Genomic DNA, 144,179 nt, shown 5'->3' with positions numbered 1-144,179 from the left:
TTTCCACAGTCTCTGAATATAAAAGTCATACCATATTGTACTGACTTCCAAAAGAGAAATGAAAATGATTTTTAGGGGGGCTGGCATTTTCCCGACAAATGTTATTTAATAATAAAGTTTGTATCACTGTTTTCCTTTCTTTTCTTTTGGGGGGAGTACTGGGACAGAGAATAGAAAGAAAATTCTAATAGTCCTAATAGTCACTTGTTTAACATCTTCTAACATGCAGGGGATGGGAGGTTTATCAAGATTTCAGTAGTATTTTACAAGTGCTCATGCAGAACATCAACAGACTACACACGCACATATCCACACATGCATCAAACACAACGCTGAACAGTTAATCAAAAAGTCTTCAGCTGCCTTTAATCCCAGCACTCAGGAGGCAGAGGCAGGTGGATCTCTGTGAGTTCCAGGCCAGCCTGGTCTACAGAGCAAGTTCCAGGATAGGCTCCAAAACAATACAGAGAAACCCTGTCTTGAAAAACAAAAACAAAAACAAAAACAAAACAAAAAAAAACAAAGAAAGTATTCAGCTGCAAAGTACTGACTGGAATGGCCCAGTGCTGCAGGAGCTCTGATACAGCTCTGTCTGTCTGTCTGTCTGTCCTTTCCCCTCTCCTCCCCATTCTTTCCGGAGTACAGCTACACACCGCTAAGCATAATCCAGTACAGAGGGAGAAAAAAGGACCGGAGAGTGTCGCCTGTAGGAACAGGCTTTACAGCAGCAGCTATGTTCTTTATGGAAAGGTATGGGAGATGCTTCTGGGTGTGGATGAGGATGAGAGGCCTCCCTTCTCACTTCTCTGCATCAACGGGAAAAGGAGCTGTGGAAATTTTGAAATAAAACAAAGATACTTTCTGAAAATAGAAAAGTGGACAAACTTTTGGAACACAGTAGAATGCTAGTCACAAGTTTTTTTTTTTTTCATAAAACTCATCAATGCTATTTTTTCCAGGAACAGAGTGAGTGTAAAGAACATAAAGGGTTGAATTTGCAGTTGGGTGTTTCACGAAGCAAAACAGATGAAAGAGAAGTGGCCATCAGATTCGAGGGCATTTGCCAGAGCGTGATTTCTAAAAGGCAGGCCGCAGACTTTCGTCTCCGTGAGAAACGAGCAGGCTTGGCGCTGGGGCAGGGAAGAGCCACAGACCAAAACGGCGGCCTGACAAATGACTGAAAGAAGTAACGTGGAAGACACCCGCAGTAAATCACCTGGAGGAAGAGGACGTGGGTATCTGAAAACAGCAAACCGACAGTTGAGAGATGGCGCAATTACTGGACACTGAGGGGGTAAGGAGAGCATTTTACACACGGAAAGCTAAGGGAACAACAGGCCGGGAGGCTGAACGAGTCACGCAGGTGGCAAGCTCAGACGGCGATGGCAGCTGCTATCAGTTGGCCTGACCTCGGTGCCCCTGCTTAGGGAAATTCTGCCAGCTAGCATAGACCTTCCAGCTGCACTCACATAAAAGGGGCGGGGTCTACACTTAAAAGTCGTAAGAAAGTTGACACAGAAACCTGGGTTGACCACCATCTCAACTGCTCGAGCACAGAGCGCCCAACAAGCACACACGGCCCCCACACGCACAGTCCCCAGGCGCGCTAAGCACTTTTTTGCCATGATCCGAGTCGCGTGTGACTTGGGGGTCCACCGCTAAGGCGCCGGCTCGTCGGCTCCTACCCACGCCTGACGTTCACCGTGTGCAGAGTCCAGACTTGGGAGGGAAGTCGGCCCTAACTTCCAGTGGCCCAGGCGGCTCCCGGCCTCTCCACGACGTGAAAGGGGCTCACGCAGCAACGCGTCAGCCCTGCCCCAAGTCCCCCCCGCTGCCCACCCCGTGCGCTCCGAGGGGCGCCGGCGGCTCGGCGGGAACGCCGCACCCCTCTTCCCGCAGCCCGGCCCGCCACTCACACTTTGTACGGCAGCCGCGGGTCTGACGTCAGCGTGATCTTAAAGGACACCTTCGACCTGGGGGAGGGAAGCGCAGGGTGTTACAGTCAGCTCGGGCCGCGGGGCCGGGGCCGGGGCGAGGGGAGAGTCGGACACTTACATGGTGGAGCCGCCGCGCACACCCCGCGCCCCTTCGCCCGCCGCGCTTCCTCGGTGGCCGGCGACGGGGGCCTTCGCGGCCCACGTCGCCCTCCGCGGCGGCTGTCCGCGGCGCGCCTGAGAAACGCACAGGCGCGCGCAGGCCGCGGCGGACGGCCAGACAGGAGCCAGCAGTTTACTGAGAGTGTGTATCCACCAGGGATGAAGGGCAAATGCCAGGTAAAGAGGACGCTTCTGCTTTTGATTGCTCGCTGACAAATTTTCAGTCAGGCAGTACGATGGAGGTCAAAGAGAGTAGCCGCTAGGTCCCCACTGGCTGGTCAGGGCGGAAGTAGGGGAGGGGATGGAAGCCGGACGTGGCGGCGGAACTGGGGGCGGGACTCCGAGGGCAGGGCGTAGGAGGAAGCGTTGGGGAGTTGCTAAGCAACCACCGGCCGGCCCCGATTGACGCTGGAGACGCTGGATTCCACCGTTTTAATTAACAGCGTTCTTTGATAATTCTAACATTCCCGTTAATACGATTTGCATCCCCTTTGTCTTCTTAGTTCTCATCTTGCTACTGACTTATTAGCAAATTCAAAGGAACGTTACTACGATAGAATTGTGCTGAGATGTCTGCCAGGGCCCAGAAGAAAAATCCGTTATCCCAGGACTGGGTTTGGGAGTTGGAAAGACTCGTCAGTACATCCCAGTAGTTCTTGATGTGGCCAAATAGAATTTAACTCGGGTATAAAGATTCCAGTCAGGTGTAATTCAGCTTACCAATGAACCTTGAGTCCCTGTGTTTACCAGGCACAAAACCAAAGACTGAGGCTCCCCTGTGAACCAGAGACCAAACCAAAGGCTGTGATCCCAAAGTCATAAAACACGTGGGTGGCAATCCCTTAGAATCTATCAGCGGATTGTATTTCTGTAGGGAGTGGGGACTGCTGTCTCAAATCTTTATCACAATGTAAACACCATGACCAAATAGGCATCCTCACAGTGACCATTCCCTTAAAATTTTTTTTTTTACCTCCCGACTACAGTTTCTCCTCTCTCCTCCACTGCTCCCATTCTCTCAGAAAGGGGCGGGCCTGCCATGGGTACCAAAAAGCATGGCATATCAAGTTGCAGTAAGTCTGAGCACCTCTTATATTTAGGCTGGGCAAGGCAATCCAGGATGAAGAATGGGTTCCCAAGAGCCACCCAAAGTATTAGGGACAGCCCCTGCTACCATTGTTAGGAGTCCCACAGCTAGACCAAGTTACACAGCTGTCACTCATATGTAGAGGGTTTAGGTCAGTCCCATGCAGGTTTCCTGGTTGTTGGTTGATACTTTGTGAGTTCCCATAAGCCAGTTGTTTCTGTTGGTTTTCTTGTGATGCCCTTGACCCCTCTGCTCCTACAATCCATCTCCCTCTTCCACAGGGTTCCCCGAGCTCTGCCTTATGTTTGGTTGTGGGTCTCTCTGCATCAGTTACTAGATGAAGACTCTCTAATGACAATTGGGATAGTCCATAATCTGATCCCAGGAGGTGGCCAGTCCAGGCCACTATTGCTAGGATTCTTACCTCAGGTCATCCTTATAGATTCATGGGAATTTCCCTTGCATCAGGTTTGTACCTGACCTGGAAATACAAGCCTCCTTCCAGTCATCTCTTTCAGTACTCTCCTCTGCCCTGCCCCAACCTGATTCCTTAAGTTCCCATCTCCACCTGCACCCAGTCTACCAAGAAGATCTCTTCCATTTCCCTTCCCAGGGAGATCTAGTCTTTCCTCCCCTTGAGCTCTCTCCTTGTTACCTAGCCTCTCTGGGGCTGTGGATTGTAGCGTATGGTCATGCTTTTTTAAAAGAAATAATATAGTGAGTAGATGAAACCAGAAATAGACACTGAACCAACGGGGACAATAGGTTCTTCAGGAAAAATATTCATAGGTAAGGAAATCCCATGGGAATACTGAAATTACAGTTCATCTTTCCTACAGTTCTGTAGCTAGGTTGTTTCCTGTAATGCTCTCTCCCCAAAGTGAGAATTCTGATGCTGACTATAGGTAGCACTCCAATATTCTTCTGCTGTATGCCTTAGAGTGCATCCAAGAGATATATATTGACCTGTAGATCTGGGTATCAAGAATTGTATCTTCTAACAGCTAAAAATGAGAGTTAATGGGCATGACCAAAGTGTTATTTATGAAGACAAAATTATCAATGACATGCACCTATCCACCTAGTAACATCTATTTAAATATTATAAGATTAGAATACAAACTTCAGTCTGTTTCTAAAAATATATATTGCATATATATTTTTAAAAGATTTAATTCTGTTATCTAGATTGGCTTCTGCTTACGTGTGAAACCATGTGCCAAAAATGTTGAAGAGTACACACCTTGTTGAGTTTCTATTATGTGTACATAACACAATGAAAATAATATTCAACCACAAATGGTATATGAGTTCAACACTCAGATTCTGATGCCGCGTCACAAATGGTGTACTGCATCAAAACAAGGAAACGCCATGTTTTTGTCAAGTTCCAGAGAAACATCCAGGGCTGGCATGTTCTGGCGGTTTTGGAGCAGACCGTGGGATGGGCAGGTATGAGCTTCCTTCCAAGGGGCTCAGCCTCTCTCCTAATCCAGCCGACCTGCTGATTTGACTCTCTGAAGATGTGTGTGCATCACTTGTTTCTGCTGGCTTTGCCCACCCCCATATCTGACTCCAACTTCTAGAGCGCTCCTGTTCAACTGCTTCTTCCCTCCACTGTTCCATCCATCCAATCCCCTACTTCATAAGTGTCCTTTCTTGGTCTCTTAGTCCTTGGCTCTTCTCTTGGCTTGCTTACCCCTCCCCCTCCAATCTCATGGCCCTATTCAGTCTGGGCCCTTCCAGATGCCTCTGGCGGAACTCTCCTTCATATCTACAACAAACCCTTCTCCTCAGCCATACCTAGGAGTGGTCATGTCTTCATTCCCATTCACTGTTCAAAAGATATGGAAAAACTGTTAGAACAGTTCCCCACTTTAATTCCTCCACACTGACACCGTGTGTTTCACCCTCAGAATGGCCAGCTCTAGAGTCATGTGAGTTTCCCCTTGGTACCTAAAAGGACATCAGAAATTCATCTACATTCAAATTATTGTTTTAAAAAACTTGTATCATTCCACATTCAATTGTCAAGCTAGGGACCCCCTAATTTGCTGAAAACTTAAGATGTTAAAGTATCTTTAATGAATATAAACAGAAGCAGACTCTGAAGCAAATTTTAAGAGATACTTGGAAAACGTAGTGTTTTAAGACGACAGCATAAACGGCCTAATGTGTTCTGGAAGAGACCCAATTAGTGTCACAGGGAGCCATGAATGACTGCAGAAGTAAACAGTGTGACCACACTACATCTCATTAAAGGCCAACAAAACACAGCAATGCTGTATTTGTAAGAGCACAGAAAATCATCCTCATTAGAAAAGAACCAAGGATTGGTGGTGTGGCTGTCTGAGACACACGAAAAGCATGAAGGCCTGGCTTCAGTCCCTAGTACACATACAGCAATAATGACAGCAGCAGCAGCAACAAACACAGGATCAGGGTGGAATTAAATTCATATTGCTAAAAAGAAGATAGGCATGAGTGGAAGAAATGAGACAGGGCGGGTGGCTCTCACCTTTAATCCCAGCACTTGGGAGGCACAGGCAGGCAGATCTCTGCGAGTTTGAGACCAGCCTGGTCTACAAGAGCTAGTTCCATGACAGCCTCCAAAGACACAGAGAAACCCTGTCTTGAAAAAAAGAAAAGAGAGAGGGCAAGTCTAGAAGACAGCCCAAGCCCTGTGCCCGTTTGTACTACCTGACAAGCTATAGTAAAACCCTGGCCCCAGCTTTCCTGATAAACTTCAATTACAAAAACAAACACAAGCCCAACATGGTGGTGAAGACCTTTAATTCTAATACTCCTGAGAATGAGGGATGCAGAGGGAGGTGGATCTTTCTGAGTTTGAGGCCAGACTGGTCTGCAAAGCAAGTTCCAGGACTGTCAGGGTTACCCTGAGAAACCCTGACTCAAAAAACAAACTAACAAACAAAACAACCAAATAAAACCAAACAAAAACAAAAAACAAATAACAACCAGAGTATCTTAAGTGACAGACAACCGTGTCAAGCGTGGGACCTCCTGCAGGAGATGTCAGGATGGAAGATTGCATCTGCAGGCCAGTTCTGCTGCTGTCTCAGAGTGGTAAGTACCCACAGAGGTTGCTGTGTTGGTCAAGAGATTCCTTAGTTTAGGAGGCCACACAAAGTTTTGGGCTCCTTTATGAGGAGCTTCCTAGACCCTGACAGCCCACAGGTATTCTCAGTCAAGCCAAGTTTCTTCACCAAAGTTTCTCAGCCTACCTGCAGCCTTCAGGTCATTAACTATTAAGTTTTCTCCCCTCAGTAATCCATCGCAGCTCATCAGGATAGTATAAGTCAAAGTTCATCAAGACTACCTTTCTGTCAATTATGTGAGGTGCTTTGCATAAGAGAGATCACAAAATACAGATTTTACCTGGGGCTATCCATGACAATGAGTTACAACTGGGAGGCAGCAGAGTGAGAATCCCCAACACCTTCAATGACTCCCCTCTCACAGATACCCCAGGTGCTCTACTGAGACATTGTCTGAGAACCCAACAGTTTTCCAAGGATCAGGATCTCTTACATAGGAAGGAAAGAACATCAAACAGGATAGTGATGGCCACATATTCTGTTCCTTACCCACTTCCCTAATTCTTGCCTAAGAATCAGAGAGACTGTCTGAAGGTTTCCTCTGTTGAGGGACTGGAGGTTAAACAGATTTCCTGAATGCAGATGGATAGGGGAGAGGGGCCATGACTGCATGTTCTGGTGGAAACTCCACCTCAGCCCCTGGCATTCATATACACAAGGAGTCTGGAATGTTCTGGTGGAAGTTCCACCTCAATAACACCCCCCTCCCTGGGCTCTCTCTCCCCAAACCGTGCCCCAACCCAGAAAGCCCACCAAACAGAGCTCCCTCCACGAGATGTTCAAGACCACTCCCACAGGATATTTAAAATGTCCCCCAGGAAACAGATGTGTGTTTCTTTCTTGTCTCTTTTTCCATTTCCCCTCTGGGGAGCCTGGAAAATCATCCACCATAACATCTCCACCCCCAAAAGGGTAAGAGACCCCCTTCTTCTGCCGTGGGTCTTGCTTTTCCTCTGTTCAGAGTATCACTGTTCTGTCTATGGTTCACAAATGAGCCTTCGTCCATCATGCCAAGTTTTTTTTTCTTAATCTGCCTATCCACTTCGTTAATAGCCCTTCTAATGAACTCAGTCCCCCTAACAATCCAGCCCAGCATCTTTGAACTCACACCTGAGAATTTTCAGTCATTTGGCAGAAAGAAACTTTGCAGAGAGCACAGAAGTTCTAGGGACTGTGGAAATGCAACACTGATAATAAAGTCATAGTGAAGGGACCAGACCCTCACCCAGCCCTCTGCTTTGGCAGGCATGACAGGTTGCAGAACAGACCCAGCAAGACGTAGGCCCCTGACTCAGCAAAATGTGCTGAGTTTCTTGACCTTGCCCAACCTCCTAGTAACTAGGAGGTCAGATACCCTCCATGTGGCCAGAACCAATCAGAAGTTAACTGGTAGGCTCTGGATGTGCTTTATGGTAACAGTGGCATAAAGAGCATAGCAACTGCCCTGGGAGGGACTATAGGCCATAGCAACCAGTTGACCAATCAACACAGGACAGGTCACCCAAGCACCGAAGTGCACCAATCCTGAGACTGTTGTAGACCCCTAGATACTCGCCTTGCTCTATCCAGTAAATCCCCTGCTCCTTGACTCCTCCGGGTCCTTGTTCCTCCTGCTATGTCGAATGGCTGAGGAACTGAGTTAATGCAGTTAACTCATTAAACTATTAAAGACTCGATACCTTCTGCCTGCCCTCTTTGGGGTTTCCTGGCCTGGGGACTGTGCACTGTCGGGAGCGATCATTGTTATTTAGAACCTCTTGTGAATATTGTCTGTCTTTTTTAAAAATAGTCTGTCCCCTCCCCCGCTTCCTAATGAATAGAACCTGGGCTCACAGGACTAGCTGATAGCAATCTGCAGTTAGGTTACTCAACCCTCCTCCTTGCAATCAGGATACTCAGCACTAACACCTCTTCATTCCTGCTGCTCAGCCTCAGTGGTGGTCTGCCAACGCCCCTCAGTATGTGACCAAAAACACGCTCCTGGGTACGTGACCAAGAACACCCCTCGCCTGATTACTAGGCAACGGCCCCTCCCTTATTGTCCTGCAGCCCCCTCCTCATTTCCCTTATTAAGTCTGTAAAGAACTCTCATTAAATGCAGCTCAATCAGCCATGCTGTCCTGGTGCCCATCTCTCTCGTGTCTCTTGTCTCATTCATTCCAGGTTCCTGTGGGCCAGGCCCTGTTGTGCCCTGCTGGTCATGGCAATGCATAGTGCACCCACCACGGCAGATCAAGCCATCCAGAGTCTGACAACATCGAAGTGCTAGTCACGCCTCCACTCACGGGAAGAGGGAGTGTCTGACACCCACCTGCACCCACCAGGACCTGCTTGTTTCCACTGGAAGAGAACCTTGGACCTGTACCAATCAGGAAAGGGAAAGACGCAACTTGCACCCACTGAAAGAAAGGATGGGAAGACGACAGTATAAGAACACATTCAACAACAAAAAGACCAATATTGCACTACCAGAGTCTAGGGACTCCATACCAGCAAAACCTGAGCATCCCAATACAGATGAAGCAGAAGAGAATGACCTTAAAAATAACTTTATGAAGATGATAGAGACCCTAAAAAAGGAAATGAGAAAATCCCTTAAAGAAATGGAAGAAAAAAACAACCAAGAATACAGGAAATGAAGGAAAAGACAAACCAAAAATGCAAGAAATAATCAAATCCCTTAAAGAAAGCAAAGAAAGCCAAGAAAAAACAACCAAACAGTTAAAGGCTTGAAAGCGGAAATAGAGACAAAAAACAAACAAACAAACAAAAAAATTCAGTCTGAGGCAATGCTGGAAATAGAAAAGATGGGTAAACAATCAGGAGCTACAAATGTAACCATAATCAGCAGAATACAAGAGATGGAAGACAGAATCTCAGGCATTGAAGATACACTAGGAGAAAAAGATTAACATGACCAAAGAAAATCTTAAGTCCAACAAATCCCTAAGACAAAATATTCAGGAAATATGGGACACAGTGAAAAGACCAAACCTAAGAATAATAGGTATAGAAGAAGGTGAATAAACCCACCTCAGTGGTGAAGAAAACATATTCAACAAAATCATAGAAGAAAACTTTCCCAATCTAAAGAAACACATGCCAATGAAAGTACAAGAAGCTTACAGAACACCAAATAGAGTGGGACCACAAAAAAGTCCCCTCATCACATAACAATCAAAACACCAAACATACAGAATGAAGAAAGAATATTAAGAACAGCAAAGGAACAAAGCCAAGAACATATAAGGGTAGACCTATCAGAATTACACCTAACTTCTCCAGGGAAACTCTGAAAGCCAGAAGGTCCTGGATAGATATTCTACCAACACTAAGAGACCACAGATGGCAGTCCAGACTACTACATCCAGCAAAGCTTTCAATCACTAGCGATAGAGAAAATAAGATATTCCACGACAAAACCAGATTTAAACAATACATATTCACTAATTCAGCACTACAGAAAGAACTGAAAGGAAAACTCCTGCCCAAGGAAGTTAACTATACTCACAAAAATATAGGTCATACATAATCCCACTTTACCAACAGGCAAAAGAAAAAGAGGGGGTAGGGGGGTCCACACACAATACCATCCCCACCAACAAATCCAAAAACAAACAAGAATTAACAATCAGTGGTCATTCTTATCCCTCAATATCAATGGTCTTGACTTGACGATAAAAAGACACAGGCTAACAGAATGGATACAAAGACAGAATCCATCCTTCTGCTGCATATGAGAAACACACCTCAACTTCAAAGACAGATGATACCTCACAGTAAAGGGTTGGGAAATCAAAGATCCAATCAAATGGACCCAAGAAAAAAGCTGGTGTAACAATCCTAATATCTAACAAATTAGACTTCAATTAAAATCAATCAAAAGAGATTAAGAAGGTCATTTCATATTCATCAGAGGAAAAGTCCATCAAGATGAAGTCTCAATTCTGAACATCTATGCACCAAATACAAAGGCACCCACATGCGTAAAAAAAGCATTACTAAAACTCAAATCACGCATTAAACACCACACACTTATAGAGGGAGACTGATGGAAGAGGAAGCAGATACCCAGAGCTATGTACTGTGTGGATCTCCTGGAATCCAGTTGCAGGATGAGCAAAGGGGTCAAGACCAGGCTGGAGAAACCCACAGAAACTGCTGTTCTGAACAATGGCAGCTCATGGTCCCCAGACTGACATCTGTGAAACCAGCATAGGACTGAATCAGGCCCCCTGAAAGCGGGTCAGTTAGCAGGCCTGGACAGTCTATGGGGTCTCTGGTAGTGGAACAGTATTTATCCCTGGTGTACAAATGGACTTTGGGAGCCCATTCCACATAAAGGGTTACTCTTGGCCTAGATACACAGGAGAGTGGCCTAGCCCCTGTCCCAAATGATATGACAGTCTTTGATGATGCCCCATGGAAGTCCTCACCCTCCCTGGGGAGCAGAAAGGGGTGGGATGGGGGTTGGTGGAGAGCATGGTATGATGGGAGGGAAAGGGAACTGGGATTGATATGTAAAATAAGATCATTTTTCATTTAAATAAAAAATCTAGGAATAAAAACCTAAAATAAATAATTATTAAAGACTCTTTGCTTTTGCATCAGAACAGGTCTTTTAGTGATTTTGGGGTTCAGAATTTGAGCACAACAATAAAAGGTTCTTTTACTGATTGCTCGAGGTCCAACTATCAGCTACTTCCAAGCAAACAAGCCAAGAGGCAGTACTTGATTGAGGAGATGGTTTTATTCAAGTTTAGTTTTAAGAAATAGAGTTGAGACTACATACTTCACAGAAAAGTGGTCCCCATCTTCTAAGGGGTGATTGTTTTGTGTGTGTGTGGAAGTGCGAGGTTCCATGGTTGCAAAATTTCTTTGATTTTGTGGAAATGCTTTGAAGGGCAGAGACTTTCTCTAAGGGTCTCTGGAGTTTTCTTATTAGCATACTAATAGGTAATAGGCTCTGAAAGCCAGAATAACAAATGAGAAGGATTAGGTTACAAGTTACTAAAGCTGAGTCTGGAAAAGAGCTTTGTTTAATTTGCAAATCAGTCTTCAGATACGGGAAGCCATTACTTCCTGATGAGGCTTTTTTATATATAAATTCATTTTTTACTTTCTGTATAATTTTTAGTCCTCTATGCTACAATTAGAATGTTAACATCCTTGTAAAACCAAAGAGCATAATGGAAATCAGGCTTTATCAAAGCCTGGGGAGCCGGCCACTGTTATCATGCTTACAGGCATCTTTCAAATGCTACCTAAAGCTAATGGAGGAAAATTACTGTTTTCATATACCAACTTGAATATCACAGAATTCTAAATTATCTTTCTTACAAAAGACATTTTAATTATGAGAAATCAGAACTTTAACAGCCTTATATGATGAAATTTTCTCTCTAAATACTGTAAGCACGCTTCATTTAATGGAAATGTTAAAGTAGCCATGATATATCTATTGCAGACATGTTTCAATCTCTCATGCATATGTGTTTATTGATATCTTTAGCCCCCCCAACAAACATATGAGGTAAATGCCATCAACACTCCATTTTTGAAAAGGAAAGCAGTATACCAAAATTAAACAATATTTAAGTTTGTCAAGGTGGCTGAAACACGACTAAATTCACAAGTTTTCTTCATGACAAGTGTGAGGGCTAAGGAAAAGTAGTGTTTTACTAAGCTAGATTAATATTTTATTAGAACTCCATTGATTAATTTGTTAAGACTTTGAAGTTTTAGTATTATTTATTTTCTTTGTAAATGTGGCCTATTAGCAAGGCAAACCTGCCTGTGAGTTTGCCTTTTTCATCAGGAGACCAGTAGTTCTAGAAAACGCAAGGCCTGGTTTTCACATGTAAAATGGACGGACTGTTACTAAACTGATAAAGCCACAATTAGTCATCAACATCATCGGAGACCTGAGGAGAATAAATTAGACTGGCAAGTAAAATACAAATGTTCTCGGTATCAGTTAAAATGACAGAGAATTACCCATGACAGAGTTACTGGTCTTCTGGACAGTTACCCTAGGTTTCTCCATGGAGGTATTGATGGTTTTGTTGGGGACAGAGTTCTCAGGGCTTGTACCAGGACAGTTCTAGGGTAGCTTGTCAGTCTCACAAGACGCATTAATTCTTTCATTGCCACGTGGGGCAGCATTGACCTTAGGCTCTCAGACCCAAATGATCCGAGAAACTTTTCTGTGGGTGAAGAACTTCAGAGCCTGCTTGTTAACAGTTTGGGCTGGGTCCAGGCAGCTGTCAGGGCATGGGGCAGTTTCCCCAGTGGTTAGCATTACTGAGGTAGAGGTTTTTTGTTTTTTTTGTTTTTTCGAGACAGGCTTTCTCTGTGTTGTTTTGGAGCCTGTCCTGGAGTGCGCTCTGTAGACCAGGCTGGTCTCAAACTCACAGAGATCCGCCTGCCTCTGCCTCTCGAGTGCTGGGATTAAAGGCGTGCACCACCAAGGCCTGGCTGGAGTTGTTTTTTGGTTGTTTGCTTTGTAGGTCTTAGGGCTGCTATGAGGAGCTGGCATTGTTGTCTATCAGTGCGAGCTTGTTTTCCACTGAGGATTTTGAATGTCATATCCAATAGCTCTCTGAAGAGTTTGAGGGGCTTCTATTAAGTGTACCTGATTTAAACAGACTTTACTATTTTGTAGTGAGCTGGTGTTTGTGGCTACAACACTTCACAATGATCCGAGCGAGGGGCTAAGGATGTAAATGAAGACAAAGACAGCAGCTCATTCTTGCAAGGAGAATGACGTTTATTTTAACAAGAGCGGAGCCTTAAAGATGGGTCTGGCAAGGTGAAAAACCACCAAGGTCAGAAGTCTAAGTTCCCAGGCCCCTCTGGCAAAGGATGTGCCAATAACAGGAATTCGCATTTAGACAATAAGGCTGGACAGAAAACAGGAACTTGCATGCAGGCCTTAATAGGAGGAGGGCCTAGTCACAAGCTGATTAGCAGACCCCCATGGGGGAAGGGTGCAACACTATTTTTAGTTACTTGTTTACTTGTTTTAGGCTTAACCTTAAACAAATACAGAGGGTAAACAAATCTTGTGCCTGCAAATGAATTACAGTTGTGATTAGCAAGACTAGAAAAACCGTCCTGAGCACATTAAAGAATTTGATCAGCCAGGCGGTGGTACTGCACACCTTTAATCCCAGCTCTCAGGAGGCAGAGGCACCTGAACCTCAGAGATTGAGGCCATCCTGGTCTACAGAGCAAGTTCCAGGATTGCAGGAGCTGTACCAAGAAACCATATCTTGGGAAAAAAAAAAAAGGATTTGATCATTTACAGTTTTATCCCTGTTAATTTTTTTTTAATTTTACAGTTTCCCTTGCAATGATCTTACAGATCCTGAGAGAAAGAAAGTTTGCATTTCAGCAAGAGTTTGAATATCCATCACCTTGAATGGGGGAACTTTTTTGTACCCATCCTAATTTTTATATAGACCCTTTTCGATTACAAATTTTACATAACAAGATATTTTACATAACAGTAACAAATAAATTTACCGTTTGTTTTAATAACTTTTTCCTAAGGGGGTGTTAGACAATAGAGACTTTATTCAGTATATATAACAGTTTTCCTATTTATGAATAGGTGGATCCCTCTTCATTGTTAGGCTTTTGTTTGTTTTGTTTTTTCTGCTGCATGACTTCTCTCTGATGACAATTGGGCTAGGCACCAATCTAGTCACACGAGATGGCTGGTTCAGGCTATGTAGGGGAGCTCAAATTCTAGTCAAACCTATATTTGCCGCAGGAAGAATACAATATGGAGGAACTGTCTTGTCTGTAGCACTGTATGCTCAGCAGAATAAACCCCGGCCCGAAAGGGAGTTTTAAAATTTATCAGGGCATTTGTTTGGTTGCTAAAATGAGTAGGTATAAAAGGAACAGATTAAAAATTAGATAATAGATGGATATGATGTTGCATACCTGTAATCCCAACACTCAGGAGACTGGAGTCTGATAATCAGAGTTGAAGACTATCCAGGGCATTGCAGGAAGTTGAAAGCAAGCCTAGACCATGAGACCTTGTCTCACAAATTCAACACAGTGACATCAAAATAGAGGACAGAATTCTCTGGCATGACTGGATGAAGAATGAATTGGTACAACTACTTTGGAAAAATGGTTTGCAGTGTGTAGTACTTCTGTTTCTTGGCAGATGTCTAGTAAATTTAATCACATGGGCTGGAGAGATGGTTCAGAAGTTAAGAGTGTGCTGCTCTTCCAGAAGACCCAAGTTCCGTTTCCAACTCCCATGTCAGGTGGCTCACCACAGCCGTAACTCCACTTTAGGTAATGTGGCACTCAAGTCTACCCTCCACAGCCATCTAAACTAACATGCACATACCTACACACAAACACATGATTTAAAATATACTACATCTTTAAGAAAATGTGATCATATGTTCACCCAAAGACATGTGCAAGAATGTCATAGCATTGTCTCCCGAAACCCAAACTGGACACAAGTGCCTATCAACAGTAATTCAGACAAGTTGTAATATAGTAATACAATGTAAACTTATAAAAGAAGAGAATTATTTAGACTATTGTACACTCAACAATAAGGATGCAAGTCCTGAATATAATGAGAAAAATAATTAGACTCAGAAGATTACAAATTAAATGAGTCAATTTATTTAAGGCTGAAAATGAGAAATAAATGTTAGACACTAGAGTGAAGAATGCATTTGTGTGTGCATAGTGCTTGAGATATGGAACAAGAGATTAATGGTGCTTGAAACACAAGGTTTCAGCCCCAGATTCTGTTTATACTGGGTGCATTTACTTAGTGGAAGTTTTCTAAGCTGTGTGATTCAGACATGGGTGCTTCAGTGGACACTGTGTCTCAGCGGTGTCTCAGAAGGTAAAAGCACATGCTGGACAGTCTCCAGAGCTCATGGCAGAAGGAGAGAAACAACTGCAGGTAGTTTTCTGACCTCCACACACACTGATGTATGTACACACACACACACACACACACACACACACACACACAAACACACACACACACGCACGCACGCACGCACGCATACCACACACACACACCACACACACACATCCTACACACATACACCAGATAATAGGAAATTAAATTACTCTTTAAATTAAAAGAGAAGACCAGTTGTCTTAAGACATTATCAAAACTCATGGGAGAAATTTACAGTAACATAATGACTGGGTAGTGTTCCACCAGACCAGGAATACTAGAGCTGAGGGCAGAGAAAGGTAAAAATTGTGCTGTTTTGGCATGCAAGTATAACCTAAATACTGCTGTTTTATTTTTTTCTGGCACTTTCTAAGACTTCCTCAGCTTCTTAAAAAAGTCATGGATGGTATAACAGCGAAGTGGGTGGGAGAGGGAATCACCAACACTGAGGATGTTTGAAAAATCCGTGCGGAAAGCTGTTCTATAAGCTTCCAACTATATTCTTAAAATTCACTGCCTCATATCATTTGTACAAGAAAACTTACAAAGCATTCAGGATGGGACTTTTGTTGTGTTTAAATATTCCAAAACTAATGAAAGAGGTTATGGACTGACATAAATTGTTTGTGAGAGAGTCAGGAAAAACCAGTTAGTTGCTTTCACAACTTGACCTCATAAGTGTGCATTCCAATATTTATGATACACAATACAAATGATTGAGTTTGTAAACTCATTCAATGAGATCCTTGGTGAAATTTTGCTCAATTCTGACTCCTGAGACCTTAGAACAAGTATCTGCCATGCAGCACATATTGTGTTTGTTGCGTGAATTGATGGTTGCTTGCAGAATATTGGTGATGTTTTCCCATTGCTGTAAAGTCTTTAGATCCCACTAGCTGCACTCATGAAAGCTCTTACTTAAGTGGGTTCCACACTTTGAATCCTGGTTTCCTTTGTTTAAAGGCGTATCTACTGAGAGGGCAGGACCTGTCACTCAGTCACTTCTGCTGGGGAAGACAGAGGTTAGAAAAGGCTAATTAAAGATTCTTATCAAATATGACTAAAGAAGCCATTGAAATAAAATATGTGTGACTGCCCTCACACATTCCTTCACTGTTGCTCTGTGTGGCATGTCACATCCAGAATGTGAGAAACCTCACCACTGACGCTTCCAGGGTGCCAGCTGCTCAGAGTTGAAGGATTGCTCCTTGGCGTTAACCTTCTTGTGTCTCTGTGCAGTGAGGCGATGATGTAGAACACGGATGGTAAATTGCCTGGGGAACCACTGATGCGGTCTGTGCGGGAAAACCTAAGTGGGGTTACACTTGGAACCAACACCCGCAGTCCAGCACCTGCTGGACTAATCACTCTCTGGGCTCCCCACTGGTTCCCCCGCAGCCATTGAGTTTATGACCCTTGAAGTACATGATCTGATTCAGAGAAAGTGTTTTTGTGTTTCATTGTTTAGTGCGCTTCAAAGGAATAATTCGAAAATTACAAGTTTCTGAGACCCAAGTGGACATGTTAAAACATTACGCGTGGCTAAAGAGCTGTGTCAGAAAGAGGGATTGAAAGAAAACCTTGACCTGAAAAGGTTTTAGAGACCAGAGCTGTTAGATAATTCTGAAACTATTAATTACTACAGACCTTACATGCTTTTAGTAGTGATTGTGACAATCTTACAAAAAGAACTCCTGGCTGCTGTGAGCACGGTATCATCACCCCTGTCTACGAATGACATTTTTTATTTTGTTTACTTGGCATTGAGATCAGTTTTGTCCTACACAATGTTTTCCTTGGCTTACTTCATCATTTTTGTTGGACTTAGGATTGTGAATGGACCAGCTGCAAACCTGAGTCATAGTGTTTGCCTAGAAGTCGCTAGAGGGTTAGGAGATAGCAGGCTCCCTGCTTACTTCCTTATACAGTAATCTGTTCACTTGCTTAGAGTTGTGTGAGAGGTTAGCGCAGTGGTCACTCAGTAAATGATTCATAAAGTTATATGGCTGCCAAAGACTCACGGCCTCCTAGGTCACTTAGCATATCGTGGACTCTCTCTATCCTCACGCATTAAAAATGTAAAATTCTGTTATAAAATACCTTCCAAATGTACATTTGCATAATGTAACTTTTGTCTCATTCATTTCTGGGTCTCATTGATTTAAATGTTTGAAAACAGACTGTGTTAGCATTTCACTTTAGTGCTTTAATGTCAAGCTCAAGATATTAATGCCCAGCACATCATAACGTAAAACTCAAAACACATTTCTCAGCAGATCAAGTAATTCTTCAGAGGAAGGATCATAAATGCATGGCTTCTCAATCATTATTGGCGTATGACCCCCCCTTTCATAGGAAACAGGCACACTACCCTGCATATACAGGTATGTAAAATAGGAACACCAATCAGACATCTATTGACAATAAAATATGTAAATATCTATTCTAAAACAACCTTTCAGTATACAGTATACATAGAATTCTATCATTTGTTAAGGACAAAAGAGGATTTGCACATTAGCGATGTGCTTGATTATTTTTATGTAAAGAATTCAATAGTGACTGAATATTTGATACTGTAGGATATAGAACATTTTTAGTGTGTTTTCAGGGTCGATTGATACTCTGAGTTTACAATAAATGACATGTCATATAATTTACAATCTTAGTAAAATTAGAAAAAAAAAGGCAATTACTGAGATGGCAGGGGCTGTCGAATGATAACCTTGATGCTGCTTTCCAGTGTTCTGGAATTTTTCTTAACCACAGAGTTATGTCTCAGTTGTTACTGTACTTCTGTGTGTCTTCATTCTATGACTTTTAGTTTTCCGAGTTGCATGGTAGTGTGTCATCTTGACAGCTGATATCTGAGAGGTTTCTCCTTCCAGATTGGTCGTTTGAGACAGCACAGGGATCAACTGGGAGAACAGGCAAATCGAGCAGGCTCTAGAAGCCACGCCCTGACCCAGTCTTCCCTAGTTAGCTGTGTCTCACTATGACAAGTACTAGTGGTAATCAACCTTCATGAAGAAAAGCGGATCTGGGTGACCTGCGATGCCAGTTAGGGCCATGATGACATCCTGGCGTGGACTGCTGCCAGGGACCATGTCTGGATCTGAGGTTCTATTGAAGCCTGGATCCATGTTTATGTCCATGACCCATGTTGCCACCAAAGGACACACAGATGCCCAGTGTCTGGGCTGTCACCTGTGGCAAGGTTGGTGTCCTAGGGATGTGCTGTTGCTGGGGCCATACAGACCTGAGTGACATTTGCTACCAACAGGGGCCATGGCATCATATGGGCTGAGCTATGGCTGGGGCCATGCCTGGGTCCGTGGCCCAGCCTGGGTCTACAATGACATCTGAGGCATGAGGATGCCTGGGATCTGGGTTTCCACCTGAGGCCATGCTGGCGTTCAAGGGCCATGCAGCCACTGGGACCGAGCTGATCTGAGTGACCTGCACTGCCAACTAGGGACATGGTGACATCCTGGCCCCAAATGCTGTCAAGGACCACATCTGGGTCCATGAACCAACTAAACCCGGGGTTTATGCTGATATCCATGACTCACGCTGCCACCAAGGGCTACTCAGACAACATGAGTTTGGGCTACCACCTAGGGCCATGTTAGTGTCTGCGGGCTGGAAGCTGCCAGGGCCATACAGATGTGAGTGGCCTATGCTGTCACCGACCTGGGGCCAAGGCATTGTCTGGACCTGGGCTGCTGCCAAGCGTCATGCCCCGCCTCAGTTTCAGTCTGTGTTGATGTCCATGGCTCCTGTTACCACCAAATGCAGGGAGGACAGGGCTGCACAGAGTTGGTCCTGCTCATCACTGGCTGCAGCACTAGGGAGGAATGACCCTGTCCCCACCCCCCAACTACTGCACTTGGGGAAGAGAGTACATACCTTGCCTGGGCAGCACAGTAGGACTGCCTCTGTTGGCAGCCATGTGGCGAGCCAGCCCTGAAAGCTTGAGAGTGGGAGCCTGTCTGTCTGTTACCTAGTGGTGTGGGTGAGGGAGAGATGGCCCCCCTCCCCTTTGACACCTATGGCAGGTGAGAAAGTCATTCCCAGGGTCATGAGAGTGTGAGAGCTGACCCTACCCCTCACCAGCTGCAGTAGTCAGGTGAGCAGGCCTTTTTGGATGATAGAGCTAACCCTGTTGGCAGGGGGTGGGAGGGGGCCGGTGGCGAAGAGATGTGTCGGGAGAGACCTTACTAGGCACCTGTGGCGCTGGCCACTCCCATTTGGGTGTGGCCCCGGATGCGTACAGAGCTTGTAGGTGGGATATAGGCCTGAGGAGAGGCAGGCGGTCTCTCTCTCCGGGTTCCGGTAGGATCTCGGAGGGCAGCTGAGATTGAATGCTCGGAGCGCTGACCCTGGGCGCTTTCTCATGTAAGTGATTTCTGCCCAATACATTTAACCAACCTCACCCCCTATTCCGTGTATGGTAATCTTCTTCCAATAGAGATAGGGGGACTCAGATGATATGACCCCACAAACGTGCATGAGAAATCTGTCCCCACAGGGAGAGATGCCCTCCCCTAGTCTCCACCCCTTGCCACCTGTGGTGGACGGGAGAGCTAGTCCTGCCCCTCCCTGGTGGCAGCACTTGAGTGAATGGGTCCTGCATCTCTCCTGGGCAAAACAGAGCTGACCCTGGTGATGTAGGTGTGGGTGAGGCAGCCCCAGGGCATGAGAGCAGGAGATCTGGCGCCCATCCTTGCTGCCTGATGCAGTGGATAAGCTAGCAGAGTAATGCTGGAGAGCTCACCCTGGTGGTGTCAAAGAGAAAACTGGCAGGCCGACCAACCCAGCTGTCACCCAGGCCCAGAACCAGGGCTATGAGTTGGCCCACCCCAACATGGACTTCATCTACAAACTCCTGGAGCAGGTGAACGGGTCAGACCTGCAGACCCAAAGCCGAAGGATCTCCATGACCCAAGGCAACGCCAAAAGGTGTCCCAGTGAGGGTCCAGTATTGAGGGTGTAGCAGAAGCCAGAGGCCTGGAACCAAGCCCATGACTCATTGCAATGAACACTTCCAAGTAAAGACATAAGGACTACAGGGTTTACTGTGACTCACTGGGTCACACTGCCGCTTCCGTGAGGGGACTTTTTGTTGTTGTTCTTTGTGTGCGTATGCTAGTTAATGCGTTTGCTTTTGCTGTTTGTTTTTCCATCAAGTTTTGTTCTATTTTGGGGAAGAGTTTGCAAGGCAGAGGATGGATATGAAGGGATGGGGAGATAATGGGATTGAGATGCATGATGTGAAACCCACAAAGAATCAATGATAAAAAGGGAGTCTTAAAAAATGTGGTGCCATAGCTAGCTGTCATTTAAAAAACATATCTTCTTTTTTCTTTTTAATTATGTGTGTGTGTGTGTGTGTGTGTGTGTGTGCCCACGCGCGCCTGCGTGTGAGTATGGGCACATTTCTGTAGGTGTCAGGATAGGCTGGAAGGGGTCCCCTGGAGCTGGAGTTACGGTTGGTGTCGAGCCACCTGACATGGGCATTGGGAACCAAACTCCAATGTTCTGCAAAAGCAGGGTGGGATTTCCAGTCCCACAGTTAGCTTTATTACTTTCATTTGTCCTCTGAAGAATGTGAACCCAAACAAGTCCTGACTTACCTTTCTGACTTAAAAAAAAAAACAAAAACTGTCCCCAGATGTAATTACAAGAGAAATATGATTAAATGCATAATAAATCAAGAATCAGTTTTTAAAAAAGACTCTTTTGAATCTGTTTGAAGCCATCAATCCCTGTGTGGGACTCTGGCAGGGTGTCACGACAAGACAGTGATGGAGGAAAACGACTCTTCTCTTGGCTGGAAGCAGAAAGAGTAGAAAGAATGGTCAAAATGCCAGTACCTCTTCAGGGCTGAGGGCGGAGGAGCTGAAAATCTAGGGCCCACCTCTTAAAAATCCCCGTTCCTCTCAGCAGGGCTGCAGGCTACAGACTGGGCACCAAGCCTTTGATAACATTTATATATCAAATATTATTTATTCTACCATTCTAAATCAACCCTAGAGTGAAACACTCAGATGCCCCACCCGATGTCCCAAAGCCTGTGAGAAGGATTCTAAGGACCCAACTCTGTGTCTGCCCTGCCTCACCATTCCTGCAGACGTCATCGTAGCTGCTAGCTTCTGTTTTGTCTCTGTCTCTGCATCTCACCAACCTCTGTGTTTCCCACACGGCCATCTTTGGAGTGCTGTGTTCAAATTCCAGTACAGAGGGGTGGTGGGAGTTGGGTCAGGGCTGAGAAACTCCTTTCTTTGGTGTTAATCACTCCTTGTCATCATTGGGTCATCACTATGAGTTAATAAGCTGAGGACACGAGTTTGCTCAATGAGTAAATATCCATTGTTTTTAGTACAAGGACAAGCTAATTGATTAATCAGTAGATTGTTTAGAGTGGATTCCTGGGTTTGGATGGATAATGTTCACATTCTCTGATAGAGCCTTTCTCATTTCCTGTTAAGACATGGATGAAGGTGTGACACACAGCCATCGAGACTGCCAGGCAGTTTCAGGGGACCACGGCTAACAGTCAACCCTCTGAGGTTTTTTTTTTTCAGACACTTTCTTTAGCACAGAGGTAACAGAGCTCCAAAGATGTGCACAATCTCACGCACGAGCTATACATGCAAAATGAAATGCACAAAAGGAACCAGCAGGAAGTGGGCTTTGCCGACCATCAATTTCCCAGTTAGTTAAGATGTTGACCAGGTTTGAACAAAGAAGAAATGGAGCTGCCCCTCCCTGCTGGAAGGTGTTGTGTTTCCTAAGGGGGGGGGTGTTTGCCACCTGGTACCTTAGAATCCACACATTTTACTCTTAGGATCTCAGCTGTAGAGAAAGCCTCCAGTCCCGTAAGTCTCAATTCTCTTCCTCTGAAAAGGAGTTGCCTCTTCCTCGGCCCCTTTAAGGTTGCCAGGCAGATCTGGACTTTACAGATCAGAAGAAGCAAACTTTAAGGGAACTTCTGTGTTGAGAATAGAAGTGTCCCCAAGGAAAGAGGCACAGGGTCCTTTCTGACCTCTAAGATGTTACCCCACCTGTAGAGAGAAGCCTTTTCCTTGCCACCACTTTGGTTTCTCCCCCAGCCAGTCGCCTGGGCTCTGCCATGTTGTAGTCCCCAAATAACACATAAGAAGTTGCATTACTTATGAAGTTGTTGGCCTTGCTTGTTTCTTACTGGCTAGCTCTGACTTAAGTATTTCTCCCATAATTGTTAATCTAAGTATTTCTCTTACCGAAGAAATTTCTGGGCTTCTTACCCCTATGGCGGTTACATCTTGACTCCCTATGTTTCTCCTTCCCAGAGTCCTCCTGGATTCCTAGTCCCACCTATCTTGCTTCCTTATTAGCCAACAGTGCTTTATTGACATATACACAGGACTTCCCTATCACCCACCCATCACCTCCCAGCTGCTGTGGCCACATGCCTTGTGTCATGCCATCCTCATTTTCAGCTTTTAACTTTTTTGTCTTAAACATCATGTGACCTGTAGGAGCTGGTTCCTTTCCCAGAATGCAGTCCTTCCTGGGATTAGACTCAGATCGTCAGACCTAGAGGCAAATGTCTTTACCTGCTGAGCCATCTTGCCATACCTGTCCCTTTAGAATCTGGCTGCCTTGAAGATTTTTTTCTCAATTAGTAGTTTGCAAAGTACTGTATTCATGCATTGCTGAAAAGTATTGTTGGAAAGTTCCTTTAGAATGAATGGGTGGTACCTGTGTACACCACAAACGTTAGAGAAATAATCAGAACAAAAGATTTATAGCTAATAACTAATAATACATGAACAAAATAAAGATGTAATCATCCCAAAGTCAGCATAAGGACAGAAATAAACAGAAACAAAGGACAGAAGTGATAAGTGGAAAACCAATAATGGCAACAGAGTCAAACCCAATTCTGTTGGTTCTTGCATTAAATGTAAATACTCTAGGTACACTAGCAACACTGCACAGACTCACTCAGATTTCCTGGGACACTGAGAACAATTTAGTGAACTATACAAGGAATTCTGTAAATGGAGTTCTTAATTGGTCTAAATAATAAATAATAAAACCCAAAGCCAGATAAAGAAGAAAATACTGAGAAATCAGAGAGGAGCAAACCACAGCCACACCTTACCTCCTTAGCATCTTTTCAGACAAGAGAGCAAGTTCCTGTTTCTCCCTGCTTATATCCTCTTTCTGTCCAGCTATCTCATTTCCTGTCTGTCTGTACAGACCTCTAGAGCTCTGTGGTTAGCTAGTGGCAAGCTCCATTCCCTGACCTTCAGACAGGTTTTATTTATACAAGCAAGATATCACCACAGAATCCAATAAAAGAAGCTTATGTTTCCTTATTAAAATAAATTTTGGAATTCATTTGTTAAATATGATGGCATCACATAATGCCATTAATTTTGTTAATGTAATGTTAGCTTTAATGTGGGAAGAATTTGTTCAGATGTTGTAGAAAGAGAATTCTGAAAATGTGTAAGGCATGAGGTTGCTTTGTTGAGATTTTTTAGCTTCATAGACTGTGAAGGTTCAGGAGATGATCGTCTCTATAATTTTAGATTTTGCTTGCAGTTACACAGAAAAAAATGCTTCCTTTATTTTATTATTGGATATTGTCCATATATGATAATTTCCCAAGGCCATGGTCTACTAGAAACAGCTCCTAAAGTTGGAATTAGTTGGACTATTAAACATCACTGACCAGCTGCTAGACAGTAAGTAGGCAACTGATAGCCAAGGGCTTTCCAAACAATATTTTTTTTTAATTTATTTTTTGGTGGTAAAAGAAATAGATCTAAACATTTGGCTGAGCAGTATCATTTGATGTGAATGTACATGACACAAAATGAATCTTAATTGATTTTATATTCTTAGAGATATAGAAGGTTGGTCTGCTGTAAGAAGTGATGCAATGCAGTTACCTACTTGGCCTTCCAATAAGTTATTTGCATTTTCTTAACTTTATTCCTCTTGAATACCCATACGCCTTAGCTTTTTAATAATTCTCCTGTCCAGTATAATTTTAATAGGGTTATAATTATAACTTCAGTGTTTCTTCTCTATAAGTTTTGATAAACTTGATTTGCATTTTAAGTCCTAAAATGACCCCCTAACGTCAAGTTGTCCTGTATTACATGGTTTGCTATGATCTTTGATTCTCCATCTTGCTTTAATTAGGAAATGTCAGACTTAACCTTTAAATATTTTAGAAATACATTTAATACCCTGAAACACCTGCCCCCTGGGTTCTGCTATTATGGATATCAATCGTTGGTAAGTTTTTCTGGACAATGTAATATGCCGCTGTCATAGGCAAGATTCCTGGCAGCTTCTGATGAGCTTTTTACCAGTTTTCCTTGTAGATTCTACAAGTAAAACACTTTGAACTAACTCTGACCTTAAGAAGCCTGGTTGTATTTTTATTAATATTTGACTCTATTAGATCACATTGTAAAGATCTCATCATGGGACTACTCAATCTCCATAGAGCAGGAAGTACTCAACTTTTAGTGAACAGATTTTTTTTGGTAACAGATTTTAACTAGATGAATTCATTTAGCAAATATTTTAAGTTCAGGGTGTCAAGTAGTAGCTCTTGGAATTTTTATTTCAAATTATATTCCAGGAAGTACTTTGGCTTTCAGAGCAGATTTAGACATATGGGCTGCAAATATATATTTAAATGTCTGTATTATATACAGATATACACAGTATTTATTTTACTTTGTCAAGAGAAAAAAATTAAAAATCAATTCTGTAAGCAAACCTCAGGTTCCACAGCCTTGATCAAAAGAAGACTACAGTTTGAATAATGAGCCTTCATACCTAATCATCAATGAAGTTGTTTCAAAACAGTACAGTAACTTGAACATACCCTGTTCAGTGGCTCAGCTATGACATTTTTCTTTTGTGTGTAAAGATACAATAGACAAAGATAATACATATATTCCTTAAATTTTTTTATTTATTTTTATATGTGTGGGTGTTTTGTCTGTAGGTGTGTCTGTGCATGACATTTGTGATTTAAGGTCTCAGAGGCCAGAAAAGGTTACTAGATGCCCTGAAATTGAGTTACAGGTGGTTATGATTGCTGGGAATTGAACCTAGGTCCTCTGCAACAACAGCCTGGTGCTCTTAACCGTTGAGCCATCTCTCCAGCCTAATACATATATTCTTAGTATGGTTTTACTACCTTGACCGTAAGCTTTGATTGGACATGTAACACTACTTTCTAAACATAGCCGAATGGAATAATAAGAAAGAACAATGTAAATATTTACACTTTCCCATAACCCATGCTTGATTGTTTTAATTTATATTGTAAATATTGTTAGTATACTTGTTTGTGTGTAGCTGCTTCAAAATGCTGTAAAAATCCAAAAACAAAAACAAAGACACAACAAAGATCCCAAGATGCTTCATTTTTAGATTTCCACTGTGTTTTACCATCTCTCTCTGAGGGATTTGTCACAGGCCCTATCGTGAGCATGCTCAATTTGAGACGTCCTCTGAATGTTTGAACATGGAAGGCAAGAATGGTTCCATCCTTCTAAATCTGGAGTTGTAACCAGGCTGTAGGTATCAGAGTCTCTGCCCTAAGCAACCAAGAGTGAAATAAGGTACCAACTAGAAGTCTGCAGTCCTCCCCACCAAGCGTAGGGCTTAGCCAAGCAGCTAACCAGTATGACCAATCCGTATTACTGCACACTTACTTGCATAGTGTTGAGTAATATTCCATCATGTGGATACACATAGCCAATCTGTTTTCTTTTCATCAACAATTGGATTGGATGCCAACTTTTAACTTTGTGACTAAACTGCTGGTAACATTTACAAACAAGGCATTCTAGTCACAAATATTTTGTTTGGTCATCACATGGGTCTTACAAGGGAACTGCTTTTTATTACGTTTTCCTGCTTCCATTGAGACAATCCTGTGACCTTTTTGTCTCTAATCATATGCAGAATTACATTAACGTCCTAGTGTTCGAGAAGTCTCTCTACAGCTGACAGAAACTATGCCCGCCCCACAGGCAGTTAAATGACTGAGGAGAAGACAGGTGAGTGGAAAACAAGGCTGCAGTAGGAATAAAAACGGGTTTGCCCTCCTCGCGCTTTCTTCACTCTGTGGCAGACTGGCTGGTACCAATCCCAGTTTTCCACCACCTAGCAGCTTTAAATGCCAAAGCATGAGAAGGTCCCGATCCCAATGGTTACAGCACTATCCAGCGGGAGAACTCGGACTGTGTGTTCTTGTCTGAGTGAACCTCTGGGGACACAGCTGCAGCTTTACTGCTGAAGTGAGAGGGAATGTAAGCCCTACGGAGACTGACCAGGAGTGCCATAAAAACTGAGAGCTTTGGCGCACCATAGTAAGAATGTGTACTGACTCCGTGTGTGTGTGTGTGTGTGTGTGTGTGTGTGTGTGTGTGTGTGTGTGTGTGTGTGTGTATTTTGGGGGAGGAGGTTTATCTCATTCCTGCTGAGTGCCAAAGCCAGCTTCTTTCTTTAAAAGCCTCACCTCCAGCATTCCTAACAGTGACCTGTCTTCCTCTCCTGAAAACCATCTTTATTGGCTTCTAGTGCAACATAATGTTTTTGGTTTTATCGTCATTTCCCTATTACTTCTTTTTATCCTAAGTGTTAATCCTTATATACTCTATTTTTCCCCCTGCCTAGTTACCTTTATTTCTTAGGACTGGAGTTTGGTGTCTGTCATTCTCATTGGGCAAGTCATTATTACCAACATCCCCTCTGTATCGTGCTCTTTCCCGTACTCTGAGATTCCCATCATATATGTGATAGACTTTTTGGGAAATAACAGTTTCCCTATTTTCAAGTTCCTTTTCCCTACACCTGTGCTGAATCTACTGTTAAGCTACTTGGAGACATTGTTGATATTTTTAAACATTTCTCCTTCCCTGTTTCTTTTCCGTTAGAGTTCTCATCTGTTTGTGTTGTGTCAGTATTCAGACATATGTACTGGCCTGTCCTTGGGGTTCTGACAGGATACGTCCTCAGCTGCAGCCACTAAGAGCACCGCCTGTGCACATTCACTACATTCCCTTTTAAAATGGTCCTGCCCACCTCTTCTCTCTCTCTCTCCTCCCCCTCTCTCCTTCCTTGCCTGTCTTTGTCTCTGTCTCTCTCTGCCTCCCCTCTCTTTTCTTCTGCCACTCCTGTCCCCAGAGGGTGATCTCTCTTCTCCCCCCCTTCTCATTCACTCTCCCCCCAATAAAAACACCCCTCCACCCAAACCCTGTTGAATGGTGTCTTTCTTTAGGATGCTGGTTTTCAAATTGCAAAAATGAATACCACTCTGTTCCTCCATGTCTTGACACATGTTCTCATATGACTTTCAATTCCCCGCTTGAGAATGTGAGCCCTTGTCTGTCGGAGTCCATGTGGCTGACTGCTTTATCTTTTCAGCTTGTGTTTTCTTGCATCTTTTTCTTGGGCACCAGGCATGCTGCGTCAAGCAATAGGGACTGAGACAGACTTTTGAAATGAGGTTTTATGTCCTTCTGTCCCGGAGTTGACAGTGTTTCATGCTGGCCATCGACAATGTGCCATAATGTTGCTGCACGTGACAGTTTTCAAAGTTCTAGAGTGATTTTGTTTGGTCTTTTACACCGAATTTGGCTTCCCGAGAGAAAGCTGCACCTCTTTAAGCTGTGATCCGCCATGATTTTACTGGTATCCTGGTGGAAAGATGTGGCAAATGTCCGTCAGTCTGTATGCTCTTACAACCAAACCAGAGGCCTCTGTGGATCTGTGGATCTGTGGATCTGTGGATCAGACCGGCTAAACCTCGTAGCCCCCATGTGTGTCTCTAGCTATCTGACTGCCACATTCCCTAGGGACCCATGCTCTGACCCCCATGGATTGCTGCCCTCTGTGGGCAGCAGGGGGAGACTGAGAGTGTCTTCCTGCTGTAGAACCAGCCTCTGGCAGTACTTTCACTAGAAATGGGTGTTAGCAGAGGACACGGACACTCCAGTCTCTTTCTATCGCTCTGTCGGGAGTTCTCCATCACTCTAGTCTCAGGGATTTATAGAGGTAAAGCCCCCAAGATGTGCTGGGTTAGTCCTGACGCACTGCTTTTGTCTCTGACGTCCCCGTTTTGTAACGTGCCCCTGCCGGCCGTTTCTAGCCTTCCTAGCTGACTGTTCTGTCTCTATTTCATGCTCCCCACTCATTTAGGACTGCAACCTTCCTTAAGCCAGCTTCTGAGATTTGCCATGTGCCTGTTGTCCCAGCTGTACCGAACAGATTCATGATTTCCCAGCAAACAGGCCATTTTGGTCCTAGATCCAGTATTTTGAGGACCTACTTTAGAACGTGGAGGCTTTCTTTATTAGCTTTTCTGTCTAGAATATTTTTGATAACCACTTACTTTTCTTCCTGTGCCGTTTTGGGCTACAGAATTGTCCATCAGTTCCCAAGTATATTTAGACATCCAGATGCAATCTCCTCGGAATGTTGCTGGTTCGGGTGAGCCCAGAACCTCTTCTAGCTCTTGTATTGCTTCTGGGCGCACACTCCCCTTGGTAACTGCCAAAGGTCATACCCTATCCTTGATATTGTGATACAAATGATCAATTTCCCTTACACATTCTTAGGAAAGCTCTCTGAGTTGATTGATTCTTGCACAGGCTTTCTGAATGTTGTTAATTTAGATAGGTGTCTATCTCCTGGGCTCTCATCCCCATTTAACTTTGACATTAGGCTTGGTATAGAGTATAAATGATTTTCATTAGACTTGTCCGAAGTCTCCATGTATATATTCCCTTCTGAGGTATTTTAATTGCTCCTGATTGCAACTTACTTTACTTCTTAGCCTCTGGCTTTCTTGTTTTTTTTTTTTTTTAATTTGGAATCACTTGCTGCTAAGGTATAGTCTTTATTAGTAGTGATTAATTTTCTATTCAGGTTTTATAATGGTACATCAACAGCCTAAAAGGTGAATTTTGTTTTCTTTAATTCTATGTATTTGACAGAGTGAATATCTCCCAATGCCTTTGTTAATCACAAAGCTAAATGATCAGGAAAAACCACCCAGGAGTAGGTTTTTAAAAGCTACTAAAATTACTGCTTTTTATTTTACCATGTTTTTATTTTCTCCTTAGGTGTAAGCCACTGAAAAGGAATAATAGCATGTTTTTAGACTCTGAATCATGCTTGGAAATGTATTTACTTAGGGGGAAGAAAGAAAAGATTTTTGACAGCAGTTCTCCCTCTGAACTTGAATATTGAGGGGTTTTTTCCCTTTCTCTATGAGAAGTAACAAAGCAGCCACAGAGAGTGTTGGAGTCAAGAAAACTAAAGTAAAAAGAAAACACAACTGTTTATCAAAGGACTATAAATCTGGAGAAACCTGAATACGAGCATTTGTTGAGGGAGAAACCTTTTAGACTCTCTGAATCCCCAGTTCCTACCTAGAGTAATGCCTTGCTTCTAAGGGAAGAACATAGTGCAAACTCATTGCATGAGCTGAAGGGGATTCGACACTAATCTAGAAAGAGAGAGATTTAGAATATATCATTACATCGTGGCTTGGCACCCCAAGCCCCTGCTTCTGCATAAAGGAACTCTGCCCTCCCCGGGCAGATACTATTCCACAGATTGTGGCTAGGTCATGATTTTGCTTATTTACAACTTACAATAACCACACAACAAAATTATTACTATCTTCATTTTATATATATGAAAAAAAGATCAAGAGTTTTAAGCTGTCTAAGGTCATAGAACTAAAATAGGGAACCTTAAGGGACTAAATATTCATGTGCACATGACTCTAATTTCCATTCTGCATCACAGGAATGCTGGAAAACATAAATGCACTATACTCGGTTGGGTGTTTTGTACTTTTTTGGAAATAAAATCCCATTATATATCTAACGTGATTTTTAAAAATATGGTAATAGCATAGCTACTGTGTATATCTTGAAAACTTATGTAATTGGTAAGAGGAGTAAGAAAATATCATCTGCAAATATTCAGTATTTCTCACAGAATTTGCAATGATGCATTTTTATTTTCCAGAGTCCTCCCTCCTCCCAGTCACAGCCATCTGGCTTCTCTCTCCATCTTGCTATCTCTGTAGAGCTAAAGGAACAAACTGATCTGCCGCCCAGAGGAAATCAATCGCTCATTAGTCTCAACATGTGAAGAGGCGATTCTGAGGGCGCGCGCAGCCTTCATGTACTGATGGAGTTGGAAACTCGTATTTACACAACAGAAAGCGTTTTCACGTAGAGAAAGAATGGTGATCCTTGAGTGTGGGACACCATGCTTCAATAAGGAAGCTGGCTCCCTTCACCAAATACAGCTGGGCGCTTCTCTGTCAGGATGCTTCTTTCTGAGAAGGTGGAAGAATTTGTAGAAGGTGCATTTAAAAACTACTGCAGTGGTCTTGAAGGAAACCATCAGAATTTGTGACTGTGAAAACAAAAGCAAGTAGGCAAAAAAGGGGGGGGAGGAAGAAAGTTGCACCCCACTTACAATTTTTTGTTTGTTTGCTTTTCCAGACAGGACTGCTCTATGTAGCAGTCATGGCTGTCCTGTAAACCAGGCTGGGTTCCAACTCACAGAGATCCCCCTGCCTCTGCCTCCCAAGTCCTGGGATTAAAGGCCTGTGCCACCACCACCCAGTGATTTAGTGATTCTTGTATTCACTCATTCAGCCCATACTTAACCTTCCAGATGTTATGCAAGACCAGCGAATAAAAGAGGTGAGAATTCTATCATCATGGAGTATAAAGACAGGACCAAAGCAGAAAATGGTGGCAGTGGAAAGGTAAAATAGGGTGCTGGGATTAAATGTGATTTTTCGGCTGTTATTTCGGTCATCTTTTCTGGGCAAGTGACAGTGAAATAAAGGATAGTTTCCCAGGTGGTGGGGTGCAGTTCTGGAACCCCAGTACTTGCGAAGCTGAGGGAGGAGGGTTGCAGAGTTGAGGTTGGCTTGGGGTACATGGCAAGTAAGACCTTGTCTAACTGGAAAGCAAGAGAGAGTGAGGAGTGGGGGAGAGGAGAAAAGAAAGGAAAAGGAAAGAAAAGGGCTTGACGGGAATACTTAGCTGTGTGCAAATCAGTGAGAAGAAACTTTCTAGAAGAAACCCAGTCCGAAATTCTGAACAAACATCTGAGGATCGGTAAATGTTCCCTCCATGTGCGTATAGTGTGCAGAGGGCATGGGGTGAACTAGGTGGGTTGGTAGAGACCTAATCAGTATAGTTGTGGGGCTCTGTAGGCCAGGGTGAGAGTTCTGGTTTTGATTCTATGTGCTTAACAAAACTGTCGAATGTTTAGAGGTGGCTGAGAGCAGTTCTCTGCTTTTCCTTGCTGTAAGGCAATGCAGTAAGCCACTTTACCAAAAGGAGGCTTATAGGCCCCAAAGTTCTCAAAATTGTGCAAGACATCATGATATGGCAAGGGTCTGAGAGGGAGAGTCGGGGGAGAGACAGAGACACTGAGAACAAGAATGCGTGTCTCTATATGCATGTATGTATATATACACGCATCTGGGTATCTTTCCCTCTTCTTACAGTTATCGGATTGGATCACAAGGACTCCAGTCTGGTGATTGGATCTAGTCCTCATCACTTTTCAAAATCTCCACTGCTAACCCTCACAGTCCCATTAAGTTTTCACTTCCTTATTAGCTCACAGTGAGGATTAAACCTCAGCACATGAGGCCTTGACAGGCACCCAGTCTCTAAGACAGTGTAGGGAATGACTTTCTGAGAAGAACGTAGCTGAAAATAACTTGTAATGGTTGTGCATACTCACTAGTCTTATACAGTATACATCCATTTAATTTTACGTATATTTCATTAAAAAATACATGATCAATGAGAGTATATACTAAAATCTTCAACAGAAACCACTGAAATCATCAGTCAGTTTACCTAACTCTGCTTTTTGTTTGAATTTCTTCAGGTCAGTTAATTTATTCTCCTCATCAAACAAATGAATATTTGCTACATCAACCCACAATACCTAGAGTTTTTACTGCCAACAACCAAAAGCCTCCTAGACACAGTATTTCTTGGTTGTACCGCACATTTCCATTAGCCCCTTTTCCATTGCTGAAGCTGCTGATGTTTTTAGTGATATAATTTCCAGAATGTCAGCTTTACTTCTCTTTCTCTCTGTGCAGAACATATTGCATAGCCTCAGGAAATTGTGCCCAGCTGTAAAAAGGTGTAGGCTATTACATTTTTGTAATTCTCAGTGCGACTTCCATTTCACAAGGATCCCTACTGAGAAATGTCTTTGTTTAAGACACATGGATACCTGGAGTCTTAAAAGCATAAGAAATCTGGCATCTAAAGCTGACAAAAACATGTTTCAGATATTATTACAGTTATATAATAATTGTGCGAGATGAAAGATATTTTAAGATTTACTTTTACATTTCTCCTTGACAATCAGTGTGCTTTAATCACTGCCTGCTATGATAATAAGCTGACATTTACTAAGGGCTCACTGTGTGCCAGGCAATAGCTTCATAAACAGTATCTTAATTTTTCCAAGCATGTACTTCTAACCACTGCTGTATGTGCCAATCAAGTACTGGATACTTTAGGATAATTAGTACTATATGAAGTTGATGGCCTTAATGTAGTCACCCTCAAAGAAGAAAATATACCAAATTGTAGGGGATATTCTTACTGGCATTGTAGTAAGGATCTGGATTTGAGAAGAGTTCAGTGGGAACCCTTGGAGCAATGCAGAGGGGTGTCTTGGTGTGTGCTCTCCAGCCAGCTTCATGAGTTAGGTGTACGTCTTTGCAGATATAAGCTATAGCAGAAAGAACAGCATCTGTCTTCATCAACAAGGGACTTATTGGGGCCCAGAGACCCTAAAAGGAAATTGTTATGGTCAAACTACAAAGGTGGTTGAATAGATAAATGTAGTTGACACCTTACCCCCTACTAAAGACCAAGATAAGACCTGGAGAGGAGATCTCTCAGGGAATGTGACAGACCATCCCTCTCAAACTGTCTTCCAACAGTCTTGTAGGAGACAGAATGAAGGGAAAATAACAAACCTCCTATTGACTTCATGAGCGAAGCAGTCTATTGTCAGAAACATCTCCTTTCTTCCATCCCTTCAAAGCATCCTGGGGCATCTCCAAATCCAGGGAACACATGAGGCTTCTATTTCTTATTTACAGATTTTGGGGAAGAATATAAACTCTGCTACTCCATTCTGGGTCACTGGTCACTGCTGGCAGCAAGTGAGAGAATGAGAATGCAGAATGTGGAGGTGGAAAAGGAGTGGGGAGGGCTTGCGGACTCGTGAAAGGAGCTCACATGCAGACAGAAGCAAGGATGGCACCAGAGAAACAGTAAGGTTGTTGTTTCCAGCCCCTTAACATGGCTCAGACCGGAAAACAAGATCCATGACACGAACAAGGCTGGAGGTGGGAAAAGGGAATGCTAGGCATCCTGTGCCACGAATTTTGTCCTGTAGGATGGAGACACTGTAGACTCATAGCTTTGGTGTTTATACAGTGGAAGTTTAGAGAACAACTTAGTGTCGGTTCTGCTGCCCTGGGGATAAGAACTGGCAGAGATCCTAATGTTGGAATTCACAGATATATGCTCCTTTGAAGACTTCAGGAAAATGCCCTGCTTCCTGTGCAAATCAAGTTTATAGGGAAAGAATCCAATACTTTATTAAAAAATGCAGACTTATTTTTATTTTATGTGTATGGGTGTGTTGTGTGCATACATGTCTGTTACCACTTTGCATGACAGGTGTCTGCAGAGTTATAGATGGTTGTGAGCTGCCATGTAGTACTGGGAATTGAACCCAGGATCCATGAAAGAGCAGCCAGTGCTCTTAGCCATTGAGCATCTCTCCAGCTCCAGGATCCAATGCTTTCACAACTAAGTTCCACACTGTTGATGAAGGTTAAGTCCCCTGAATCAAAGGAGAGAAGAGTTTAAGGAAGTCAAGTAGGTGGCTATCAGTGTAATAGATGTGTAACGTGTATTTTTCCTGCCAGCCACCTAGGTCCCGCTATCTCAGCCCCCAAATAACACACAGGACACTGTAAAATTATGAAGCTGTTGGCTGTTTGTTATGGCTTCTTAATGGTCACCTCTGACTTAATTATTAACCCATACTTACCAATACATATTTTTACAAGGACTTATCTTTCCGAGGACGCCCTCCTGACGCATCCTTTCTTCCTGGGAGATCACATGGCAACTCTCCCCTTTGACTACATTTCCCAGAATCCTCCTGGACTCCTAGTCTCACCTATCTTGCATCCCTATTGGTCAACAGTGCTTTATTCATCAACCAATAAGAAAGACATATTTATAGAATAACATCTCCCATCATAGATGAGATAAATAATAAGAGTTAAGTAAAATATAGGACACATATTTTCAGGGGACAAGACTTCTGGAGGAAAGTAGACAAAGGAGTATGGGTTATAGGGTGTGTGTGTGTGTGTGTGTGTGTGTATGTATGTTGTGCACATGTGTATTATTGTCATTGTTTGAGACAGGACCTGGCTATGGAGCCCTGAATGGCCTCAAACTCCGTATATAGACTAGCATGGCCTGAAACTCACAGAATTCTCCTGCCTTTGGAAGGCTGGTATTAAAGACGTGCACCACCACACCTGGCTTGGGTGCCAGACTTTAACTTGCAAAATTTGGAATTTCTTGGGCCACCGCAACAAGAACAGTGAAGAGTCTCCCAGAACTGGGCTAGGAAAATAGATTTTATATCCAGGAGAAAACACAAACACATTGAAATCACAAGTGTAAATTCTCCAATAACAGGGCTGAAGGTACTTTGCCAGCCAAAGTGCTTTTCTTTGGCCCCTTAAATGCTGTCAGATTCCCTGGCTACATCCTTTCCCTCTCGAATTTTGCCTTAAAGCTTCCTTAATTTTTCTTTTGGGCCTCAACTTAAAATCTATTTCTTTTATTGACATTCTTTCCTCCAAAAGTGGGCAAAGCCTGAAGAAAGAGCATTTCTTTTCTCCCGTGCCTCGGGACTCATTTCCTTGCTCCTTACTTTGAAAATGGCTTTCAGTCCTCACCTGCTTTTACAGCTGACTTGTGAAACAGAGCGTGGCCTTCTCCCTGCACCCATCCTTGAGAGAGGCAGGCAGGGTTTGCCTTTCCCCAGGGAGCTAATCTGTAGAAAGCCATGGTTTGGACAGTGCTGAGTAAGTTCTGTGAGCCGCTATAACCTAGATTTATTATTCACCGTTTGTGTTTATTCCTGCACCCTCACAACATGGATCATGTGTGGATGGTGCATTTCAAGAATGCAAGTACAGAAGGCACACACATTTCCTTAGACTCTCTCTATAACACACACACACACACGTGTGCGCTTATACGAATGGTGTGTGTGTGTGTGTGTGTGTGTGTGTGTGCTCCAAGTGAAAAGACGTAGAGGCAGCTCAGAAGTTTAATAGCACTGGTTCTGGAAAATATTTCAAAGTGTAAGAAAAATACAAGCCTAGTTTTCTGTAATTTAAAATTTAAATATTCCAATTCTATATCTTGGCTATTTTTATCACACTATCTTCATCTTGGCGGAAAAGGAGTAGGATATGAAACATTCATTTGGGGCAGCAACTTGAAACTGATGTTCCAAGTGAACTTGCTTGCTTTCTTGTGATTGTCTTATACTAACAACATGTACAGAACATGTACCAGAGAGAAGTCTGCTTAGAGACCATCCTCCAGGCAACCAAACTTGTTAGAAGGCCTAGACCATGCTTTTCGTTCATCCATCCACTTGACAAGTCCCTTGTCTCCTCCTTCTTATTCTTCAGTTTCTCTGCACTAGAGGGTCTGTGTTCTGCACAGTCTGGGGTGCCCCTAAAAGTCCATGACAATTCTAAGCAGCGTCTTTACTTTGCATTTTGTTTGTACTACATGGCAGGATGAAAAATAAATGTGGACTGCTGGGCATTAATGGTTTTATCCTGCCCCCCTCCACCTTTGTGCTAATCACAGTGGTACATGGGACTTGGGTTGGTTTGCCAGCTCCACAAAGGGTCCCTAGTAGGAATTTAAGACCTCAGTACTTACAAAATTTAAGATGAATTGCAGGTCAAAGGCAAGGATAAGACATGTGTTATATGAAACATTTTCTATCTACAAAGCATAAGTAGTATTTGCTGATTCTTTATTCTCTGGCTTTAAAAAAGTGTCTTCTTATCTATGGGCATGAGGTGATTTGTCATTTATCCAAGTCTTCTTTAGTTTTTAGACAATGTTTTACAGATTTCTCTCAACAAATTCTATGCTTTATCTGCCTCCTGTATTTCAGAAGTATTTTTGATGCTAGCTTAAGTTGAATTATTTTCTTAATTTTATTTTAGGATTCTGTCCGGATTAAAGGCATGTCTTCCTCCCCCAAAGGTCTGGATTAGAAGTGGATCTTCCTAATTCAAATAAAGCAAAAAAAAAAAAAAAGCCTCACAGGTGTGCCCTCCATTTTTGGGTTTTACTTCCTTTCAGATGCAGTCAAGCTGACAATCAAGAATAGCCATCACATGGTATCCTCTCCTCCCCTGGCTCCTACAGCCTTTGCTCCCCTCTCCTGCATGGTTCCCCTATCTCCACCTAGTGTTTAACTCTGGGTCTCTGCATCTGTTCAGCCTGCAGAATCAGCTAAGCGGGGCTCACAGGGCCTCACAGAGGCTGAAGCAGCAAACACGGAGCCTGCATGTGTCTGAGCTTTGCCCTCAGTATACATGCTCTGCTTGGTGTACTTGTGGGACTCCCCACAGTGGGAGTCCTGCACCTGGGACCCTTTTCCTCCTACTGGGTTACCTCAACCAGCCTTGATGTGAAGGTTTGTACCTAATCTTATTGTAACTTATTAGGTCATGCTTGGTGGATATCCCTGGGAGGCCTGCACATTTTTTTAAATAGAGATGTGGAGGAGGAGTGGATCCGGGGGAGAGAGGTGGTGGGGGCCAGGGACAGGGAAGAGTGGAGGAAGAGGAAACTGCAGTTGGGAATTGTGGTGGTTGGAAGGAAAATGGCCCCCAAAGGGAGTGGCGCTATTAGGAGGTGTGGCCTTGTTGGAGGAAGTGTGTCATTGTGGGGGCGGTCTTTGAGGTCTCTTTTGCTCCAGTTCCCTCAGTGTGACTGTGAATCAACTTCCTGTTGCCTGTAAGATGAAGCACCAGCACCGTATCTGCCTGCACGATGCCATGATCCCTGTGTTGATGATAATAGACTGAACTTCTGAAACTGTAAGCAAGTCACCCCGATTAAATATTTTCTTTATAAGAATTGCCATGCTCAAGGTGTGTCTTCAGAGCAAGAAAAACCCTAACTAAGACAAATGTGATGTATCAGAGAAGAATAAACGAGAAAAGAATAACCATCACAATGCTTTTATTTCCAATTTAGGTATTTTCTTAATTTATTTTGGCCCCATAATTTTCTTATCAAGAATTTTCAGGCCCATGTGGGGTAGAAGTAGCAAAGACAGAGAGTCTTGGTTTGTTTCTGAGCTTAGTAAGAGAACTTTGTGTCTTTGATCATCACACACTCTGAGTAAGGCAGTTACCCACAAACTCGCCTTACCAAGTTGAAGGAGAAGGAAACTTTGTATTTTTAGTTTTTGCATTGTTTCCATTGCAAAAATGTGTTGAATTTTGTGAAAATCTTTCAGAGTATTACAATGATTCTATGGGTTAGAGCTTTCATGTCTTGAACTCACTGGATAGTTCAGCTGGTTGTGGCATGTCACCCTTTGTTGGACTCCATATCTCTGTGTCTTGATTCGTAAATAACCACCAGATTTGGTTACTCTGCTCTCTTGAGTTCTTAACTGGTCTTAGTGACAGGACAACTGCATAGTTTTATTGAATGTGCTCCTGGCCTTTCTTTCTTCCTTTCTTTAATGCTTTCCTTGGTTCCTTCTTTCTTGGGGAAATTTCATGAAGCATTGCTGGCAAATTTTCTTCAAACCTTTGCCAAAATTGAGTAGGTAAGTCACAAGGTTTTGTTACCTTTTCCTGTTGTGATTAAAATGCTCTGGCAAAAGCCACTTAAGGGGAAAGTGATGATTTTGCTCACCGTTTGAGGGGACAGTTTGTTAAGGTGGGGAAGTCCTGAAAGAAACTGGAGGCAGGTGGTCACGTTGCATCTGTAGCTCGGAAGCAGGATCAATGAATGTCAGTTTGTGGCTTGCTATACAGTTCAGGACTCAAGCCCTCAGAATCACACTGCTTGCTTCTAGTGTGGGTTCTCAACCCTCAATAAACCAAATTAACACCATTCCTCACACGTGTGCACAGAGGCTAACCAATCCCACACAGGAGATTTCAGAGCCTGTCAAGTTGACAGTTAACACTAACTATCATGCTATCTGATTCTGGCCTTTCTTTGTAAGGAGTGCTTTTGATTCCTAATTCAGAATCTTGTTACACTGTGATTGTGTGCTTTTGTTTCATTATGGAGTTTGAATTTGTCGTTTTTTTCTCCAGTTATGTGCTTTGCCTTCATACCATGTTTATGATATTGCATCATACTGCATCCTGTCTGCCAGTTCGTCAGTAATAATCTCTTTATGCTTTTAAAGAAATAATTTGAGTATCTTTTTTAATTGGTCAGTCTGGGTAAAGAATTGCAAAGTACCAACTCCCAATTTTCTTTTCTTATTCCTGCTCTAATCTTTATTCTTTTTTATGCACGTTTTATTTTTTTCTTTTTCTTTTTCTTTTTCTTTTCTTTTCTTTTTTTTTTTTTTTGGTTTTTACAAGACAGGGATTCTCTGTATTGTTTTGGAGGCTGTGGGTCCAGCCTGGCCTCGAACTCACAGAGATCCACCTGCCTCTGCCTCCAGAGTGCTGGGATTAAAGGCATGCGCCACCACCGCCCAGCTAAATATTTTTTATTTAACTTTTTACACATGTCACTCTCAGTTCCTCTCCCCTCCGCCCCCACCCCCCAATTCTCCCAACTCCTCACCCCCACTCCATCCCCCCTCCGCTCCCCAGGGAGGGCAAGGGCTTCCATGAGGAATTTTCAGAGTCTGTCACATCATCCCGGGAAGGGCCTAGGTTCTTCCCCATGTGTCCAGGCTGAGAGAGCATCCCTCCACGTGATATGGGTTCCCAGAGTCCATCTGAATGCCCGGAATAAATACTTACGGATTTCTCTGACTTCATTGCATTGGCTTCACCCAATATTTTTGTACTTTTTTCCTTAGTGTCTTTACTCAGCATCTTCTCACTTAGTTAAATTTCAACTATTTGGGAGTGTACTGTTTAATTTCCATTGACTTGGGATTTCCCCAAGTTTCCTACCTTCATCCTGTTGAGGACCAGAGAACATGCTTTATATAATCTCAACTTTTTAGACTTAGTCAAGTCTTTCGTGACCCATTAGATGGACTTTCCTGGGAATGTTCCCTGTGAAAGCACAGCCATCTGAGCAGAATGTGGCATCTCCCGTTACTGACAGTAGTGCCCCCTAATCCACATGAATGCTTTTTGTGATCATTTATACTATATGATGCTAATAGCTATTCTGTCACTTTTCTGACAATGGTTGACATAATGTTTCTTTACAGCCTCTGAACGTGTTTATGTCTTTGACTCTAGAGTGTGTCTATTGTGGGCAGCTTTATAGTTAGATCTTATATGTGTGTTTTACCTGTCTTTGCCTTTTGATTAGAACGTTTGCATTGGCTTTTCATCTTTATTGTGGTAGAATTCACAAAAGTTATATATTCATAAAATATAAGGTATGATGTTTTACATATACACAAACAAAATGCTTACCATAACCTTATCAATAAGTCCATTCTATAGTTGGTCCACTTTTTACGGTGATGACACTTAAGATCTTCCAAGTCTCAAGAATGCAAAACATTTATTAATGAGAGTATAATAAAGCAGTGTCACCATGCTGTACACTAGACCTTTAGAACTTACTCATCCTGTGTAACTGAGACCTTGTAACCTCTGACAACCACCTTCACATCCCCACCCCAACCCTGGAACTGACTGGTCTGTGAGTTTTCCAAATTCTATATTTAAGTGTCAGTATACAGTATTCATTTTTCTTTGCCTGGATTATGTCATTTAGCTTAATGCCCACAAGTTTTATCTGTGTCACAATTTACAGAGATTTCCTTTATTATGAAGTAGTGAATAGTGTTACATGCCTTTTGGAAATGTGTATACATATTTTTCTCATGCATTCATCCATTGATGGGCATGTTTGCTGACTATATCTTGTCTATTATTAGTGATGCTATGATTGACGCTAGGGTTGAACAGCTTCTGTATGCTGATTTTATTTCCTTTTGATATATCTCCAGCGTTGAGATTAATGGGTTGTATAGAAATGCTAGTTTGATTTTTTTCTAGAATCCCTGTAAAATTTTACATGATGGGCATACTAATGTGAATTCTGACCATCACTGTACAGGATTCCCTTTTCTCCATATCCTCAGCAGTGAACACTTACTGTTATCTCCTTGTCTTACTAATGACCATCTGACAGACCTGATGCAACTTCTCATGGTCTTATTTTTGTTTTGTTAATGACTACTAATGTTGAATATTTATCACATACATATTTACTGTTTGCATCTCTTCTTTTGAAATGTTTATTAAGGTTATCCATTTTGTACATATTTGTTTTTTTAATGTGCCTACATGTATGCACATGTACTATATGCATCCTGGTGCCCACAGAGGTTCCAAAAGGATGTTAGAACCATTGGAATTAGAAGTACAGATGGTTGTGAGCTGTCATGTAGGTGCTGGGGCCTGAACCCGGGTCCTCTGCAGGAATAGTAAGTGCTCTTAATCGTTGAGCCATCTCTCCGGCCTCTATTTATAAATGTTAAAAACCCGATGATTTGTTTTCTTGCTTCTGGATTGTGGTACTTCTTTATACATTTTGAATTCCTATATGGTGTAAGATTTGCAAATGTTTTCTGCCATTTGTTGATTATTCCTCACTCTGTCTTTTCCTTGTCTGTATGGGAGAAGCCTTTTACCGTAATGTGATGCCACTGTGTTCTGAAATCTTATTTCATAGGTTTATTAGTTCTGACAGTACTGTCAATAAAGGCTTTATGGTGTCTCCATAAAGCTGCGACAGTCTCTGTCTGCTTCAGCAGACTCTGTTTTTGTTCTTATACTCTCATTTGGATCCTATTTATTTCCTTTTCTTTCTCTTTCTTTATTTTTTTACCCAGTTTCTCTACCTAGGACTTCCAGTATGATGTCAAATAGAAATTTAAAGGGTAGCTCCTTGATTTCTTTCCATGCCTTACATAATTTTTTCCTCTCGGGCTTTCACCAGTGAGTGTAATGTCAAGTTAATGAGACCAAGCCTGATTGTACTAAGGATCATGTGAGCTAGTGACATGTACCCTGCATATGCTGAGGCTCTAGTGGGTTAGTGACATGCAGCCTGCCTTACGTTGAGGCACACATAGGTTAGTGACATGTACACTGCATTATAATGAGAATCAATGTGCTTTAGTGACATGTACCCTGCATTATGATGAGGCACATGTGAGTTAGTGACATGTAGCCTACATTATGATGAGGCACACATGGCTTAGTGACATGTACCCTGCATTATAATGAGAATCAATGTGCTTTAGTGACATGTACCCTGCATTATGATGAGGCACATGTGAGTTAGTGACATGTAGCCTACATTATGATGAGGCACACATGGCTTAGTGACATGTACCCTGCATTATAATGAGAATCAATGTGCTTTAGTGACATGTACCCTGCATTATGATGAGGCACATGTGAGTTAGTGACATGTAGCCTACATTATGATGAGGCACACATGGCTTAGTGACATGTACCCTGCATTATAATGAGAATCAATGTGCTTTAGTGACATGTACCCTGCATTATGATGAGGCACATGTGAGTTAGTGACATGTAGCCTACATTATGATGAGGCACACATGGCTTAGTGACATGTACCCTGCATTATAATGAGAATCAATGTGCTTTAGTGACATGTACCCTGCATTATGATGAGGCACATGTGAGTTAGTGACATGTAGCCTACATTATGATGAGGCACACATGGCTTAGTGACATGTACCCTGCATTATAATGAGAATCAATGTGCTTTAGTGACATGTACCCTGCATTATGATGAGGCACATGTGAGTTAGTGACATGTAGCCTACATTATGATGAGGCACACATGGCTTAGTGACATGTACCCTGCATTATAATGAGAATCAATGTGCTTTAGTGACATGTACCCTGCATTATGATGAGGCACATGTGAGTTAGTGACATGTAGCCTACATTATGATGAGGCACACATGGCTTAGTGACATGTACCCTGCATTATAATGAGAATCAATGTGCTTTAGTGACATGTACCCTGCATTATGATGAGGCACATGTGAGTTAGTGACATGTAGCCTACATTATGATGAGGCACACATGGCTTAGTGACATGTACCCTGCATTATAATGAGAATCAATGTGCTTTAGTGACATGTACCCTGCATTATGATGAGGCACATGTGAGTTAGTGACATGTAGCCTACATTATGATGAGGCACACATGGCTTAGTGACATGTACCCTGCATTATAATGAGAATCAATGTGCTTTAGTGACATGTACCCTGCATTATGATGAGGCACATGTGAGTTAGTGACATGTAGCCTACATTATGATGAGGCACACATGGCTTAGTGACATGTACCCTGCATTATAATGAGAATCAATGTGCTTTAGTGACATGTACCCTGCATTATGATGAGGCACATGTGAGTTAGTGACATGTAGCCTACATTATGATGAGGCACACATGGCTTAGTGACATGTACCCTGCATTATAATGAGAATCAATGTGCTTTAGTGACATGTACCCTGCATTATGATGAGGCACATGTGAGTTAGTGACATGTAGCCTACATTATGATGAGGCACACATGGCTTAGTGACATGTACCCTGCATTATAATGAGAATCAATGTGCTTTAGTGACATGTACCCTGCATTATGATGAGGCACATGTGAGTTAGTGACATGTAGCCTACATTATGATGAGGCACACATGGCTTAGTGACATGTACCCTGCATTATAATGAGAATCAATGTGCTTTAGTGACATGTACCCTGCATTATGATGAGGCACATGTGAGTTAGTGACATGTAGCCTACATTATGATGAGGCACACATGGCTTAGTGACATGTACCCTGCATTATAATGAGAATCAATGTGCTTTAGTGACATGTACCCTGCATTATGATGAGGCACATGTGAGTTAGTGACATGTAGCCTACATTATGATGAGGCACACATGGCTTAGTGACATGTACCCTGCATTATAATGAGAATCAATGTGCTTTAGTGACATGTACCCTGCATTATGATGAGGCACATGTGAGTTAGTGACATGTAGCCTACATTATGATGAGGCACACATGGCTTAGTGACATGTACCCTGCATTATAATGAGAATCAATGTGCTTTAGTGACATGTACCCTGCATTATGATGAGGCACATGTGAGTTAGTGACATGTAGCCTACATTATGATGAGGCACACATGGCTTAGTGACATGTACCCTGCATTATAATGAGAATCAATGTGCTTTAGTGACATGTACCCTGCATTATGATGAGGCACATGTGAGTTAGTGACATGTAGCCTACATTATGATGAGGCACACATGGCTTAGTGACATGTACCCTGCATTATAATGAGAATCAATGTGCTTTAGTGACATGTACCCTGCATTATGATGAGGCACATGTGAGTTAGTGACATGTAGCCTACATTATGATGAGGCACACATGGCTTAGTGACATGTACCCTGCATTATAATGAGAATCAATGTGCTTTAGTGACATGTACCCTGCATTATGATGAGGCACATGTGAGTTAGTGACATGTAGCCTACATTATGATGAGGCACACATGGCTTAGTGACATGTACCCTGCATTATAATGAGAATCAATGTGCTTTAGTGACATGTACCCTGCATTATGATGAGGCACATGTGAGTTAGTGACATGTAGCCTACATTATGATGAGGCACACATGGCTTAGTGACATGTACCCTGCATTATAATGAGAATCAATGTGCTTTAGTGACATGTACCCTGCATTATGATGAGGCACATGTGAGTTAGTGACATGTAGCCTACATTATGATGAGGCACACATGGCTTAGTGACATGTACCCTGCATTATAATGAGAATCAATGTGCTTTAGTGACATGTACCCTGCATTATGATGAGGCACATGTGAGTTAGTGACATGTAGCCTACATTATGATGAGGCACACATGGCTTAGTGACATGTACCCTGCATTATAATGAGAATCAATGTGCTTTAGTGACATGTACCCTGCATTATGATGAGGCACATGTGAGTTAGTGACATGTAGCCTACATTATGATGAGGCACACATGGGTTAGTGACATGTACCCTGCATTATAATGAGAATCAATGTGCTTTAGTGACATGTACCCTGCATTATGATGAGGCACATGTGAGTTAGTGACATGTAGCCTACATTATGATGAGGCACACATGGCTTAGTGACATGTACCCTGCATTATAATGAGAATCAATGTGCTTTAGTGACATGTACCCTGCATTATGATGAGGCACATGTGAGTTAGTGACATGTAGCCTACATTATGATGAGGCACACATGGCTTAGTGACATGTACCCTGCATTATAATGAGAATCAATGTGCTTTAGTGACATGTACCCTGCATTATGATGAGGCACATGTGAGTTAGTGACATGTAGCCTACATTATGATGAGGCACACATGGCTTAGTGACATGTACCCTGCATTATAATGAGAATCAATGTGCTTTAGTGACATGTACCCTGCATTATGATGAGGCACATGTGAGTTAGTGACATGTAGCCTACATTATGATGAGGCACACATGGCTTAGTGACATGTACCCTGCATTATAATGAGAATCAATGTGCTTTAGTGACATGTACCCTGCATTATGATGAGGCACATGTGAGTTAGTGACATGTAGCCTACATTATGATGAGGCACACATGGCTTAGTGACATGTACCCTGCATTATAATGAGAATCAATGTGCTTTAGTGACATGTACCCTGCATTATGATGAGGCACATGTGAGTTAGTGACATGTAGCCTACATTATGATGAGGCACACATGGCTTAGTGACATGTACCCTGCATTATAATGAGAATCAATGTGCTTTAGTGACATGTACCCTGCATTATGATGAGGCACATGTGAGTTAGTGACATGTAGCCTACATTATGATGAGGCACACATGGCTTAGTGACATGTACCCTGCATTATAATGAGAATCAATGTGCTTTAGTGACATGTACCCTGCATTATGATGAGGCACATGTGAGTTAGTGACATGTAGCCTACATTATGATGAGGCACACATGGCTTAGTGACATGTACCCTGCATTATAATGAGAATCAATGTGCTTTAGTGACATGTACCCTGCATTATGATGAGGCACATGTGAGTTAGTGACATGTAGCCTACATTATGATGAGGCACACATGGCTTAGTGACATGTACCCTGCATTATAATGAGAATCAATGTGCTTTAGTGACATGTACCCTGCATTATGATGAGGCACATGTGAGTTAGTGACATGTAGCCTACATTATGATGAGGCACACATGGCTTAGTGACATGTACCCTGCATTATAATGAGAATCAATGTGCTTTAGTGACATGTACCCTGCATTATGATGAGAATCAATGTGCTTTAGTGACATGTACCCTGCATTATGATGAGGCACATGTGAGTTAGTGACATGTAGCCTACATTATGATGAGGCACACATGGCTTAGTGACATGTACCCTGCATTATAATGAGAATCAATGTGCTTTAGTGACATGTACCCTGCATTATGATGAGGCACATGTGAGTTAGTGACATGTAGCCTACATTATGATGAGGCACACATGGCTTAGTGACATGTACCCTGCATTATAATGAGAATCAATGTGCTTTAGTGACATGTACCCTGCATTATGATGAGGCACATGTGAGTTAGTGACATGTAGCCTACATTATGATGAGGCACACATGGCTTAGTGACATGTACCCTGCATTATAATGAGAATCAATGTGCTTTAGTGACATGTACCCTGCATTATGATGAGGCACATGTGAGTTAGTGACATGTAGCCTACATTATGATGAGGCACACATGGCTTAGTGACATGTACCCTGCATTATAATGAGAATCAATGTGCTTTAGTGACATGTACCCTGCATTATGATGAGGCACATGTGAGTTAGTGACATGTAGCCTACATTATGATGAGGCACACATGGCTTAGTGACATGTACCCTGCATTATAATGAGAATCAATGTGCTTTAGTGACATGTACCCTGCATTATGATGAGGCACATGTGAGTTAGTGACATGTAGCCTACATTATGATGAGGCACACATGGCTTAGTGACATGTACCCTGCATTATAATGAGAATCAATGTGCTTTAGTGACATGTACCCTGCATTATGATGAGGCACATGTGAGTTAGTGACATGTAGCCTACATTATGATGAGGCACACATGGCTTAGTGACATGTACCCTGCATTATAATGAGAATCAATGTGCTTTAGTGACATGTACCCTGCATTATGATGAGGCACATGTGAGTTAGTGACATGTAGCCTACATTATGATGAGGCACACATGGCTTAGTGACATGTACCCTGCATTATGATGAGAATCAATGTGCTTTAGTGACATGTACCCTGCATTATAATGAGAATCAATGTGCTTTAGTGACATGTACCCTGCATTATGATGAGGCACATGTGAGTTAGTGACATGTAGCCTACATTATGATGAGGCACACATGGCTTTAGTGACATGTACCCTGCATTATAATGAGAATCAATGTGCTTTAGTGACATGTACCCTGCATTATGATGAGGCACATGTGAGTTAGTGACATGTAGCCTACATTATGATGAGGCACACATGGCTTAGTGACATGTACCCTGCATTATAATGAGAATCAATGTGCTTTAGTGACATGTACCCTGCATTATGATGAGGCACATGTGAGTTAGTGACATGTAGCCTACATTATGATGAGGCACACATGGCTTAGTGACATGTACCCTGCATTATAATGAGAATCAATGTGCTTTAGTGACATGTACCCTGCATTATGATGAGGCACATGTGAGTTAGTGACATGTAGCCTACATTATGATGAGGCACACATGGCTTAGTGACATGTACCCTGCATTATAATGAGAATCAATGTGCTTTAGTGACATGTACCCTGCATTATGATGAGGCACATGTGAGTTAGTGACATGTAGCCTACATTATGATGAGGCACACATGGCTTAGTGACATGTACCCTGCATTATAATGAGAATCAATGTGCTTTAGTGACATGTACCCTGCATTATGATGAGGCACATGTGAGTTAGTGACATGTAGCCTACATTATGATGAGGCACACATGGCTTAGTGACATGTACCCTGCATTATAATGAGAATCAATGTGCTTTAGTGACATGTACCCTGCATTATGATGAGGCACATGTGAGTTAGTGACATGTAGCCTACATTATGATGAGGCACACATGGCTTAGTGACATGTACCCTGCATTATAATGAGAATCAATGTGCTTTAGTGACATGTACCCTGCATTATGATGAGGCACATGTGAGTTAGTGACATGTAGCCTACATTATGATGAGGCACACATGGCTTAGTGACATGTACCCTGCATTATAATGAGAATCAATGTGCTTTAGTGACATGTACCCTGCATTATGATGAGGCACATGTGAGTTAGTGACATGTAGCCTACATTATGATGAGGCACACATGGCTTAGTGACATGTACCCTGCATTATAATGAGAATCAATGTGCTTTAGTGACATGTACCCTGCATTATGATGAGGCACATGTGAGTTAGTGACATGTAGCCTACATTATGATGAGGCACACATGGCTTAGTGACATGTACCCTGCATTATAATGAGAATCAATGTGCTTTAGTGACATGTACCCTGCATTATGATGAGGCACATGTGAGTTAGTGACATGTAGCCTACATTATGATGAGGCACACATGGCTTAGTGACATGTACCCTGCATTATAATGAGAATCAATGTGCTTTAGTGACATGTACCCTGCATTATAATGAGAATCAATGTGCTTTAGTGACATGTACCCTGCATTATAATGAGAATCAATGTGCTTTAGTGACATGTACCCTGCATTATGATGAGGCACATGTGAGTTAGTGACATGTAGCCTGCATTATGATGAGGCACACATGGCTTAGTGACATGTACCCTGCATTATAATGAGAATCAATGTGCTTTAGTGACATGTACCCTGCATTATAATGAGAATCAATGTGCTTTAGTGACATGTACCCTGCATTATAATGAGAATCAATGTGCTTTAGTGACATGTACCCTGCATTATGATGAGGCACATGTGAGTTAGTGACATGTAGCCTACATTATGATGAGGCACACATGGCTTAGTGACATGTACCCTGCATTATAATGAGAATCAATGTGCTTTAGTGACATGTACCCTGCATTATGATGAGGCACATGTGAGTTAGTGACATGTAGCCTACATTATGATGAGGCACACATGGCTTAGTGACATGTACCCTGCATTATAATGAGAATCAATGTGCTTTAGTGACATGTACCCTGCATTATGATGAGGCACATGTGAGTTAGTGACATGTAGCCTACATTATGATGAGGCACACATGGCTTAGTGACATGTACCCTGCATTATAATGAGAATCAATGTGCTTTAGTGACATGTACCCTGCATTATGATGAGGCACATGTGAGTTAGTGACATGTAGCCTACATTATGATGAGGCACACATGGCTTAGTGACATGTACCCTGCATTATAATGAGAATCAATGTGCTTTAGTGACATGTACCCTGCATTATGATGAGGCACATGTGAGTTAGTGACATGTAGCCTACATTGTACTAAGGTTTATTACTCTTATACTAAATTCTTTGGGACTTTTTATCACAGTGACTTTGACTTTTGCCAAATCCTTTTCCATCACATATTTTAATCTTTTATGTTGTAAATGCTTTGCATTACATTTGGTTGTATATGCTGAACCACCCTTGCTTCCCATGGAGACGTACATTTGACAGAGTTGATTGTTCTTTTGATGTGCTGCTAAAATCACTTGGCTAGTACAGATGGTCCCTTGTTTGTGAGGGTTTAGATTACAGTCTCCAATCTTAGTGGCGTAAGAGTGACACATGTTTAGCAGACACTAAAGATTGGCTTTTTGATCTTTTCCAAAGCAGTACAGTCATCTTTCCCAGTGCTAGGCAGGGACAGCAAGACACAGCTTGCCACCAGCTACGTTCTGTGTAAAGTTCAGATATGCGGTTTTGTAGGTCAGTGTAGTAAATGCACTTTAAACATGTGATATTTTTAAATGTGGATGCCTGGGTAACATACAATTATCATACATTGAGCAGTAGCTATATTTGTGATGCTCTTCACATTCTTGTCCAACAGGAATACTGATACAATTTTTTTCTTATAGTGTCTTGTCTGACTTTGGGGTCAGGTAAATGCCAGCCCTGTAGTTTTGGAAAATTCCATTTTCTTACCTTTGGGATGATTTTGAAAGATGGGCATTCATTTTTCTGTAAGGCGTAGATAGATTTTGCTTATGTAGCCACTGGGCTGGTGGATATTCTCTGCTGGAATTTTTTTTACTATGCTTTTGGCTTTATTGAAGCTTGCTGTAAAGGATCATATGCTGAGGATACTTTTACATTCTCTAATAACACGGTTTCACTCAATTCTAGTTTTGATTTATGCTCCAAATGAAAGTAATATAGCTCGTATGATAAATTTCTCTGTAGTGTAGTAAGAAAATTACTTGTGTGTCATTGTGATCATTATGGATCTTTCCTTTGCATGGCGCTGTAATGATGACATACACTCCGTCTTCCCTGAAAGAGCTCCTTGAGTGATAACGATCAGTCGTGCATACCTTGCAAATAGAAATAACCATGTTTGCATGTGTCCAAATTACTTCTCTCTTTCCAGGTAGGAGTAACAAGGATAAATAAACAGAAAAACAGAAAGGACAGCCTTTTGTCTTCTTTTCAGTAAGCCTCAGGCCTTACCCAAAGGCGACAAATTCAGTGAAGAAATTCTGAGCTCAAAAGCCAAGTAATTTTCTCTCTGTGACCCAAGAACATACTTGCATACACAGTAGGAGAGCATAATGGTGTGAGCATACTTGGACATATAGTAGCACCTTCTCACCATATAAAATATGTGATTATATATATGTATATATGTATATGTATGTTTTTCTTCATTACTTTGGTTCTTTTTGTTTTACATTTTTTTGGGAAGGACTTGGACTTTATTATAATGGAGAGCAAAGTTCATGGCAGAGTTGGAAGCATGGAATTATATATTTTGAAAAGAATCACCACTGTGTGAAGACTACTCATGAGATAGGAAGGGATGGGAGGAGTAGTAGCAGTAACCACAGACCTAAATAGACATTGTTTTACATTTTTATTTATCATTTTTGGGTTTTTGAGGTGGAGTTTTTAAATTAAGTTTGCTTATTCATTTTACATCATGACCACAGTTTCCCTTCCCTCTTCTCCTCCCCTTTCCTCCCCTCATCTTCTTCCCCACTCAACCCACTCCACTTATGTTTCTGTTCAGAAAGGGGCGGGCCTCCCATGGCTATCAACAAAGCTTGGCATGCCAAGTGTCAGTCAGACTAAGAACCTCCTCTTGTATTTAGGCTGGGCAAGGCAATCTAGTACAAGGAATAGTTTCTCAAGAGCCAACCACAGTGTGCGGGACAGCTCCTGCTACCAATGTTAGGAGTCTCAAAACTAGACCAAGCTACACAACTGATGTATGCATGTGTGTATGTATGTATGTATGTATGTATGTATGTATGTATGCATGTGAGAAGGAGAAGAGAAGAGAGAGAGAGAGAGAGAGAGAGACAGAGAGAGACGGAGGCAGAGAGAGACAGAGAGAGAGACAGAGAGAGAGACAGAGAGAGAGAGAGCGCTTAGGTCAGTCCCATGTGGGCTCCCTGGTTGTTGGCTCATACTCTGAGTTCCTATGGGCCAGTTAGTTGTTTCTGTGGGGTTTCATGTGATGCTCTTGACTCCTCTGGCTCTTACAATCCATCCTTTTTCTCTTTCATAGGGTTCTTCCATCTTGGCCTAATGTTTGGCTGTGGGTCGCTCTCATCTGTGTCCATTAGTTACTGGGCAAAGTCTCTCTGATGACAATTGGAGTAGTTACTAATCTGATTACAGGAGGTGGCCAGTTCAGACCACTATTGCTAGGAGTCTTAGCTGGGGTCGTCCTGATAGATTTTTGGGAGTTTCCCATGTATCGTATTTCTACTCGAGCTGGAAATACAACCCTCCTTCCAGTCATGTCTTTCAGTACTCTCCCCTTCCCCTCACCCCCAACCTGGTCCCCCAAGATCCCATCTCCACTTGTTGCCAGTTCAACCAGGAGATTTCTTCTTGTTCCCCTTCCCAGGGAAATCTATATCCCTACCCCCTCTTGAATTCTCCTTTTTACCTAGCCACTCTGGGTCTGTGGATTATAGTATGGCTGTCCTTTACAGCTAATATCCACTTATGAATGAGTACATACCATGTTTGTTTTTCTGTGTCTGGGTTACCTCACCCAGGATAATTTAAAAAAAATTTATTTTAATTTTAAATAGCTTGTTTTACATGTCAATCCCAGTTCCCTCTCCCTCCCCTCCTCCCACACCCTCCCATCCCCCCCCAGCCTCCCACCCTATTGCCAATTCCTTCCACATAGGGGATATCTAGAGTCTGTCATTTCACTCCGGGTAGGGTCCAGGCACTCCCCCTAAGAGTCCAGGCTGAGAGAGCATCCCTCTTTGTGCTATGGACACACGATGTCTGTTTGTATTCCAGGGATAAACACTGATCCATTGCTCAGGGCCCCATAGGTTGCTCAGGCCTTCTCATTGACACTCACATTCGGGAGTTCCGGATCAATCCCATGCTGGCCTCCCTGCTGTTGGTCTGGGGTCCAAGAGCTCTCCCCTGTTCAGATCAGCTGTGTCTGCTGGTTTTGCCAGCCCATTCTTTGCCAATTTGCTCATTGATCCTCTCTCTCTGTCACTGGGTTCCTTGGGTTCAGTTCAGTGTTTAACTGTGGGTGTTTGCCTCTGCTTCCATCAGTCACTGGATGAAGGCTCCTGGATGGTTATAGACATCAAGTTCATTATCAGGAATGGGCATTCGAGGTGGTCTCTCCACTATTGCTTAGCTTGCCAATTGGTGTCATCCCTTTAGATCACTAGAGGTCACACTGGTGCCTGATCTGTCTTCGAACCTATGATTCCCTCTTCCCCCTATTCTACACCCCCTCAACCTTCCTGTTCTCCCATGACCTAGTCTCTCTTCCTCTTCTCCCCCTCTCTTCTTCCCAGCTCCCACTCCCCCCCAACCCCTCGCCGTGTTCCCCATCTGTTCAGAGGATCTTGTCTCAATCCTCTTCTCTTGGGTACTATGCATATCTTTTAGGTTCTTTCCTGTTTCCCAGACTCTCTATCAGTGGAAGGGCAGACTGGCACTATCCTGATCCATGTCTAAAATCCATATATGAGTGAGTACATACCATGTTTGTCTTTTTGTGACTGGGTTACCTCCCTCAGGATGGTTTCTTCCAGTGCTATCCATTTACCTGCAAATTTCAAGATTCCATTGTTTTTTTTTTCTGCTGAGTAATACTCCATTGTGTAAATGTACCACATTTTCTCTATCCACTCTTAGTTGAGGGGCATCTAGGTTGCTTCCAGTTTCTGGCTATTACAAATAATGCTGCTATGAACATAGTGGAGCAGATGCCCTTGTTGTATGAATTTACCTCATTTGGATAGATGCCTAAGAGGGGAATTGCTGGGTCTTGTGGTAGATTAATTCCCATTTTCCTGAGGAATCTCCTTACTGCTTTCCAAAGTGGCACTCTCACCAGCAGTGGAGGAGTGTTCCCTCTCTCCACATCCTCTCCAGCATAAATTGTCTTTGGTGTTTTTGATTTTAGCCATTCTGACAAGAGTAAGATGGTATCTCAGCATTGTTTTGATTTGCATTTCCCTGATGGCTAAGGATATTGAGCATTTTCTTAAGTGTCTCTTGGCCATTTTAGCCTCCTCCATTGAGAATTCTCTATTTAGATCTGTACCCCACCTTTTAATGGGATCCTTTGGTGTTTTGGAGACTAGCTTCTTGAGTTCTTTGCAAATTTTGGAGATTAGCCCTCTGTCAGATGTGGGGTTAGTGAATATCTTTCCCCATTCTGTGACTGCCTTTTTGTCTTGTTGACTGTGTCCTTTGCCTTACAGAAGCTACTCAGTTTCAGGAGGTCCCATTTGTTAATTGTTGATCTCAATGTTTGTGCCACTGGTGTTATGTTCAGGAAGTTGTCTCCTGTACCAACTCTTTGAAGAGTATCTCCCACTTTCTCTTCTAAAAGTTTCAGTGTGGCTGGATTTATGTTGAGATCTTTGATCCATTTGGACTTAAGTTTTGTACAAGGTGATAAACATGGATCTATCTTCAGTCTTCTACATGTCAGCCTCCAGTTATGCCAGCACCATTTGTTGAAGATGCTTTCTTTTTTCCATTGTATAGTTTTAGCTTCTTTGTCAAAAATCAAGTATTCATAGGTGTGTGGGTTAAAATTAGGGCTTTTGACTCAGTTCCATTGGTCTACCTGCCTATTTTTGTGCCAATACCAAGCTGTCTTCAGGACTATAGCTCTATAATAGAGCTTGAAGTCAGGTATGGTGATTCCTCCTGAAGTCCCTTTATTGTATAGAGTTGTTTTAGCTATCCTGGGCCTTTTGTTCTTCCATATAAAGTTGATTATTGTTCTTTCCAGGTCCTTGAAGAATTGTGATGGAATTTTGATAGGGATTGCATTGAATCTGTAGACTGCTTTTGGCAAGATTGCCATTTTTATTATGTTGATCCTACCAATCCAAGAGCATGGGAGATCTTTCCATTTTCTGGTATCCTCTTTGATTTCTTTCTTTAAGGACTCAAAGTTCTTGATATACAGGTCTTTCACTTCCTTGGTTAACATTATCCCCAGATATTTGATGCTGTTTCTGGCTATTGTAAAGGGTGATGTTTCTCTGATTTCTTTCTCAGTCACTTCATCATCTGTATATAATAGGGCCACTGATTGTTTTACTTGTATTCTGCCACATTGCTGAAGGTGTTTATCAGCTCTAGGAGTTCCCTTGCGGGGTTTTTCGGGTCACTTATGTAAACTATCATATCATCTGCAAAAGTGAAAGTTTGACTTCTTCTTTTCCTATTTGTATCCCCTTTATCCCCTTTTGTTGTCTTATTGCTGTAGCTAGAACTTCAAGTACAATATTGAAGAGATATGGAGAGAGTGGACAGCCTTGTCTTGTTCCTGATTTTAGAGGAATTGCTTTGAGTTTCTCTCCATTTAGTTTGATGTTAGCTGTTGGTTTACTGTATATTGCTCTTATTATATTCATGTATGTTCCTGTTATCCCTGATCTCTCTAGGACCTTTATCATAAAGGGGTGCTGGATTTTGTCAAAGGCTTTTTCAGCATCTAGTGAGATGATTATATGGTTTTTCTTTCGCAGTTTGTTTATATGGTGGATCACATTGATTGATTTTCTAGTGTTGAACCATCCCTGTGTTCCTGGGATGAAGCCTACTTGATCATGGTGGATGATTTTTCTGATGTGTTCTTGAATCCGGGTTGTGAGTATTTTATTGAGTATTTTTGCATCGATGTTCATGAGGGAAATTGGTCTATAGTTCTCTTTCTTAGTTGTGTCTTTGTGTGGCTTGGGTATCAAGGTAATTGTAGCCTCGTAGAAAGAGTCTGGAAGTGAGCCTCCTGCTTCTATTCTGTAGAATACTTTGAGGAGTATTGGAATTAGCTCTTCATTGAATTTCTGGTAGAATTCTGCACTGAAGCCATCTGGGCCTGGGCCTTTTTTTTTTGGGAGACTTTTGATGACTGCTTTTATTTCATTAGGGGTTATAAGTCTGTTTAGATTGTTTATCTGCTCTTGATTTAGTTTTGGCAAGTGATATCTATACAGGAAATTGTCCATTTCCTTTAAAATTTCCAATTTTGTGGAGTACAAATTTTTAAAGTATGCCCTGATGATTCTCTGGATTTCCTCAGAGTCCGTTGTTATGTCCCGTTTTTCATTTCCGATTTTGTTAATTAGCATGCTCTCTCTCTGTCTTTTTGGTTAGTTTGGACAGAGGTTTGTCTATTTTATTGATTTTTCTCAAAGAACTAACTCTTTGTTCATTGCTTCTTCTCAATGTTTTCCTGGTTTCTACTTGATTGATTTCAGCCCTCAATTTGATTATTTCCTGGCGTCTGCTCCTCCTGAGTGAGTTTGCTTCTTTTTGTTCCAGAACATTCAGCTGTGCTATTAATTCTCTAGTATGACTGTTCTCCAGTTTCTTCATGTGGGTACTTAGTGATATGAACTTTCCTCTCAGCACTGTTTTCAAAATGTCCCATAAGTTTGCATATGTTGTGTCTTCATTCTCATTGAATTCCAGGAAGTCTTTAATTTCTTTTTTTATTTCTTCCTTTACCCAGGGATGGTGCAATTGTGCATTGTTCAATTTCCATGAGTTTGTAGGGTTTCTGCGATTTGTGTTATTCTTGAATTCTAATTTTAATGCATGGTGGTCTGATAAGATACAGGGGGTTATTCCAATTTTTTTGTATCTGTGGAGATTTGCTATGTTTCCTATTATGTGGTCAATTTTAGAGAAGGTTCCATGTGGCACCGAAAAGAAGGTATATCCCTTTGTGTTTGGGTGAAATGTTCTATAGATGTCTGTTAAACCCAGTTGGGTCATAACTTCTATTAGTTCTTTTGTTTCTTTGTTAAGTTTCTGTCTGGAAGTCCTGTCTAGCAGTGAGAGCAGAGTGTTGAAGTCTCCTACTATTAGTGTGTGAGTATTTTGTGTTCAATTTGAGCTTTAGTAATTTTTCTTTCACGAATGTAAGTGCCTTTGTATTTGGGGCATAGATGTTTAAAATTGAGACTTCATCTTGATGGACTTTTCCTTTGATGAATATGAAGTGTCCTTCTTCATCTCTTTTGATTGATTTTAACTTGAAGTCTAGTTTGTTAGATATTAGGATTGCTACACCAGCTTGTTTCTTGGGACCGTTTGATTCGAAGATCTTTTCCCAACCCTTTACTCTGAGATAACGTCTGTCTTTGATGTTGAGATGTGTTTCTTGTATGCAGCAGAAGGAAGGGTTCTGTCTTCGTATCCATTCTGCTAGTCTGTGTCTTTTTATAGGCAAGTTGAGGCCATTGACATTGAAGGATATAAATGACCATTGATTGATGATTCTTGTTTGTGCTTGATTTATTGTTAATGAAGTTATTTTGTGTAGTTTCTCTTCCCCTTTTCTTTTGGTGTTTTGTAAAGTGGGATTATATGTTGCCTGTGTCTTTGTGAGTGTAGTTATCTTCCTTGGATCTAGGTTTTCCTTCTAGCACTTTCTGTAGAGCTGGATTCATGGATACATATTGTTTAAATCTGGCTTTGTCATGGAATATTTTGTCTGTCCTGGCATCCTTGTTCCCTTAGTGTTTGTAGGACAACTGTCCAGGATCTTCTGGCTTTCATAGTTTCCATTGAGAAGTCAGGTGTAATTTGGCTAGGCCTGCCTTTATATGTTACTTGGCCTTTTTCTTTAGCTGCTCTTAATATTTTCTTTTTATTCTGTAGGTTTGATGTTTTGATTATTATATGGTGAGGTGACTTCTTTTTCTGGTCCAGCCTATTTGGTGTTCTGTAAGAATCTTGTATTTTCTTAGGCATATCATTCTTTAGGTTAGGGAAGTTTTCTTCTATGATTTTGTTGAATATGTTTTCTGTACCTTTGAGTTGGCTTCTTCATGGTGTCCCATATTTCCTGGATATTTTGTGTTAGGGATTTGTTGGTTTTGGGATTTTCTTTGGTTGACGACTCTATATCCTCTAATGAGTCTTCAACACCTGAGATTCTCTCTTCTATCTCTTGTATTCTATTGGTGATACTTGCATCTGTAGTTCCTGATCATTTACCCAGCTTTTCTATTTCCAGTTTCCCCTCGTTCTGTGTTTTCTTTATTGTTTCTATTTCAGCTTTCAATCCTTCAACTGTTTGAGTTGTTTCCTTCATTTGTTTGGTTGTTTTTTCTTGGTGCTCTTCAGATTCTTTGGGAAATTTGTTTATTTCTTGAAAATTTTCCCCCATTTCATGGATATTTTTGTTTTTTCTTCTATTTCTTTAAGGGATTTCCTCGTTTCTTCTTTGAGAGTCTCTATCATCTTCATGAAATAATTTTTAAAGTCTGTCTCCTCTGCTTTGTCTATGTAGTGCTTTTCAGGTCTTGCTGGTGGAGTCATGTTGGTCTTTCTATGGCTGAGTGAGCTCTTATTCTGTCTTCTTCCCATCTCTTCTTCCAGTGGGTGCTGATGGGGTCTTTCTGTCTCCATTGGTCTCCTTCCTTCTTGAAGCTGAAGCTGGGGACACTGAAGCTGAAGCTGGGGTCGCTGGAGTTTGGAGCCTGGAAGGGCTGATGTCTTTCCTGTTTGTGTGGGTTTTCTGGATGCCAGGATCAGCCCTGGAAGATCGAGGGGATGGGTGTTGGGCAAGGGATGGGGAGTGTTCCCCCCCTCCCGAGACCCAATCTCACCTGAAGCTGGGCTGGCCCGGATAATTCTTTTCTAGCTTCATCCACCTGCCTTCAAATTTCCTGATGTAATTTTTTTAACAGCTGAGTAATACTCCATTGTGTACCATGTTTTCTTTATCCACTCTTCAGCTAGGGAACATCTAGGTAGTTTCCAGGTTCTGACTATTACGAATAAGCCTGCTATGAACATAGTTGAGCAAATGTCCTTGTGGTATGATTGAGCAACCTTTGGGTATATTCCCAAGAGTGGTACAGCTGGGTCTTGAGGTAGATTGACTCCCAATTTTCTGAGAAATCTCTGTATTGATTTCCACAGTGGCTGCACATGTTTGTATTCCCACTAGCAATGGAGGAGTGTCTCCTTTGCTCCACATCCTCTCCAGCACGAGTTGTCATTTGTTTTTTTGACCTTAGCCATTCTGACAAGTGTTAGGTGGAATCTCAAAGTGATTTTGATTTGCATTTCCCTGATGGCTAAGGATATTGAACATTTCTAAGTGTATTTCAGCCATTTGAGATTCTTCTATTGAGAATTCTCTGTTTAGATCTGTATCCCATTTTTTAATTGGATTATTTGGTTTGTTGTTTTGTTTCTTGAATTCTTTATATATTTTGGAGATCAGCCCTCTGTCAGATGTGGGGTTGACGAAAATCTTTTCCCATTCTGTTTTGTCTTGTTGATTGTGTCCTTTGTCTTACAGAAGGCTTTCAGTTTCATGAGGTCCCGGTTATTAATTGTAGATCTTAGTGTCTGTGCTACTGGCATTCTATTCAGGAAGATGTCTTCTGTGCCAATTTGTGCAAGGCTATTCCCCACTTCTTCTTCTGTCAGGTTCAGTGTAATGGGATTTATGTTGAGGTCTTTCATCAGAGTAATAATAACCCTATCTAAGATGGGGGTCTTCCTTTTCTTCCTTATGTAGAACTTAGCCCTGCCAAGCTTCTCGGGGGGGGGAGTGTAACCCATAAATCTTGGAATCCTTGTTTCTACGGTGGATGTCTTGCTGTCTTAGATACATTTTCATCTGTTTCTTAATGCTTTTCAGTCCTGACTGTTGGAACTGCTACATCCTCAAGCTGAAGGATCCTTTCCTTCATCGTCACTTCGGTATTCACCATAGATGCTCATCATTTCTCTTGCCTGGTTTTGACCTAAGGATTTTTTTCTTAGAATTTGCAATTTTTCACTTCTATTAGGACTTCTGATGAGTCCAACAAAGCTTTTAGCTCTGGCTCTGTGCCTGCTAGTCTTTTCGGATTGTGTTTTGATTGACTGTTTAGCTGGCTAATTGACTTTATGTTCCTGCATATGTTTCTGTGAGGATGCGTGAACACGAGTGTAGTTGCTGGTGGAGCCAGAGAGAACATGTCACCTGCCGTGGAGTTACAGGAGGCTGTGAGGTGCCCGATGTGGTTGCTGTAAGAGTAGAGCATATTGTAACTGCTGACCCATCTGTGCAGATTGTGTTCCAAAAGGTGAATGTGATGAGCTCTGTTAATGGGACTGCAGTTCATAGGCCTGTGGTGATATGACTGTAGGCTGCAGGGGAAGGGGAAGCGTTTAGAATCCTGTAAGTGCAAGTCCTTTGGTTACACACACACACACATACACACACACACACACACACACTCATGCATGTACACATACACACATGCACACACACTCACATTCATGCAAACACACACACGTATCTTTGATCTCTACTCTATTGCAAAATATATGTTTAAATATTATTAATGTAGTTTAGCTTTGTCTATTTCTTTTTTATACTCTTTCAAGTTTTCATTTATAGATAGTAAGCATATATGTTTAGCATTGCTTTATCTTTCTACTGCATTTAGATGTTTGTGATTGTGATATTTCTCCTATAAAGTCAAATGGTACTTTCTAATATACTACTCAATCCGATGACTAGAAGTTCAGATCATCTTTCTTTGGATGGCACCAGCGTGATGTTCACTTCCCGTTTGCTCACATCCAACAATCTTCTTAGATCCATTCTGAACATCATAAAAGCAGAATGTAGTTGGTAACTGCTTAATTATGTGATTTCTTATTTATTTGAAATATTTGCTTTATTTACATATGATATAATTTATGATATAATTATACTTAATTTAAAATTTTGTTTTAAATAATTAATTTTGTTCTTTATTCTTAGGTTGTAGCCTAAAATCCTTATTTTAGATAATTCAAACTGTGTGTGTGTATATGTGTTATATGTGTGTGTTTGCACACATGGTGTGTGTGTGTGTGTGTGTGTGCGCGCGCATGCTAGCCACGCACACTTGTTCATAGACCATATCCAGTGTCCTCTCCACCTCACATCTTTGAGCTCATTCACTGAACTTGAGATGCTGTGCTTCTGTCAGTCTGGGTGGTGAGTAAGCTCCAGCATCCTGTCCCTGCCTCCCTTATGCTAGTGCGCTAGGCCAGGGTGCAGCCACACCTGGTTTCTATGTGAATACTGGGACCTGAACTTAGGCCTTTATGTTTGCTCACAAGTACTCTTATACCGAGAGCCATCACCCCAGCCACTATACAGATGTTTTTATTTTACTAAGTCCAACTAGCACTTATACACTTCTATTATTTTTTCTTGCCTTGGTTGCCATGAGGCAAACAACCTACTTTGTTCTAGGTGAAATCTTGTTTTCCTGCTTACGGAATACAAGTTAAAACAAACTTTGATGTAGCCCCACGCACCCTCCCAGGGAGTGGGAAATGTGCTTTATACTTTTACAAACTTTATAAGACCCTCCCCCCAGTGCATTGTTACTTCTTGTGGATTTTGAAAATAAGCCAATGTCCTAGCTTTTTATTCTTTCTTGCAGTTTCACGCTTCTATCTGGGATCATTTTCACTCTGCCTGAAGAATATTCTGAGGAACTTTCAAAGGTCCACAGCAAACATATTTTTTCAGGTTTCGTCTGTATAGGAAGGTCTTTCTTGCTTCCTCACTTTTTGGAGAACACGATCAAAGGGTGCAGAATTATAAGGCAGTCACTTTTGTTTGTCTTCTTTTTTCTGCTTAACTGTCTTCTCATTTAAAGAAAAATTTCCATTGTATCTCAGGTTCCCTTGGCTTTATTTATAGCTATAAGCTTTATTGTTGCTTCTTTGAAGATGAAATATACTTTTCCTGTGGTTATAAATGAGGTTTTCCTCTTGTTTTGTGCATATTAGTGTGTCAGATTTCGTACACATCTACAAGATGATCAATTTAATTATATTTTATGGTGTCTTACTTTTTAATTATTCTGACATTTATTATGCAGCTATTTTTCTCTTTTTAATCTTTAGTTTCTGCCAACCCAGCTTTATGAGTGGTTTCTATGCAAGATTCCTTCCCAGCGTAGGGTGTTTGTGCTCACTGTTGTGTGGTCCCTGCTTTTCTTTGTGTTACTTCTTCGTTTTCCAGCTCAGCATCACTCCTGGGGCTTTCTACCTACTGCTCCTGTATTCATAAGTAAAAATAATATGAAATTCTTTGAGAATTTCATAGCACGAGTTCTGGTTATAGTTACCCTTCCCCAGTTTCTCCCAGGTGCTCCTACCTTCCCTTCCCACCCAGCTTCTCGTTGTCACCCATTAAGTCCAATTTGTGCTGTGCACATATTCTTGGATGCGTGGCCTTCTACCGGAGTATAAGGACACTGACTCTTCCACTCCCAACAGCTACCCATTGCTAATAGCTCGTGCAACAGGGGCGGGATTTCATGTGCACACACCTCATCTTTACCTACAGGGGTGTGGTCTGGTTGGATAGGGTGGGATTCCACGTGCACCTCCTCTTTTCATGCAGGGATGTGGTCTGGCTTGAGCTTGCACGGGGCTTGTGCATGCTGTCACAACTACTGGGAGTCCACGTGTGCAGCGGCCCTGCTGCGCCCAGAAGATGCTATCCCTTGTGTTCATCCTCTGCCTCTGGTTCTTAGAGTGCTTTCCTGCTCCCTCATCTGTATGATTCTTGAGCTTTAGTAGGAAGAGATGTGATTTAGGGCTGATCATTATGAATTGTTTTATTCTCTGCACCTTGGCCAGTTAAGGCTCTTTATATTTACTATTGCTTACTACAAAATAGAAGCTTCTCTGATGAGGAGTGAGAGGTGAGTTATTATTATTATTATTCACAGAGAGTTGGTTTATTACTATGTTTGTTTAGCAGAATCGCAGTAGCAGGATTTCCCATAAAGCCTATTATTTACCTAGCCACAGATCCTGGGTCCAACAATGGCACCAGCCATAATTTTATCTTGTGGAGCAGGGCGCAAATCCAACTGGAAAGTCCTGCTTTCCTTTATAAAGATGCACAGATGTTTTTTTCCCCTTCAGAGAACTGGAAAACCATCCCATTATTTTTCAGGATTTGGATGATTGCCAAGAAAGCTGCTATGCCTTTTTCCATAGCTCATGCTTAGTTGTTAAATAAAAATATTATTTACGCTTTACTTCTTAAGACTTTGTTTATGGTCTTAATATGTTTTCTTTAGTAGCCTTAGAGATCTAATTCATGGATGCATAATAGCTAAGAATTTCTCACTCACACACATCCGTGTTACCAGCAAGTAGATCATCATCAGCTCAGCCAATGGATTAGGTCTAACTTACAGCGAAGTACCTATGGACTGACTTTGCTGGGAGCTGAGGACCAGGCAGCCTCTTCTTCCTATTTTCATGCCTGTGTGATGGCATCAGTCTTGGGGGCACAATTAACCTGGAAGCTTCTGCCACAGGAAGAAAAGTGAAAAACAAAATCATGGCCAAACTTGAGTTGAAAACCAACAGTTTGAAGTGGTCCTTGCTGGTTCTTTGGAACTAGGCTTGTATTTTAAAATAGATGACATTTAGCTTTCTTTGTGACCGTCTTAGTTAAGAATATTGCGTGGTATGTTCTGTGGGCAAACACTTCAGTTGTGCCTAAAAAGCAGTGTTGGCTTTGGAAGTTTGCATTTAGAAAATGTTTGGGAGTAAGGATTAGCAACTATAATGACAGTAGGACTAACATGTGTGAAATCTGTGAAATGGACAAATTACCTGCCACAAACAGAGCTCTTGATAAAGCTGAACAAAGAAATCAAATGATTGATAGAAAAAGTATACTTCCAAGGCTTGAGATTTATGCCAGAAATTTGATTAGAGATGCAATGTTACAGTTTTTAAACTGACTGCAGCAGATTCTTCTTTTTTTTAAATTAAGATTTGCTTATTTTTTTACATTTTTAAAATGAATTTATTTTATTATTTTTTACATTCCAATCCCAGTTCCTCCTCCCTCCTCTCCTCCCGCTCTGCCCACTCCCCCCTCCTGCTCTGCTCCACAGAGATGGTAAGGCCTCCCATAGGAAGTCTACTAAGAACCAGAAATTTTTATTAAAAATTTTTTTGAAGGCTGAAGAAAGCACCAGTCCCATTTGAAGGATAATGTTTTGACAGAGGAAAATATATATGTAGTTTCTGTATTGATATTAGCTGTTTTCCTTAGGATAGTTTCTAGTTTATCTTTTCAGAAAAGAGAAGCTAACCAGAAACCAGGATAGATACTCAGTTGAAGAGAGGGGTCATAGAGTTTGGAGCTGAAACTGAAGCAACAAATGTGCTGAGACAGAGAATTACAAGTCAACTCGAAAATTCACACAAAACCCCCCGGAGTCGACGTTTTATCCTAGCTGTGCAGAAGAAACTCAGGTAGACAGCAGGAGAATCAGCCTGTGGTATCAGTCAGTGAGGTGAGATTCCGGCACCTGAGTGGTTCAGGGTTAGAGCCTAGAATTGTATGTATCACTGGCAAAGGCCAAGAGCAGGAGTCAAAGTAGGAGCAGAGGACAATTAGGGGCCACTTACAATGTATCAGCCATGGCAGAGCCAATGGAACGCTTGACAAGATTCAAGTGAGCCACGGCCAACTAAGGAACACAGAGTTAGTGGGTAATACACAGGGTTGCTACAGTAATACACAGTGGTATGACTGAATCAGTCAATCAATCAAACAAACAAGCAAAGCAATGGGATCATCAACCAAAAGGAAGAGAAAAACAACTCAACCAAACAGAACAGAAAATTGGGTGACCTAGATTTTAGGTTATCAGACAGGAACAATGGTAACACACTATTAACCATGGGCTGGGGACTGGCTTAGTCAGTGCCTGGTGCATGAACAAGACTTGAGTTTGGATCTGCAGGACCTAGGCAAAAAGTCAAGTATGGTGGTGTGCACCTATAACCCCATCGCTGGGAGGAAGAGATGGGGTTGTTAGCCAGGCAGTGTTAGTTGCACCAAAGCCAATGGTTAGAAATCCATGGTATTTACCGATATCATATTCAACGATGGTAATTTATACCCAGGAAAATCTTAAATCTGTAATTTTCCCACTTTGCATGTAAATGACTGTCTTCTCCAGATCTGGTCCTCCCCTCTCCCTTTCTTCTCTTTCCCTCGCCCCCTGCCTTTCTGTTTTACTGCATTCCTTATTTTCTTTATTCTGTTTCACTAACTCTTTATTCATTGAGACTGTCAAAATTGCATTTGTGGCATCATTAAGTCATAGGATATAAGTGGGTTGGCTTACTGAAAAGACTGTCTACGTTGAACTCTGATTTGTCCCCTGGCATTCAGACATTATTATTTTGTATGTATAGGTGTTTTGCCTGCCTGCATGTCTGTTACACCACAGACATACTTGGTGCCTGTGGAGGTCGGAAGAGGGCATTAGATTCTGTAGAACTGAAGTTATAGACAGTCATGGGTCACCATGTGGGTGCAGGGAATCAGCCCTGGATCCTTTGGAAGAGCAGCCAGGGCTTTCCACGGTCTCCCCAGCCCCTAGACATTATTCTGTATTCTACTGAATTTTTGCAAAAGCAATTGGAAGAAATCACTATCACTTTAAAAGCCTTAACTAATTATTAATATGGCTGTATTCCGTGATCCATAAGAGCACTGGGAGACGGTTCTTGAACTGTTGCACAATAAGATGAATCTCGGCTTTAAATAAAATCAGATAAACTGGAGTGTGCGAGAAGAAGGCAGTGTAAGGTCTGGGAGTGTTCCAAGCCACTCTCTCAGGCACTAATGCATGACTCTAATAAATGGCACCGAGGCAAAGGTCCAAACAGCTGGTGTGATCTTGAAGAGAGCACACTCTCCCTTCATCCACTCGGATATTAAGCATTGTTAAAGAAGGTTAAGTCACATGCTTCTCACTTCTGTGTCACACAGTCTCTCCTGTGCTGCAAAAATTCGTACCAGGTGTAGCTGCTAATGACTCGGGATGTATGAAAATGTTTTGCATAAACTGGTGTTATGGAAGTGGTAGGAACTCAGAACAATGGACGTGGGTAACATGCTGCCACACCAGAATTTTACTTTTGAAAATGTTAATGATTTTGCCATTAAAAAAATCCTGGGAGTGCAAGTCCCTGACTCCATATGTTGTTCAGAGATCCCCAGGTGTCTGAGTGACATCATCCCATTCATTTCAATCTCTGCACAGTTAAGCCAGCTGGTACAGTTCGGTACCAGAAGCTCTGTAATTATTCAGGGCTGTGTTCTGCAGAGCGCTCTTTGTGGGACCGGAGGTTGAGCCGCTTTTGCAGACGTTCCGCAAAGTCTGAGAAAGTTCCCGTCTCAGAGACGGATGCTCCGATGTAAGCAGCTCTTGGCAGCACTCATGCCCACATCCATCAGCTCAAGGATGTTCCAAGAGGGAAATATTCAAACCCCTTCAGACTTTGTGTATTTGGAAAAAGTGGCCCTCTTATTGTAACATGGCATAGAGATGTACAGCTCTTGTGAAAATCATGGACTAACATGTGAATTAAGGCACTGTTGCCAGAGAGAAGAGTCAGGACTAGAATGAGTCTTCTAAAAGTCTTTTGAGGTATTTAGTCCTAATCACTTCTGCATGGATAATGAGATGTGTGGACCTTAGAGGCGAGCCTGTCGGAAGCACCACACAGCTGAGGCTGTAGTGTAAGACAGAGCTTCTGGGAGCTCAGCGTGATTGGCTGGCGACATCACAGTTAGCACTGGATACCAATCCTTTTGCTCTCATCGGCAGCAGGATTCATCACCTATCCTGTAAGTCCTTAAGGAGGATGTGACACAACTGCCCAAGGGCTTTGGGGAATATTCTTTTACAGGGTGCGACTTTCCTGTGTGCTGTGTTTGTTCAACTCTGGGAAGCTGTGAGTCTTTGCCTGTCTAGAACACCTGACGGTCTAATGAAGAGCTGAATGGCCAATAGAGAGACAGGAGCAAGGATGGGCGGGGGCTGGCAGGCAGAGAGGATAAACAGGAGAGAGAGAAGAGGAGGAGCAAAAAAGAACAAGGAGAGGAGGGCGTTAGGGGCCAGCCAGCCAGCCAGCCAGCCACCCAGCCACCCAGCCACCCAGCCAGCCACACACCCAGCCAGCCACACACCCAGCCAGCCACACACCCAGCCAGCCAGCCAGCCAGCCAGGCATGGAGTAAAGAAAAATAAGATATACAGAAGCAAGAAAGATAAACTCCAGAGGGAAAAGGTAGATGGGTTAATTTAAGAAAAGCTGTAATCCAAGCTGAGGCCGGGCACTGTAATAATACGCCTCTGTGTGTAACTTATTTGGGAGCTGGGTGGTGGGCCCCTCAAAAAGCCAAACAGGTGAAACATCACACAACACAAGGGTTCCTACGTAGGGGTGGAGGGAAGGCAGTCCCGGGACATGGCCTCCCTGTCACTACTTTTGCTGCTCACTTCATTTTTGGTTCTCTGAACTTCTGTTGGCTTCAAGATCCACAGGCGCATCTGAGGAGGTGAATTCCTAGAATCAGGTGGTAGATGTTTCAAACTTCCATGTGTTTTAAAAACACACATTTAATAAACATTTGTGGAATGTTTGTAATGTGCAAGCTTCCCAGCGTTAAGAAAACAAACAGAAAGTGGTAACAAAAGAAAAGTATTCAGGCCGGGCGTTGGTGGCACACACCTATAATCCCAGCACTCGGGAGGCAGAGGCAGGCTGGACCGACAGCCTCCAAAACAATACAGAGAAACCCTGTCTCGTAAAAACCAAAAAAAAAAAAAAGAAAAGCATTCAGAACCCTTCCCACCCCCAGGCTGGTGAGTATTTGAGCTTTCCAGAAGAGAAAGCAGTGGGGGGGGATGGGAGGCCTGGGGGGGGGCGACAACAACACGGGACACACGACAGTGAGGGTCACCACGGACATGGGACACGACAGTGAGTATCACCACGGAGAAAGGCAGCACGCCCTTGATCACTAGTGGAAGATAGCTTTTGGAGGCTTGGGAAAGGGGTTTTTAGAGTAAGAAGTTTTGAAGGCAGTTATTGAAAAGTGGCTTCCTGCCTCTCACTGAGGTGAGAATCATTTCAGGAAAGCAACAACAAATAGGAAGGCATCAAAAGTGAGCAGCCGTGTGATTCGTGCTCAGTAGCTCAGCTTGGTGCATTGACTCCTCTGAGGTGAGCCTGCTTTCACGCTGTTAAGGACAAGGTTGACCTCAGCTTCAGGGGGCTTATGCAGAAGATACTTAAGAGACAACCGATATTTAACGATATTTAAATTCTCACTTCATGGCGATGCTTAATACACCCGGCAATATTTTGAGCAGTGCAAGTCTTCACTGTTTATTACAGTCCCAGGTTAATTCCTGATATGAAATCTTTTCTGAGCCCAAGCTGAAGTTTGGGTAGTATGCTTTGAACTTGTTTGGACCTTGAAAACTAAGGACTTTTGAACTACAAAATAATCCACACTCATATTTCCTTTGTGAACAGACATGCCTTATATAGATGAGGACTTCATATCCAAAGTCGAGCAGTAGTCACCCTAACCATCGCAGACCTCATCTGAGAAGTGCCCCTGAGTGAGGCACCCGTGAGGGAGGCGCCTGTGACCAGGGGAGGGGGTAGGGGAGCTCCTGTGAGGGGGGCGCCTGTGAGGGGGGGAGGTGTGCTTGTGAAGAGGGTGCCCGTGAGGGAGGCTGTACAGTGGTTTGGGAACACGGCCTGTGAGGTCAGGATGCCATTCCTCTTTCAGAGAGACCTGGGTGTACCTGGAGCAAAAAGAGAGCTACATCAGAAGGGCAACTTACAGTAAAGAAGAAACCCGGGGTTATCAAAGAGGGGAAATCAGAGACTTCTGGAAAGAGCTGGTGAGACAGGACAGAGGTGGAGCATCTGGACCTAGTGGCAGGGAGAATGTTCTGAAGGGAGGATGTAGAAAGGAGCGTGTGCATGAGGCTCAAGAGATCATGTGTAGCCATACTTGCCACAGGGGAAAGCAGCGTTTACAAGCTTACTAGGGGCCGCCAAGGTGGCTTGGTGAGGGAAGGCACCCATTGCCAAGCCTGACTACCTGCGCTCGAAGGAGAGAACTGATTTTCACATGTTGCCCTCTGACATGGTACATGCCCCCACCACACCAAAACAAAACCAACGAATGAATGTGATTAAAACATGCCTTAGAATGTGATTAAAATACGCCCTAGAACGTGATTAAAATAATACGACTTAGAAGTGCATTAGCACTAAACAGAGCTATAGTTCACACTGTGGCAGCCTCTGAATTTTATGTCACGTGTGATAAAGGCGAGGGGGATGGGGCATTTGGGGTACAGTGTGAGATGGACTGCAGGAACACTTGTGGGTCGGAGTCCCCATAGTGGGGGAGAGGCATAAAGGCCACCTCGGACACTGGCTAGAGAGCAGAAAAGGGACATCCATAAGGAAGACGCTAGAGAGAGTTAGCAGAGTCTCCCTGGGCCATCCCTCTTCCACTCTGTGTGAAACTCAGATGTCTCAGCCCTGTTGCTCAGGGTCTGTCCCCAGTAACATATTCATGCTGGTTATTCACTTATGCCTCTTCTCTAAGGGCAGACCAGTGACGTCTGGTAGCGGAAGAGGATTTTTTTTTTTTAAATAAGGAATGTCACCAACAGAAGAGCCACTCGCTCTGCAGCTCTCCTGGGGATTGACTCTCAGTTTAGACCATCAGGCCCATTTGTTTTGTGGGCGCCGACGCTGGCGGGGGAATAAATTCACATGAGGAAATGGTAGTGTTCAGAGAGTTACGTAGCAAGTTTCAAAAGACATAACATTGACACCCACAAGCAACACGTGCCCGGTCTTAATATCTTTCTGTTTTCCTTTGATAAAACAGCGTGAAAGCGTATGCGAGGAAGAGTTGGATCATATGAGAGGTGGTAATGGAAGATAGAGTGAGATTCATAAAGTAAGAGGAGAGGGGGCAAGAAAGAGACCTGCTGGAAACGGAAAGGCCTGAGAGAAACAGCCACGGCTCTTGCGAAAGACAAAACGAGGCTTTGGTGAACCTAAGCGCAAGGTATATGCCACCCATCTCGCACCTAGACTGTGCCATGCACTCCTCGCCGACTTGAAACTGTTTGAGCTCAAAGGATCAGTCTTTGGAAAGCTAAGGGTCACCCACTGACGGACCACCGCTCAACGGAATGACCAAGGGGCTTGCCTCTGCCTTGTGTGGAGACATATGCTTGTTAATCCCAGAGAGGGACACAAGGGAAACTTTATCCACATGTAGCTTGGAGGTTTTTCTCACAGCACAGAAGCAGGGTTGCTTGCAGGAGCGAGGGTGGCTTGAAGGCAGATGCACCACTGAAAAGCCCATCCCAGCGCGGGCGATCACCTCCAGAGCTGCATCTCCAGGAGCTGCCTGGACAACCGAAGATGCCCTCCTCCTCCTCCCACAGACCATTTACTGCCCTGCTCCTCAGCCTGCAGAAGGACCTAAAGAATCCAGTCACTTTCTGAAATGCTGTCTTGTTTAATTCCCCAGTCTTCATAAATTTCAGTTTGGATGACGTGGCTCCACAAGAGGCTGGAACGAGAGTTTAGAGCTGCTGTGTGCCCTGATGCTCCATTTTGGTGAGGAGAAGACGAAGAACTTGAAACTTTAGTTAGCTTAGGTAAGTTTGTGATGCCAGCTGGCAGACTGTTGATGCTGTGGGCCCGGCTCCAAGCCTGCGTTGCCGTATAACACCCTTCCCTCCTGTCTGTCTTTACACAAGGGTACAGTCTTATCCACAGCCCTGCTTTCCTCAGCTTCAATAGCCCACGGCACACCAAAAACACGACCTAAAAATAACCAGAAGTAAGTAGTACTTACTCAGTATAAAATGGCAAGCCATTCTGAGCAATACGGTGAAGTTATGCTGCCCCATCCCATTTCATGAGAGGCACAATCCCTCTGTGCATCACCTCACTGTTCATTCTATCCACCCGGTACTGACTCTCCATTCAAGTGTCTGGTTCAGGGTCACCGTATTCTGGGGTTGTGTCGGTCTGCCCAAGTCCCCACTTCCCTTCCCGTCAAGACTGAGGCACTCATTGTCTCATAGAGAGCTGAGTGTTATGTGGAAAGAGAGAGAGAGAGAGAGAGAGAGAGAGAGAGAGAGAGGGAGGGAGGGAGGGAGGGAGAGGGGAGAGAGACAGAGAGAGACAGAGAGAGAGACAGAGAGAGACAGAGAGACAGAGACAGAGAGAGAGGGAAGGAGGGAGGGAGAGACAGACAGACAGACAGAGAGAGAGACAGAGAGAGAGAGAGAGGGAGAGAAAGAGAGAGGGAGAGGGAGAGAGAGACAGAGAGAGAGACAGAGAGAGAGACAGAGAGGGAGAGAGAGAGAGAGAGAGCGAGAGAGAGAGAGAGAGAGAGAGAGAGAGAGAGAGAGAGAGAGAGAGAGAGAGAGAGAGAGAGGAAGTGTCCTGGTTTCAATCTGTTGCTGTAACAGAACCCTCTGACCACAAACAGCTTAGGGGAGGTCAATTTCAGATTACTGAGTGAGGTCAGGGCAGGAACTCAAGCAGGAAACTGAAGCAGGCAACGTGGAGGAACGCTGCCTCAGGGCTCTCTCTCACAGGCTAATGTTTAGTTATCCTTCTTATATAATCCAAGATCACCTGCCTAAGGATGAGACCACAAGCATTAATCAATAGTGCAACCCCCCATAGACATGCCCACAAGTCAATCTGACCCAGGCATTTCATTACTGGAGCATTTCCTCTCGGATAACTCCAAGCTACATGGAATTAACAGTCTAAGTAGGAAAGACGGCCTCATCCATGTTGGGCTTATTATTGCATATTATAGTTGTTCTATTTTTTCTATTTTTACTATTAATTTCTTATTGTGCCCGATCCATAAATTAAACTTTATCAAGGAATATATGCATAGAAAAAAAAGGTGTTATACTTTCAGGTCCTGGAACATATTCTCCAAGGATAAAGGATGAGTGCTATATTTTTCAGTTGATAATAATGTCTAGGCGAAGTCTAGCATTCAAGTCCAGGCCCGTAAGCCCCTCCCTCCATTTCTCCCTCCTTCCCCCCTCTCTCCCTCTCTCCCTCTCTCTTTCCCTCCCTGTCTTCCTTTCTTTGTTTCCTTCTTTCTCTTTTCCTTTCTTTATTCCTCAATAAAACTTTTCAGATCATGGTGGTCAGGTCGAGGGAGCCTTTGAAACAGGGGCACTTGTTTGTCAGCATGCTTACAAAAGAGACTTTGCAGGTTTTCCTGAGTTAAAAGATCCTGTGTTAGGAAAATACCGGAGTCTGATCCTTTACATGTAGAAGAGACAGGCAGAAGTAACATCAGAATGACACAGGAGGCGGAAAGCTTAGCCAGCCTTTGTTAAGACTCATGATGGACCAGGCCACACATGAAGGAATGAAGGCAGCCTCTGGGAGACAGAGAGGGATAGTCATAGACTTTTCTCCAAGCCTCCGGGAAGAATGCAACGCTATGCATGTTATGATTCTAAACCAGGAAGATTCCTTTTAAACTTCAGAGTTGCAGAAGTCTTAGATAGTAATTCTGGGTTGTTGTGTGGACCCATTCCAGAGCAGTAGTGAGGAACAGATGGGAAAGTTGTTCTACTCTTTTTTTATAATTTAAATTAGAAAAAAGTGTGCTTCATATGTCAATCCCAGCTCCCTCTCTCCCCTCTTCCCCCTCCCCAACCCCCAACCCCCCACCTAATCCCCACTCCCCTCCCCAGGGAGGGTGAGGCCCTCCATGGGGGGATCTCCAAAGCCTGTCATATCATCTGGGGCAGGGCCTAGGCCCTCCCACATGTGTCCAGGCTGACAGAGTATCCTTTCATGTGGAATGGGTTCCCAAAGTCCATTCTTATGCCAGGTATAAATATTGATCTACTACCCGAGGCTCCATAGATTGCCTAGGCCTTCTCACTGACACCCAAATTCAGCCATCAGTCTGGGGTTCAAGAGCTCTCCTTTGTTCAGGTCAGCTGTTTGTATGGGTTTCATTAGCCCAGTCTTGACCCTTTTGCTCATCACTCCTCCCTCTCTGCAATTGGGTTCTAGGAGTTCAGTTCAGTGTTTAACTGTGGGTGTCTGCCTCTGCTTCCATCAGCCACTGGATGATGACTCTAGGATGGCATATAAGGTAGTCATCAATCTCATTATCAGAGAAATCTCCTCAAACCTATGACTCACTCTATTATGGTATTTCTCTACCTGCTCTCCTCTTTTCTTCCCCCCATCTCAACATTCCTGCTCCCCCATGCCCTCCTCTCCCCTCCTCTTCTTCCCCTCCCTGTCTTTCTCCCAGCTCCCTCTCCCCTCCCCCTTAGCTCCGAATCCACTCAGGAGAGCCTATCCCATTCCCCTTCTCCAAGGTACCATGACCATGCATATCTCTCTTAGGGTCCTCCCTGTTTCCTAGACTCTCTGGCAGTGGGATTGTAAGCTGGCACTACCTTGATCCATGTCTAAAATCCATATATGAGTGAGTATATATCATGTTTATCTTTTTGTGACTGGGTTACCTCACTCAGGATGGTTTCTTCTAGTTTCATTCTTTTGCCTGCAAATTTCAAGATTTCATTGTGTTGAGGGGCATCTAGGATGCTTCCAGGTTCTGTCTATTACAAATAATGCTGCTATGAACAGAGTGGAACAGATGTCCTTGTTGTATGAATGTGTATCTTTTGGGTATATCCTAAGAGTGGAATTGTTGGATCTTGTGGTAGACTGAGTCCCATTTTCCTGAGGAATCTCCATACTGATTTTCAAAGTGGTTGTATGAGTTGGCACTCCCACAATCAGTGGAGGAGTGTTCCCCTCTCGCCACATCGTCTCCAGCATAAATTGTCTTCGGTGTTTTTGATTTTAGCCATTCTGACAGGAGTAAGATGGTATCTCAGAGTTGTTTTGATTTGCATTTCCCTGATGGCTAGGGATGTTGAGCACTTTCTTAAGTGCCTCTCAGCCATTTTAGACTCCTATATTGAGATTCTCTATTTAGTTCTGTACCCCACTTTTTAATTGGATCCTTTGGTGTTTTGGAGATTTACTTCTTGAGTTATTCATAAATTTTGGAGATCAGCCCTCTGTCAGATATGGGGTCAGTGAATATCTTTTCCCATTCTGTGGACTGCCTTTTTGTCTTGTTGACTGTGTCCTTTGCCTTACAGAAGCTTCTCAGTTTCAGGAGGTTCCATTTATTAACTGTCGATCTCAGTGTGATACTGGTGTAATGTTCAGGAAGCAGTCTCCTGTACCAATTCGTTCAATGGTAACTCCCACTTTCTCTTCTAACAGGTTCAGTGTGGCTGCATTTATGTTGAGGTCTTTGATCCATTTGGACTTAAGTTTTGTTATAGTGATAGACATGGATCTATCTACAGTCTTCTACATGCCAGCATCCATTTATTGAAGATGCTTTCTTTTTTCCATCATATAATTTTAGCTTCTTTGTCAAAAATCAAGTGTTCTTAGGTGTGTGGGTTAATATCAGGATTTCAATTTGATTCCATTGGTCTACCTGTCTATTTTTGTGCCAATACAAAGCTGTTTTCAGGACTATAGCTCTATAGTAGAGCTTGAAGTCAGAGATGGTGATGCCTCTGGAAGTTCCTTTATTATACAGGATTGTTTTGGCTATCCTGGGTCTTTTGTTTTTCCATTTAAATTTGAGAATTGTTCTTTCAAGTTCTGTGAAGAATTGAGCTAGGATTTTGATGGGGATTACATGGAATCTGAGATTGCTTTTGGCAGGATTGCCATTTTTACTACATTGATCCTACCTATCCAAGAGCATGGGTGATCGTTCTATTTTCTTGTGTCTTCTTTAATTTCTTTCTTTAAAGACTCAAAGTTCTTGCGATACAGGTCTTTCACTTGTTTTGTTAGCATTACCCCAAGATATTTTTTGTTGTTTGTGGCAATTGTAAAGGGTGATGTTTCTCTGATTTCTTTCTCAGCCCATTTATCGTCTGTCCATAGTAGGGATTCTGGTTTTTCTTTAATTAATCTTGTATCCTGCCACTTTGCTGAAGGTGTTTATCAGCTGTAGGAGTTCCTGTGTAGAGTTTTTTTCGGTTACTTATGTAACCTATCGTATCATCTGCAAAAGTGAAAGTTTGACTTCTTCCTTTCCAATTTGTATCCCCCTGATCTCCTTTGGTTTTCTTATTGCTCTAGCTAGAACTTCAAGTACAATATTGAAGAGATATGGAGAGAGTGGACAGCCTTGTCTTGTTTCTGATTTTAGAGGAATCACATTGAGTTTCTCTCGACTTAGTTTGATGTTGGCTGTTGATTTACTGTATATTGCTTTTATTATGTTCAGGTATGTTCCTGTTATCCCTGACAGGAGGAAGTAATTTTAGGAACATGATGCCCACGTTCCCAAGAGGTGGGGTGGGCGGTTTTGGGTCTTTCATTGGGTTATGGATATTTGTCATTGTTTAGAGGGTTGGTTACAAGTTGTTACTGATTATGGTCAATAGGAAGTTGAACAAAGGGGATTAGATTCAGAGTTCTTGCTCTGAAAAGAAAAAAGGGGGATGTAGATAGGATAAAAAGTGTATATTATTTAATCTGTTTTAGAAAAGTAGTGGAATATAGTAGAGGATATAGATATGATAAAACAAAAGGTAGATTATTGAATATACTTTTAAAAAGCAACTACTAGTTTTAAATACTTTACATTGGATTGGATTTTTGTATATTGTATACAAATTTTGTATATTGATACAAATTTGAGATTAATTTTGTTAAAACATACTGTACATACATTTCTAATCTTCTTCAAGGTATTGTACTTATACAGTTCATTTAACAATGTAATGCAAATTCCTTGTCCTTGAAAGTTGTTATAGAATAATAAGGAAATACAGGTTAGTAATTAGTCACCTATTACAATCAAACTTGTAAACACATTAGATATGTTTTTAAGGTCAGACAGAGATATATTTTAGAAAGACAAGTTGTTGTCAAACACTTCAGAGATCTACAGACTACGGCATTAAAGATGTTTTACTAACATAGGTTCTTTTTTATGACAATGACACATGTCTGCTCTTGACAACACCAATCTACTTCAGAGAAAATGATGGACATTGAAGAAACTCCATATGGAAGTACCCTTGCGTTTAATGCTGACATTATGCTGTCCAAATTGGACAAACAGGACACAAAAGAGAATGAATGCAAACCTTGCCAAGACAAGACAGGACAGTCTGTAGAGTGTAGCCTTCCCCACCATCTGCCTGGGCCTTGTCACAGTTTCAGTCCACCAATAACATACAGGATGCTATATTAATTATCAAGCTGTTGACTGTTTGCTTGTTTCTTACTGGCTAGCTCTGTCTTAAGTATTTAGCCCATAATAGTTAATCTAAGTATTTCTCTTATCAGAGAAAAGGGTCTGGACCTCTTACTCCTCTGGTGAGCTACATTGTTTCTGCCTGTGTTTCTCTTTTCCAGAATCCTCATCAACTCCTAGTCCCATCTATCTTGCTTCCCTATTGGCCAACAGTGCTTTATTGATATATACACAGGACTTCCCCATCAGACAATACTTCAGAAATCCTGCTTCATAGAAACGTCTGTCAGATATTCTAGGCCTATAGGCTGAAGATGGATGCCCCAACCGTGCAGAAGAACCTTGGGTAACTGTCCAGGCAGCCAGCTGTTTTTGTCATTTCTCACACTTTTTTGGAAGTTGCTTGCTCATTCTTCCTGCTTACTAAGTTAATATTATTTCCTTCTTGGGTCTCTGAGGGAGTTGAAGACTAGATAGTTATAGTTTGCCTTGTTTACCAGACTTAGAAAAGAAACTCACTAAAAAGGTATGAACTATAAAAGTTTGAGAGACATTAAAAGATAATTTGATAATGCAATATAGAATAGAAAGTAAATGAGGCACATGACTTTCGGACTCACCAAGATAGGATAGATAATGGAGTATATTCTCTGAATTTGTCAAATGCAAATGGACTAGATGGTGTTGATGTAACTGTTGCCTGTATATATTGTATATAGTTTTTCTTATGCTAATTTAGGCTTCCTTAAAACATGAATTGTGGTGATACATTGCTTATGACTGAATAAAGCCACTGAAGATCAGATTGCAAAGCCAGCTACACTAGACAGCCACATAAGCTGGGCAGTGGTGGCACACATCTTTAATCTCAGGACTCAGGAGACAGAGGCAGATGGATCTCTGTGAGTTCAAGGCTACTCAGGGCTATACAATAGTGAATCAGTCTAAAAGAGAAACAGAGCTCACACTTTTAATCCCAGCACTAGAGAGGTATATAAGATAGGAATGCGGCATTCAGTAGTAAGTCATCTGGCAATTAGTCTCCAGCCACATTGAGGTCAGGATCCCTCTTCCAGCCTTGGTTGAGGTAAAAGCTAGAGGGTTGGCTGCTTTGCTTCTGTGATCCTCAGCTTGAAGCCCAATATCTGTCTCTGGGTTTTTATTATTTGTGTTACAAACAGTGGCGTAGAACTTGCAGGAGTGGCCAACCAATGAGTGGTCCAACTAGAAGCCTATGCCATGAGAGGGAGCCCTTGCTTGGCACAGCATGGTTGTCTAGGAACCAGAGGTTGGATAGCCCAGAGACCTAGAATAGAACCACACATGACTGGCCAAACAAATGAACAAATAAAAGGCAATGAAATGATTCCTAATGACATTCTGTTATACTCATACATCAGAGCCTAGCTCAGTTGTCATCAGAGAGGCTTCACCCAGCTACTGATGGGAACAGACATAGAGATCCACAGCTAACTATTAGGCAGAGCTTGGGGAACCCAGTGGAAGAGGCAAGGGAAAGAATTGTAATAGCCAGAATGCTTTAGGGCTTCATGAAGACAGCCCACAGAACCAACTAGCAGCGCTCACAGGGCTCACAGAGACTGAAGTGACAGTCACAGAGTTTGTATAGGTCTGAGCTAGGGCCCCTGCATGTATGTTATAGTTGTGCATCTTGGAGTTCTTGTGAGATTCCTGATAGTGGGTTAGTGTCTCTGACTCTTTTGCCTGCTCATGGGGCCCTGTCCCTCCTACTGGATTGCCTGAACCAGCCCTGATATGGGGGTTTGTGCATAGTCTTTGTGTAACTTGTTATGCCATATTTGGTTGGTATCCCTGGGAAGCCTGCTTCTGAAGGAAATTGGATAATCAGTGGAGATGGGGGAGAGGAGAGGTGGGGAACTGGAGGGAGTGGAGGGAAGAGAAACTACGGTCAGGATGTAATGTATGAGAGAAGGAAAAAAGGTCTGTGCATGGATTCTAGCTCTAAAGTCAGCAATATGTGCCCACAGCAAATCCCTTAACTTCTGTCCATCTCAATCTGTCACCAAAACTGTAGTTATAAAAATTACAGTTGTCGCTGGGTGGTGGCAGTGCACACCTTTAACCCCAGCACTCAGGAGGCAGAGGTAGGCGGATCTCTGTGAGTTCGAGGCCAGCCTGGTCTACAGAGAGAGTTCCAGGACAGCCTCCAAAACAATACAGAGAAACCCTGTCTTGAAAAAAAAACAAAACAACTTTTGCCAGTAGGCAACACCAATTACAGTCCCACCACCCCAGTCAGCCACAGGCCAGGCAGCAAGCCCTTTCTGTGGGCACTGAGCAGACATCCCAGATCCAGAGCCAACACAGCTTCAGGCACTACATGTCCAACAGACTGACCCTTGATGGTCTTGCAGGATTGAGACTGATGCTTTTTTCTGCTAACAGAAAACCCACATTTAAAACTAACAGGGTCAGCAAGATGGCTAGGCAGGTAAGAAAGCTTGCAACTAAGCCCAACACTCAAGTTTCATCTCTGGAACCCATATGGTAAGAGAAGAGAGATGACTTATGCAAATTGTCTTTTGACCTCCCATATGCTCATGAACACACACACACACACACACACACACACACACACACACACTAAATAAATAAAAGATTTCTAGCAACTTCTATTATCTCTAGAGTGAAAATCACTTTTCTGCTTGGCCTTCAACATCTGCCACACATAGATACCCAATTACTCTTTTTAGCAATGTTCATGTTGTTCTATTGTAAAATGGGCACCACATTTGAATTCATTTGACACCATGTCTTCATTAACCATGGACACACTTTCTTCATGTCATCTGTCTCCATATAGTCCAACATGACTGTTTGTATAGTACTTTATTGTACCAGGTATCTTAAGTAATTCAGAGATGACGTAATGTAAAAATACCACCTTATTAGTATAGGCTTGGGTATCCAGGGCTGATCCTCGAGTTAATTCCCTACGTAAACGGGGCAGAGACACAGATGAAGCTAGCAGTGGTTCCCTCTTCTCGTTCCCCAGTTCATAAATATCTCGCCACTGTGATATTTATTGTGTAGCTTTCCCCACTAGAAATATTTTCTTTTTCTCCTTCAGAATCCATGTTCTTACAAACACTAAAATTTCCATTTCTTTGAAACTTTTCCTGACTGTGTTGAGATGGGATTTATAACTCACTTTGAGCTCCATAAAATTCTAGGTATCCATCTTGTGGAAGTTATTATTTTCTGCCTTAAACTGTATGTTAGGAATTTTATCTCAGTCCCCCACTCCTGCCTCATCTGCAACCCATTCACTGTGTGGAACAGCACAGTGCTCATAGGTGTAGTCTGACTGTTCATTTCAGAACACAGCGAAACATGGCCATGCTTACTATATAAAGAAGACAGCCGATGCTAGCACACAAAGCTTGACAGGAAGTTTAAAAGCCCTGGGCTCTGGACCAGAGACCTTCGTTGGGTATCACCTTCATTCTCCCTTTCTGTGGAGATGGTGGCAAAGGCGTTCTCTCCAGAAAGCTGAGCTAGAAGAAGAGGTGTCCACCATGCACAGGTCTCACGCTTTCCATGCTCAGACACAGACCATTGACCCAGATGCCATTGGCTCAAATTGAGGCCAGCTCTATGGCACCTATGACTCAGAGTCCTCTGGATTTGGCTTGCAGGATGACTCCAGGCTGCTATGACATTCTCGCATTATTTCTCCTAAGTAGCAGTGAAAATGGCAATCAGGAAGGTGAGGAGTCGGGTGCCATTTTAACCAAGGCAGGAAGGTGAAGAGTTGGGTGCCACTTTAGTTATGGCAGGAAGGTGGAGAGTCCGGGTGCCATTTCAGTCTTTGCAGTCATGAAGGTTCTTACCAAGTAGTGCAGAAAGTCACAGGTGTGTTAATTATCTGATCCAGCAACTGTTGGAATGTCAGAGAGCAAAGAACTTTAAGTAGAGAGAAAAACATCCAGAAAGGCTCTACAGTGAGGCATTTCAAAGATGGTGGTGCATGTGGGGAGGGAGGACATCTTCAAAGATTAGCATACATTACCTTGAAAGCCCTGGTAGAGATAAACAGCTTTTTATTTTACACTGCCACATTGAGTTAGGAGGTGCTAGTGACTGAATCCAGGGTCTTATGCATGCTAGGCAAGTTTTAACAACAGAAGTATATCCCTGACGATAGATTAAAATATCCCATTCTACAAGTGACAGGGAACTGTGTGGAGAGTAGAGCTGAGATGTAGTTGGCAGCACGTGATTTCTAAGTGGTGAGCATCTTCCAGGAGCTGTGTGGGGACACAGAAGTACAGGTAATATGATGTTGGCTTGGATCAGCATTGTCACACTGAAAAGAATCCCAGGACGTTTCGTATACAGTGCTTGAGATATTATCAGAAATGGGTGATTCTGTAGGTTAGTTCCCTCTGCCCCCCAAAAGTAGGTGAATGGAAGTGTCTTTATTGGGCTGGAAACGGGTTGAGAAATGTGTTCATTTGGAGAGGTGATGGAAATTCTGCTTTTTACATGTGAACCTCTGGCCTCCTTAGTGTTAAGGATATGTGGGACTGGCGTTCTCAAGAGAGTGAGGACAGAGGGGCTGTGCCTCTGGCAGTGAGCACCAAGTGTGGCGTTGAGGACAGAGCTCTGTGTGTGGTCACTCAAGTAAGGACTGAGTGCAGAGAAGGCAGGATTGAGAACACCCAGTCTGAAGTGTCAGAAAAGGAGATGAGGCCAAGAAATGAGTGGAGGTAGGAAAGAAATAGGGGAGTGTGTTTAGTCCTAGAAGCCACGGACAGCCCAGTGTCTTCAGCAAGAAAAAGCAAAAAGCATTTATTTCCCTTGCACTCAAACACACTCTCATGGCTAACTCCACAACTGGCTGACAGAGAATGGGGTGCCTTTAAATCAATTAATTTGGCTCCCATAATGCCTTTTAGTCTAGAAAATGATGGCACACAATGACACAATTCCTAAGGACATTTGAAACATCAGTTTTTAAGTACTATCTGAGTGAAAGGAGCGGGTAAGCATACACTGGAAGGAGCAGAAATAGACGTGGTATTTTAGGAAAGGGGATGACAGGGACTTTATTGTTGAGTCATGCATGTTTGTGGTAATTAGGGGAAGTGTGGGTGCTGCTCTTGAGAGTTAAGGGGGTTGGCGAAGCAGCTCACAGGAGCGTTAAGGAAGCAGCGGATCTGCAGAGGATAAAACTCAGTGATGCGACACGAACCCGTGGAGCTCACTTCTCCTGCACTGATTTCAGAGTGAAATGCTTGTCTAAGAGCAGCGACCCTACATCTATGCCTCCTCAGCATCAGGAGGTTGCCCCTTTCCAGCATCCAGCCATGCTCAAAAACACAGGAACCAGGACCTAATAACGAGACAAACTAAACTAGAGCCAGGCCAGTCTTTAAAGCATGCTTAATGCCAGTAAAGAACACATTACTATAGTGTGTAAGTCATGTGTAAACCAAACAGGAATTAGATACTCTAAGACACAGCTGTGCCATGACTGATGTTGTGTCCAACAAAGTCAACTCGGAAGGGTTTATGCCTGAGGCTTCTCACTAATGACCTTTGTGCCAACTTTCAAAATTCCATCATAACTAAATCGTGAAATTCTGAGAAACTGTTTTCACGCTCCTGTTATAAATGTGCTTATGATATGGCATGAAGTAATTCACTGCCACCACCCTTGCATATTTACATTAGATGAGCTTTCAAAGCTGTTCTCTCTTCCTTATTCTTAACAACGTACCCTCACATCTTCCTCATGTTTTGATCGTAACTGGAGGACAACTTGGTAATTACTCATAATTATTTGCAAATATTTGTGATTTAACAATGAACGCCTCTGTATCACTTGCTTTTCCTGAAACCCCCAAGTCTAAGCTTTCCTTTCCCGGCATGCTCAGCTGTGTGAGCTTCATTTCTCCTCTCACTTAGTGTTTGAGAGGCTTAAAATAAGTGACCTTGGAACGAAACTCAACAATAGTTTTTAAGTGTTGTGATTTAAAACAATGCCCATTTATTTCACAGTTCTGCAGACTGGAAGTTTGAGCTGAGCGTAACTGGGTGTTTAGTTTTTGCTTTCTTGGGTCTGTGCTGTGTCTGTAACTATTTGCTGTTTGGGACAAGCTGGGACACCTGTGTCTGCTCTGCATCTTCTCTAATTTCTCTGGGGAAATTAGCCCATCCTAGTTCATAGGCAGGGGAAGAGAGAACACTTCAAGACATCTTCAGTTGTGGATTTAAAAAAGTCTAAAATCAAAATAGGGAACATTGCTTTCTCCCCTCTCCTCTCTGGTTGACACAATCTGGTGACTTAGCGCACATCTCTTTACCACCCAGTTCTTCTGTGAGGCTTCCAGAGTCTTTACAAGGGTGGCAGCAATCATCCCTTCTTCACCTGGCTCCAGTGACTCAGTTTACGGCTGTAGATACATTCATTGTTCCTGATGCCTGGGAAGGGCTTGGTTATGTGTCACTGTGTAGAAAACTGTCTGTGCATAGAACCCGTGGTAGTTTGTAGGGGGAGATTGTACTAGGTACCTGTGGCGCTGATCAAGTCCGTTTGGGCGTGGCCACAGGTGCATACGTGGGGTGGGATAAAGAACAAAGGAGAGGCTGGCCACCTTCTCTTGGAGTTCTGGTCGGGTCTCAGAGAGAGCTGATACTGCATGCTCAGAGCACAGACCCTGGCGTAAAGGTTTCTCATGTAAGTGATGTTCTCTTCAATAAAACTAATTTCTCACCCCAATCCCATATACCATAATTTGTGCAGCTACAGTAGTTGGCTGCTAGGAACGATGATGGTTGTGGTTGTGGTGGTGGTGGTGGTGGTGGTGGTGGTGGTGGTGGTGGTGGTGTGTGTGTGTGTGCAGTTGCTCCCACTAGATTTTTACTTGTTGAAGGAACTATGTTGAAGGAACATAGGAAATGTGACTTTATTCATTATTGTGTCTTTGTGCTCAGTCTAGGCACATAATGATACATTTAAACAGATTCTCTAATTAGATATGCTAACATGACTAATATTTTAAATGTCTTCATTAAATGCCAAATTTTCTACAAAATAATATATGATAATCAATGCAGTCACTGAATCTAAAGACTTCCCAGCTCTCAGTAAGTTCTAGACATCTCTAGTTCCATTTTGGGAACAATGTGACTCTGTATAGGTAGCACAGTATACCAGCAAATCAAACTTTCCCTGTCCCTCAGTAGAGCACATCTGTCTGCAGGTTGACAGAATCACTTCCTAGTTCCTTTCACACTCGCAGAATTAATTATGCAGACGTTATGCTCATAGTGGCTAAACTTCAAAACACTATCAACAAAACTTTATGAATGTAGGGATCTCCATATCTTCTACAGCTCAACACTTGGAACAGTACATGGATGATACATTTACCAGTTAAAATATACTTCAAACAAATGAGTAAATTAATAATTCATATCCAATGTAAAAGCTGAAATATTTCTATATAGCAATTGACGGGTCAGAGATAGAGAATTGTCTGATTCTAGCCATGCTTGGATTACTGGGCTAAGAGAAAGATGAATTACACTGTCAGGTTTATAATACGAAATGCTAGAAAACAAAAAGATGCCATGGACAGGCTAAATACCAGACATTCAAAGTTTTGATTACAGACATTTGTACCTTCTATTTCAGACTGTAATTCTTACAGATGTTCACACTGAAGCTTGGAGGAATTTGAGCTAGTGTACACAAGTCTTGACTAACTCAGACTGCGCTTCTTACTTCCCTTTAATGATAGGGAGTTTGTAGATGTCAGGCTAGATGTGTCCTACACTTTAAACAGTAGAGTTTTAGAAAAAGTATATAATTAGTTTTTAAGCACTTCTCTCTCAATTACTCTTTTTAGTTACACAGCAAAAGCCAGGACTGCAATTTTGGGCTTTCTGTTGCATATTTGTTCAGTTTTGGAAGGAAACTTTATTCTATTAGTAGAAAACTACTTAATGTTCTCCCATTATTTGTGAAGGAATAGATAAGCTTGTCAGAAGTATGCAGATTAAAATATGTAGTGCAAAACTTAATCTGTCTTGGACAAGATATTACTGCCTATTACTTCAAAACATGTCTTCTTTAAAGTTTTACTAGATGCAATCTTTGCATGTATAATTTACTCTAAAATAAAACAATTATAAGTGCTATTTGACATGAACTAAATTAATAGGAGTGGTTATCTTATTAATAGTGTGAATTTTTACAAGAGAATTTACAACAAAATTTATTTTTATTTCTGTTCAAGATCTGTGATGTTTAAAAAACTCTCTGCCCATGGAGTAACATTTCTTTCTCTCTTTTAAAATATTTTCAACACAATTGCCATTACTTCCTCATGATTACTTTTTAATTTCTCCATTTGGAATTGAACGTTTTTTTTTTTAATGGGTTTCCTACTTTGTTTTTTTTTTAAATTTTATTTTCCAGTTTAAATTTAGATAAGAAACAAGGTTGCTTCACAAGTCAGTTCCAGGTCCCTCTCCCATTCCCTCCCTTCCCCCCGTGCCCTCCCCCCCCCCCGTTATCCCCTCATTTCTCCAGGGAGGGTGAGGCCCTCCATGGGGGTGTGCATAGTGTGTCATTTCATATAGGGCAGGGCCTAGACCCTTCCCCAAGAGTTCAGGGTGAGAGTGCGCCTCACATTGTTCTATGGGCGTCCAAAGTCCGTGTGTATACTTGGGATGGGTACTGATCTGCTGCCCAAGGCTCAATAGATTCCCTAGGCCTCTTCACTGACACCCAGATTCAGGGGGGTCTTGATCAGTCCCATGCTGGATTCCCAGGCTAATGCCTGGGATTCAAGAGTTAGCCTTTGTCTGGTCAGCTGTTTCTGGGGGTTAAACCAGCCCAGTCTTAATCCCTTTGATCATCAGTCCTCCCTCTCTGTTACTGGCTTTCTTGAGTTCAGCTCAGTACTTAACCAAGGGAGTCTGCCTCTTCTTCGATCAGCCACTAAATAAAGTTTCTGTTTCCCAGACTCTCTGGCCATAGGATTGTAGGCTGGCACTCCCCAGATCTATGTCTAAAATCCATATATGAGAGAGTACATGCCATGTTTCTCTTTTTGTGACTGGGCTACCTCACTCAGGATGGTTTCTTCTAGTGTCATCCATTTGCCTGCGAATCTCATGATTCCATTATTTTTTTCTGCTGAATAGTACTCCATTGTGTAGATGTACCACATTTTCTCTATCCACTCTTCAGGTGAGGGACATCTAGGTTGCTTCCATGTTCTGGCAATTACAAATAAAGCTGCTATGAACATAGTGGAACAGACATCTTTGTTGTATGAATGGGCATCTTTTGGATATATGCCTAAGAGTGGAGTTGCTGGGTCTTGTGGTAGGTTTATTCCCATTTTTCTGAGGAATCTCCACACTGATTTCCAAAGTGGCTGAACCAGTTGGCACTCCCACCAGCAATGGAGGAGTGTCCCCCTTTCACCACATCCTCTCCAGCATAAATTGTCATTGGTGTTTTTGATTTTAGCCATTCTGACAGGGATGAGATGGTATCTGAGAGTTGTTTTGATTTGCATTTCCCGGATGGCTAAGGATGTTGAGCACTTTCTCAAGTGCCTCTCAGCCATTTTAGACTCCTCTATTGAAAACTCTCTATTTAGTTCTGCAGCCCACTTTTTAATAGGGTCCTTTGGTGTTTTGGAGACTTGCTTCTTGAGTTCTTTGTAAATTTTGGAGATCAACCCTCTGTCAGATGTGGAATTAGTGAATATTTTTTCCCATTCTGTGGGCTGCCTTTTTGTCTTGCTGACTGTGTCCTTTGCCTTACAGAAGCTTCTCAGTTTCAGTAGGTCCCATTTATTAATTGTTGATCTTACTGCCTGTGCTACTGGTGTTATGTTCAGGAAGCTGTCTCCTGTACCAATTCGTTCAAGGGTACCACCCACTTTCTCTTCTAAGAGGTTCAGTGTGGCTGGATTTATGTTGAGGTCTTTGATCCATTTGGACTTAAGTTTTGTGCATGGCGATAGACATGGGTCGATCTGCATTCTTCTACATGCCAGTCTCCAATTATGCCAGCACCATTTGTTGAAGATGCTTTCTTTATTCCATTGTATATTTTTAGCTTCTTTGTCAAAGATCAGATGTTCGTACGTGTGTGGGTTAATACCCGGATTTTCAATTCGATTCCATTGGTCTACCTGTCTATTTTTGTGCCAATACCAAGCTGTTTTCAGGACTATAGCTCTATAATAGAGCTTGAGGTCAGGGATGATGATGCCTCCGGACGTTGCCTTGTTGAACAGGGTTGTTTTGGCTATCCTGGGTCTTTTGTTTTTCCATACAAAATTGATTATTGTTCTTTCAAGGTCTGTGAAGAACTGTGCTGGGATTTTAATGGGGATTGCATTGAATCTGTAGATTGCTTTTGGCAGGATTGCCATTTTTACTACATTGATCCTACCTATCCAAGAGCATGGGAGGTCTTTCCATTTTCTGAGGTCTTCTTTAATTTCTTTCTTTAAAGATTCAAAGTTCTTACAATACAGGTCTTTCACTTGTTTGGTTAGCGTTACCCCAAGGTATTTTATGTTGTTTGTGGCAATTGTAAAGGGTGATGTTTCTCTGATTTCTCTTTCAGCCCTTTTATCATCTGTATATAGTAGGGCTACTGATTTTCTTGAGTTGATCTTGTAGCCTGCCACTTTGCTGAAGGTGTTAATCAGCTGTAAGAGTTCCCTGGTAGAGTTCTTTGGGTCATTGATGTAAACTATCATATCGTCTGCAAACAGTGAAAGTTTGACCTCTTCCTTCCCAATTTGTATCCCCTTGATTCCCCTTTGTTGTCGTATGGCAATAGCTAGAACTTCAAGTACCATGTTGAAAAGGTATGGAGAGAGTGGACAGCCTTGTTTTGTTCCTGATTTTAGAGGAATTGCGTTGAGTTTCTGTCCATTTAGTTTGATGTTGGCTGTTGGTTTACTGTATATAGCTTTTATTATGTTTAAGTATGTCCCTGAACGTTAACAATGAATATCAGACCTGTGACTGACCAAGGCCCAATTGTTGCTTTCACTAATCTTTTGCTGTGATGATCAGAGAGGGCTACAGCTAAAACATAATTAGATGCAGAGGAAGGACCCCGGCTCTCACCCATCATGGATGAAGGTGCAGCCTTCTGCACTTTCCTGGCACGGCCCTGCTTCCCATATCCCCGTGCGGAGTTCTTTTTATTCTGTTGTCTCCAAAATTGTACCTTGAGCTCCCACATGTGTTGTCCACTGAAGATATAGACTATTTACCTTTCAACTTAATGGCGTGATATTAATTTTCAATAGTGTGGAATAAGATAACTTTTCATACTGCGTTCATAAGCAGACTTTCCTCTACTGATCAATTCAGCTGTTTTACACAGTATTGTGGTGCATTTCAGAGGAGGGTCCCCTTTTAACTATTTCCCCATGGTTACATTAGCACTCTGTACTTACAATTTAAACGAAGTATATTCTTTTTTTTAATTTTAAGTATTTTTTATACATATCAATCCCCCCATTCCCTCACACTCCCATTCTCCCATGCTTCCCACTGACCCTCCTCCCAACCAATCCCACACCCACTCCCCAGGGATAATGAGGCTCTCCACGGGGGACCATCAAAGTCTGTCATTTGGGGGATGGCCCAGGTCCTCCTTCCCATATCTGGGCTGCAATAGTTTCTCTCCATAGGGAATGGACTCCTGTTGGGGAAATCCTGTGGGATTGTAAGGTATACCAGTTACATGTTTTATAATATAATATTTGAAAAATTGTTCCAATTTACTGGAGACATATGCTGGAGCATTGTCAGTTTTTATTGTTTTAGGTATACCCATAACAGCCATCGCCTCTAAGAGGTGTGTAATAACAGAATCAGCTTTTTCAGAGCTGAGGGCAGTAGCCCATTGGAAGCCTGAGAATGTATCTATGGTATGGTGTACATATTTCAAACTGCCAAATTCTGGGAAGTGATATACATCCATTTGCAAAAGTTCATTTCTGTGAATACCTTTAGGATTACAACCCGCTGGTAATGTGATAAACAATAAGCCCTAATTATATTTAAAAAATATAATTATCATGCAAATGATGTATATTTTAAACACCTGTGTGTTTGCACATTTTGTTTAGAATTTTTCCTAAACCATAAATGAGGAGTAGTTGCTGTCAAATAATTTTCTGTATTGATTTAGAAGATTATGTAGCTTTTTGGTTTTTGCTAATCATATGTGTTCATTTTAATAATTGGATATTAATTTCCAACAGTCTAGAATGTGTACTCCCCCCTACACACATACAAATAGTTTTCTGTCCTCACAATCAACACAGGGCATGTCTGAGTTTTTCTATTACAATAAAGATGTTCTTCCAACACAGCCCACTTGTAGATACAGTCAACATGTACCTCAAACTTGACTTCTGATAGTATCAGCCTGGAGATCACATCTCACAAATCAGTGGGTAGAGTCCCAAAAGATGGCATTTTCTAGTTTCTCATAACATATTTTTCCCATTTCTCCCTTAATGCCATTAAAATTTTAGTCATCTTGATTAACCCTTACATAATTATCTTAAAATCCTAATCTGCTAATTCACCAACCCATTGTTGTTTTAATTTGACATCCTTTTGCCTTTTGGGATTTCTGTTTCATGATGATCTTGTCTGTTAGAATACTTGTTATGCATTTACTAGCTACGTGACAATGTGAGTAAGAATTACAGAGTGTTGTTTCCGTGGTTTGTTTCCACCAGGGAGAGTCTTCCCTATGCCCATCTCTGCTCCTGTTACTACAGCTCAGCAACGGATCAGTGCCTTGGTTTTCACCTTCATCAAATGCCTCCAGGTAAAGGTTACACTATAGATTATCAAAAAGATTTGTCTTAAAGGCTTTCATGCATACCCTTCAAGGATTTTTCCTTCTTACAGGTTAAGTGTTTGCTTTTGAACACACTATAAATGCATACATGTCTCCATTCTCACCTTCACTGTGACATAATAACAGGTCTAACAGAGAACGGAAAATATTCCCTAGAAACTTTTGTCTGTGTTTCCCTACTATCATAGATTTAATCTTGTATAAGTTCACTATATTCTCTCCAATATAACAGCTCCAAACAAACAGCTCCCAGGAGAGGAACGTGCAGTTTTGGTGTTGCTAAAGGAATTTTCTTTAGGAAGCCTGCCTGTTCATGCATTGGGTTTTGGGTACAGAACATGTTGAACATGGTGATTATCAAATTGGGACTGCCTTGAGATAACATATACTCGCCCTGGAGCACTGGTTCTTTGTCTTGTGTGTCTATGTGAGTGAGTTCCCCTTGAATTTTAATGGAGATGCAAAGCTAAAGTGAGAAGGCAATAGTTTTCTTATGAATATATGCAAATAATTTACAGTTTAATTCTGTAGGTAAAATTCACTAGAGTAACGTCATAATCTGGCCAAGAATCTGTGGCTGGGGAGGCCATAGGATCCACTACTACTATTTGACTAAAAGGACATAAGTATCAAATGGATTTCTAAACACTATCCTTCTTCACATAGACTAGTTCTATTTTTACCCTTATCAGTAGGAGTACTTTCATGTAGAAAAGGGTAACTGTGCAGTGCGCAGCCCTAAGAAGGACATCTTTATCACACCCTCATCCCCAAGGTCTGGGGACCACATAGGAAGAGGGAGCAGAAAGAGCTGGAGCTTGGGGACAATTGCTGCAAAGTGTTGACTTCTTGGCATGATGGGGTATTATGAAATGACAGCTGCAGGGGCTGTCTACACAAGACCCGCAGAAGATCAAGCCAGAGGACATCCCATCCTGGAGAAGGGAGGGACTCATGAAGACTCACCCCTAGCCAAGAAGCTGTTTGTAGTTGATGGTCCCTGAGGGAGTGGTGTGGCCCATGGTGGATTGCCCATGCTCCGATGGATGTACCATACCCACGAGCATGAAGGCAGCACTAGTTAGAACTACTAAAGACAGAAATATGGGTGGGGACTTTGGAGGTGGGGGTATCTAGGAATAGTTGGAGAGGGGATTGCAGAGTGGGTTTGATCTAAGCACAATGTTTTTATGTATTTATCAGAGAAATAGACATAATGTTTAAAAAATGGTGTAGGGAAGTCCCCTACCTAGCTGAGGACCCATTGGTTACTGGGAGAGGGAGAGCTGATAGCTGCTGGGAGAGGTTTTCTTTCAGGATGTGGTTACCGTTCTCTATGGATAACTCCACTCCCATTCCATATAGGAAACCTCACTCCCATCTTCTATGGCAAACTCTACTTGTATCCTTGAGTATTTGGGCAGCACAGGTCTTCTTCAAGAGCAGCCAGCATCAATGAGCCAGCCATTCAGTACCTCTCTCCTCTTCCATCTTCCTCAAGCATCCTCTAGGAGTCCAAAATGCATTTTATTTTGTTGCCGATCTGAACATATGTACAAGGAGCACATAACACCCATTTAATAGCCATTGTTGTAAAATGTGAAGAAAATGAGAACTTACCATTGGTCCAAACTGTTAAAAGGGAAATGATGCATTCCACCAAATGGGACACAGTGCCCCTTTGAACTGAAGAATTAGTGTCAGTCTTGTCTTCATTCTAGATCCATAGATGCTTCTGGAGTCCGCACAGAAGCAGGGAAGTTCTGGACCTCGTGACTCAGGATCTCCTCTTCTAAGTATAAAATATAAAATATCCAAGCATGTACATAAATACTGCTGCCATTTCTTTTTAAGTAATTTGCATTTCTTTCTTCCTGGATTAATTACTTTCAGATGTGCTATAAAGAGTGTCTACTAAAAGAATCACCTGGAGTCATTTGGTAGATAATTGGAAGACATTAAGTGATAATTCCCCAGTCATGACTCAGCCCCACCCACCTTTCCCGGCTGTGACATTTCCCAACTACTCTAAGAGACTTCCTGTTGTCTGCTGTCTTCATTAGGTTTCCTGTCACAGACGACCATTTGCATATCTAATAGCTTTTTTTTTGGTGTTAATGTCACATCTTTTTGTAATTTTTTTGAAAGTGTTTTAAGAAATAGAGATTTAAATTTAGGCTTCTAGGGAGCAATGGCTGTTTTTCTCCAATACAGAAACGTGCTTCTGCACTTCCGCCATGAAATTGGAGGCAGCTGCAAGGATGCTCATGAGCTAAGAGGAGAGTACCTGAGGCAGAGAGAAGAGTCGCGTTTGACCAAATCACTAACCGGTAGTTAGCTAGGAAATTATGAGTGCTCTTGTATTTTACCCTAAATTTAAAAGTTCCCGTCCCTCCTCTCCTCCCAGTCTCTCCCCTACGTCCTCTCTGCACCCACTTCCTTCTGCCCCATAGTCTCCATTCAGGACAGGGCAGGCCTCCCATGGCTATCAACAAAGCATGGCATACCAAATTGCAGTAAGACTAAGTATCTCCCTTGTAGTAAGACTGAGCAAGGCAATATGAGAAATAGGGTCCCAAAGGCCAGCAAAAGAGTCAGAGACAGCTGACAGCCCCTGATTCCACTGTTAGGAGTTGTAGAAGAAGACCAAGCTACGCAAACAGTGTCACATATATGCAGAGGGCCAAGGTCAGTCCCGTGCAGGCTCCCCGGTTGTCAGTTCATTCTCTGTGAGCAGCTATGCTCCCAGGTTAATTGTTTTTGTGTTTTTTCTTGTGGTGCCCTTGACCCCCTGGCTCCTACAATTCTTCCTCTCCCTCTTCCACAGAGACCCTCTACCTAATATTTGCCTGTAGGTCTCTGCATCTGTTTCCATGGTTGCTGGATGAAGCCTCTCTGATGACAATTGGGCTAGGCACCGATCTATGAGTGTAACAATACCATTAGACATCATTACATTGACATTTTTCTTTCTCTAGTCATGTTTGGTTCTATTCTAGGTCTCAGAGCCATCTAGCCTCTGGGTACAGGTGCTGCAGGCAGTGTCAGGGGTGAGCTCACTTTAGTGTCATGGGTCTGAGGCTGGATCAGTCATTGGTTGGCCACTCCCACAACCTCTGTGCCATCCTTAACCCAGCACAACCCATAGGCAGGACAGACTATAGAGAGAAGGTTATGTGGCTGGAATGGTGTCCTAATCTCTCCACTGGAAGTCTTGCCTGGTCATAGCAGATGACCAGTTCAGGCTGTGTATCTCCTGTTGCTAGGAGTCTAAGCCAGGGTCATTTGTAGATTCCTGGGAGATTTCCTTGCACTAGGTTTCTCCCTGACCCTGAAATGCACCTCCTTTCCAGTCATCTCTTTTAGTACTCCTCCCTTGGTTTCCCCCATCCCTCCTGTTCCTACCCCATCTGCCCCCAGTCCACCCAAAAAATCTCTTTTATTTCCAGTTCACATGGAGATCCATGTCCCCGCTCTTGAGCACTCCTTGTGACCTAGCTTCTCTGGGTCTGTGGATGGTAGCATGGCTATCCTTTACTTTACAGCTAATATCCACTTATAAGTGAGTACATACCATGTTTGTGTTTCCAGGTTTCGGTTACCTCACTCAGGATGATTTGTTGAGTGTTTCTGTAGTTTGGCTATCAGGGTGAGTGTGACCTCTTAAGAAGTATTTGGCAATGTTTTTTTGTTCCTATTCTGGGGATTAATTTGAGGAGTATCGGGATTAGCTCTTCTTTGAAATTCTGGTATAATTCTGATATAAAATTAACTCTTCTTTGAATTTGTGTTATAATTCTGGCCCTGGTTTTTTTTTTTTGGTTGGGTGACTTTTAATGACTGCTTCTATTTCCTTAGGAGTTATAGGTTCATTTTTCTTTTGATTTTCCAATTTTTTGGAGTACAGGTTTTTGAACTATGACCTAATGATTTTTCTGGATTTCTTCAGTGTTTGGTGTTATGTCCACTTTCATTCCTGATTTTCTTAATTTGGATACTCTCTGTGTGTTTTAGTTAGTTTGGATAAAGGCTATCTTGTTAACTTTCTCAAAGAACCAACTCGTTGTTTCATTGATTTTTTTTGTATTGCTCTGTGTTTCTATTTTATTGATTTCAGCCCTTACTATGATTATTTCCTGCTGTATACCCCTTTTGGGTGTGTTTGCTTCCTTTTTTCCCTAGAACTTTCAGATGTACCAATAAGTCACTAGTGTGAGAACTCTCCAAATTCTTTATGAAGAACTTAGTGCTATGAACTTTCCTCTGAGTACCGACTTCAAAGTGTCCCATAGGTTTGGGTATGTTGTGCATTCGTTTTCATTGAATTCCAGGAAGTCTTTAGTTTATTTTTTTATTTCTTCCTTGACACAATGGTAATTCAGTAGTGAGTTGTGTAGTTTCCATGTGTTTGTAGGCTTTTTGTTATTGTTGGAATCCACTTTAATCTGTGGTAGTCTGGTAGGATTCAGGGGATTATTTCAATTTTTGAGACATTCTTTGTAACAGAGTGTTTGGTCAGTTTTGGAGAGGGTTCTATGAGGTGTTGAGAAGAAGGTATACTCTTTTGTGTTTGTGTGAAATGTTCTGTAGGTATCTATTAGGCCCATCTGAGTCATATAACATCTGTTAGCTCCAGTATCTCTCTGTTTGGTTTCATCTGGATGACCAGTCCGTTGGTGAGACTGGGGTAGTGAAGTCTCCCACTACAACATGTGAGGATCAATGTGTGATTTAAGGTTGAATAATGTTTTCTTTACAAAAGTGGGTGCCCTTGTGTTTGGGGCATAGTTGTTGAGAATTGAGATACTATCTTGGTGGATTTTTCGCTTTGATGAGTATGAAGAGTCCTTTCCCATCTCTTTTGATGAATTTTGGCTTGAAGTATATTTTGTTACCTATTGGAATAGCTGCACCCACTTGCTTCTGTGAGCCATTTGCTTAGAAAATCTTTCCCCAACCATTTATGCTAATGTCTATCTTTGATATTGAGGTGTGTTTCTTTTATGCTTCAGAAGAATGCATCTTGTTTTCACAAACATTTTGTTAGTCTGTCTTTTTATTGGGGGTTGAGTCTATTGATAGTGAGGGCTATCAATGACCAACGATTGTTAATTCCTGTTATTTTGTTGTTGCTGTTGACGATAGTGTGCCTGTGTGTGCATTTTCCTTCTTTGGGTTTTGCTGGTTCAGGATTATATATTGCCTGTGTTTTAGTGGGTGTGGTTAACCTCCTGGGCTTGAAGTTTTTCTTATAATACCTTCCATAGGGCTGGATTTGTAGATAGATATCATTGAAATTTGGCTTTATCTTGTTTTCTCCATCTATGGCGATTGAAAGTTTTGATGTGTTTTGATGTGTACAGTAGTCTGAACTGGCATCTGTGGTCTCTTAGAGTCTGCAGCACATCTGTCCAGACCCTTCTGGCTTTTAGAATTGCCACTGAGAAGTCAGGTGTAATTTTACTATGTCTGTCCATATACATTGTTTGGTCTTTTTCTCTTGCAGCTTTTAGTATTCTTTCTTTGTTGTCTGTGTTTGTTATTTTGGTAATTATGTGCAAGGTATCTTTCTTTTCTGGTACAATTTATTTGATATTCTGTAAGTGTCTTGTACCTTTATAGGCATCTTCTTCTTTAGGTTAGGAAAACTTTCTTCTTTGATATAATGAAGATATTTTCTGAACTTTTGAGCTGGGAATCTTCTCCTTCCTCTATTCTTATGATTATTGTCTTTGCTTTTTTTCATAATGTCCCTGATTTCCTGCAGGTTTTGTGTTAGGAATTTTTTTTAGATTTAACTTTTTTTGTGATTGATGTATCTATTTCTTCTATTGTGTCTTCAATGCCTGAGATTCTCTCTTCTATATCTTGTGTTCTGTTGGTGATGTTTGCATCTGTGGTTCCTATTTGCTTATCTAGATTCCTAGCTGTTCCATTTCCAGAGTTCCCTCAGTGTGTGTGTGTGTGTGTGTGTGTGTGTGTATGTGTGTATGTGTGTGTGTGTGTGCTTTAATTGTTTTTGTTTTCATTTTCAGTTCTTGAATAGTTTTGTTGGTTTCCATCAACTTTTTTTTCTTGATTTTCTTGGCACTCTTTAAGAGATTTGTTGATTTCCTCCAATTTTTTTGATTGTCTTTTCCTCAATTTCTTTAAAGGATTTATTCATTTCCTCTTTAAAGACCTCTACCATAGTCATAAAGTTGGTTTTAGGGTCATTTTCTTATGCTCAGTTGTATTGGAATATTCCAGGCTTGCTGTAATGGGATAGCTGAGCTCTGGTGGTGACTTATTGCCCTGGATGGTATTGTTTGTGTTCTTACTCTTATATGTAGGTATCTGGATTTGGAGTGATTATAGTTCTAGGTGCCAATTTCTGGATTTGCTTTTGTTGGATGGGTGTTTTCTTCCTTGGTTTCTGTTTCCCCTCTGTTCTTCTGGCAGCCATGGGCTGTAATTGAGTAGAGAGTCTCTGCTTACATTGGGGGCTGGACTTATGATGGCCTTTGACCTATCAGAGGCTTGCTGTGCAAGTTTGGGACTGGAGTTCTGGCTATGTGTGTGGCCTCTGATCTGGTCAGGGGGTATTCTGTGGTTGAGGATACTGGCCTGGCTTCTGGTTGAGTAGGAGACGTTTGCCTGTCTTTAGGGAGTTGGTCTTGTTTCTCAGGTTCAGGATTTTGGCCTGGCCTCTGGGTAGATGGCTTCCACTAGAGGTGTGGGCTGGAATGTGGTGATGAGGAGAGGAAGGGCAGTTGGAGTTATGTTGGGTAAGTATAGGCAGGGTGAGGGGCATTCTTACTTGGGGTTCAAGATACTGGCCTGGCCTCTAATGGAGTATGGAGTAGGAGACTTCTGTCAGAGGCATGGGTTGAGATAAGGTGACAAGGAGAGGAGTGGCACTTGGGGAAATGCTGGGTAGGTGCAGACAGGGTGGGGGTGTGTGTGTGGCTTACCTGGTTTTCAGGGAGCTGGCATAGCCTCTGATGGGGTAGAAGGCTTCCTTCCACCAGAGATGTGATGAAGAGAGGAAGAACAGTTAAAGTTATGCTGGGTGAGCGCAGGAGGGGTGGGGGCTGTCTCGCCTGGGGTTCAGGATGTTGGCCTGGCCTCTGGCGGGACAGGAGGCTTCTGCCAGAGGTGTGTGTCAGGATATGGTGACAAGGAGAGGAGAGGCAGTTGGAGTTATGTTGGGCAGACAGGGAGGGGCTAGATGGGTCTTCTAGTGTGCCTTCTTTTAGATTAGTTAATTTGATTCCCTCAGTAAGGTCTATTTCTCCAATACTTTTAAATTCTTGCATCATAAGGATTTGCCCAGAATTTTCCAATTTTGTCTCTGAAAATCAAATGTCTGGTAGTGTCCTTATTCCTAGGAAAACCTATGCTGGAGGTGCATAGGAAGAAGACAAATCCCCTCTGCACTGCGATGCTACAAGCTGTCTAAAACCACAACCTCTTGCCTTCCAGGTCCACTAGGCAAGAACTGCAGACTTGTTTATATCACTTTGCTGGGTACCCCAGCTGAGGCCCCTCAAAGGTCTTTTAAAGTTGCCTGTCTGATTCGACTCGGAAGCTATTGGTTGCCTCCATAGCCTTCATGCCACTGTTTCACACGGGCACATCTTGTATAGCAGGTCAGTATTCACTGCTGGGTAATACAGTTGATGGCTTTCCCTGGCAACACCCTGCCTAGCACGTTTCAGTGGCCTGAAAGCTATCCAGTAGGGAAGAAGTTTTCAAGTCAGTTTCAGCTTGACTTGTCTGTCTTGCCCTAAGCTAACCAGGACACACACACACACACACACACACACACACACACACACACACACACACACCACACACGCACGCACTCACGCACACACGTGCACACAAACTTGGGAAAACTAAGAAACTTACCTAGACACTGATACTTTTGCTCAGATGTAGCAAAGTGGGAGTGGAAACACTGATAGATGTTCATTAATAAGGAAGGACAGCTGAGGCTTTGTTCGTCATCCTTAAAGGACGATTGCTGGTCCTGGAGAGTTGGTTCAGTGGTTAAGAGCACTTGCTGTTCTTACAGAGGACTAGGGTTCAATTCCCAGCACCCATATAGAGGCTCACTACCTCCTCAGGCACCAAGCATGCATATGGTACTCACGCATGCAGGCAAAACACTCATATACACACAATAAAACAAGTACTGAAAAAAGAAAAAAAAGGACTATTGCTAATATATGTGAGTTACTACAATAGAGTTATTCAGAACCATCCTTGATATTTTAATTAGCTTATCATTCAATGTCAGTGATCAAATACAAGGCCTTGCATATGCAATGTGAATACTCTACACCCCAGATCAGGAAACATATATTAAACCATTCTAAAGTAAAGACAGAAAGCGGGGTGCAGACCTACCTGCCCACATCAGCCCCAAGAGAGAAACTGAGGAAACACAGACTCGGGTCACTGAAGTGGCTTAGCAGATGAAAGCACTTGCTACCAGGCCTGGGTGATTTGTGATCCATCCCTGGGACTCATGCCAGTAGAAGGAGAGAACCAACGCCTACAGGTTGTCCTCTGACCCCCACACATTCAGGGTTGTCCATGTGCCTCCCCAACCGCACTACAATCAAGCTGAAAGTCTCATAAAAATTTATGAAAAGAGAAAATGTAACTTGTAGTTTCTGTGAGAAGGGCCATCATAAATACAGTTGCTGCCACAGTTATCCCCAGCAGATCCAGTTTACAGGGCTACATCAGAATACGACAAGGAAGTGGGGTGGCAGTGATGACCATAGGTGACTCATACTCTCTTGGTTTTGCTTACTGGATTGTGAAGTTGGCTGGTCCTAACCAGCAGTTCTCTGTGTAACCATGGTTTTCTCTATCCTCCAATGCAAGACACACTGACAATCTGTATGCCTGCCTTAGTTAGGGTTGCTATCACGGTGATGAAACACCATGACCAAAAGGCAACTTGGGGAGGAAAGGGTTCATTTGGCTTACACTTCTGTTCATCATTGCTGTTCATCTTTGAAGGAAGTCAGGACAGGAACTCAAACAGGACAGGAATGTAGAGGCAGGAGCTGATGCAGAGGCTTACTGCTCGCTCCCCATGGCTTGCTCAGCCTGTTTTCTTACAGAACCCGGGACCACCTACATGGGCTGGGCCCTCGCACATTGATCACTAGTTTAGAAAAGTCTCACAGCTTGTGGACCTCATGGAGCATTTCCTCAGCTGAGGGTCCTTCCTCTCTGATGACTCTAGCTTGGGTCAAGTTGACACATAAAGCCAGCCAGTACAATGTCCATTCCTGTGGGAGAATTTCCACATGATAATTGGTTAATCCTTCTTCATTTTTCTTATGAGTCAGCTCAGTTTCTCTAAGATTCAAATCTTAAATCTTTAAGAGCAAATATTTCTTCTGATGTATATAGATAATGGGATTTAAAAATAATTTCTGTGGCTCACATGGTTCATTAGGTGCTGAATAATAAATGAGATTAATTTTCATCGTTTTAGTCTCGATGTCTCAGTGTAGTTAATGATATTTGGGACAATTTATAAATTGGGGGAAAGGCTCAATTTATAAATCACACTGTGTCTTAAAAAAAGTCACAAGGTAAATTGTATCTGTGCTGTCTCCTCTTGTTTTCTACCCATTAGACTTATCCCTTTAAAAACTTAGAATGTCTGATTTTCATAGTATCTTTCAATTTCTTGAGATGGATATATTCATTGGGCCCTATGTCTCCAGGCACAGTGCTAAGGACCCCAGAGCCAGACTGGTCCAGGTCATCTGACCACAATCTCAGTGCTTGACACATTGACCACCACAATTGTGGTGGGAGTATGGTCAGCTCTCCACTGAATTTCTTAATTCTGAAAGGTAGACTAGGAAGTACTCAATGCTTTATGAAGGAGGTTGTTCTGCACAATCATTTATTTATTTATTTGTTTTCATGAAGTCATCACGTATACTTCCTAGTGAGTAAGAGTTTGAGGCATTACATCATCACAGCTTTGAGAAAGGGTTTGTCTTGCAACAACAGGATAATGCCTCTTTGATGACCCATTTTGATTATCTCTAGATTGAGTTGAGTGTCTGATTCAGCAGACTTACCCAGTTTGTGCTTGGAAGGAGGAGTGTGGATTGAAGAAAGAATTAGACAAGGAACAAGATAAAGAGTTAGGAGGGCACCCAGAGAATACCAGGATCAGCCCCAAGTTTATTACTCAAAGTTCTTATACACTCCAATCAAAAGGGGGGAAGGCAAAATACTTCCTTACCATGATACAAACAAGAAGCAATTGTAATTACCTTCTCAAAACCCAAAACATCTGAAAACCACACCCTAAGCCAAATACCCTGCTGTCAAGGTGCGGCAGTCATTAGCTACACTTTAGGCCAAATAACCTGTCGTCAAAGCAAGACACACAATAGCCACACTTTAGGCCAAACATTCAATGGTTTAACCTTGAAGGAGCAATAATGGGCTCCAACTCTCTGACCTTAAGTCAGGATGAAAGGGAGCCACGTCTATGGACCCCAGCAGTTGAGAAATGCCTAAACTATTAATAAAGCCACATCTGGGGTTTATCCTGCAATTATTAGCTCATGATGGTTCTGACCTGATGAATGGTTTAAGTCACTGATAGATTCAAAATCTGAAGATTGTTGAGAGAAGGTGGTCCCATGGAAGTCAGAAAGAGTTCAGATTGCCATATGGCTGATGCCACTCCATCAGAGACAGCTTGGGTCTGGCATATGTCAGGCAAGGTATAGAGTGATATAGGTACATAATCAATTATGATTGGTAGGGTGAAGGGAAGGAGAGATGGAGGGAGGGAGACAGGATAGTGCAGAGAAAGCAAGCAGAATTTATGCACATGTGAAATATTCAAATAAAAATCATAGAGAAAGTAAAAGGCATTAGGCTGTATGAATAGTATAAAGAGCATAATATGAGCTATCTATTATAATATTACATATAATGTAAAATAATTTCTTTCATGATGCTAGTCTCTAATTTTTCTCACTGATTTTAGAAACAAAGCATCTGGGATTTAGTCTTTATTTAAACTTCTAGATGTGAAACCCATGCCAACCTTACATGAGTATGTAATAAGATAAAGGCCATGATTATAGTTAAATGTTAGACATGTAACTACAATTTCAAAATTTTTCTGATTTTCTTTAGATATCTGGTTTTTCTTCCAATGCATTTTCATTAAAAGATGTTATTGAATATAATTTAGGACTAGAACTGAAGTTTAATGCTTAAGACCCTGAATGAACTTACAACACTGCAAAAACAAAATATTGTTTATATGCCAAACACTGCATATTAAAATGCGCTATTTGAACTGGGTGTTGGTGGCACATGCCTTTAATCCCAGCACTCGGGAGGCAGAGACAGGCAGATCTGTGAGTTCGAAGCCAGTCTGGTCTACAGAGCGAGCTCCAGGACAGGCTCCAAAGCAATAGAAAAAAAATGTACTATTTGATTTGTAGTTTGGTACATAGATAAGTCATTATATCACCTTATAACAAAATTTCTATCCAATTTATCCTTTCTCTATGTAATTCTTTCTGTATGCAACCTCTGTCCATATTTCTAAACACCGATCAGCTTTTTGTCATTCTTCATTAGTTCTAAAATTTTATATGAGTGAGATCATCCTATACGCACACATTTATTTTGTGCTTTTGCTTCAGTCATTTTGGGGATTCATTTCTGTCACAACAATATTCTTACCAAATATTTCCACCGAGTGACAACTGAGTATTCAAGCATTGGGCGCACAGGGGCTGTTCTCATTCAAACCACCTCAGGGACATACTTAGCTTTTTCTTCCGTGGATACCTGTAGGTGGAATGTTACCATATGCTGGTTAAAATAAAAACACAGCGTTGATTTAAATTGGTTCTACCACTTCCCTCTTCAGCTATCAGTGGGTTAGTGGGAGTCTGTCTTCCGTTAGGTCTGATAGGCAGTGCAGACTGCCTGTACTCAGCCACCCACATCCCTCCTAAGAACCTTGAGTGCTTCGCCGCTAGTTCGTTCCAGCAACTAGAAACTCATTCACCTTTTGCCTCAACCAAAGTCCACCTGTTTTCCCACCGATGGTTTTGATCCCTGTTCTGAATCTGGAACATACATACCCTCCTGTATCTGCTTAACTCCACTGAGTCCAAAGAAATGTCTGCACATCACCTGCAGGCTTGTAGTGATGGCTGCGTGTTTGATAAGCCACCTTTCAAACTTCTGTGTATTTTAGAATATTTTCATTTATGTGCATGTGTGGGTGGGTTTGCACTTGTGTGCAGGTGAGCCCGGAGGCCAGAAGAGGGCGCTGCATCCCCTGGAACTGTAGTTACAGGTGGTGCTCGCAACTGAACTATGGTCCTGTGCCTGGACAGCGCATGCTTCTTGATGGGTGAGCCATCCCTCCAGGCCTGCGGAATCACTGTGATTTCACAAAGCCTTCAGGCTGGCTTTGAGAAGGAAGGAACGTGAGCTGGTGAAAAAGGAACTCGGAACAGGTAGGTGGGTTTCTGGGCTGATTATAGCCAGGGTTTCTCCAGCAGCACAAGGCTGAATACGCTGGCGGGGAAGGGATAAATGGCTTGGGGATAAAATACAAGGAAGAGGGAAAGGGCCTTGGAGAACCTGGCAGCTGTTCAGGCTTAATGCACGTTGCCACCTCCCCCGTGAAGGAGGCACCAGCAAGACGCCATTGCAGGTGATGAGGTTAGAAAGAAGCGTTAGGGGGAAGGTTTTAAAACACTGACTAGTAATTTAGAAGAAAATTTAGTGCTATAGCTTTCCCCCTTTGCTTTAAAAGCACAGGCTTTTACACTCCTCTGAGGAGCTTAATGAAACACTTGCCCTCAGGAAGAATTGTTTTAAGAGAGAAGAAGGCATACGTTACCATGAATCTGAGAAACTGTCCCATATTTCATGTGAATGGCTCCATTTCTCACTCTGTGTGCTCCTACTCTACTCTGCTAGTGTAATAATTCTGGGATTTTTCTCTCTCAGAGAAGCTCTCTGCACAGTCTATTGGCAGTTTGTTTGGGATGATCCCAAAACAAAAGCTTCATTATTTAAAACATATTTTCCTTTTACAGGATCAAATGCAATTTTGAGACACAGTGGCATAGAATGCCTCTGCTGACGTAATGACGGACATTAAATATTCATGAAATTTCAGAGTTTTTATTTTTTCTTGCAGCTTCTCAAGTCTCCATGGAATATCTCCACTGTAGGAACAGATCTTTGAATCAGTGTACACTTGGTTTGGACGTGATGAACCCAGGCTGAACCATAAATCCTCTGGTGTAATCAGGTACCATATGTCTGTACTCTCAACATCTCCAGCTTGAGCCTATGGAATCTCAGTCAGCTGCTGTGCCAGGAGTGTGTATCAGAGAACAGGGCACATGGGATTGCAGGGTTAAACACGACAATTCTCCTTATCTGTAAGGGACTGAATGCTATGGGAGGCGGTTAACCAGTCAAGGAGAGTGGAGTTGAAGGAGCCTTGGCACTCCCTACCTGAAGCCAGCGTTTTACACATCTTTGCTGTAGGCTTGGTCCTCACCATCCCAAGTTCTCTGGTTCTCCACTGTAAAGCATCCTTTGCACCCCTGGCATGCTCATGGAGTACTCTTTGGTTCCCATTTGTCTGTGTATTTAGCCCTGACTGCCACCCCTTTAAGACCCATGAAGACATCTGCTTGAATCATCTTAAGGATACAGCTAACAATCAGTGGGAAAACCCCAGCGATGACACCTTTGCCGTTATTTATACTTTATAGTGGTTTCCAATAAACGGAAAAGCTGCAAAGACAATGGCGCCTTCATTCTGTGTATCCATCCCATTTCCTTGGCTGATGCATTTTATGATACGATGTGTTTTCAGGGTTAATGAACCAAGCCAAGCTCCGCACTTGACTGACACCGTAGCTACTTCCCTTCCTGTTGCCCATGCTCCCACATTGCATTTAAGCATTTACATCCTTGGGTCCTAAGGATAGTGACAAATTTTCAGACTATCCTTATTCTAAAATTTTTTAAAATTTATTTTTTATTTTGATTTATTTTTAATTTTATTTTTAAAAGAATTTCATAGTGGAGTGGAAATCTTGTAAGAGCCAGAGAACCAGGACCCCTATTGTTAGGTAGTGTTTTCTAGACATGACAGGAATGCTACCTCTGTCAAATCTCAACAACATAGTTGACTGAACAAGGCCTGCCCAATGACACAAGTCAACACTCACACTGTCATTATTTTTAGTGACTGACAGTTTTGAGAAATACTGTTTTGGGTGAAGTTTTTTCTTCTTGCAATTTCATAGAACAGATACATAAAACATATAAATTGTTCAACTATTGTTGAGGTAGCTTGTGACCTTTCACTACGTGTGTTCATGTATATCTCTTCAAACATTTATCATTTCTTTAGAGTCAGTTTATCTAAAACTCTCTCTTCTATTCCTTTAAAATATACAGTTACTTTCTTTATGATCAGACTTCAGTTTAGAGTTTCAGGAGGCAGAAAAACCACAGACATCAAGTGATACCCTAAAGATACTACAACAAGGCTACATGTCATCAGCGTACTACACTCCTGATGAGATTAGTCTAGGGTTCCTGCAGGCAATACTGCCTTCTGTACTTTAGCACGTCACACACACCTCAATTCTTTTGTCCATACTGTTTTCTTTGGAGGCAATCTACTACATGAAGCCTCAATTTGGGAAATGAGAGATATAGCTAAACTTCTTTCTGGGAAATTTGCATACATAATTATTCAGAATTTTTCCATGTAAAATTTTATTTCTTTACAATTTCAACTACGTTTATACCTTTATACCAGGAAGCTTAGCTAGGTATTTAGTTGGTAGTCTGGTTATAATCTAAGACATGATTATTTACTTTGTTTCTTGAATTTTTCCAGTTTTAGCCACTGGGTACTAATTAATTTGGGTATTGGTGGTATACCCTTTGATTTTATTCAAAATTTTTCATTACATATTTATTTATTTGTGTGTAATGTGTGTAAAACACGTTGTGTGTGCTTGGGGGTTTATCAGTATGTGTGTGAGTGTATGTGTATATGTGTGTATATGAGTATATGTGTGTACATGTATGTGTGCACACATGGGTGCACATGTGCTACGCATGCACGTGGAGTCACTTGTTTCCTTCTGTTGTGGGTTCTGGGGCTGAAACTCAGGCCATCAACATTTCAGGTACTTGCTTTTACTTGCTGAGCTATCTTGACAGCCTACCTCTGCTCACTTTTTGTTTTTTAAATTGAAGAATGCTACAAAGCTGGGAGACGTTGTCTACAGCTTGTTCTATAGGATCCTGTAGGTGTTCATATTAAATTAGCATCTATATTGACATCTCAAATGCTAATCCAGCATCATACGGTCCTTCCTAACTCCTCCCTGCTTCTTCCTCCTCTGTAGCCTTACAGCAAACATTCAGATGCTTGGTCACTTCCCTAAGTATTCAGGGTGCTTTCAGAATGGTAAACCCTGGTGTGTAAGAAATGATTTTTCTCTAGATCACAGTGTTGACGCACAGTTGTTTTTTTATCATCAGTCTCACAGCTTTCAGCCCTGTCTGTGATTCTGGATCAGCCCCTCTCGCTATGTGCTTGCTTGCCTACAGCTTAATGATCTTGTGCAGGCTACATGATCTCTTACAGAAAACTGCGTATACTGTTTAATTCTTTCTGATTTAAAACTAAATGGGGTTGACACATAGAGTAACCACACTTCTGTACACTATGAGATCTGGGAACTGATGCATCTCAGGCTAGCCATGAAATGATGTTTACTCTGTGAGCTCTGAGGACCAGCGTGCATGGTTTTCACTGCTGGAGCTCTGCACTGAATACTTGTGGGTTTATGCTGTGTGTTAACTCCACTGTTTAAATGATTCTCAATGCCAAGGCTTTATATACCATCACTTTGAGATTTCACAGACAGGGCTGTGTTGTGCACATTCACACAGAGCCCTGTTTTCCACAGTCTCGTGTTATACAACTGAAACTTGCCTTGGTGAAGTGGGTTTGCAGGTTTGAGACGGGAGTGCTGGGAGTTTCAGTTTCCACTTAAACCAATGCTGTCATTGTGGGGGTGTTTGTGGGACTCCCAACAGGGGAGAGGAAGTGTATCCCACTCTTGTCTGATCTTAGGGCCCTGTAGTAGAGTAGGCCTTTTCTTTTGGGCCACCAACCAGCCCCCAAATAATAACTTCAAAGACTTGAAGTTTTTGACATATAAGTCTTTTACTTATGTTGTTTGTGGCTATTGTGAAGTGCGTTGTTCCCCTGATTTCTTTCACAATCCATTTGTCATTTGTATATAAGAGAGTTGTCTACCTTTCTTTCTTTCTTCCTTCCTTTCCTCCTCCTCTTTCTTATATTCTGCCACTTCACTGAAGGTGTTTATCAGCTGTAGGAGTTCCATGTAGAATTTTTAGGGTTGCTTATGTATACTATACTTATGTAGGTCATCTGCAAATAGCAATATTTTTACTTCTTCCTTTTCAGTTTCTATCCCCTTGATCTCCTTCAGTCGTATTGTTGCTCTAAAACTTCAAGTACTATATCAAGCAGATATATAGAGATGGGCAGTCTTATCTTGTTCCTGATTTCAGTGAGATCGCTTTGAGTTTCTCTCCATTTAATTTGAGGAGGTGGTCAGAGATCTTAGTCATGAGCTATCTCTGCAGCCCATACCCTTGTCCGTTTCCATCTTTCAAGTTTTATCTTCACATGCTAACACTCCAGTGGTTCTTTTCAGAGGCTGCTATAATCAGGGTAGGAAGGGACTTGTGGTTTGTGTATTGTTCCTTTTCTTTCAACATCTGCATTTGGAGTTTCAGCTGCACCCCATTTTGACGTGGCTCTCTTGGGTGAGTCTCTGATCTCCTTGACTTCACTTGCAGAGAGCTGAGGCCCACGCGTTTGCCCAGCATTGTTTTCACATGTCCACAATTTAAGTTTTAAATCCTCATTATTAAGTCATCTATCTCTGGAATAACATTTCCTCATTCCAGGATTATTGGCAGAAGATGGAAAGGCATCAGCCCGGTACCTTGAGTCATAATTTGGAAATGCACATATTTAAAATTTCATTTCCATGCCCAATGTTTTTGTTCCCATGTGTTTCTTTTTCTTTCAAAGTTCCAACTGCCTGTGGGAACAATGTCTGAAACACCACCTGTGAATATGTCTTTATTAATTGCTAAAGTCTATAAATCTCTAAAAAATGGCCGTTATTTTATTTTTTTCTTAAGTTTTAATGATAATGAACAGCTGATGAAATTGAAACATCTCAAAAATGTCTTCTTTTCGTCCTACTTGCTCTACATATCTATAAAGGCAACATGCCTCTGGATTAAGAACTTCAATCATTTATTCATTTGTTCACTTATTCACACGTTCAAAACGACATTTGGATTGTTAAATATGGATGGATCTCTGCTTGGCACACTGAAAAGCTTTGGACTGGGCTAAGTAAGAGTTGGTGAGCTTGTATTAGAGTCAGAGCTTCAGACAGGAGAACAACAGGGAAGTTAGTAAGTGGATACGGTGTAATTCGCACTGTTAGCTCAGCTGAAATGAAAAGTGAGGCAATGGAGGGAATGATTGACAGGAGGCTCTCCTCAGGTAGGGTGGGGCAGGTGTCCGGTTCCTATTTATAACTATCACAGAAAAATATCTTGGGAAGAAAGCCAGGAAAAAGAGACTTTAAAAGAGACCCATAGTTTCCAAATATGGAGATGCGTTCAAGTTGAGGTCGGGTGACTGAGTTACTCATCTATGGCCAGTATGAACATCACAGCAAACATACTGTAGGTACTGAAGAAGGCATTTTCCATTAGGTCAAGATGAAAATGAAATGCGTGGAGGCTGTTGTGGCTCGGGTGTGAGATGTCCCTCATAGTTACATGGGTCTGAACAATTTGGTCCCAGCTGGTAGAACCACAGTAGAAGGTGGTGGAACCTTTAGGAGGTAGAACTGTGCCTGTGGACGTGTTCTCCGAGGGCTGGCCTTGACACTTATCAGCCCAGTTTGCTTTCTGGTTGTGGAGCAATGTGATCATCTGCCAACACTCCTGCTGCCATGCTTACCACTCCATGACGTATAACACCTCCTTGGGATAAACCCAAACAGACCCTTCTTGGGACAAGTTGTGCCTTATCAGTTAGTTATTCTGTCACAGCAATGAGAACTGGTCCAGTGACTTATTTTAATGACAAACTCACAAAATAAGATCAGCTTGTCTGTCTTTAATAGATGTAGGGCTCTGGGATTTACCCCTCATAGTTCAGTGGGGGTGTGGACCGCCATGTTATTCTGTCTACAAGATGGGGATTATCACCTGCAGGGTCCACACGGTGTCCTCATCATCTAGTTGTCTAAAAAAGATTGACATCTCCCTAGCTGGGGTCTGGTCTTAACCTTTCACAAGTCCCCAACCAACGCCATTATCTTTTTTCCTGTTTTCTCCTATGTCTCTTACTCAGTGTTGTGTCCTGGTCCAACACAAGTATTGTGGCTGTGGAAAGTAGCTGTTTTTGTACTTGAGCTCCTCAACTGTAAAACGATTGCTAATGATAGTGATTACCATGTAGGCAGTGCTCGAGGTCACTCCAATGCTAGCTATTTATAGCACCGTCAGCTCAGTCCCAGGAAGCTGCTGCTGTTATCAACAGATGCACTTAGTTTTCAGTCCCCGGCATCTTGCACATTTTAATGACTATTTCTCACGCCAATATTCTGCATAATAGAGAGGGGTTTTTTAAACTACATCTCCTGATTCTTTATCTTTTCAAGTTGTGCTTTTCTTGTATATTGAAACCTCCCTTCAAGGAGAATGAAGACTGTCAATGGCAGACACGTGGATTTTTCACGCAGTGAAATGTCGCATGTCATGACAGCTTGAATCTGGGCAGCATCTCGGATATTCCACTTCTGGATCTCCATAGTTAGTGTCTCTCCACAAAGGTAGCATCTTCTAACATCACGGGTCCCAGGACAGGTCTGCCTGAAATTGAACATTATGCCAATCAGTTTAAATAGTATGCTCTCCTTCGTACAGATTTGACCTTCTACTGGGTATGGCGTATTTTTCTTCTGCATCGTTGTATGCAGTGGTGGTTTATTAATGCTCTGAGCTGTGAGCAGAGGTGAGCAGACAGCTCATGTGTTAAGCTCTGACCCAGCACCTACTCTCTTGAATAGCTTTGTTTGAACACAGTGAACACAAATGCTTCCCATTACTTGTGACAGCCTGTGGTACTTTTTGCGACAAAATGTGGGGCTGAGGCCTGGGACCCGAGATTATATGAGTCTCAAAACCTATACTACTTGTTCTCTTGGCCATTCTATGTGGAGAGATTGTCACTCTACTCCTTGTTTCAAAGTCATTTTGGCCCTAGAATTGGTGTTCTCCATTCAGGAAGTATTGAAAGGGGGGTAAGTGGAGGCCTCAGAGCCAGGGGACATGAAGTTCACATCAAACTCATAGGCATAGGCAAAAGTTATCCAGCCTACATAAAATATTATTTATTTGTTGTTACTGCAAAATAGTGACACGGCAATCTTAGTAGCCTTGACATTTGGTGCTTGTGAAGAATCATTGGGTTTATACAGGAAATCATATGCTTTGTTCATTTTTGCCTCAAAGTAGCCATGGGACCCAAAGCAGAGTTTTTGCTAAAAAAATGACTGTGCCTATTTAAGGTGTGCATTAGTGAGGGTGATCAATATATTCGGGGTCACGTTTCTTAAATTCTCCAAACTACAAAGTCCTGTCTAGTTGTCCGGGGGTGTTGTAGGCACCTCAGCTGATGAGCTGAGGAGAGCCCTGAGCAGAATGCCTACTCAGAGCCAGCAAGGAGTGTCAGGCAGTCAGTACCCTTAAAATTGCTGCCATCATCATCACTGACATCTAATCAAGTAAAAAGCAGCTCTAAAGACAAAGACAAACAGAGTTATTTAAAAATTGCTGCATAGAATCCAATTATGAAGGCTGAAAAGACTTTTCTTGAGTACTAACCCTTCCTGGCATATTTGCTTTAGAAATTATCATCTGTTTCCCTTGGAGAAAGAAAAAAATATTTTAGTTCCATAATGATCTCATTTCAGAAAGAAAGCTGTTTCTAATGTGAACATTAGAAATAAATTATAGGAACTTAAAAGCTACTCATTATAATAAAATTTAGCAATGTGTAGGAATAGAAAAAAAACCCAGTATTTTGTTCTTCTGTGCTCTGTGTTTTAAAGGTCTTTGCTGAACCCCAGAAGGTCTGCAGATTCCTCTCTTTGCATGATTCAAAGGTCTTAAACCCTACAACACCCACATCAGCACATCCCACAGATGCTGACTAAGTTCCTTCCGTAGATGTCAGACCTTCTTTTCCTCTCTCCAGCTGCTGCCCACCATCATCCGAGCCCAACGCCTTGTTAGTGTTTCCTGAATACAACTGCTTCAGGGCCAGGCATGGGAAGACCTCTGCAGTGATTTCCCTGAAGCCCCTTACTCTAATCTCCACCATGGCTACAAGAGACCACAACTGGCCAGTGCTTCATTTCCCAGGAAAGGGATTTTGTTGATATGATTAAGGATACTAGTCTTGTGTCTTTGGGTTAATAAAAAAGAGGGTTTTCTAGGTGGGCACAATCTATGTGAGAAGAAAAGGAAGCAGAGGAGATTTAAGGAAAGAGAGCTGTTTATTTTGAGGAAACTTCTGTGCTATTTGAACAGAAGGTTGCAGTATGACCCCTGAATGCTGCTCTTGGTCCCTGCTCTCAGACAAGTAGACAGTGAGTGACTTCATCCTAAGGCACAAGGAACTGAATTTGACTTCAGTGAATGAGAAATGGATGCATCCTCAGATCCTTAGATTCTCCAAGCACAGCTTGCTCTGGCTACATTCTTGCTTTTTGGCCAGTGAGACCCTCCATCATGATTCCAGGGAAGTCCACCCAAATCTCTGCAGTATATAAACATGAGATAAAAGACAGATATTGCCAGCGGGGCAGTGGTGGCGCACGCCTTTAATCACAGCACTCGGGAGGCAGAGGCAGGCGGATCTCTGTGAGTTCAAGGCCAGGCTGGACAAACAGCCTCCAAAACAATACAGAGAAACCCTGTATAAAGCCAAAAAAAAAAAAAAAAAAAAAAAAAAGACAGGTATTGCCACCCAGGAGTGATGGTGTATGCTGTTGGGAGCAGGAGGAGCCCTGCAAGGCCAGCCTGGTTTACAGAGCGAGTTCCTGAACAGGCTCCAAAGCTGCACAGAGAAACCCTGTCTCAAGAAGAAAAAAATGTATTGTTTTGATTTGATGAGTTTGTGGCAAGGTGTTATCTAGCACCCTGTTTTGTTTTCTATAGCTGGAAAGATCTTGCCTTGAATTTGCATTGCTAATTCCTATAGTCCTTAAAGTCTCTTCTCAAATGATTTCTTTAGAATTTTACATTGCTGGTCTAATTTAATATGCTCTCCTCCTCCCATGAATGCACATACACATAAAGAACACACACACACACACACACACACACACATACACACATGTGAAAAGTGCTAGGACATAAATGTATTCAGAATATAATGCATAATTGTCACTAGATACAAATAAAGTCTCCATTGCATGACATATAAAAAGGACATGCTCTATTATAGGTGCCCTGAGTCACATGGTTAAATAAGTGAATAAATGAATAAAATGTTTACAACAGAATTTTTAAACTTTAGGCAATGAAATAAAAGGTATACAGCATGCCATTAAATAATTAAAATCTAAGTCACAAACTGTCATTATCTTACAATGGATTTTTTTTCCTTTTTGCATCAAATTCTTTAAAGTTTTACATAAAATATTATTTAACCATGTGAAGGACACTGTATTTTGAAATGATATCTAAATAAAGAAAGCAGAGACCACATAATGTATTCAAATTAATGGAAACAAAAGTCAACTTGAAAAATTTTTGAAGCAAACTATTAGAGTTTCTGAAGGAAAAGGAACAAAATATATTTAAGTCTCCTCAGTGAAAACCAGTAGAGAACGGAACACTGGACATGGCTGTCTCTGAGCCAGGCTTCACGTGCTACGTAACACTGGAAGATAGTCAGATTTAAGGAATATAACACAAAAACAAGACAAAAAGAGAGGAAAAAACCAGTAAATCATACCCTTCTTCACTGTTTCATAATTTTTAAGTGAGAAAATTCTAGAGAGTAAAACATTTTTGTATGTTTGCCTGCGTGTTCATCATGAAAATCGCCAGTGTAAATTCACCTTGGGTTGTGAGTGAGAAAGAAGAGTCCAGTATTAGCTAGGATCCAAGATTCTTCTTCGTTGGAAGGAAGCTGGCAGCCTCGGTGGAAAGGTGCTTGGATTGGGATGGAAGAAATGCAGAGGAGGGCAAGGTGCCACACTCCCAGAGCCCCAAGCATGAGACCGATGGTGAAGCAGGTACTCACTGGGATAGCTTCAGCTCTAGTGGACCAGAGATGAACCCACATGGACACATAGCACTAGAGTCAGCTCTTTCTCTCCTTCTTACTTTACTGACACGAATGTGACTTAGAGGTGTGATAAATACACAAGACATCTTTTTTTTCTATACTCTACCAGAGATTGAAAGCGTAGTAAGCTAGCGCGAGGGGAGCCATCCTAAGTAGAGAACCAAAGGTAAGGGAGACGGAGGAGAAAACGGAACCAGAGTGGATTGTGAGCTGGCCCTTTTCTGCTCCAGGTCCTTAGGACACAGGCACAGGCTGGATAGGGACTGACTGTCCCAGCATCAGGACTGTGAGCTCTGACTTGCCCTGGACTATGCGATTGACAGTCACAAAGCCCCTGCCCCAAGTGAGACACTTTCTCCAGTGTGTGTGGGATGTTGCTCTTTATTAGTTGTAGATTAACTTACCCATAACAGGATATTTAAAGCTGTCTTGACAATTGGCCAACGATGAGGTATTTGATTAGTACATGGCATCGTCTTGGATTCTTGGATCCCATACATTGATATCCAAGGAAAACAACTCAAATCTTACCCTCAGAAGCACGTGGAAAACCCAGGAATTAGACATAAAGTTTCAAGTGATCTTTCCAGAATCCAAACACGCCACTGGTTATTGTGGTACTGAGTCCTATTTTTTTAATAATTAATGAGGGGTTACTGTAAAATAAATACACTAGACATGTATGCAGTATTGTGCTAATATTTAATACATAGAAAATATTGCTATGCTGTAGCTTACACACATGAGCCTCACTGGTAACGGGAACAGCTAACTTTCCAAGAGCAGAGTTTTGTACATGTTTATCATTTCTTTGGCCCTGGGCAAACAGCAAGCTAGATTTCTGTTTCATTACCTGTTAAAATGCAGGCAGAGCTAATGCTGGCCTTCTGGGGGTGTTACTAGGATGAAATACTCTAGTGACAGCTAGTGACTGACAGATCACAGTCAGTATACATGCATCGTTGCCTTTATTGTTTGTGTTCTATTATTATAAAACCCCGCTCTTAGACAGGGGCTAATGATTTCAAATTATTGTAGCACATTAGAGTTGAATGCCAGAAGTGACTTTATTAGAACCCAGGGAAATTATCAGAGGCTCGTATTAACCTAGTGAATATTAACGCGGCTTAAATCATAGGAGAGCTTTGTGGCATCTTTACTGTCCTCTGCTGACTTGTCAGCAACCTCAAAGGTGGCAGCCTGGACTGTGTAAAGTCTTGTTTCTGTTAGGAAGAAATAGAGTAGACTTTGTTTTAAAATTAATTTTTTCTACTTTTCTTATGAATGAAGACTTTCAGAAGGGTGGGTGTGAGATATTTACCTTCAGTTTGCAACTTACTCAGGATCTCTGAGTAGGAAATAAATAGGCCCTGCCCCAAAATGTCATGTGACTAATAGGACGCACTCCCATCTAGGGCAAAGGATTGCAGTTGAGGCATACAATAAATGAATAAACCAATCCAGGAAGAAAACTGGGAATAGTTTCTTCGGGAAACTGGAATATTTTTAAAATGTCTGTGCTGGAGGATTGCAACCTGTGTAGATGCTCAGGGCATAGTGGAAATGACCCTGGCTTTCTGGGTGGGTTATTTCTTGGCTCAGTACAAACTAGGTAAACACTGAAAAAGTACCTTAGTGTAAAGCCAATCTGTAGAGACAGGGGGTGTGGTGATGAGGCTACGGGACTTCCAGATGCTGATGGTGAGTGTGGTCTCTGACCTCACAACACAAGACTGAAATAGTGCAGAATGGAAAGGCAAGTCAGACACGAGACCGAAAACCGCGACATCTCACAGGAATGTGGGGTGAAAGCATGCGTAACCTTGAATGAGAAATGGATTCTCACACACTGCTTCCAAAGTATGGGAAACAATGCAAGACAAAAATAGTAAATTAAGCCTCGTCAAAATTTAAAACTTTTGTGTACCAAGGGTTGTGTTTAAGACAGTAAAAAATGGGCTGGCAAGATGGCTAGTGGGTTAAGGCACTTGCTGCCAAGACTAATGACCTCAGCTTGCTCTCCAGGGGTACAGGTGCTAGACAGAGAGACCTGGTTCCTGCAAGTTGTCACCTGCCCTCCACAGGTACGCTATAGCATACACGTGCTGTCCCCTCCAAGCAGACACACACACACACACACACACACACACACACACACACACAATGATAACTTTCAAAAACAAAGTTAAAGCAAAACCCCACCTAATGGGCAGACTCATTGTAAATCGTAATCTGGCACATGTTTAGCATACAGAATGCACATAATTTCCCCCAATGTCATAGCCAGAAGAGAATCACTCAAAATAAACAACAACAAAAATACAAGAAAAAGAGTTCAATAGATATTTCTCCAAATAAGATGTGATATTGCTTATAAATGCATGAAAGGCAGCAAAGAAACCGCTGACTGCAAATCGCAGCTACCACGGTGCCACACCTCATGCCTTCTCACGTCACTGGTGATCACTGAAAGTTAAAATACACACGTGTCAGGATGTGGGGAGACTGGGACCCAAGTCAGCTGCCATCAGGAATTAAAAAATGGTCTACCTTGTACAATCTTTAATTTTCACTTGAAAATTGTAGTCAGTTCTCTTTCAGCTGCCTTGCTAAAATTTCTTCAGCAGTTGACCCAAATAGTGCAAAAGTATATGTAATAGTGAATATCTTTTTACTTATACATGTCCATCCTTTACATAAATTCAGAGGCCAGCCGGGCGTTGGTGGCGCACGCCTTTAATCCCAGCACTCGGGAGGCAGAGGCAGGCAGATCTCTGTGAGTTCAAGGCCAGGCTGGACGGACAGCCTCCAAAACAGAGAAACCCTGTCTCGTAAAACCAAAAAAAAAAAAAAAAAAAAAATTCAGAGGCCAAGGCCAACACACACACACACACACACACACACAAATATAATACACATATTGTGATATATACAGACAATGTATAATTTGTATCTACACATCTGGAGGACAGAGTAGTAGATAGTGTTATTTTTCCCAGACTTGATAATTCCCAGATATATTTGTTGTCTGCCATGAATGTATGCATTTCTTTGTAGATAAATGAAAGTAAACAACGTTTTGTGAAAATGGTGGATTGTCACAGTGAATTTCTAACAGTGTTTGCATGTGTACCCATAAGAGCTGCCAGTCATTTTGTTGTTGATTTTTTAACAAGTCCTGGGCTTGACAGTCAAAGCCATTGCTTTCGTTTGAAAACAGCATCCAGACTGCAAAGCAAACAGAAACGGGCTGCTCTTCTTTGCCAAAAAGTAAAAGTCTTGCAAGTGGCAACTCACTGTGCCGAGCTCCGTCAGCTTTTTCTTTCCAAATAACTCACCAAATAAGTCCAGAGAGCAGCACCTGTGGGCTGTGCTAACTCAAATGTCACCTCTGGCTTCTGTAAAGGAGCCACACTGTAGCATGATCCTTCTCAGGGCTGGTCCTGGGTTTCTGCTCTGCAAATGTGTGCCACTGGAGAAGCATGTCCTGAGGCAGCCGGAGGGCACATTCCAGCTCTTGGCAGATCCACTGATTTCTCAGCAGGAGAGGAAGCCTTCAGTAGCAGCCCCAGAGAGCCCATGCTGAGATGCCCATGTTTGCAGTTCTATAGGACACCCCATCTACACCTTTCCCTCCGTGGGGCTGTTTTTCCTCTGTTTCACCAACTGTTCCGAAACCCAGCCCTAGTCAGCCAGAAAACAGTCATGGTGCAATTGAGCTCATGTTATACTTAATGCATGTACAATTGTTAACCATGCATGCTCAGCCTAATACCGTGGGAGACAATGCAGTGCCCTCAAATCTCAAAGCTAGTTTGTAGTTACGTGTTTACAAATGTGTGAAGATACACATAAACATGAAGGTGCTAGCCAAAGTTAGAAAAGCGCTTAAGAGGTTTGTAATCAGTGATGGGTGCTGTGGGAACCCCCTTTGCCCTCCCCCCATCACTGCTGTATAATGTACACAGCAGAGGCCAGCAATGTCACTCACAGCTCTTTAGACCCCTGTTAACGGCCAACTCCCGTATGCCCACTCAGCCATCCCTGGTCATACGAGGGATTGCGCCAGGGTATGTGTCTTTCTGTGTCTCCAGCCATCCATCCATCCGCAGAAATGTTCACTTTAGCATGTCTTGAGTTCTTTTGGTGGCAAGTTTTTAACCTGTTTTCTTCCTCAGACACTATTCCTATAAATAACAATCTGATCCACTCTGGCGTAATCTATATTATTGGTAGAATTCTTCATGCTTATGCATCAAGTGTTGCTAAAAATACATTTTCCATTTTTGATTTAGAAAAAATAACCTTTGAATCTCTTAGGATAAAAAAATTTAAAATGTAAACAGAAATAAAAAGAATTGGAAAAGTAGTCTCACTGATATTTCAAAAATGTAAAGGCTTCGATTATTAGAGTCCTAGTATCAAAGACAAGGGCTCTAACATTTAGTTCCTGCAATATGAATTTTTCTTTACCTATAAATGGAAAATATATTCTGTCACAGGAATTATCAGCTTTGCTTTAACAGGCTCCTTTTGAACATCGATGAATTTTCATTTTTAATTAATAAGAATTTTGTTTTGAAGTTCTCACAAATATATTCTGGATGTTGATTTCATAAGTTACAGAAAAACTGTAATAGTGTACATTTCAAAATTAAAGCATAAAACACAGATCTGAATAGTGAGTGATGGCCTAGCTGATGAGCTTTTTACTTTAGTTTTTCTGTCTGAAAGCTTAACTAACAATGTGGGTTACTCAGGTGGGGGAATTGTCATGTGCCACCAAGGCAATGGGTATCTTACAGGCATTGCTTTTGAACACCATTTTTATAGTAAGAATGAACATTTTCCACTAACACAAGAAAGATGGATCTGTTTCAATCCTCTCAGTCTCCTAATGAGCATATGTAAGCTACTCTGTCCTGCCCTTGAAAAATTATGAACCAGGTTTGTAGTAAGATATCTAGAAAAATTTAACCACTGGATCAGTTGTTTCCAGACACTGTATCTTAGAACTAGGTTTATATAAGATGTTTCAAAGGCTCTTGTGAAGGGTGAGACAAGGGGGCTACCTTGGTAACTTCCTGTGGATCAGCTCAGGGTCTACTGGTCTTGTGGTGCTGTTTGGAAAGGAAGTTGCCACAGATTCCAGAAGATGCAGTTCTAGAGCCTCAAGAAAGCCCGGGGAACTTGTTCCAGGGATATGAGATCAAAGGAGGCAGATGCGCAATAAAGAACACGTGGAGACTTCTGTTGGGAAGGGAGCATTCTCAGGAGGTGAGCAGTAACTTGGGGACAAGGTAGAGGTGAGGACTCCTTGTGACAGACAGCGACAGAAATGCGTATGACAAGATGCGGAAGAGCAGAGGCAGGGCCAGAGGCTGAACCCCCTGACCAACGTGAGGAGAAGGAATCATGGGGAAGTAGTCCTGGAGATGCGGGCATGGTTCCCTTCCTGCTGCCTCTTTGGCATGCTGCTGACTGCCGGAAGTCAGCAGAGTGTGGAGACCCAGACTCATCCGTAGCCGCTGCAGCACACGCTGAGGTTGTATGCCAGTGTTTTACAGAACGAGCTGCAGGTGGAGGGGTGCAGGCTGACTAATGTGGGCGATGAACAGACTGAGAAACGGGAGTGGGGAGATCTCTAAGGCTAAGCACAGGAGAGACACGATCACATTTATGCTTATTTTAGTAGGTAAACAAACTAAACAATTTTTTAGGTTAACTTTTAAGCTGGCACATAGAGTAATAGGCTTCACTCTAATGCATACGTTCACACTTGTCATTATTCTTCGTTTGCGGGGCCCTCACTCCCCACTAACCCTCATCCACGCTCCCACTTCTCGTGGGTCCTTCTCGCCCAGGTATCAGGCCCTTCAGCGGTGTGTATTCATAGACTTCTGCCTACTCTTCTCTCCTCTCGCGGTCTCCTTTCTAACTTCATTACTACACAAACACATACACATACACACACACACACGTATGCACACACTGACACACACATGCACACACATACTTACATACATACACACACTGACACCCCCCACAGGTTCCATATGTGAGAGAAAGTGTGGTATTTGTCTTTCTGAGAAGAAACTAAACTTTTTTTAAAAAGGCAAACCTTACCTATTTTAATATTAAACACTTTTGGAAAAAGAATGGCAGAGCTTTTCAGAAAAAGGAAAGAGAGAGAACAGAAAAATCAGTAAAGAAAGATTCCTGAAAAGATATTTGTAACCTGAAATTCTCTGGATGGGGCATGGCACTGATGGGAAATTAAGGAAATGCATGTGCTTTCATCTGTTTTCAGTCTCAAAGGCTTGACGAGCACTGTCCTAAATGTGTTTGTGCGTGTGTTGCTGCCAGTTTTGTCCAGTGCCCGGCAGTCTTCGCGCTTGCAGAAACAGCCATCAACAACGATTGTTCTTGTTCATCGCATTTTCAGTTTGTTCTCCTCTAAAAGTCTTGTGAGATGACATCGTTTTTATTTTATTTTCGGGGCCAGAAATCTGACGTTCAGACAGGCTAAATGTTTCCCAAGTCACACAGCTACTGGATAACAAAGCAAGGTCAGGTCCTGAAATTTTGTGCCTTCAAGTCTTCTGTGCCTTCACTGTTAGAGTAGCCGATGGGTCGTGATGGTGACGGAGAGGCAGGAGCCCTGCACCCTCTCTCTGTGAGGCTGGCTACTGACCCTGAGATTGCTTTCTGGGGAAAACATTTTTTCTGGCGTTCTCTTGCTACCTATTGGAAAGCCAGTCACCTATTACTGCTCCATTACTTTCCTAGCTGCCTCTGTAATCTTTTGTATGTTTGTGCTATGCTCTCCTGATGGCATTTTGAACCTCTGGAAGGGAAGACTCTCTCTATTGCTGTAACTGAAGCTTTTCCTGGTAGAGAAGTCACAGTTCCCTCGGGGGTCAGGGTGGAGCTATGGTGGGGTGCTTGCAGATAACAAGGTGTGCACGCGCACACGCCCCCCCCCCATGGCCAGTGCCATCCTCCTGAAAGTTTCTGGACAAGTATACTGAAACCTTAGTGTTTTAGTCAAGTTTCCTCTGCAAACATTCTGAAAGGCAGCCAAACAACGCATGTCTCACAGCTGCCTGGAACTATTGTCTCGGGAGGTGCCCATGACAGTGAACTCCCATGCAGGTTAGACTGGCAGTAGCAAACCAAACACAGCCCCCAAACCTTGGCCCCCTATGCAGTCCTCTAGCTGCTGTACTGATTAGCACATCGACCACAGACTAAACTTAAAACACCGACTGCCAGCTGTTACCATCATGGGAAAACACTCCCTAAAACACAGCAATTAACAACTTTGTAGTTAGAGGTAAATTACCATCATTAGGGCCAATTTCACTGTGTGGAGCGTTGAGTGTGTTGTGTTTTATTTTCTTCTCTCTTCTCCCCACAAAAGGAATGGTACCCAATACAATAAATAAATTTGCTAGTTATTGTCTTTATCAATAGACACTCTCGGTGGCATGTTTGCAACTGAAAATGCTGTTCATAATTTAGTTTGCACTTGAACTGTGCTTAACCAGTTTGAACTGTCCAAACGCATCCTCAGTGAGAATGCCACTGTCTGAGAGCAAGAGAGGCGACATTGCCTCCCTGCTGCTGCATCCTTTTTGCCTCCTCGGTTTTCCTACTTCTTGGACATCTTAAGGATGCACACATGACAGTAAATGAAGGGAGTTTGCCCTGTTCTAGAAGCAACCACACTGTAAAAGAAATAAAGGGGGATTTTGAAAGAGTGGGTGTGGGTCTGGGAGATGCATCACCAAGTGCAGGTGCCTGGAGCCATTGATGGCTAGTTTTGTTACCTGCACACAATCTAGAAAAATCTGGGAAGGGAGTCTCAACAAAGGATCCTGCCAACTAGGTGGTGTGCATGCATGTCTCTCTGTCTGTCTCTGTCTCTGTCTCTGTCTCTGTCTCTCTGTGTGTGTCTCTCTCTCTGTGCATTTAATTACCTTGATTAAATTAACTGAGGCAGAAAGACTCACCTACTGTGTGGAATCATATCATGGCCAGGATGGGTGTCTTGGAGTGTTTAGAGTGGATTCTGTGGGCTGAGAGGAACACGCAGGCACTAGTTCATAGCTCCCTGCTCCTGACTGTGAGTATGATATGAACTGTGGCTTCTAGTCACTGCTGTCTGGACTTCCCCACAACGATGGCCTGCAGCCTACAGTCGTCTGCCAAATAAACTTTCTCTCCTGCCTTTGCCAGAGTATTTTGTCATAGCGGCAGGAAATGAAATTAAGATGTCTGACAACCCGAGACAGTGGGAGGAAAGAAGCAACTCCACAAGGAGGCTGTCTTCTGCCCTCCCTGTGCTCTCTCTCTCTGTCTCTGTCTCTGTCTCTCTCTGTCTCTGTCTCTCCCTCTCCCTCTCTCTCTCTCTTTCTCTCCCCTCTTCCTTTCCCTCTCTCTCTCCTGACACATACCTGCATGAGAAATAACGGCAATTATTTTAGAGAACGAGGGATTGCATGAGAAGGAAGGCAAGAGATGAGTATAGCAGAAGCAAAAAAAAAAATCCAAGGGAGAGGCAGGACAAAGGGTGGAGAGAAGATCCACATGGGAAGCAGAAAAAGAACAAGGAGTCTGCTTGCCAGACGTTTGCCTTCAATGGCCCCAAATGGCATTTGGCAGCAATAAAGGAGCATGCTATGCTCAGATGGCCAGAGAGGGAAGTAGCACATCTCAGTAAACAAAACTAAGCTGATACAATAAAAGGCGGCTTCTGTGAGATTTGGGTTCTTCTCAACTCGGTGGCAATCTATTTTTTCTGTCTCATCACATCCCTCTGCAGTGACAGGAAGGCTTGAATTGTGGTTGCTTAAAGCAGACTTCTGCAGACAAGGCCAAGAGAAACGATGAAGCAGAGGAAAATGGCCAGGAGACCATGCTACACTAAGGAGATTTTAAGTTGTCAGATATTGTCAAAGAAAAATGTGATTAAAGACAGAGCAAAGCTAAATGACAAAGCTGAGCAACCAACATTGGGTACAGACAGGAGTTTTGTCCCATGGGCACACACTGTGGTGCCCCTGTGCCAGGCACAGCTCCAACCCATCAGGGAAAGGCTGCTGTAGACTCAGTACAGACAGACGGATAGCTCTGCCAGGATCTTCTTTCTATCCCACCCCCAATAGACAAATTCAGGAACCCACGAGTGCCCTTGTAAACCTCCAGTTGGATTTACAAAGTTCCAAGTTGCCCACAGTATTAAAAGGAAGGACGCTGGCTCTTGCGTGAGGATTGCCTTGAATTACTGGGGCCTTCTCAAAATAGCACCCGTCAATTCATCTCAGAGTTCAGGGGGGTGGGCTCAGCAAACGATGTGGGGGCAGGAGGGAAGAACGCAGGCACTGTGTACACTTAGGATAGCCTATGCCTCTGCAGTCCCCGCCGTTCCACAGCAAGCTCAGGGGCTGGGACACAACACTCCCCAGAAGCTAATGGGCCAGCCGCCTGGTGTACACTGCCCAGCCGAAACAAGGGAGGCTTTCCTCCTGCAGAGAGGTAAGGGAGAACAGACTCCTTCGTATGTACAGTGGCACACACACATGCACATGTATGCATACTTTGAGACATAATAAAATGGGGCTGGTGAGTGGGCTTAGCGGGTAGAGGTGCTTGCTTGTGGACGGGGCGAAGGGAGTTTGATTCCCGTATCCTATACGGTGCCAAGGGAGAGCTGATTCCATAGAACTCTTTCTGGTCTCCCTGCATGCACAACAGCACATGTGCAGAATAAATAAACATCTAAAAACAGGTTAACAAGAAAGCCTTGTGAATTTCAAAATGAAAGAGAATTACTCTTTATCTTTGCTCCTAGTGTGTGAAAGGTCCGACTACTGTACATGCTTGCTGGTCTTTGATTTTTATTAGTTTCATTTTATCTCTGTGCATGTGGCAGGGGAGGGGGTTGAGTGACCATTTATTTTCAAAGCATTGTTAAACTGTCTGAAGACAATACCAATGGAGAATGGTTGAATAATCCCCAATGCGGTTGGTTGAATAATTATCCCTAGGAATGATAATCCATGGATCACATTTGATTCTCCAAGTCTACCCATCAACTCTACAGGTTTGGTTACCTTAACCAGGTCTCTGCTTCTTTTGTTGTGAAATGACCTAACATGAGATTCAATTTTCAGGCTGGTTAGGAAGACAAAAGGAGAAATATCTAGAACAATGAAAAAGGTGGTTTTTCACATATCAAGCACTCAACGTTCTTAAGTAAAATAACTACAGGAAGAATAACCTTAGGGACTTAAGTACCAAGTCCTCAGGAGCACGAGGAAAGTGTGCTACCCGATGGATGTGCTTTTAATACATAAACCAGAGGATAAGAAGATGAAACAGGGGCACAGCAGGAACTGACGGGTGAACCATTCACTCTACAGATGGCAGAATCAAAACAGAAGCTTTCCTGAAACTTGAAAAATGTAAAGAAAGTTGGTTTGTGTTCTCTGCTAGTACTTTCCCCAAAGCCCACGTTACACATATCGTATCCAGCGTTAGAAGGCTAAGATGTGGTATAGTTTTGAAATGTCTTTAGGTCATTGGGGGGCATGTCCTTGAAGGAGAGAGTGGGATCTCAGATGTCTTCCTCCTCCCAACCTTTTCACTTCTTGTTCATAAAGCACATGGGCTTTGCCCCCAAAAAATGGGAACCAACCAGGTCATGGCGCAGAACCTCCGAAGTCATGAACCAAATCACATATTGTCTCTTTATATTAATTGTCTGTATGTTTGTCAAGCATCAGCAAGTTAACTGACTTCCACTCTCGCCCAAGAGGTGATAACCGCAGAGGGGAGATGCATTGATTAAAATTAGCTAGAACTGGAGTCAGCAAGAGGGTAGAAGGAGAAAACAGACTTTCTGACCCTGACGCATGCTCCATGGCACATGTACTCACAAGCACACATAAAAATAACATTTCAATTAGTAAGATGTAAATATGCTTTAAAATCACGATGCATATGATAAAATACACGTTATCAATTAAAATATTTTAAAGTGTGTATTTTAATAAATCAAGAAAACAAATACTAGGTGTAAAATAGTATAAATTATGAATATGGCATGCCCAATTTGGAATGTAGAATATCCAAATTGCCACAGTTGATGTATCTTTGATATATCCAGTCTCTTAAGTCCTGAGTATCCTCTGCGTAGATGTCCTACCCAGTAAGACAGGTTTTTCCCAAATAAAGCATTGGTAAGCATTTTCCCTAAGACTCTGTCTATGCCTCATGGGGTTCCTAGACCCTATTCTTGACTTCTGTTGATCTGCATTGCTATCCAACTCTGAATCTGATAAGGGAGCTAATGTGTTTGGTACCAGTGCTTAAATGCAAACTCTTCAAACAGATTGAAACAACTACCATGATATAATACAGATAAGTATTTGTATAATCAAATAAGCAATATTTTATAAGCAAGTAAGACTATTTGGTACTTATTATTCCTTTTTCACTAAAAATTAAGGGAAAATTGGTTGAGTTTATTATTATAATACCCAAACTACAAAAAGTAGTATTATTTTCAACTTAATTTTAGAGTTAGGATGTTGACAATTATAATTATCATATGTATTATAATTATAATCATGACATTTAACATGCTTCCTTTTGATAATTAGCTTTAAGGGAGATTATAAAATAAAATGATCACAGAAGAAGATGAAGATTCAAATTTCATATAAGAAAAATGAGGTGATAGCATTGGCAGAACCAGTTTGGCCACAAGACAATATGGAAACAGCTTTCATTTTCTCTGCTAACATCTACAACTAGCTCCAAAAGTCCATCTGGGAAGCTGATGCTAGCTGAATGAGGGGCAGCCTGAGCCCGCTTCTCCTTCTCAGTCAGAGTCCCATTTATTTCTGTAATTTTTTGCACTTTTTAAGCTTCCATGACATGTGCCTTCTTGTCTGTCATCTTAAATGTGAGCTCTCTTAGCAAGGAGTGTGTGTGTGTGTCTTCAGCCCCCAACCCGGTAACCACTGCAGCCAGGTGCAGATGCTTGAGAGATGTGTGGTAAGTCAAGCACACTGGGGTCCTACGGAAGCATCCGAATGCGCCTGGATGTGTTTGCAGGGGACCATCTCACAGGATGAGGGCAGATACTGTGCCAGAGCATTGGGGAGCTTGCTTTCAGCTCTAGGCGGGGGCAGCTCAGCAGACTTTGTCAGGTCTGTGAGCAGTGAGTGGTTTGGGTGGGATTTGCTGTCTCATTCCGAATTCTTCATATGTGGATACAATTTCAATAATACATTAGAATCAAAGCAAATCAGAAAAAAACGAAAACATCTTGCGAACAATTGTAGTGACTCCTGCAGGAAAATTCAAGTTTGTGACTCACTTGCCATTCAAATACATAATGTCCTGGAGGTGAAAGTAAGTGAGTCACTCATTGTATTTTTCTAGAATGTCAGTTTCTTCTATTTTTCTTAAAACCATGTGTCATTATGACAAAGTATCAGACCTAACACGTAACACTCTCTCAGTACTGAATAGGATTCAAAATTTTTTTATGATCATAGTTTTAACCCTCATTGCTTAGAAAATTTATATGAGAATCAGAAAAGGTATTACATGTACTGCATCAATACTGGAAGCAACACAGTTCTCTATAACTGTGTTATGACATTTTGTGGATGGGGTGGAAGGAAACTTTGTGATTCAAAACCACAAAGACTCTTTCATGTTTGCACTTTAATTATGCTTGCACATATTAGCTTCTGTTTGTTGCTAATATCTGTTTTTAAAATATTCTGTATATGAATTTTCTGTATATATAAAATCTTGAATTAGTTCTTATGTACATAATTTCAATGTTACTTTACCCCTTTTGCATTTCTTAAAATGTAGTTTATTTTCTTGTTGTTTTTTCCTTCATTTTTTTCAAATTTAAGTTAGAAACAAGCTTGCTTCACATGTCAATCATAGTTCCCTCTTCCTCCCCTCTTCCCCATCCCTCCCCACCAGATGCCCCCAGTCCTCCACCCAGTCTCCACTCTGATCCCCAGGGAGGTGAGGCCCTCCATGGTGGATCTCTAGAGTCTGTCATGTCATCCAGGGTAGGGTCTAGGCCCTCCTTCAAGAGTCCAGAATGAAAGAGCATCCCACATTGTGGCATGGGCATTCAAAATCTATTTGTACGCCAGGGATAAATACTACCCAAGGCTCCATAGATTACCTAGGCCTCCTCACTGACACCCACATTCAGGGGGTCTAGGTCAGTTCCATGCTTTCCAACAGCCATCAGTCTGGGGTCCAAAAGCTCCCCCTTGTTCAGGTCAGCTGTTTCTGTGGGTAAAACCAGCCCAGTCTTAACTTCTTTGCCCATCAGTTCTCCTTTTCTGACACTGGGTTCCAGGAGTTCAGTTCAGTGTTTATCTGTGGGTGTCTGCCTCTGCTTTCGTCAGTAGCTAGATGAAGGTTCTGTTTCCCAGAGTCTCTGGCAGTGGGATTGTATGCTGGCTGGCACTCCCCTGATTCATGTCTAAAATCCATATATGACTGAGTACATACCTTGTTTGTCTATTTGTGAATGGTTTACCTCACTCAGGATGGTTTCTTCTAGTGCTGTCCATTTGCCTGCAAATTTCAAGATTCCATTGTTTTTTTTCCGCTGAATAGTACTCCATTGTGTAAATGTACCACATTTTCTCTATCCACTCTTCAGTTGTGGGGCATCTAGGTTGCTTTCAGGATCTAGCTATTACAAATAATGCTGCTATGAACATAGTAGAACAGACATCCTTGTTGTATGAATGTGCATCTTTTGGGTATATGTATAAGGATGGAATTGCTGGGTCTTGTGGTAGACTGATTCCCATTTTCCTGAGGAATCTCCATACTGATTTCCAAAGTGGGTGTACGTGTTGGCACTCCCACCAGCAATGGAGGAGTGTTCCCCTTTCACCACAACCTCTCCAGCATAAACTGTCATTGGAGTTTTTGATTTTAGCCATTCTGACAGGAGTAAGATGGTATCTCAGAGTTGTTTTGATTTGCATTTCCTGGATGGCTAGGGATGTTGAGCACTTTCTCAAGTGTCTCTCAGCCATTTTAGACTCCTCTACTGAGAATTCTCTATTTAGTTCTGTACCCCACTTTTTGATTGGATCTTTTGGTGTTTTGGAGACTTGCTTCTTGAGTTCTTTGTAAATTTTAGAGATCAGCCCTCTGTCAGATGTGGGGTTAGTGAATATCATTTCCCAATCTGTGGGTTGCCTTTTTGTCTTGCTGACTGTGTCCTTTGCCTTGCAGAAGCTTCTCAGTTTCAGGAGGTCCCATTTATTAATTGTTGATCTTAGTGTCTGTACTACTGGTGTTATGTTCAGGAAGCTGTCTCCTGTACCAATTCGTTCAAGGGTACCTCCCACTTTCTCTTCTAAGAGGTTCAGTGTGCCTGGATTTATGTTGAGGTCTTTGATCCATTTGGATTTAAGTTTTGTGCATGGTGGTAGACATGGATCTATCTTCAGTCTTCTACATGTCAGCCTCCAGTTATGCCAGCACCATTTGTTGAAGATGCTTTCTTTTTTCCATTGTATAATTTTAACTTCTTTTTCAAAGATCGGGTGTTCAAACGTGTATGGGTTAATGCTATGGTGTTCAATTTGATTCCATTGGTCTACCTGTCTATTTTTGTGCCAATATCAAGCTGTTTTCAGGACTATAACTTTGTAATAGAGCTTGAAGTCAGGGATGGTGATGCCTCCGTATGTTGCCTTGTTGAACAGGGTTGTTTTGGCTATCCTGGGTCTTTTGTTTTTCCATATAACGTTGAGAATTTTCCTTTAAAGGTCTGTGGAGAATTGTGCTGGGATTTTGATAGGGGTTGCATTGACTCTGTAGATTGCTTTTGGTAATATTGCTGTTTTTACTATGTTGATCCTACGTGTCCAAGAGCATGGGAGATCTTTCCATCTTCTGGTGTCTTTTTTAATTTCTTTCTTTAAAGACTCAAAAGTTCTAGTGATACAGGTCTTTCACTTGTTTGGTTAGCGTTACCCCAAGGTATTTTATGCTGTTTGTGGCTATTGTAAAGGGCGATGCTTCTCTGATTTCTTTCTCAGCCCTTTTATTTTCTGTATATTGATGAGGGAGGTCAATGTAATTGGAAAATAATATATTATTTACTGGAAAAAGAACTTACACACAAGCTGGAAGATCAGAAGCGTGTCAGGATTCCAAGAGAGAGACAGGTTTTACTTTCTCTTTCTTTAAATATCTCACCTGTGCCCATCCCTCTGTCCCTGCCCTTTTGGGCATGGGCAGTATTGTGGGCTCACCCCTACAATTCCCCTTTTAGTCTAAATAAAAGATTTAAACTTGATACAAAACTCAAACATATACAACATATATGCATAGAAGGTGATAAGTAAGTTATAATCCACTTATATCCTACGCTAAACATATCTATCCCATCTAGATCCTAAACTTATTTGAAAGGGATGCCCAAGTCTGAACACCTTCTTCCAATCCCAACACTAAAATAATTGAAAGCTAACATTAACAGGTGTAAATTATCCTGTCATAGCAACAATAGGGAGTTGATCTTGTATCTTGCCACTTTGCTGATTGTATCAGCTGCAGGAGATACTCCTGGTAGACTTTTTTGGGTCACTTATGTAAACTATCATATTATCTGAAAATAGTGAAAGTTTAACCTCTTTCTTTCCAATTTGTATCCCCTTGATCTCCTTTTGTTGTCATATTGCTCTAGCTAGAACTTCAAGTACAATATTGAAGATGTATGGAGAGTGGACAGCCTTGTCTTGTTCCTGATCTTAGAGTAATGGTGGTAATGGTATTGAGTTTCTGTCCATTTAGTTTGATGTTGTCTGTTGGTTTGCTGTATATAGATTTTATTATGTTAAAATAATAAAATAGTTTCTGTTAACCCGGATCTCTCCAAGACCTTTATCGTGACAGGGTGTTGGACTTTGTCAAAGACTTTTTCAGCATCTTGTGAGATGGTAATGTGATTTTTGTTTCTCAGCTTGTTTATATGGTGGTTTACATTGATGGATTTTCGTATGTTGAAGCATCCCTGCATGCCTGGGGTGAAGCCTACTTGATCAGGGTGGATGAGTTTTCTGATGTGTTCTTGGATCCAATTTGCCAGTATTTTATTGAGTATTTTTGCATCAATGTTCATGAGGGATATCGGTCTGAAGTTCTCTATCTTAGTTGTGTCTTTGTGTGGCTTGGGTATCAAGGTTATTGATACCTCGTAGAAAGAGTTTGGCAAAGACCCTTCTGCTTCTATTGCGTGGAATACTTTGAGAAGAATTGGTATAGTTGTTCTTTGAATTTCTGGTAGAATTCTGCACTGAGGCTTTTTTTTGGTTGGGAGATTTTTGATGACTGCTTCTATTTCCTTAGGGGTTATAGGTCAATTTAAACTGCTTGTCTGTTCTCGATTTAATTTTGACAAGTGATATCTATCCAGAAAACTGCCCATTTCCTTTAGATTTTCAAATTTTGTGGTGTACAGATTTTCAAAGTATGACCTGATGATTCTCTGTATTTCCTCGGTGTCTATTGTTATATCCCCCTTTTCATTTCTGATTTTGTTAATTTGCATGTTCACACTCTGCTGTTTGGTAAGTTTGGATAAAGGTTTGTGTATCTTGCTGATTTTCTTATAGAACCAACTCTTTGTTACGTTGAATTTTGTATTGTTTTCCTAGTTTCTACTTTATTGATTTCAGCCCTCAATTTGATTATTTCCTGGCGTGTATTCCTCCTGGGTGAGTTTGTTTCTTTGTGTTCTAGAGCTTTCAGTTGTGCTGTTAATTCTCTAGTATAACTATTCTCCAGTTTCTTCACGTGGGCACTTAGTGCTATGAGCTTCCCTCATAACACTGCTTTCAAAGTGTCCCATAAGTGTGTGTATGTTGTGTCTTCATTCTCATTGAACTCTAGGAAGTCTTTCATTTCTTTTTTGTTTCTTCTTTGACCCAGCAATGGTGCAATTGTGCATTATTCAACTTCCATGAGTTTTTAGGGTTTCTGCAATTTGTGTTGTTGTTGAATTCTAATTTTGATGCATGGTGGTCTGATAAGGTGCATGGAGGAACTTTTCTACCTGTTGAGGTTTGATATGTTTCCAAGTATGTGATCAGTTTTTGAGAAGGTTCCATGTGGCTCTGAGAAGAAGGTATATTCTTTTTTATTTGGATGGAATATTCTATAGATGTCTGTTAATCACAATTGGGTCATAACTTCTATTAGTTCCTTTGCTTCTTTGTTAAATTGCTGTTTGGTAGTCCTGTCTAGTGGTGAGAGTAGGGTGTTGGAGTCTCCCACTATAAGTGTGCGGGGCTTTATATGTGATTTGAGCTTTATTAATGTTTCTTTTATGAATGTGGATGCCTTTGTATTTGGGGCATAGATGTTCAGAATTGAAACTTTATCATGGTGGATTTCTTCTGTGACGAGTATGAAATGCCCTCCTTCATCTCTTTTGATTGATTTTATATTAAAATCTAAATTTGTTAGATAATAGGATTGCTACCCTGCTTGTTCCTTGGGTCCATTTGATTGGAAAATCTTTTCCCAACCCTTAACTCTGAAGTAATGTCTGTCTTTGAGGCTGAGGTGTGTTTCTTGTATACAGCAGAAGGATGGGTTCTGTCTTGAATGTATTCTGTTAGCCTGTGTCTTTTTATGGGCAAGTTAAGAACATTAATATTGAGGGATGCTAATGACCATTGATTGCTCATTCTTGTTTGTTTTGGAATAGTTGATGGTGGTGGAATTATATGTGGATTTCCTCCTCTTTTTTCTTTTGGCTGTTGGTAAGGTGGGATTATCTATTGCCTATGTTTTTCTGGTTGTAGTTAACTCCCTTGGGTTGGAGTTTTCCTTCCAGAACTTTCTGTAGTACTGGGTTAGTGTATACGTATTGTTTAAATCTGTTTTTGTTATGGAATATCTTATTTTCTCCATCTATAGTGATTGAAAGCTTTGCTGGGTATAGCAGTCTGGGCTGGCATCCGTGGTCTCTTAGTGTTGGTAGAATATCTATCCAGGACCTTCTGACTTTCAGAGTTTCCATGGAGAAGTCAGGTGTGATTCTGATAGGTTTGCCTTTGTGTGTTACTTGTCCTTTTTCCTTTGCTTCTCTTAATATTCTTTCTTTATTCTGCATGTTTGGGGTCTTTACTATTATGTGGCGGGGGACTTCCATTCGTGGTCCACTCTATTTGATGTTCTATAGGTGGCTCTGCTCAGGGCACCAGAAAGCAGGCTGGAGACAGACCCACACCTACCCTGCCTGTCCTGTGGGTGGAGAGTGGGACTAGGAAGCTGGCAGTCTCTTGCCGGTCTGAATCCCATCGTTCTGGATTCGGATCCGCTGTGCACAGGTCTTAGGTCTCTGGTGGTTCTGCTTATTTTCTTGTTGTGCCTTTGACCTAGAACACTGGGTCAGTGGCTTAGATGCTTATATTTTAGATTAGTTAATGGGTAAATTAATCAAGTTATGAAAACCCATCGGATCTAACTCATTATTGTAAAGAATAAAAACCACTTTAGCAGTGTTAGGTATAGGTTCCCTCTAGAGGAGTGGTCTTATATGCAAATAAAAAGATGGTTGTTGCCCCAGAACATTTCTGTCACTATCTCACTGGTAGATATTGCAGGTAGGCCACTCTTATAGATCGCAAGAGGTTTCTTTTTTATTTTTATTATGTGTCTTATTTTTTATTGTTTTGATTTTCATTTGGTTTGTTTTTAAGAGGAAGAAATTGTTGTAGGTACAGAGGTAGGGAGGATCTGAGAAGACTTGGGAAAGGGGAATAATGTGATCAAAACATATTACATGAAATTTTGCTTTCTAAATAAAAATTATATTCCAAGATAAAAGAAAAAGAATAAAAACCCTTGAAAGAATGATTTCCAAAATGTACTAGGAGTTACATAAATTTATGGTGTAATTTGACGATATTGAGACTGTTTAACCAAAGATAATGATTTACTACGAGACATTACAAGTAATTTTTAAATTTCAGATAAAATGACCAAAATATGTAATCAATAAGTTTTTGCTTTTCATTTAAAACAAATTCACTTTAAGACTTACAAAGTGTAATACCCTCACTTCAATGGGGGTGTAACTTTTCTACACTGTGCGTTTTACAAACTATAAGCTTCTCCTTTTCTGAATCTCTTTCCTGGGAAGGCTGTTATCTGTTTCAAGTTGATTCTGTCAGATACAATGACCAGTAGGCTATTCAAGGGATTTCAGTTCCATGTGACTCAGAATGGTTGGCCCTAATGAAGAGTATATGCAATATTTTTATGACTTAAAACAGAAGAGATGGGAAGTCTCAAGTTTGAGGAAAAAGATCTGGCTTGGGCCTTTTCTCTGCCAAGTCACTAATACTAGCTTCATTTTATTCCTGATGCAACTCAATCGAATGATGATCACAACAGCTGTATCATCTACCAGCCACCAGCTGACTTCCAATCATGACTGTACCAGCTTGTTTTGCACAGTATGACAACTGATCTCCATTGACAGCCCGAATGAACTAAAATTTCTCCTGTGAGCCACATCTCCAGCTGTGTCTCTGGAAGTGTTTCTAGAGATTGCCAGCTGAGGGGCCTGGGCACATAGCAAAAGAGAAAACCAGCTATGTGCCTGTGCCTTCTTTCTCTACTTCCTCAGCCATGAAGGACTCAGGTACTTTGTCACAGTGATGAGAACGCTGACTCATCCACATGGCATATATTCTGGATACTCAGAAACTGTAACTGCTTGACCCTCCTGTGATGTCTTGGTAGACACTCAGGACTTCCTCCCAGCCTACTGGGTCATAACAACATTTCAACAAGATCTCAGTATGGTTTATATACACAAGACACAAGGAAAAATACTCTAGAAAAATCACACTGCTCTGACAGCTTTTTCAGGGTGGTTAGTTCTTTAGAAAATATAAACATCTTTCTGAAAATGAAAGTCTATGTCACAAAATATTTTGTGATTCAAAGAAGAAAACATCAGCCTCTTATGTTCAATTGACCATTGTTTAAACATTCAAATATATTATTATTTTGTAATACAGATAGCATAATTGTACTTTTAACAGTTTAGGTATGCTGTTATTTATTTGGCAAGTGCTGTGGGATAATGCTCGTATACACTGTAAAGATTTATAACTCGTGTTGGTTTAATAAAACACTGATTGGTCAGGAGCCAGGCAGGAAGTATAGGTGGGGTGATCAGACTAGGAGAATTCGGGGAAGAGGAAAGGACCAAGCCATGTGGCTAAACATAGATAAGAATTATGGGTTACTTTAAGTTGTAAGAGTTTGTTAGTAATAAGCGTGAGCAATAGGTTAAACAGTTTATAACCAATAAAACCTGTGCGTTTATTTGGGACTAAATGGCTGCGGTACTGGGTGGAACAAAAACTTCTGTTTACAGACAGGTATGCCAATATTGCTCAAAAAGTGATTAAAAGATTTGTAAAAAATGACATTAGGTAAAATATAAAATGATTTTTTTCAATGTTTGAAAGACAACTAAAATATCAAATAATTTTATACTTAGGAAAATGGTAACTTTCAGCTAGTCGTAGGTTGCAGACCTATTTCCAGAGGTTAGTCCTCCATCCTCAGACCACAACTTTCAAATATTATATCCTGACTTTCACAACTTAAAAGTCTATTCTATCTCTTCCAACAACAATCTGATGGCTGTATAATTTCCTACAGAGATAATTGTTGTCATGAATTGCAACACTTCAAAGAAAAAGGACTACACTGGTAAATAGCATGTATTTTTTGCGTTTTTTCATTAATTTATTTTTTCATTATAATCCCACTTCCCCTCCCTCCTCTCCTCCCATTCCCCCAGCCCCTACCTCCCATTTGGTCCTTGGAGAGGGCAAGGTCTCCCCTAGGAAGTCTACTAAGTCTGTCCTATCATCTAATTGAGGCAAAACCAAGGCACCTCTCTACCCCCCTATATCCCAGTGTCTGGGCTGGCCAAGGTATCTCTCCATATAGAATGGGCTCCACTATTCAGTGTGTGCATTAGTGTTGGATCTTGGACCTACTTCTAGTGGTCTCATGTATTGCCCCAGTCACAGCATTGTCACCTATATTAAGGGAGTCTAGTTCGGTCTTATGCAGGTTCCCCATTTGTCAGACCTGAGTCAGTGATCTCTCACTAGCTCAGGTCAGCTGATTCTGTGGGTTTCCCCATCATGGTCTTGACTCCTTTGTTCATATTATCGCTCCTCCCTCACCTCGATTGTACTCCAGGAGCTTGGCGCAATGGTTAGTTGTATATAGCATGTTTAAGGCAATATACAAGATAAGGTATGCAACATTAATTGGCTGACGGCAAGAATTGGAGGGAAATAGAAGGGCAGATGGATGGAAGCCCATGGCTTGTATTTGCAAACCGCAACACTCTCGCCTGCAGTTTGGAGTTTGTAGAACAAGGCAACTCTGACTGAAGCTCTCGGGGGGGGGGGGGGGGGGGGGAGTTGTAAAGTAGTGTGGAAAATGCCCAGCGGTGACAGTTGCTGTGTTTGTCAAAGGCAGTGAGACAGGAAATGCACTTAGGGGAAAATCTTGGTTTGGAATGAGGACTAGCAGGAAGCCTGTCTAGAAATTCAGGGGTTTGAAGATTTTGAGGAAAAGATTACTCTCCCCACAAAATAAAAAGTGGGACTTGAAATAGCCTCCCATGTTAATAATAGCTAACAACATTTCTCATTTGGATTATTTTGGATAAATATTAAAGTGGTGGACTTTTTTTTTTGCCTCTGATTGCAGATAACCAATAGCATCCACAGCTAAGCTCAGAAAGGGAGCCATTTCTAAAAAGCTTAGAATAAAGTAGGAGCAATACTGATTGTTTAATAGGATGGTTGGCTGTCTGGCCTAGTGAAGAATTCCCTTCTCCTGCAATCAGACTGAGGACTACCTTAGTTGTCATAGAACCCTCATTCAGTAACGGATGGAAGCAGATGCAGGGATCCAGAGCTAAGCACTGAATAGCGCTCCTGGAATCCAGTCAAAGAGATGGAGAAGGGATTATATGAGTAAAAGGGTCAAGATCGTGATGGGGAATCCCACAGAAACAGCTGACCTGAGCTAGTGGGAGCTCAATGACCCAAGACTGACAGCTGGGGAACCTTCTCAATGTGGGTGACAGTTGGGTGACTTGGGAAGTCTGTGGGGCCACTGGCAGTGTGACCAGTATTTATTCCTAGTGCATGAACTGGCTTTTTGAAGCACATTCCCTATGGAGGGATACCTTGCTCAGCCTAGACACAGTTGGGAGGGCCTTGGTTCTGCCTCAAGTGACATGACAGACCTTGTTGACTCCCCATGGGGGCCTCACCCTCCCTGAGGAGAGGATGGATGAAGGGGGGGGTGGGGAGTGGGAGGAGGGAAGGGAGAGGAAACTGGGATTAGCAGGTAAAATAAAATAATGAAAAGATTGTTTTAATAAAAAAGAGAACTCACACCTGTGAGCACATACAATGGTAGCAATATTGTTTGTTTAAGGGAATGAATGGCTATTAGTCTGATGAGGAATTCTGACTAATTAGCGCACAGTTTGTCTTTTTCTTCATGTTCTGGCTCTTCTCATCGCTCCTTCACTCCCTCAGCTGACGCTTTACTGCTGAACAAATTAGTTCCTGGCAGATCCCTGCATGTCTCAGGGCCTCGGGTGGACAGTTAATCAGATAATAAACTCTCAGAGATCCCGTATTACGGGGGGAATCAGGTTTAACATTGATCCACGTTTACTATCACCATCTTGAGCACCCTCAGTAAAGGAATGAGTGTCTTTTGGGGGAGGCATGTTTATCTACTAGCAGAGCCAACCTTCTGGCTTGTGTCTACCTGAAGCCACACATGGGTCAGAGCTGTGTCAAACTCACAACCTTGTGACCCTGTGTACTGTTTCTAGTGGTTTACACAATACATTCTCATGATTCTAATACAGCCATATAGATTCTTATTCCGACACTGACACTGGCATTTCTTGTTATGACTCCCACTATATTTTTTGAGAACTTACTCTGTATCAGAGACCAATAGAAACTTGGTGAGACTATTTATTATAGGATCTGAATCACCATTCCATTATATGTAGATCCAGGAACACTAGAAGGGGGCAGGAATGACAATACTGGGCCACTGTGAGAGTTTCCAGGTGACCAAGGAGACCCCTACCACCTCCCCCACAGCCTCCTTCATAGCCCAGTTCTTACATAAGATTCCTGCAGGAGGCTCTAGAGGGTTCTTCCCAAAAACTAACCAGAAACTTTGCTGGCTACGTAGAGCGTGTGTGTTTGGATTAGTCTTGTCCATGGCCCTTTGAAATTGTTCTTGCCTCAAAGGCTACATAAAAATGACTTGATGCAACATTGACTCTTGGGCCATAGTTTAAAACTCATTGTTTAATTGGTGCTTGATCTTAGGTCTCTGGGTAGACAGAATAGCTGTTTAGCTTGTGCCATAGATAAATGAATCATGATCCTAGTGTTTTCATATCACATTGCCTTGAGATTCTCAGGGATTCTTTGCTGTCCATCTAAGCAAAGCATGCATTTCTTATATTTTTGGTTGTGAGCCTAGCCTTTAATGGCTGAGCTATCCCTCCATCCCAAAGCATACATTTCTTGTGGGAGGATTTAGAGTTAATTCCCTCTTAACCAGCTTTCCAATCCCTTTCCCCTTTATAATGCGCGCTCTCTCTAGCACCAAATAATAAACCAAGCTTGTCTCAAACTTGCTACATAGTAACTGAGGGTGACATTGAACTCCCTTCCTTCCTCTACCTCCCAAGTGCAGAGATTACAGCCATGCCCAATCATATCCAGATTATGCCCTGGTCTGTTCTACACAGGACTTGGTGTATGTTAAGGAGGAAGTCTAAGGACTGAACTATACTCCCAGACTTCTGTTACCAAGCTCTTATCTCTGCTTTTTCACTGGTTGTCCAAAATTACTGAAGATGTAGCCTTAGTTGCTCACACTGAAATACACACACACACACACTCTCTCTCATATATATTAGTGAGTTTTGCTTTGCAAGACAGGGTTTCTCTGTATAGCCCTGGCTGTCCTGGAACTTACTCTGTAGGCCAGGCTGGCTTCCAACTCACAGATCTGCCTCCTGTGTGCTGAGATTAAAGGTGTGTGTTTACCACCTGTCTCTGAATGGATACTGTTAAGAAGCTGCTGGAAAGCCGGGCGTTGGTGGCACACGCCTTTAATCCCAGCACTCGGGAGGCAGAGGCAGGCGGATCTCTGTGAGTTCGAGACCAGCCTGGACTGCCAAGCGAGTTCCAGGACAGCCTCCAAAGCCACAGAGAAACCCTGTCTCAAAAAAAAAATAAAAATTAAAAAAAGGAAGCTGCTGGAATGGTTTGTGAAAGCTCTATGATGCCCTCCTCTGACCCCGTCCTCAATATGACAGCCTTCCCTGGGGCCACTGTAGAAGTAGCACTCTGCAAGAACTTTGGCACTAGCACTGACCACAGGCTTCCCTGCCATAGCTCTGTCCTGTCTGCAATGGTGTGAAGCAGGTGACCAGATTTCAAGTCCCATTGACCTCTCCTCTTGTATGTTACTCTCTTTTGTTGTTATACGGTATTATTACTACTGCTTTTTTAAACAAACAAACAAAAAAACAAAAAGAGAGTTTCTGGCCTGTGTACAGACAGAAACCTTACTGCAAATAATTATGAAACTGGATTTTTGTCAAAGGTTTTTCTCAGCGTCTAGTGAGATGATCATTTGGTTTTTATTTTTCAGTTTGTTTATATGGTGGATTACATTTATGGATTTTCGTATTTTCCCTGCATCCCTGGGATGAAGCCTACTTGATCAGAGGGGATGATTTTTCTGATGTGTTCTTGGATTCTGTTTGCCAGTATTTTGCAACAATGTTCATGCGGGATATTGGTCTGTAGTTCTCTTTCTTAGCTGTGTCTTTGTGTGGCTTGGGTACCCAGGTAACTGTAGCCTGTAAAGAGTTTGGCAATGTCCTTTCTGCTTCTATTGTGTGAAACAATTTGAGTAGTACTGGTGTTAGCTCTTCTTTGAATTTCTGGTAGAATTCTGCACTGAAGCCATATGGCCCTGGTTTTTTTGTTTTGTTTGTTTGGTTTTTTTTTTTTTTTTTTTTTGGATGGGAGACTTTTGATGATGGCTTCTATTTCATTAGGGGTTACAGGTCTATTTAAATTGCATATCTATTCTAAACTTAATTTTGGTGAGTGATATCTATTCAGAAAATTGTTCATTTCCATTAGATTTTTGAATTTTGTGGAGTACAGGTTTTCAAAGCATGACCTGATGATTCTCTGAATTTCATCAGTGTCTGTTGTTATGTCCCCTTTTCATTTCTGATTTTGTTAATTTGCATGCTCTTTCCCTGCCTTTTGGTTAGCTTGGATAAAAGGTTTGTCTATCTTGCTGATTTTCTTGAAAAACCAACTCTTTGTTTCATTGATTCTTTGTATTGTTTTCCTAGTTTCTACTTTATTGATTTCAGCCCTCAATTTGATTATTTCCTGCCATCTACTCCTCTGGGGTGAGTTTGCCTCCTTGTGTTCTAAGCTTTCAGTTATGCTGTTAATTCTCTAGTGTGACTATTCTCCAGTTTCTTCATGTGTGCACCTAGTGCTATGAACTTTCCTCTTAGCACTGCTTTCAAAGTGTCCCATAAGTGTCTTTATTTTCATTGAATTCTAGGAAGTCTTTAATTGCTTTTTTTATTTCTTCCTTGACCCAGGAATGGTGCAACTGTGCATTTTTCAATTTCCATGAGTTTGTAGGATTTCTGTAATTTGTGTTGTTGCTGAATTCTAACTTTAAACCGTGGTGATATGATAGGATACAGGGGGTTATTTCAGTTTTTTATCTGTTGAGGTTTGAAATATTGCTGAGTATGTGGTAGGTTTTAGAGAAGGTTGCATATGGCGCTGAGAAGAAGGTATATTCTTAATGTTTAGATGGAATGTTCTATAGATGTCTGTTAAACCCAGTTGGGCCATAACTTCCGTTAACTCCTTTGTTCCTTTGTTACGTTTCTGTCTGATGGTCCTGTCTAGTGATGAGGGTGGAGTCTTGAAGTCTCCCACTGTAAGTCTGTGATTTGAGCTTTAGTAACTTTAGTAATGTTTCTTTTACGAATGTGGGTGCCTTAGTATTTGGGGCATAGATGTTCAGAATTGAGACTTCATCTTGATGGACTTTTCCTGTGATGAATATGAAATTCTCATCTTCATCTCTTTTGACTGATTTTCGAAGAATGGGAGGGGACAAGAATCCCTGGGCAAATTGGGAGCATGGGGGAGGGGAGAGGAGAGAGATGGGAAGGGAAGAGGGAGAGGAGGGGGGAGGAGAACAGGAGAGAACAGGACTGAGACACTGGAGTAATATAGATATGAAGAAAATAAAAACAAAATGATGTGAGGCACTTTGATCATCCCCCGTGGAGGGCCTCACTATCCTTGGGGAGTGGGTGGAGTGGGTTGGGTGAGTTGGCGAGGTGCATGGGAACATGGTAGGGCGAGGGAATGTGGGCATTGATAAAAATAAGAGTGCTTCCAAAATAAAAAAAAATATTATGAAATTAGGAATGGCTTCTGCCCAAGCATAGAAGAAATTCTGCTTTAAAACAATAATAACATTAAAAAAATTCCTGCCTAATTCTGGCAAAATAGTAGCCCAGCCTGCCAGGAAGCCTCCCACATACAAAGAATAAGATTCTGGAAAAAAACAAAATAGATCATTTTCAATAATTGGTCCAGGTTCTCTGAAGGAAAGCTGCAGGGTGTAGATGGGAGAGGAAGCTGCTGTGTGTGGCAGAGACAGGAGCCTGTGGGTGTGGCTGTGGCTGTGGGTGTGAGTGTGGCTGTGGCTGTGGCAGAGGCAGGAGCCTGTGGGTGTGGCTGTGGCTGTGGGTGTGAGTGTGGCTGTGGCTGTGGCTATGGGTGTGGCTGTGGATGTGGCTGTGGCTGTGGGTGTGGCTGTGGCTATGGGTGTAGCTGTGGGTGTGGGTGTGGCTGAGGCTATGGGTGTGGCTGTGGGTGTGGGTGTGGCTGTGGGTGTGGGTGTGGCTGAGGCTGTGGCTGTTAGTGTGGCTGTGGGTGTAGGTGTGGGTGTGGCTGTGGGTGTGGGTATGGGTGTGGCTGTGGGTGTAGGTGTGGGTGTGGCTCTGGCTTTGGTTGTGGGTGTGGCTGAGGTTGTGGCTGTTAGTGTGGGTGTGGGTGTGGGTGTGGGTGTGGGTATGGGTGTGGCTGTGGGTGTGGCTGTGGGTGTGGCTGTGGCTGTGGGGTGGGGAGGGGAAGTGTAAATGAGGGAGGCCAGGGCCTCCACTGATTGGTGAAAGACTGCAGCCTAGCTGGAGAAGGAGCAGGAGCCTCAGTAGCTGCTGTGGGGGGGGGTGAAGAAGGCAGGACAGGACCTCAGAGCAGCAGTTCAGGGAAAGCAGGAGGAGCTGGTCCCTGTGGGGTTCCCTGGCAGTCAAATATGAGAAATGAGGGACTGCAGCTCACATAAGGCCTGGCAGACCAGGCCCCCCTTCCCCCCCTTCTCCCAAGTGACACGTATTTGCCTGTCTAACTTTAGTTGAAACTTCTTCCCTCTACGGAAAACATTACTTAATTAGTGATCCAAGAATTAATTTGAAACCTGAGCTTAATACATAAAATGACAGATAATCAAAACTGAGAAATGAGCATAAATTGGTCGGAAGCTTGAACATTTGACAGAGTCAATGGAAAAAATAAACGTATTTAGAAACATCGCAGTCTGTACAGAAATACCTGGGGAGGGGAATCACCTATACCAACAGCAGATGAAACCATTTAAAAATATTATAAACAGGAGCAGAAGCAGTCCATTGCGAAAGTTTCTATGAGAAGTAGTGTCTCTTACCCAGACACTTGAGATTTTAAACTTTAATCTCAAGGATGCTTTACTGTCATCACATTTTAAATAATTGGAGTTGCTTAAGAGATGTCTGAGTGGTTCCACCACTGGCGGCTCTTCTGGGGAACTCAGGTTCAGTGCTCAGGACCCACTTGGTGGATCGCAACCTCTGTAACTACAGTCTGGTGGCTCCCACGCCCTCTCTGGATTCTGAGGACATTTCAGTCACACGGCGCACAGATACACATACAGGCAACCATCCAGAGACATAAAATATTTTTAAATAAAAAAACTGGAGAAACACAAGATATATAATTCCTAAAGTAATATTTAGAATACCCACCCAAAAAACAGACATGAAAAAAAAACCCATGTATACATTTTTTAAAAAGTCCTTGGACAACTACCCCAAACCCAGGACCAGGAAGAGAACGAGGAAGGAAACAGGCCTTAGTCGCTGTTCTGTTGCTGAAACAAAACACCATGACCAAGGCAATTTATAAAAGAAAGCATGTAACGGGATTAGAGTTCCAGAGCTTAGAGTCCGTGTCCATCATGGTGGGGAGCATAGCAGTGGGTAGGCAGGCATAGCTCTGAGGCAGAGCGAAGAGCTCACATCTGGTTCACAGGCAGAAGGCAGAGAGAGCTAGCTGGGAAACAGTGTTGGCTTTTGAAACCTCAGAGCCCACCGCTAATGAGGTACCTCATCCAGCATGGCCAGGCCTCCTCCAACAATGCCACACCCCCTCACTCTTCCCAAACAATTCCACCAACCGATGATGCTTTAGAAAAGGTACCCAGCTAGGAACCCAGAAAAGCGCCAGCAGAAGAAGCTGCAAAGAACAAGGATCACAGTGATGTTACACCAGAGCAAACACGACTCCAAAGCTGGTGCTTGAAGATGCAAAAGAGATGTTGGTGCCCACCCTGGCCCTAGCTCCTGGGGAGACTGAGGCAGGAGGATCCCAGATTTGAGGTCAGAGGGGCTACCTAGCAAGTTTAAAGGCTGCTTGTCTAATTTAGCAAGATCTGTCTCAAAGTAGAAATCTAACAGGGCTGGGGCTTAAGGTCAGTGGGAGAATACTTGTTTAGCATATGCAAGCCTCTATGGTCAAACCTCAGAGCAGAAGAAAGGAGAAATGTGTAAAACAAACAGCCAAGACCTATCGAGCACGGCACCACATTTACTACATAAAGTCCCAGTAAACTGATGGCAGTAAAAACGCCTCTGTGTTGTGTTTTGACCTCCTATTGGTCATTACCAGAAATGGAGGAAAATGATGACTTCTAAAAGTTATTAATAAAATTCATTGTGTGGAGCAAAATTAAGTAGTTCAAAGGATACAATAAAGTCCTTTTTGAGGCTAAGACTTAGAATTTTGCACTTTTATCAGACCTCAGAGTTACACAGACCACAGGAGGAAACCACAGGAGGTAGGGAAAATGGCTGGGAGATTGAAGCAAGAAACATGTACCTGGGATAATGAGCCATGGATAGCAGAGTAAAAGATGTAAGCAAATTATCAAATCATTCCGAAGTGAATCAGGAAAAAGGAAACAGATAGTCCTTGCAAGCATCTGGGAGAGCTTGTGCTAAGCCAGGAAACAAATGCACTTGGGGAGTTATCTTGAGCTGGCTAGGTAACAGTGTATTTCAGTGATCCAGAATTCTAACACATAAGATATCAATCACAGATGTCTGGTTTGCTTGTTTATTTAATTTTATTGGCTCAAATGATAAATGCTATATTTGGATTTTCTTTTTTTAGGGAACACCTTCGGATTCCAATCCTACTCAAATGAAGTTAGAAATTTAGCCAATTGGATTGTGAAAATAAGACGCACTTCAAAAACTCCCGTGAACTAAAATGTCAGCTGATAAAGAAAAGAGACAAAATTGAACAGAAACCACCAACACACCACAGTAGCAATCTCCCTTTCACCGCCTGGGAAGCAATGAAAGGCACATGCTCTCTACACTTTGATTTCCACAGACTGTGAAGATACTACAGACACAACGGCAATCTGCCTTTAAATGTTACCTTTACTTGGTTGACTAGCACTTAGGGTGCTGGAAGTTTCTCTCTGTGTGCTGCCAGGGGCATAAAAATAATCAACAGTCTTACAAAGCTGTGAACTTTGTCAGTTACGGTAACAAACGGCCCGGCAACAGGTGCAACCCTTGCAAGAATGTTATATATGTAACCAGCTACTTTCTGATTGGGCTTAAAGCCTACTGGCATGATTAGCTAGGCCAGAAACTTTTGGTGTTTGTTCTAGGTCATAGACCCTTAGGTGAAAAGGTAATACAATTACCCTGCTAAATGGAGATAGGGATAAGCTACCTCATCTCTATACCTAGAGATTAGTGCACCTCTCAACACTCATCTGAGAACTTCCTTTTGCAGCAAGCAGCTCTTAACATAGAAAGCCACAATTAATTAGTTTGCGGAGAATAAGAGACTATGGAGTCTTCATCTCTAAATAGGACTTTTGTATCATAAATTCCTTTTCCCCAAGGCTCAGGGATCATCATAGAAGAGAAGGTCTTGCAAAGACTGTAGGAACCAGAGAAACAGTATTTTCTGAGTATGACAGGGTCAGTGCACACACAAGCTCACAGGAGCTGTGACTGCCTGCATAAGACCTGCACAAGGTCAACCCAGATAAAGTCTCAGCATGGTTGGAGGAAAGACTTACGAGGTCCCATGCGTATGTGAGGAGCTATTGGCAACTGATGGCTGCTGCGGAGGAAGAAGCAGTTTCTTTAGGGTTAGGACCTCTGGCTGTCCACACTCCAGTAGATGGTCCCACACCCATGCAATGCACATAGCATTAAGTGAACTCAGTATACAGAGAAACAGAAAGCAAAAAAGATGAAGCTGGGGGGAGTGATGGGGGATAGGAGAGGAATTGGAAGGGAGTAGATTTATAAAAAAGGACTTTAAGCATGTGTGAAATTATCAACAAATAAAAAATTATTAAATAAAAATTTACCTACACCTTTTCTCTTGCTGTTGTAATCGTCCGTTTTACAGTGGAAACTCATTTACTTGCTTTTCTTTTTGGTGACTCGGGTTTGAACTCTTGTATGTATGTGGCAAGCACTCTGACGCTGATCTGTGTATCCAGCTTCACGCGATAATTTTCACTAGCTGTTCATGCTAAGGCTTCACATGCTGTACAGGGAGGCTAACAGACACCTGGGGTGAAATGGGCTCCTGTGACTGAGTCACCTGGAGCAGTTCTCCGTTTCGTCTGTGCCAACCACCACGGCATCCTGACAGTAACATGCTTGTAAAAGTGACACGGACAGATCTGAGCAAAAGAGCAAGTACAGATCCTAATGACAAGTGGCTCACATTCATGTGAAGTGAAGCGGGCCTGTCTCAGAATGTCATTTACGTTCCTCGCACTTGTGGATCCAAGCCTTTATATAGCTTGACATAAAATTAAAAACAAAATTGGGGGGCCACGGGGACTGACAGAGTGACAAAGGGGACAAGAAAAGGAGAATGGGGGCGGGTACACAACTTACACTAGGCTCTTGCTTGGAAACTTGACACAAACTTGTAGACACTAGTTCGGATATGATAACACTATTTTCTGACTGTCTAGTTACCTGCATTGTAGGCAATTCCTTTGCTGATATCTGAGCCATCAGGCTGATTTGCATATCTGCATTTCTCAGTTCTGTGCACACCCATGAGTATTAAAGTGACACTGACAAAGGTGTTTAAGTCTCCTCTCCCCGCAGGGTCCTCTGTTCTCTTCATAGGAAACAAGACCCCTATCACCACAGTGCAGTCTATAAGCTTACAAATACTCTGAGAATACCGTGCTCACCAAGACCAGGACCCATACACCATGCTTTTTCCTGCCTCTAGAGGTGAATTGCTTTGCAATGCGTGTTGAATATGCAACCAGTATCTGCTAAATGAAAAACAAAATAGGATACATTTTGCTTTTCAGTGGTTACAAAATGAGCACAAAATAAATAAAGCCAATGACCATTTTTGACATCTCGAATCCTAGCTCTTTCTGGCATAAAACTACCCAGCAAGTATCTGGGAAACAGTGCATTTTGATGGAGGAGAAGGAGAGATGACTGTGTTTGTTCTGGGGAAAGGCACTAATCAACATGTGCTTCTAATACCAGTGAGTCATCCTGTATTAATCATAGCCACAGAAAAATCTGTTATGTCTAAGAGGACTGACACGTTCTTTTGATAGCCAGTGACGGCTGTTAATATAAAGGTAACATTAACCATCACAGGGAGTGACAACAAATGACATTTAAGAAGCAAATGCCTGTGACTCAAGGGTGAGCTAATACCAATGTAGAAAACATGGATAGCGATTCCGGAGACTTTCCTTCTCCTGTCTCTCCCCACTTACGGGGAGGTTTGGTTTGTATGATATCACACCAGCACCAAACCCTAAGCATGTGAGACACTTGGGATTGCCCTAGGCCAACAACGGATGTGTCCCAACATGCAAACAATAAAATCTTTACATGACTCACTCACCTGGCATGGGTGAGTACCCTTCCCTTCTTCCAGAATGTGTCTCAAACGTTTCTCTTGGAGGAAGTCTTCCATAATGGACTCCTTGCTTCTGGTTTTCATTTTTATGACAACTGATTTATCCTAAGAACTACCTACTTCTGTCCCAATCACGGTGTTCATTAACCTTTTTGGGCTGAACAATAACTTACAATCTGGGAACAGCCCAAGCTAGCTGCCTTTCCTGCTTCCCCTTTTTGTGCTCTACCACAAGGCCATCCTTCATTCTCATTATTCTTTAACGTAAGCACTTGATGTACTAGTAGATAATCTTCATTATTAATTACATTAATTATGGTGTAATAAGTTAGCAAATTCATGGAAAGCAGGACAGAAAAATAAACTTTCTAGGTCCTTCCAAGAAATCAGCCTTGGCAAGAACTAGCATTGCACCCGGTATTCACAAGCTTTTCGTGGGGTTTTAGGAAGGGTGCCAGGTGATCTAGGCAACAAGCTCACCAAGTG

The 144,179-nt window shown here is 42.2% G+C and overlaps 1 protein-coding gene and 1 long non-coding RNA gene across 5 annotated transcripts in view; one reads left to right on the top strand and one right to left on the bottom strand.

Annotated features, from left to right (window-relative positions):
- Ufm1 (ubiquitin fold modifier 1) overlaps positions 1-2,339 on the bottom strand; it is a gene marked incomplete at its 5' end in the record, with an annotated part of 7,819 nt that extends 5,480 nt beyond the window's left edge. The window contains 2 exons of the mRNA XM_005077479.4: positions 1,917-1,973; positions 2,056-2,339. Coding sequence (XP_005077536.2) covers positions 1,917-1,973; positions 2,056-2,339 — 341 coding nt within the window. The remainder of the gene's footprint in view (positions 1-1,916; positions 1,974-2,055) is intronic.
- Positions 2,340-36,912: 34,573 nt separating this feature from the next.
- LOC110342313 lies at positions 36,913-142,156 on the top strand. Of its 4 annotated transcripts, XR_005880338.1 has the most exons (8): positions 36,913-37,134; positions 37,420-37,540; positions 88,510-88,601; positions 90,356-90,430; positions 96,099-96,265; positions 100,993-101,161; positions 101,854-101,967; positions 140,919-142,156. It is a non-coding gene; the product is annotated as an uncharacterized LOC110342313 (long non-coding RNA). The 4 variants fall into 4 exon arrangements; XR_005880337.1 differs by lacking the exon at positions 90,356-90,430; XR_005880339.1 differs by lacking the exons at positions 90,356-90,430; positions 96,099-96,265.
- The last annotated feature ends 2,023 nt before the right edge of the window (positions 142,157-144,179 follow it).

This window comes from Mesocricetus auratus, unplaced genomic scaffold (genome assembly GCF_017639785.1).
Source record: "Mesocricetus auratus isolate SY011 unplaced genomic scaffold, BCM_Maur_2.0 Super-Scaffold_100011, whole genome shotgun sequence".
In the NCBI taxonomy this organism is placed as follows: Eukaryota; Metazoa; Chordata; class Mammalia; order Rodentia; family Cricetidae; genus Mesocricetus; species Mesocricetus auratus.
This window is presented reverse-complemented; position numbering and strand designations above follow the sequence as displayed.